The sequence below is a fragment of the Aythya marila genome (genome assembly GCF_965140915.1).
Source record: "Aythya marila genome assembly, chromosome: 14".
In the NCBI taxonomy this organism is placed as follows: domain Eukaryota; kingdom Metazoa; phylum Chordata; class Aves; order Anseriformes; family Anatidae; genus Aythya; species Aythya marila.
This window is the reverse complement of record NC_139055.1, coordinates 11,274,297-11,415,720: the sequence shown is the minus strand read 5'-3', so window position 1 is coordinate 11,415,720 and position 141,424 is coordinate 11,274,297. Positions and strand designations below refer to the sequence as shown.

At 46.0% G+C, this 141,424-nt stretch overlaps 8 protein-coding genes across 9 annotated transcripts in view; 2 read left to right on the top strand and 6 right to left on the bottom strand.

The window, feature by feature from the left end:
- UBLCP1 (ubiquitin like domain containing CTD phosphatase 1) overlaps positions 1 to 12,704 on the top strand; it is a 12,870-nt gene extending 166 nt beyond the window's left edge. The window contains exons 2-11 of one of the 2 annotated variants that reach the window (XM_082771439.1): positions 2,283 to 2,473; positions 2,880 to 2,971; positions 3,315 to 3,400; positions 3,492 to 3,607; positions 4,667 to 4,765; positions 5,741 to 5,778; positions 8,245 to 8,343; positions 8,747 to 8,863; positions 10,194 to 10,321; positions 11,657 to 12,704. In XM_082771439.1, the coding sequence (XP_082627565.1) occupies positions 2,320 to 2,473; positions 2,880 to 2,971; positions 3,315 to 3,400; positions 3,492 to 3,607; positions 4,667 to 4,765; positions 5,741 to 5,778; positions 8,245 to 8,343; positions 8,747 to 8,863; positions 10,194 to 10,321; positions 11,657 to 11,684 (957 nt within the window). In that variant the 5' untranslated portion in view covers positions 2,283 to 2,319 and the 3' untranslated portion in view covers positions 11,685 to 12,704. Of the gene's footprint in view, positions 1 to 2,279; positions 2,474 to 2,879; positions 2,972 to 3,314; positions 3,401 to 3,491; positions 3,608 to 4,666; positions 4,766 to 5,740; positions 5,779 to 8,244; positions 8,344 to 8,746; positions 8,864 to 10,193; positions 10,322 to 11,656 lie in introns of both variants that reach the window. The other variant, XM_082771440.1, reaches the window with a different exon arrangement.
- A 13,259-nt stretch (positions 12,705 to 25,963) lies between these two features.
- On the bottom strand, positions 25,964 to 29,866 carry LOC309883604 (serine protease inhibitor Kazal-type 6-like; the record flags this gene model as incomplete). Its single annotated transcript, XM_082771844.1, has 4 exons — positions 25,964 to 26,009; positions 26,794 to 26,906; positions 27,732 to 27,757; positions 29,809 to 29,866. 4 exons carry the CDS (start codon positions 29,864 to 29,866, stop codon positions 25,964 to 25,966), a joined length of 243 nt encoding a protein of 80 aa, XP_082627970.1.
- Positions 29,867 to 33,187: 3,321 nt separating this feature from the next.
- Positions 33,188 to 36,126, bottom strand: LOC309883711 (ovomucoid-like; the record flags this gene model as incomplete). Its single annotated transcript, XM_082772000.1, has 6 exons — positions 33,188 to 33,233; positions 33,699 to 33,814; positions 34,520 to 34,565; positions 34,667 to 34,794; positions 35,711 to 35,756; positions 36,023 to 36,126. The coding sequence occupies 6 exons, from the start codon at positions 36,124 to 36,126 to the stop codon at positions 33,188 to 33,190; spliced, it is 486 nt and encodes a 161-aa protein (XP_082628126.1).
- Positions 36,127 to 42,479: 6,353 nt separating this feature from the next.
- On the bottom strand, positions 42,480 to 44,751 carry LOC309883401 (ovomucoid-like). The gene is made up of 4 exons (XM_082771419.1): positions 44,543 to 44,751; positions 43,684 to 43,700; positions 43,100 to 43,215; positions 42,480 to 42,590 (listed from the first exon to the last, which is right to left on the bottom strand). The coding sequence occupies exons 1-4, from the start codon at positions 44,595 to 44,597 to the stop codon at positions 42,545 to 42,547; spliced, it is 234 nt and encodes a 77-aa protein (XP_082627545.1). The 5' UTR covers positions 44,598 to 44,751; the 3' UTR covers positions 42,480 to 42,544.
- A 1,495-nt stretch (positions 44,752 to 46,246) lies between these two features.
- LOC309883341 (ovomucoid-like) lies at positions 46,247 to 51,589 on the bottom strand. The gene is made up of 8 exons (XM_082771309.1): positions 51,400 to 51,589; positions 50,397 to 50,416; positions 49,538 to 49,674; positions 48,942 to 48,999; positions 48,514 to 48,650; positions 48,080 to 48,140; positions 46,932 to 47,041; positions 46,247 to 46,428 (listed from the first exon to the last, which is right to left on the bottom strand). The coding sequence occupies exons 1-8, from the start codon at positions 51,446 to 51,448 to the stop codon at positions 46,383 to 46,385; spliced, it is 618 nt and encodes a 205-aa protein (XP_082627435.1). The 5' UTR covers positions 51,449 to 51,589; the 3' UTR covers positions 46,247 to 46,382.
- An 11,183-nt stretch (positions 51,590 to 62,772) lies between these two features.
- On the bottom strand, positions 62,773 to 73,316 carry LOC309883701 (ovoinhibitor-like). The gene is made up of 16 exons (XM_082771988.1): positions 73,181 to 73,316; positions 72,381 to 72,400; positions 71,403 to 71,539; positions 71,158 to 71,218; positions 70,918 to 71,051; positions 70,390 to 70,450; positions 69,265 to 69,401; positions 68,738 to 68,798; positions 67,736 to 67,872; positions 67,241 to 67,301; positions 65,993 to 66,126; positions 65,838 to 65,898; positions 64,422 to 64,558; positions 63,962 to 64,022; positions 63,497 to 63,612; positions 62,773 to 62,964 (listed from the first exon to the last, which is right to left on the bottom strand). Exons 1-16 carry the CDS (start codon positions 73,233 to 73,235, stop codon positions 62,919 to 62,921), a joined length of 1,419 nt encoding a protein of 472 aa, XP_082628114.1. The 5' UTR covers positions 73,236 to 73,316; the 3' UTR covers positions 62,773 to 62,918.
- A 6,126-nt stretch (positions 73,317 to 79,442) lies between these two features.
- LOC309883710 (serine protease inhibitor Kazal-type 5-like) lies at positions 79,443 to 99,779 on the bottom strand (the record flags this gene model as incomplete). Its single annotated transcript, XM_082771999.1, has 9 exons — positions 79,443 to 79,496; positions 82,555 to 82,618; positions 87,008 to 87,089; positions 87,662 to 87,792; positions 89,828 to 89,879; positions 89,963 to 90,090; positions 91,547 to 91,610; positions 92,106 to 92,233; positions 99,726 to 99,779. The coding sequence occupies 8 exons, from the start codon at positions 99,777 to 99,779 to the stop codon at positions 82,580 to 82,582; spliced, it is 678 nt and encodes a 225-aa protein (XP_082628125.1). The 3' UTR covers positions 79,443 to 79,496; positions 82,555 to 82,579.
- Positions 99,780 to 131,185: 31,406 nt separating this feature from the next.
- On the top strand, positions 131,186 to 136,225 carry LOC309883348 (pancreatic secretory trypsin inhibitor-like). The gene is made up of 4 exons (XM_082771323.1): positions 131,186 to 131,302; positions 132,805 to 132,845; positions 133,449 to 133,561; positions 135,989 to 136,225. The coding sequence occupies exons 1-4, from the start codon at positions 131,248 to 131,250 to the stop codon at positions 136,068 to 136,070; spliced, it is 291 nt and encodes a 96-aa protein (XP_082627449.1). The 5' UTR covers positions 131,186 to 131,247; the 3' UTR covers positions 136,071 to 136,225.
- Positions 136,226 to 141,424: the final 5,199 nt, after the last annotated feature.

The following is a 141,424-nucleotide window of genomic DNA, read 5'->3' as shown; positions in this document are numbered from 1 at the left end:
GACCCGCGCCGGTCTTTGGGGGTCGCGGGCGGGCGCTGCGGGGGGGGGGCTCGGCTGGGCCCCGCGGGACGGGAGCGGGGCGGCAGCGGCGGCCCGGGCCGGGCAGCGCCCTGGGGGCGGCCCTGCCCCGCCGGCCCCGCTCCTCCTGCAGCCGCTGCGCCGCCCTGGGGGTGCCGCGGTCCCCTCTGTGCACGGGGGCGCTCCCCGCGGGTTTTGTTTTTATGTTCTCGCGGTCTCTGTTGCGTGGTGGAATAGTAGAAGCAGAAGATGGGGACGGCTCTGCTCCAAATCTGCCAAGAGTGGTGTCACGAGGCGCTGTCACTGCAGCAGCACAACGTTAAGGCGTCCTCGACCCGCTGCCTTGCCGGGCTGCAGGCGCTCGGTGGGCCGAGGGGCTTAGAAAGGCTCTGACAATGTCACACAACGGCAAAACCCGAGCAAACTTAACCCGAGGATGTTCCAGTTTCCTGTCCAGTCCTGATGGTGGAAACTTTGAGAATCCCTGTGACTCTCTCATTGCTCCTAATGTCATTTTTTTTTTATAACCCTTGATTCTGGGGTTCATAATCGGTCCCATCGGTGTTCAGACATTGAATAAAGGTGTTTCTGCGTGCTGTTTCTGACAGCGCCCATCTTGACAGGACTGCAATTCCGTGAGGACTGACAGCAGATCAAGTAGTCAGCCTCACAGGGTGAGCTGTTCAGTCCAGCACTGGACAGAGACTTGAGAAGTTTCCTCCCAGTTCTTGCCCTGTGCATTTTCTTGCAGAATCAGTTTAGGTGCGTGGTGCAGATGAGAAAGCAGACAATAAACTCTTCTTTCTAAGGCTAGAAAACTTAGCCTGAAATTTATGGACAGAGCTCATTTATGACAGTGAGCTTATGTATCAACATTGCTGCTATGCCGCCTTAACCTCAGTTGGCTCTCCTAGTGCTTCTAAAACCCACTTTTCACAGAATAATGCTGTTGCACTGGATAGTACTATCCCTTGTTTGATTTGGGAATATTTGAAAAAAAATAGATTTACATTGTCATATGATAGGAGTCTTCCTCTTCAATTTGTTTTCATGGATCTTAGAGGAAATAGTGAGGAGGTAGGGCTTTCAGTGTCCTCAGCAAACAGGTCGTGTCTACTCCTCTCTTACCTGCTGTAAGCTTGGTGCATATACCAAAGGATACAGCATAAATGGGAAGTATTTTGGCTGAGAGCAGGTAACTGCATAGAATATGATGTTTGAGGAGAAGAGGAGGCAGATTTTAGTTTGACATCTTTCAGAATTGCTAGACGTGTACTTCTTGAAGGTGGACAGGCTCCCTTTCTATTTCATAGATCTTTCTCTACTTTTCAGGCATCAATCTTTTAAGGACATTCTTGCTGTTACTGGTGCAGATGCCTTCTGTGCATCTCCTGACAATATGAAACAGCTTTCAAATACCTTTATCTCTCTTTGATTCTGTTTCCAAATTTTAACAGAAAAAAAACATGTTCTCTCTTCCACCTAAAGCTAAAAATCTTGTTTCTCTGCTGTGTTTAATCTAGGATTAAACTGTTGAATATAATTCACATAAATGATTGTGTAAATTAAAGATAGTGTAATTATGGTTACTTTTTCAGCACTGCAATGAAAGTGCCGTTCTTACAGCGTAATTGCGTTGTGTAGGTGTTGTGTTTTGGCTTTGTTTTCAAACTCCTGCTTTGATATTGCTACAGTGAGACGTGACCTGGGGTGTGTATTACTGCAGGTATTGCACAGGTCTCAGTGAAAGCGAGCAGAGAAAGCCAATGCTTAAAATAAGCTGCTGGTTCAGACCTATTTTTATGTATTTTAGGTCTTTCAGACTTGTGGTTTAGTAGCTACATATGTAAAGTTATCCATGACTGGCTTGATTGCATAATTATTGCAGAGGACATTTCTGAGATTTGAAATGACTTCTCTGATGCTGCAGTACTCTGCTCGGGTACCGGTTGTGCAGCGAACAAGCTGTACCTGTGCAGAACACGCAGCAAGCGAGCATATGCTGGATCAAACGGGGAATGTGACATTGCTAAGTACATTGAAGCAGAACTCGGAGCCCCAGTTTAAGGGATGTTCTTTCTGCCTTATCTCCAACATTTTATCAACATGTTTGTTATCTGTGCAAGCAAAACAAACAGCTCTTTGGTATACAGTATAATAAAAATGTAAAAATACTTATACTATATCGCTTGTCTTCTAAAAAAAAAAAAAAAGGCAATTCTATTTCTTCCTTACGTGATCATCGCATTTTCCTCATCCAGCAGATTTTTCAGGAGCTAATACTGAACATATGCTTCAAGGATGTCTCTCTCTCTTATAATAAAATGGGGTGGACAGGAGTATACGATAACCTCGTTATCAGAAGAGGACACAGTGTTGGATCTGAAGCAATCTCTTAAAGGCCTTACTGGAGTGTTACCAGAGCGGCAAAAACTTCTTGGACTTAAAATGAAGGGTAACTATTCTTATCTATTGTTTATTGTGGACGTGTGTGAGATGTTTAAGGAAGTACATCCTTTTAAGTTATTCAGGATGTGTATACAAAAAGAGCATCTACCTCCCAGATCTAGCTTTCAAAGGAGCACACACAATATCTAGTGATATATAAAATTTCAGTGTTTATTATTGATACATCTGTACAGTCATTTTTTAATGGCTGATGTGGAAGTGCAGCAAATGTACCTTAAAATTTAAATTGCTGTTCACCTGACAAGCAATGTGTTCTTGCATGGAGGATGATGATGCAGCTTGGAGAACTCTGGTGTTTTATGGGTAGCTTGTTTCAATTAAGCATGACATGTATTGACAGTTTGCTAAAATCTTTCTACCCAATTTAGAAATGAATTCTGTTTACATTATAGGGAAACCTGCAGATGATGATGTTAAGCTTGGAGCTCTCAAACTGAAACCAAATACTAAAATCATGATGATGGGCACTCGTGAAGAGAGTCTGGTAAATAATTTACTTATTAACTTAAAAAAATTGGAAAAATGTTCATCTCATTATGATTTTGAATTTTCTAGTAATCATTGGAAAAATAGTACAATAGATTTCAGCTGTTTTTCTGCAGAATGCGGATAACAGCATAGTCATGAAAATCTGTATTGTTGTGCACTTCAGATACAAAACTACTAACTACTATGGTATTCTCACTGACTTCTGAAATCTAAATCAGTGTATTTTAGTAACTTTTCCACTAGTAAAATGATTTTTTTTTGTCTGCAATGTGCAATAACAATCTTGATAACCCTTGGTTTTACAATGATCCTAGTTATCTTTGTTGTTATTCGTCTAGGAAGATGTTCTTGGGCCACCTCCTGATAATGACGATGTTGTCAATGACTTTGATATTGAAGAGGAAGTTGTGGAAGTAGAAAACAGGTTAGGAGTTTTAGCTATTAAAAAACACTCCTGTTACCAACTGAACAGTATGCATTTTAATTAACTGTAACTTTTTGCACTGTTGTATTAGGGAAGAAAATCTACTAAAAATTTCTCGCAGAGTTAAAGAATACAAAGTGGAAATTCTGAATCCTCCCAGGGAAGGAAAAAAGCTGCTGGTGCTAGATGTTGATTATACACTATTTGGTGAGATTTTATGCAACTTGTGGGTTTTAAGAGGGCTGTTCATTTGCCAGTTCACATTTCTTGATTTTTGCTTTACAAAGCCATTTCCGTAACTTTGGATTGCATTGTACTGTATAGCTTCAGCTTCATAATATTCTGGGGGTCCTCTGCTCATATTGTAAAAAGAATCAGGCTTTATAAATGTTGTATATTGTTGATTTTAGTGTAACAACTATTTACTTTCTCTAAGATGATGCAAAAATAGGTTATTTGGATAAAATTCTAAACTCTCTTGACCAGCTTGTGTGTTAGATATCATGGCATCAGGACAAGCTATTGCTGTATATTAATTGTCTTTCTGTACATGATTGATTCCTTTTTTGGGGTGGGAGAGTAGCTTCTAATTGTATTTCCAGGTTGTTAAACATGTACAAAACCACGTTTTACCTGAAAATTCTGTCTAACTGGTTTTCTTAGAAGCCAGAATTTCCCTTCTGACTTCATTTTCTGGGATATGGGTGTGTCATGGCAGTTTGACTATAACCAGTAAATAATAGCTTGCCTTTTTCCTTTCCTTACTTTTTTGTAAGTTTGATTTATGATCCAAAATGAGAATTCAACCTATTACTCAACATTTTTATTTACACATCTCCTGCTAGCAGAATTTGACAGCAGTTTTCTAGTTGGAACAGGCAATGTTTGCATGTTTGAAAAAGATTTGATACACATTCACAAGATTATCTGGATAGAGTTTTACAAAAATCTCTGTTCAGTATCTGGGCAGTTAGAAATTTGCTAAAGTACATAGATGAACTATTTGTCCAGACTCTTCAAAGATATTCAGACCCTCAGCTCTCATATATTAAGCAAGCTCTCAAATACCTAAAGATCAACAAATAAATATCCCTTCTACTTTTCTCACCTTTAATGTGGGAATAGTAGTTTGCTGTGAATTCATTCATGATTTCAAATCACCCCGGTGCTTCCCTTAAGAAATGTTTCAGGTCTCTGGGTAGGTAGGAAAGTCATAATTAACATCCTAAATTGAATAATGAATTGCTTCTCTCTCATTCTTTTTAGACCACAGGTCATGTGCTGAAACTGGAGTAGAACTTATGAGGCCATACCTTCATGAATTCCTGACATCTGCATATGAGGATTATGATATTGTAATTTGGTGTAAGTTTTTTTAAATCTCAGTACATAAGACTTCATCGTAAATTGTCATTTAGAGCAGAAACTCCAGTTGTGAGGTTATATTGAATTTTAGTGTGAATCAAGGTCTAAAACAATACATGAATATTAACCTGTAATATATTCACCGAGAATGTTCACACAGCTATTAGAGCTATTTTACAAAAACAGTAATTCTTAGGTGACGAAAACCACCACATAGCGTTCTTGTGAATGGTTCTAATCACAGTATAAAGCTCAACATTGCTTTACTGAATGTTACTTTGTATAAGGAAGAAAGTGCTTGAAAGAACACAATTGTAAAATAGACATTCAAATACTGCTTGGTAGCTATCTTTACAAATAACTTCAGCCCAGACAATAAGTAGTGAACTGCCATAGCAATAGAAAACTGGAAATAAACCAACCTCTCCCATGCACAGGGATGGTTGATCATTTGCTTTAGCACAGTTTCTTTTCCTTTCAACAGCTGGAGCCAATACAGGGTTTAAACCATATTCAAATTGTATTAAAATTTGATTTTCATAGTCTGAAACATTATTTACACATAATCTTAGATCAGTGGGCAGCATTGACACTTTGTCCTTTCCATGCCTTACACGTTACCATTACTTCCAGGAGCAAATCCTGTGAAGGCAACATAGTTCCTCAAACCAGACGCAGCCCATTTCTATGGCCCTGAAGACTACAGTTCAGTAACAGCTGATCTAGAAAATGGTTTTAAACAAATGGTTTTAAAGAAACTTAATCAAATTTTCATTTGAAAAGTAGTTTTTTTCCAAATAAAAATAATCTTTCATGACCTGTCCTTAAGACAGTGAACCCTAAAAACTGTAACAAGGGTGGATCTTTCCAAAATGAAAGTCCATATAAAAATTTGAGAAGTGAAGTTTGTCTTCTTTTTAAACCTGTCAACAATTAATTTTGATAAAGATTTTTTTCTCCCTTTTTGTTTTTCAGCTGCCACTAACATGAAGTGGATTGAAGCTAAAATGAAAGTAAGTTGTTCTGAAAATGCGTAATTTGTTTCTAGTCTGGCTAGCAGTTCACATAGACTTGTGCTCAGCAGTGGAGAGAGATGTAGCAACTAGGAGGGTTGTATGAATCAAAATCCAAGTTTTCTAAACTGTTGTAGTACTTTAAAATATCTTTGCCACAAAACTAGATTAAATCTAATTTTAGAATTCTACACAGACTATCAGAGCAGTAGGTACTAAATTTAGCAGAACTAAACACAAGTCAGTACTTGCCGACAGTTAGATTAGTCACACAGCCTTCACTGTTGCTTTCATCTTACCTCTAATTATAGAGTTCTAATCTTAAGTGTAAAACATTTTTTGAAGGGAGTGGACAGATGTGGCATGCTGGACTATTTGTCTTGCACCTCTTGCAGATGTGTGGCTTTGTTGCTTCCTCTGCCTTATTAAAACATCCGTAAAAGCTCTTCTTTCAGTCCTGCTTTCTTTCATACTTAAATTGGGCAACTAGCCAGATTTACACAGCTGACTTAGTTGTAAACATATTTACAGTCAGGCTTAGCTCAAAACCTAATAAGCTTAATAAGATGCACTGTATGTTTGGTTGGTGGGTTTTTTGTTTATAAATCAGAACTTGTTTCCTTTTTAGGGAAAACTGTTCCAAATTTAAGCTCATCTGCCCTCTTCTTTTTGTTTATACACTTTTTTTCAGGTTGTATCAGAGCAAAGAACACTTTACATATTCTCTACATCAAAAATAGTCTGCATCAATTTTTGTAAAGAAAAATCCTTCAGAATGATCTCAAAAATGAGAGCCTTTAATCAGAACAATGAAGTGTAATTAGCTCAAGTAGAACCAGTGTTGAAACTTGCGAACACTATTTCTGTGCCAGTATTCCATCTCTGTTTATGCTGTGTATGAATTCTTTGCTTTATCTAGAACAATACTATAGCTACAGTTTTGTAGTACAAGACTATGAGTTCAAGTTAGAATGGGTTTGTGACTCAAATATTAGAAGTGTTTGTGGCTGTTACCCATGTGGTTTATTTTCTGGCTATATCAAAACTGTTGTAGCAGATAGAGGTAAGTGCAAGCGTGGTGAAATACGCATACAAAGCTAATCATTAACCTTCTTTTGGCATTGCTTGAGTCCCTAATACATGCGCAAGCATCACATCTTGTATGTGAGATTTACCATTTAAAGTAACATCTTTGTTTTGCAGCAGAATCCTTTGTAGCACTAGGGTTCAATCTAGCAGAAAACCATTGTTCAAAACTGGGCTGTTTACCCTGCAGTCACCTTTCCACAATTCTGGGTCACCTTTCCAGCCCTTTCATATGTTACTGATTGGCAGCTTTCCCATGCCTATTCCTAACTCCTGATCAGTTGAGATTCCTAGTACTAGAATGACAACTGTTGCTTTTCCTTAAACTGATCACACCTCTGCAAGTTTCACTTTTTGTCTGGCAGCAACAATCCCAGCAATACTTGAAGTGTTTGTTTTAAACTACAAAGCAGAAATAGCATTAAAAGAAGGAAAATCAGATAACTAAGTTTAATTTCTTATTCTACATCTATTTATGCCCAGAATTCAGACAGTCTAGAAACAGCTACTTTTTTTCAGAATAACAGGACATTGACTCATACCTAGCACTTTTCATTTATGAGATTCACTTTTTTGTATAAAAGCAAATCAGTTAAGTGTGGCTGGATATTTGCAAGACATTACAGTGGATATTTTATCCTTGTTTTGTAGCTTTGCATATAATTTTTGGTGCATGCAACAGCAATAAAGTCAGCAATGTCTATGTCATGTAGATGTCAGTAGATTTTACTATTGCTTTTCAACTTTGGAAAGGATTGGAAATGGAAGTGATGCCCTCTTATCTAGTTAAAGTTTTACATAAAATTAGATCATTTTTCCTTTAAGACTTTATTTCAGGAGTGATCAAATTTTAAAAGTACAACTGAGAGATTTCTGACTATCACTGACTGTCTAGGACTCACACAGAGGAAAGGGTAACAATGAACTGCTGTTGTATATTTTGTCTTTGGCTGTGGTTGGTTGCAACTTACTGGAATAAACAAATAGCAGAACATACACAGCTGCTATTCCAGCTATAGATACTGAGTAAAGTTGAGGCATGTAGAACTTGCGAAAAATCATGCATGAAGGCAAAGCCATAAGTTCTATTTTGCCTCTTCTGCGTAGTTGCTTTAAATTTTATGCTGACATCAGATGCTGAATTTCTGACAGTAAGCACTACAAAAATAAATTCCTATCAGCTTTTTTTTTTTTTTTAGGATGGTGTACTTTTTTGATTCTCATTGAATAGGAAAAATAAAAAACAACAAACCCCTCTTTAATACATCTCTGCTCATCCTCATCAGCTTACCCTTCAACAATGTATTACATTCGTGTTTTCAGCTGTACAGAACTAAAACTTATAATCTGAAATTTTAATAATTAATCTTTGTGATGCAGGAGCTTGGAGTGAGTACTAACGCAAACTACAAAATAACCTTCATGTTGGACAGTGCTGCCATGATAACGGTGCACACTCCTAGAAGAGGACTGATAGATGTAAGTACCATTTTTTCCCCCCGATCCTTTTCTACATTTAGCTGACATGTTACCATACCCCTTTGAAATATTTAACAACAAAGTTGTGTTGGAGTTTTCATGCAAGAAAATTGGAAGAATATCTGAAGCATAGATTTTCTACAGAAATCCTCTATTAATGATTAGTATTTAAAGTAGCTCATATGGATGGCACTGATTTCAAAACAAGTAATAAATAATTTGTGAAAAAATTTAGTACAAAGGTTTTGTTTACCATTTCATATCCTTTCCCATACTAAAGCCTAACTAACTACCTGGTAACTTCAGTCCATTTGGGTTTGGATTTAAATTTGTATAGACTAGTACTTTCTCCTGCATGTGATCCGATTTACCTGAGGTAACCTTTCATGCATTATTCTTGCAGGTAAAGCCTCTTGGTGTTATCTGGGGAAAATTTTCAGAATATTACAGCAAAAAAAATACTATTATGTTTGATGATATTGGCCGAAACTTCCTAATGAATCCACAAAATGGACTCAAGGTAATTTTAACTGGAATTTTCATGTATTACTACTTTTACTTATACTTCAAGTAGTACTTTTTCATATTTTTTGTTTTATCTTAAAGAAAGACTATTCTTAACTAGCAAAGATGCATATTTTATTGTATTTTTTATTTGAATTGCCATTTGTCTGGACTAACATTTCCCCAACAGTAGTTTTAAATAAGCTTTAATTCACTATTGAGTTTTTAAGAGACTACCAAAATCACTGAAATTATTTCTGCTTAAATTGTACCTGCAAACTATAACCATGCTAGGCATTGCTGACAGGCACCATTAAAACAATCTCAGGAGTGATTCTATTCAGAAAGTCAAATAACAAGCTGCCATACTTCATGTTAGCATGCCAACGTATTAGCAAGCATTCTGTTCCTGGTTAATAATTAATACCTGGAGCCATTTTGACTGCAGAACAGCAAATATTTCATTTTATAAAATTGTTGACCAGTTCCTGTTCCAAAACTTCTAATCATCAGTGCTTGTTCTGAATAAGAATGGAACTTAAATTTCTACGATGCAACAGTATGGTACTAAAAGAACCCCCACAAATTTATTTAAAAAAATCAAATGCAGAAATCCAAGATGTTTCTTAGAAAATATCCATGATTTGAAGATAGCAATGGATGAGATATATCACCATGACATTAATTGGAACTGTACAAATATATGAAACACAGGAATATATTAAAGATATTGCTGGGAGAGGATTAGCCAGAGAGCTCCCTCTAGCTTAGATTTCAAAGATGTTTGTCAAAATGTTATTAAGAGAACTGCAGACAAGAATGTTGAATCACTAAAACAAGACACAGGTATAATGTATTCCAAGCTTAAAGCAGCTGTCAGATAAGCTTTATTTCTGACATCTCTTGTCACAGAAGCTATGATCGTAGTCAAATGCTTTTTGTTGAAAAAAAGCATCTGGTTCCAGTGATGCCACACAACTCAAAGCAGAGCTGAAAACCCCTCATTTCTCCTGCGAAAATATCTATGAAATCACTTTAGAAAATGTGACAGTCCATTGCAGATCAATCTATCGTCTCACTGGGAGGGAAAGGCCTGAAGAAACGCAAGACTGACAGAACAATTTGCTTCTGGGTGGGCATGCAAGACAAAAATCCAGATTGCATCAATAAAAAACAAATTGGAGGTGGCCAATAATGGAAAGTTTTTCTTGCTCTTACCTAAAAGAAGTCATAACGCAACACAGTATTGAAAATATGCTTTAATTAGGTGACAAGTGCTATAGAATTGGAAGTGTTTTTCCTCACTTGGAGCAAATGATTATACCCAATTTATTTATTTCATATAGATAAGGCCTTTCATGAAAGCACACTTAAATCGGGATAAAGACAAGGAGCTTCTAAAGCTCACTCAATACCTCAAAGAAATAGCAAAATTAGATGACTTTTTGGAGCTGAATCACAAACATTGGGAAAGGTAAGAACCAAGTCAAAATTTACTTCTTTCTCTCTCTTACACCACTGCGTTTTGATTAAGGTCAGATGTACAAAGACCAAGAAACAACTGAACTGATGAACTTTGACATCACTTACAATTATCTTTAGTTTGAGTGCGTTCTTAACAAGGCAGTAGTGTTTAAGCTGCCTCTTTAAGAAGTTAGGATTTTGATAGATTGTACCTTCTTTCTTACTTCTTCAGAGTTAAGGACCAGCAATTGTTTTCACTGAAGTAGTTATGCTTCCTAAAAGGAAAAGAATTTCTGAAGAAGCCAACTCACTGTAAATCTCTCTTTCCACTCCTACAAAGTTAGACTGGCAGTTCAGATCTTAGGTCCTTTGCAGCCAAGCAGCTTTTCTAGTGGTTACTTCTGAGATTTGGGGTATTACCGTGAGGTGTACAGGCACTATCCAAGTTGTGGGGTATTTCAGTATTTGTCAACACTGAAACAGTTTACTGCATTACTGAGGTCTCCAAATGCTTAAGGCACCAGTTACTATCCTAATTCTTGCTGTAGAACAGCTAGTTGGAATTGTTTGGGCAAAGTTTTTTGATTTTATGCATCAACCTGAAATTTCAATACATGTAAAAAAGAAGCGTGCATAATATGTTATTGGAAAACACTCATACAGTGCTTAAAAGAAAATTATATTCACAAGGCTGTTCTCTTTTGTTTCTGATTAAAAAAGAACGTCAATGCTAGATTTTAAAAGCACTGCAATTTATTGGATGTTTCACAGTTAGTGCCAGTTAAATTAATTGGATTTTTTTTAGGGTGTTTGCAAAGTCTTCAGTGTCACCACATAGCCAGATTGTTCCAGCTGCGGCAGTAAGAGAACTATGAGATTAGACAACAAACATTTTTTCAAGTAACTTGGTTTTTCTAAAGAAGAGAGTGGAAGACTGTTCTTTTCAGGTTTTACTGGATGACTTTAAAGTCTTAAATTTATTTGAAGGAGTCTGGTATCTAACATGCCTTTCTATCTTAAAGGTTATACAGCCACTTTTAATTGGTATTTTTAACCTCTTAGAATTAAACAATTTGAATTTTATTTCCCCCTTTTGTTTAAAATCTTATACAGTTTAACTAAAAACGTTCTTTGAGTTACTGCAAGATGACCAATCATGGAATTAGGAGAAAGTGAACTCAGATAACAAAGCCATTAATTTGATCACATTCTAATTTTTTTTTTGGGGTGATTAATAACCAGATTTTTAGTGAGAAAAAGTAGATTCACAGTTTGTGCTTATAAAAGGTAAGATATATTTGGGCCTGCCTCTTTCTTTCTGTGAAACTATTTTTGTTTCTTTCAGGTATCTTTCAAAGAAGCAAGGACAATAACACTAACAAAATTGCGTAGCACTGAATTGAAGGGAACGTAACTAAGATCATTGGACTTTTCCTTGCTTTTACGCTAGAGTATAATAGTGCTGGACACTGGATCCGATGCCAGAATGACTGCTATACTTGGTCTTCCAGTTGGTTGGTTATGGGGTTTTGGGTTTTTGTTTATTTTGTTGTTGTTTTGTGTTTGTTTGTTTTTTGTTCCCCCCCCCCCAAAAAAAAAAAGATCACAGCAATAAGCTCAAAGTGGGAGAAAGATGTCGGTTACTTTTTCTTGCTTTCAGTTCTGGTGTTACTATTTAAAATATTTTCCTCTCCTTCTCTGCTGAAGTACAACCATAACCATTAAAGACCAAAACCATTCTGAAACTAGAAAAAAATTTAGACCAAAAATGTTGAGTAAGGAGCCAACTTTGGCAGTGTATGAATTGTATAAGCCCTCTATTCCCTCTATCTTTAGAAACAGTCTCCCTCTCCCATTCCAGTATTTAAATCTATAAATTACAAGTTGTCTAAGTTTGGTATGTATTAGTATATCAGTGTTTCTCTGTGCAAGACATTAAGAGGGGAAGGCACCACCTCTGTGGCCAATTTACCCCAATGCGTGAACTTGTACTATAAAGCAGTGTTTACTGGAAAATAGAAGACTGAAGTTTGAGGGAGAGAAACCCACTCTTTTTGGTAACTGAAAAGCAGTCTGCCTGAAAAACTCTCATGTCAGATAAAGGGTTTAAACCTCAGATAGGAAAGTCACATTCCTAACAAAGCATGAACAAAACCCTTGTTCTCTTCTAGCTAAATCTTGTCAAAGTGCAAACACTGTGTTTAAATACAATATTCAGCCATACTGTTCTTAAAATATCATTTACTTGCGCTGCTTATGCCTGCACTATAGAAGTGTGATGTGACTGCTATTTGGCATTACCAACACTTGTGCATTATGCAGTTCATGTATTTGAAAGAAGACTGACCCTTTCAAATAAAAATGGTATATATTGTTCTTAAGGAACTATAGCAGTTGTGTAAATAATAAATACCTTTTTTCATAACTTGTGTCCTGTGCTGTTTTAAATATTTGTTTTCTATAATAGAGAATCCATCGATAATTTTCATCTTGGGTGAAGTTGTTTTTTGTTTTTTTTTAAAGGGGTGGGGGGGTTCTTCAGACTCCAGAGACACTGATTTTGCATTAGTTGGTAAGAGAGCAGTATATGCCACTGCAGATTAGAGCAGTGGTATTTAATAGTGAAGCATGTAGCTGCACAAGAAAGGAAGCTTGACAGCAAATGTCAGAATGTCAGGACAGCAGACACAAATGAGCTGTTAAGATGAGCATGTTAGGCTCCAGCTCAGTGACCTGTCAGAAAATATACAGTTTCTTATCTGCTGCTCTTTGTGGTTTAGTGCCAACTCAAGCTGTGTTTTAAACTGGTAAACCTGAACTCTGATGCATAAAAATCTTTGTTTTAGGTAAGTACAGAGGATGAATTTCTCAAGTTTTGTCTCCCAGAGCCAATTTCTGAACTAGAAGGCTGACTTACCCATGTACTTCCAGGGTAGATACACTCCATGGGATTTGAACAGGGAACTTTTACATGGATTTTACATAGAAAGGCTGCAGTAGTATCAATTTTGAGATATAGGATTGATATACATAGTACTAGAATATCTTTCTAGTTAAAGAATGTCAAGGCATTGTGTCCGAATTACCTCTAGAACACTCTGAGTCAGCCAGATGGAGAAAACAGAACCAAAGGAATGTATTTAAACATGTGCCCATATCTTTTTGCTCAAAGGTGGTCTACAAACAGAAGTTTTATAGTGAATAAGTTGTGCGCCTTTCTTTCGCTTTATACAAGTAACTTTAAAAAAAGAATCTCAGTTTCTGATTTCAGTAACACCAGGATTTCATCCCAGAATTTCAAAGTACTTGCTAATCTGAAACAGATGTGCAATCCCCTTTCAAATATCTTATAAACTGAACTGGAATATATGAGAATGGTCTGGATGTAGTGGTAACTCATAACGGTTGCTGACAAGTCATTTTGTCTTTTATGACTGATATTGTTTTCCTTATCATATTTTATGTTTGAAAACTGGTCTTGCAATTTGAATAGCTTTGCAAAAGAAGCCTGTGTATTTCACTGGCTGTCTTTGGAAAATGCTGCAGCAATTTACTTGGCTTGATGGAGGTATATAAAACTACAAAGCCGTAAATAAGGAGAGCACAAAACTAACATTCACCAAGTCTCACAGTACTAGAGCAAGGGCTTACCCAAATGAATAGGAGAGTGGCTTAAAACTGCTAAGAGTGACAGGTAATGATCTGGAATTTGTTGCCAACATTCCCAGTTGAGGCAGGTGGTATCAGCAGGTTTAGAAAGGAAATGGACAACTTGTTGAACAAAAAGTCCATAGTTAGGTGCTAAAGGATATAGGCTAGGAAGCCGTAATATGCCTTAACACAAATTACATGCCTATGAAATCGGGTAGCACACATGCAGCAGCCAGGCCTACAGAACTCCTTTAGCCACTGCTGGGGACCAGGTGGGACTTCAGCCGAAGCAGCACAGCTCTTGTGTCTGTACTACGGGACTTCTCTAGGTTGTGCCTAGACTATAGAACATCATCTGTGGTGCCAAACAACCAAAATTTAACATAGCTGTTAAGATACTTTTCTCATTAGCAACAAAAATGTTTTATGCTCATAGGTTCAGAGGAAAACACCTCTGCTGACATTCTGTCTCTCCATTTCAATAGGGCATATTTCCAAAGCCTTGGCAATAACCATCAACACCAAAAGTTTAAAGCCCTGTTCTCCCTTAATTTTAGTTTCCATTTAGCCTATATTAAGCTCCCTGAGATGTATTTGATCAATGTTTTTCACAATCTGTTAAACAAAAGAGCATTAAAATGATCAAAGAGAAGAAGAGTGTAACTTAATTACAGAGCTCTTCTTACTGTTATGTGAAACTTTGTAGAAGCAATAAATGGACTAGTCTGAGGTATTCCAAATATTTTCATGTGTCAGACTGTACTGGACTCCCAGTACATGTCAAGTATTTTGCATGGTGTTCTGTTTGATTATTCATACCAAAAGAGACAGTCCATTTAAAAATGAAGTTATTTCTGTAAGCTCTGGATATCTGACAAGTCTAATATCTCACTGTGGCATGAATGCTCATCACTGGAGGTACACAGTGACAGCTGAAGCCAAGAACTGAACTGCAAATTCAACTCCACAAATCCTGCTGCATGACTGTGAAATTTACAGCTAGTTGCCAATTTTTATTCCTGACTTGACATGCAACTGACAGCAAGTGGATGCCAAAGGGTTTAAGACAATTTTCCACTCTGTCTCTTCAGGATGTATTTAAGACTGATGTGAGAAGTGCTGAATACTTCCTTTCTTCCAATAAAATGAAGCCTAGGTAAAAACTGTTTCAGAGAGCAAGAAGTGCACAGTTCCCTGATTCATTAAGGTTGTTTAAAAAAACAGAAGTGCTGGATGAAGAGGTGTCAGAGGGCAGAAACCTTTGACATTCCTCTATCATCACTGCAGCAGTCATTATAGACGCTACCCAAAATTAGTGGGCCACCACTGCACCCGGATTAAGGTGGCTGAGAGACTGATGGAGAAAGATTGGAGTGAAAAAGGTGATGTGAGGGAGAAAGTGTGGGACTAGAAGAGAAAAATATTGATCTCTCCCACAGAAGACAATGAGTTTCTTGTATAGGTAATATTAGTGACATTTTGTGACAGACACAAGTAGCCAAAGTACTGACACCCACACTCTAAAAGGGCTATGTACTTAGGACATGTTTTACATATAAGCTACTCAAAGGTCTGAAAGAACTGCCTTATAGCTAGAAATGAGTAATTTCAGTTAGGTTTTTGGAGAGAAGGGTGAAAAGTGACTGTCATGGCTTACAGCACCGTTTGAGTCCCAGACTACACTGCCTACTGCCTACCTTGGACCTTTATTGCCCAGACACATTATCCACTCAAGATCTCCTCTACTAAAATCCTAAATTATCTTTTGGATTCCTGATGAACACAAGAGGCCTCAACCGCACCGCTCAGACATCAGCCCTTTTCTGATGGTGTTGTATAACAGGACTTCAAAATGAACTATTTATACACTGATGAGCTTTCTCAAACATCCCAAACTTCTTTATTTATGCATATTTATGAAATGCGTACAGCTCAGGAGATTCTTTGATACTGCTCATTTTATTCTCAGGAGTCTGTGAAGAGCTTGGCACTTTTCCTTACCACACACAGACACATACAATGCCATGTCATTAATTTCCATGTCTCTCCTAGCAAACAGTTTTCCCACCAATTCATCTTCTGTTAAGAAATAATGGGTACAAGTCAAAGGGAGCTTGTTCTCAAATTGCATAATGCTTTTAGCACTATGGGTGGGGTGGTGGGCACAGCAAAGGAAAGTGCATCATTAACACTTGATTTAAAGTTTTTTTTTCCCCCCTTTCAACTGTCTAATTGGAATTGCACATCCATTCTGCTCACACACTTTTTTCAAGGTGTTTGTATATAAAAAAAAAAAAAAGAGCAGCCATTTCACTTTCAGGGCCCAGTGTCAGCTGTGGCTGCTGCATGCAAGGGAGCTGGGTGACCTGGAGCAGAGCCTGCACCAGTCACCGCAGCTGGGTGACATCTCCTCCTCCCCTCCATTTCAGCTTCCCTGGAAGATTTTGGCTTCTGTGTTATGAAACACCAAGGTTACTACATCAGATTTTAGTGACTACATATCTTCACCTGTGGTGCATTTGACATTTAACAGTCAAAACTTTGTTCTCCACTACTGTCCTCTCAAAAAGGAGATAAGTCAAACCCTGGATCAGAGCACCAGGGAAGTCATGGTTCAGTATAAACACTTGAGCCAAACACCTCAACCTTCAGATTTAACTGGGATTTTCAAGTCAGAGCTAGAACTTTGTTCTATTCATTGAAAAAAAAGAATCCTTGGATTTTGAGTTGGATCCATCATGCTTCCTCTAAACAGAGACTAAAGTCTGACAGTCTGGCAGAAGTGACTGATATGTAGGCAAGTGGCTGTTCAGAAAATCTGTCTAGTATTGGGGGAATGTCCACAGATGAATAAAAATCAAACAAGCCCAGTTTTGACTGACACCCAGAGTTATGTTTCTGAGCATGTTCTCAGTAACACTTACAAAACCTCCAACTTTTTTCTTTTTTTGTGCTCTAGGATTTCTCCCTCATTTCTTAAAAGCTTATGGATGTCTTAATCTGTGTATTACTGACACGGTGGACTCTAAGTGCTCCACAGGAGGCAGTGTGTTGTGGTATTGTCATGACAGAGTGCATTGATTTTCTTTGTACATTATTCATGTTACAAGCTAGTAGCTCCTTTGGGTAAACACCAGACCATTCCTCAGGTGTTTTCCTCAGGTTTGAGACATGTTGGAAGAACAAGCAGTAGTACAGAAAGAATAAATTTAGCAAGTTTTTAACAAAATCACAAGATAAAATGCTTCCTAGGAAAAACTGAGAGGGCTCTAGAATTTTTTATTTTTTTTTCTCAATGTTTACCAGCTCTTTACCTTCCTTTCTATATTCAGTCTGCATTTGTGAGTAGTGAGAACTGCAAGCACAAGGAGAATTTCAAGCACTTGCCAAAAGCACAGCTGATGCCAGTGTGACTTTTGGGTCTCTCTGCTGTCCTAATGATGGATATTGCTTGAAGCAGGACCAAACTGAACACATTTTTTGAAAGTGTATTAAAATTGCCTTGGAGATGAAAATGATAAAGCAATAGCTGTTTTAAAATCTGGTTAGTCCCTTGCAGATGTGTCTAGACATAACAGCTGTGTAGTAAAGCCTTTTTCTATATCAAATAGCAACATATTAAGAAATAAAGGATTTGCGTCTAGCACTTGAAAAGGAAAATTCTGAGCTTCAGATAAAGGTGGGTTTGTAGGTTTGTAACTAGATCTGAGCAGTACGCCCACTCCCTAGTGAACAATAAATGAGTTAGGACAAACATTTAGAAGCTACTACACTGCTTCATTTTGAATTGAAGCTGGAAGAAAACAGGCAAATAATTAGAAAGTATTGCCTTGTACAAAATAAAGTATCTTGATTTTATCTGAAGGTGCATTTCTGCTTTAAAGTAATCCTAAAATTTAAGAAGTTTGAGTCAACTCAAGTTTTTTTCCCCCTTAGCCTGATACAACTGGTCTGGTTGGTTCACTAAGAAGTATTAGACACCTCCCTGAAAAAAATGCTTGCTTTAGATATATGATATGCAGACATATGAAAACTGAGCAAGTTCAGGTACGTTCTGCCACCAATAAACTATACAGCGCATGGCTTTATGGAACTGAATTTATGCACCATCCACATGGTACTGTTGCAGCTGATAAAACTGAACTCACGGTTTATTACTCACACCACAGTAATCCCTGACAACATTAACACATTTGTCTGTTTTAAACCTTTGATATGCTCTAAAATACCCTCCCAGTTAAACTTACTTTGCTAATGCAGAACCACTCAATACTCTCAGAGGTGCAGGATGCGGAGCCAAAGTGCCAATGCTGAGAGCCCCAGGGCTCAGTGCCGATCTGGAAGCATCTTCCTGGTGCCAGGAACTGCTCTGGGGTCAGAGAAGAGCGGAGGCAGTGAGTCAGGGGCAGTGCCCGTCCTCACCTCTGCTTGCCCTGCAGCTAGCCCAGCACGCTGCTGGCAGAGCTCACAGATGAAAGCACCAAAATGAGCAATACATCTTGTGAGATTAACATATAAAATCCCTTAATGGATATGTAGGCAACACAGATAATTACAAATCCACAGAGCATGACTCAGAGTCAAGCAGAGGGCATGCTTCCAGAAACCGTGGAAAGAGAAGTCACTCAAAGAAACCTGAATCAAGCCGAAGACCAACAACAGCACCATTATCAGACTATTTAGGCAGCAAGCAGGGCAAATGGAGACTTAAGGGCAGAGCTTCCAGCACTAGCTGATCTTTCACCAGAATCACTTGAGCTTTTTACAGCTCCTCCTGCCTTGCTGCTGTTGCAGAGGGTTGAGCAGAGGCCTTGGGCCAGGCACAGAACAAACACTGAAGTAAAGCAGGTCTGTGAAGGAAAACAGACAAGAGCTTTTGAGATAAAGCTCCTGCCAGAGCCAATTAGCACACAGAGGCAGGATCACACCAGCTTTGCAGGGGTGGGAGGCAGCGCAGTGACCTTATCTTTCCTTGCAGTGACAACACCAGGCAGGCTGGTCATGCAGCCAGTGTCACAGCCTTCCACACCCTACAGCAAGGGCCTTGCAGCAGCAGGTGTAGTTACCCAAACTGTCCCTTCACCCACAGATCAGTGCTGTTTCCCCTGCTCCCAAGTGGGAATGAAACATGTGCACAACAGGACTTTCTCAAGACAGCACAGAAGGACCCTGAAAGCAACAGGGCAAGGTTGGAAATGTATCCCCCCCCCAATCCACACTGTCACTAGTCTGCTCGTCTGCCCCAGACACTCTTCCCATTGACCCCATACATGTCTTAAACTCCCCTTTTTTGAGCAGGAAGACCCCACTATGCTTTTCAGTTCTCATATTTCCACCACCAACACAGCAGTGACAGAGCCATGTGAAGGCAGGGAAGCTGAGGTGCCTTTCACTTCATTCTCATTAACACAGTACCAGCACCAAGGACTATCCATCTGCTAAGAGCTGAGGGTTTAAGGCTCATCTCTAGTTGCACCTTGTCATGCCTTCTGTCCCAACAGCATCGATCTGCTCTCAAGCAGAGGCAAGGTTTGACTGGTGAAAGCTGAACGAGCTACCTACAAGCACACAGGTTGGCTCAGCTAGCCTTCACCACCCCACAGGAGACAGCTTCCTGAATTTAGCTTTATGCAAGAAGAATCAAGGTTCCCCTATCTGGTAAACAGAAACATGTCAGCAGCATGAAGGTATGTGCAGCTATGCCAGTTCTTTCTCCCACCAGGTTTAGAGGTTTAGCCAATTTATAGCTTTTCCACCCCAAGGGAGGTCCTTTACACCCACATCAGCAGGTCTCCCCACCATGGGGTGTCTTTATCAGCTCCTTGCATTCTCCTTTATTCCTGCCCTATGCTGAACTCCACTTTCCAGAAAGGAAATTCATTATTTTTTCCTCCATAATATATTTTCCTACTAAATCACTGTAAAGATCAAACTCCAAAGCAGAACATGGACTGCACATTGCAGGACACTCACCACTACTCTTTGCTGTGGAGGGTCCCTGCTACTTGCCAGGGGTGCCAGTGGGGAAACAAGCACATGCACTTGCTAAAGACTGTTTTCATTTGTTTTTCACCCAGAAAAAAAAGCCCTAGAAGGGGGGTACAGCACCCCTTATGCCAAAGACACAAAGCCCACACAAACAAAGGCCAGCAGGAGGACTGAAAACAGAGCGTCGGTTTTAATCCATTGCAAAACAACGCTGTGAGCTCTCACACAACTTTAGGAAACCTTTGGGTTTCCTCAACCTTTAGCCTCACCTGTCCAATGCCCCTGCCCGAGCCCGCAGCAGCCCGGTGCCGCAGTCTGCGGCAGCACCCGGTGCCCATTGCTGGTACTGCAGCCTCCTCCTGCTGACACCAGGAGCAGCAGCAGCATCTCTCCAGGCCTTGGAGAGATGCCACCAAGCCCTGGGTGATGCTACAGGGCTGGCAGGACCCTGTAGCACCAGCAAAGAGCTGGGCACCATCAGCAGCAGGGTGCTGGGATCCTGCCGGTGCAGCGAACACTAGCACTGCACGATGCCAGGGCTGCTCCCATACAAAGGTATGAAGTGATGGTCTCATTTGTCACAGAGAGAAAGAGCTTCAGAGCCCAAGCCTCAGATGGATTTAGTGAAAAGTGGAGCAGGTGTCACACCTGGGGTCCCACTGCTTATGGCAAATCTCATCACCTGCAACCAGCAACAGCAGAACCGATATATATTCCCCACACCAAAGCTTCAAACTCCTGCTAATTTCAGCTGCATCTGACTTTTTTTTTTCTCCAATGCCTGCAGTAGAGGTGAGCGATGCCCTGGGGGAGCAGGCTGAAGACAGCAGGCTGAACCATCTCAGGCCAAGCAAGTCATTGATTATCGCCATATTATTTTAACATCAAGGAGATCTTCTGAGACCACATTTTGTCCCTCAGCTCTTTGACAAGAGGCAACAAACTCTGCAGGGGCCCAGGAAACCCAGTCAGAGCACTCTATTCCAACAGCAGCCTCCAAAGAGGGGCCAAAGGACCGCCAGGAGGGAGAGCCAAGGCAGGCAGCAGTCTGCCAGGACAGCTCAGTGCCATGCCTCCCTGCACCAAGCTGCATAATTCACCAAGAGCAACTGTTGTGCTCAGCAAAATAGGAACCCATCCTGAAAAGAGCAGCTGCCTGGTGCAGTAAAACAAAGTTCTGAGTCTCTGCGGCTGAATAAATCTGCTGCAGTTCTCGCACAGCTCGGCTGTCGGCCCCTCCCGTTTTAAGCAAGCTCCCACCTGGGGTCCGGCCACCCCTCTGCCCAGCATGAGGACCCCAGGAAGGTGCAGGGGGGACACTGGTGCGCCCAGCAGCCACGAGAGGGAGCCCGGCAGCCGGGAACGAGCCGGGCTCCACTGGCTGCAGCCTCTTAGTGGGGATGCCCTGGGCAGAGCAGTCCCCGCGTGGGGCTGGGAAGCGGCTCCGGAAGCTTTTTGAAGTCTCTTTCAGCTCTTTCTTAATAGGACAGCATCATTTCGAGCGCCTGCTTGCTGGATGTGGCTGTGGATAAGAATTCCGGTATGGCTAGATGACAAAAATCCCCGTGTTTGCAGGGCAGGGCCTGGGCAGCAGAGCAGCCGATGCTTTTATCACAGGTGACTCCACAGAAGCCACCCTCCCAGAGAAAGGCACAAAGGGATTTTTTTATTTTTTTATTTTTTTTGGTGAAGAAAGCCAGAGCCGCTTCAGTCAGCCCTTGCCACAATACCAGCATCTCTGTTCACTCCCAATTAATTGAGCAATTTCAGCTCAGAAGGGGAAGCACCCCATGACGCAGCACCACCACGTTTCTCACCTCCGTGGGAAAGCCTCGCCACCCGAGCTGGGAACAAAGCCCTGCCACTAGCACTGCTCCTCGGCTCTGGCCTTAGGTCAGTCAGGGCAACACCAGCAGAAGCTCAGCTTTGAACTTATCTTTCAGGTCTGGGCTGGGGCTCTGCCAGAGCCCTGCTCCATCCAGTAACCCCCAGAGATGATCCTGTTGAAGGTTTGGCCCCTTGTTGCCCCATGGACACTGACCCCTTCATGCTGCTCCTTGCAGTTGTCACCACCTACGTGTTTTCAGTCCCCTACAGTACAGTTCTCCCCCCATCTCCTGAGCAATTATTTCTCCTGGCCCCATAACTCAGCCTTCCCTCCAGTTTTGCCCTCACTTGACACAAGACAGATGATGAAAAATGGGAGTAAGCTCAGTGGAGAGCCACTGTTACTACTGGTGGCTTGGAGCCCCTGTGAGAAGAGGCTGAAGGTGGTGGGCTGGGTGGTGAGAAGAACATTTTGGGGGTGGTATGGCCCATACCCATCCCTGTGAGGCGTTTACCAAGCACACGGAGCCAGGCTCCACAGTGGTGCAGGGCTGGGGGACAAGAGGCAGTTGAAAGGAAAGAGGCTCAGAATGGAGACATGACAAGGAAAAATTTCCTCACCGTGATGACAACCAAACCCTGGGACCAAGCCCAGGGAGATCTTGTGTTCTCCACCCTTGGAGGGTTTCAAGGTTAGACAGGATAAAGCCCTGAACAACCTGCTCTAACCTCAGAACTGACCCTGCCATAACAGGAGGTTGGATTAGAGACTTCCCAAAGTCCCTTCCAACCTATCTTGATCCGGATTGCCTCCTCATGGGGAGAAGAGGGTGAACTGGAAGGACGACTAAGTCCAGAGCTCCCTCCCCAACCCAGCTCTGGGAACCCTGCAGCCAGCACCGTCATCCTCAAATTGACCGTGGCAGCTCAAAAAGCCTCATCAAACGCTGTGAATGTCAAAGAAAGAAGTAGGACAAAGGATTTGACTGAGTTGTGACGGGGCCACGTGCCCGTGCTTGGGAGGAGGAGGGAGCGGTGGAGCACACCAGTTAAATGGGCCAAGAGCCCGGGCACACCAAATATCAGCCGCACCACTAGCAGAGCGGAGCTGCGAGATGGAAATGCATCCTTCCCCTCTATCGGGGGCAGCCCAATCACAGCAGGGTGCTCAGCTGCCAGCAGCATCTCTCGTTCAGCTAGAGCAACCATGCAAGGATGTAATTCTTCCTTATTTTAACTGCAGAGGGGGCTGGGGCTGGTGCAGGGAGCACGGGGCTCCCCTGTGAGCAGCAGGGCTTGGCAGCCACCGAGGTGCTGGGGCAGTTCCCACCCCAGCCTCGGCCCCGTGCCCGAGGACCTCCCTCCCCAGGGAGAGGAAAAGCTGCAGAGATGCAGAGATGCTCGTGTTATCTAATAGGGGAGAGATCTCAAGTGTTTCATGACTCACTCATCTTTCAAAGCTGTCAAATAAAACCAAGAAAAAAAAAATACACAAAACAAACAAAAAATAATAATCTCACATCTTAAAATGTGGAGGAAGGAAATCAAAGGAAAAATACTGGCTGAACATTTGGTTTCTGGTTGGGTATGTGTCTGGGACCGGGGCCGGACACAGCAGTGAGCTCTGCCCGAACAGCTGCGGCCACAGCTGCAGCCCTGCTCTGTCCCCAGCACCCATCATCCTGCGGAGAAAGCAAGTGCCATGCTCCAAAACAGAGAGCAAACAGTGCAGGGACCCTTTGCTCGATGTAGTGCTGCCTCTCCTGGCCTCTCCCTGGGGAGAACACCTCCATCAGCCTGGTGTGGAGGCTGGGGCTGTGTCCCCAGGGGGCCCGTGGCACCTGCCTGCCCACCCCACTGCTGCCGGCTCCCTCTGCTCCCTCTGGCAGCTGCTGAACCCATCACACCCTGAGCAGCATGGTGTTTTCCTGCAGGAGCAGGAGCACAGTGCCTGCTCACCGCATTGTCCTGAAAGGGACAGGCCTTGGGAAAGTCCTAAAGGCAGGACAAGCTCCCAAGGAATATTTAAAGACCTCCAGGATGGAGGGTTAAATGCAGCCCCCAGGAAATCTCCTCTAGACAGGTCAGTGGGGTGTCTCACAGCCCCTCTGTTTAGCAAATTACAGCAAAGCAACCTTTGGCACCCTGGGACTGAGGGCTGGGAACAGCTGTCAGGGCTCTCACGTCGCACACCCCTTGACAAAGGCACACACGCTGTGAGCGCCCTCCCCTCCCTTGGCAAGTCGTGCCAAAACCGCACGGCCGGGGCCGTCAGGAGGAACTTCCCGGTATCGCTTTGCCTTTATGCTTCCAGGTGCAATTGTGTTCTGTGATTACAGTTATGAGTAGCTGGGTGATTACCAAGATCTGTTCTGTACGGACGTAATGTCACCTGGGTTTGCACAACGCTGTGAATCCCCAAGAACTGAGTCTTTACCCCGAGCTTGTCCTCTGCAGCCAGCAGGTGCCTTTGTGATGGACCAAAGGACAGCAAGCTGTGCCTGCTCCTGCCCCAGGCACTTGTAGACCCATATCAGCATGGGGAAATAGTTTCATCACTTCTTGGACCCCTTTTCCACCCTGCCAGCAGAGGTGGTGCAGATGGTGGTTCATTCTGTAGGGGTGCAGAGGTGTTTCTATTCACTATTTGCACTGACAGCAAAATACAGAATGATTATCGAACAGAGAAGTCTCACAGCTTCTGTTCTCTTGTGATCTGTCCTTGTTGTTCCAGCCTGCAGATTAAAAAGGATTAGGTATGGGGAGATGTTGTGAAGGTTTTGGAGTCACTGAGAGCCACCTCAGGCATAGAGATGTCCCATATCCTCTCATTAAAACATCATTTTTTTATCTTAAAAAAAGTATTTTTGCTCCTGTGACCTGACTATGGTGCTGCTCCAGAGCCCCAGTATAGACCACAGGATAGCTCAGGCAGGATAGGACATGGTCATCCAGCTCCAGGCAGGGAGAAGGATGAGGAAGGTCCTTCCACTCCTCCAGCCGTGTCCTTGGTGACCACCCATCCTTGTGCAGGAGGCGCTTCTCCCTCCCCTCAGCCCTTCCCATGCTCTGGATGTCTTGCTGTTGAGTTACTAAAGCAACACTTTGGAGCCAAACAAGGGCTTTCTCCCCAGCTATAGAGCGCTATGCCCCAGCTCAGTTCAAAGCCTGCGCTGTAGCACAAGAGGCAAACACTCCAGCTCTGCCCAAACACCATCCAGAGGCTGAGATGCTCAGCGCCCAGGTGCTTGCAAAATATGTTGACCCCTGAGGCTCATGATAAAATCTAAAGCTCCCTTTGAAGGGTAAGTGTTTAACATTAAGAAAGTAGTGTCTGATTGATCTGCTGCCAACATTTTAACAAGAGGATGCCACAGGTATTTCCCTGTGTGGATTTTACACGGTGAATGGGAAGAGACTATAGAATTTATTTTCTCACGTTTGCACAAAGAAGGGTTTTCCAACTAGCATCAAGAAGAGAGAGTGCAGCAGTGTGAAAAGTAAAGAAAGGAGTAAAGTTTGTGTGCATTCCCCTCCATAAATAAGTACAAATTCTTGTCCCTGAAAAATCAAGGGGTATGTGTGATTCAGGGGGAGTTTATCCTGGAGGTGGTGAGAGAAAACCTACAGCTTTTCTCCTCCAGGGAACTTTCTTTTTAATTATTGACACTTACACAATCCGTGCTCTTCTAAATACAATTTTATTACCATGAGAAGCTACTTGGAACAGGAAGCTAATGCTGGTGGGTTCACAGTTTTCAACTCAAAGTCCCCTCTCAGGACAAAGAAGAAGGAGAAGAAGGACACCCATGGATGCTGACAAAGAGCAAAGGTTCATGATGCCACCCCCAGTGCCCAGCAGGCACGTGTCTGTGAGTCAGGGGGACAGAACCGAGGAGCTACAGCAGCGCGGGGAGGAGGGCACGGCCGTGGGAATCGCTGCTCCCACCTGTGTGATGCAACAGCTCAGGGCGGCAAAGCCGCACGTTAAGTGCTGGCACGGCTGCATGGAAGCACTTTCCTGGGTGCTATGGAAAAAAAGATCCAGCCAAATAATTCTGCTGAGTTTTGTTTTATTGAGCAGAGACGGAGGAGACAAGGACAAGCTGCTGCCATGCCCAGGCACCGGCGCCTGCGACCGCCGCTGAAGGGGGATCAATGTTCGGTGCTCAGAGATGGTGAGGACTCAGCATTTCCCCATGTGCTTCAACCTTATTTTCCCTCCACTCCTCCTGTAAAAGGAGCAAGACAGACTCAGAGAAAGCAGCATATGACAGACAGCACGAGCACAGCAGCATGGGACAGGGAGCTCATCCACCCGAACAGGACCATTTGCCTGGTTCATGCTAGAGTACCCCAGGGCCTCACAGGGAGCATCAAGCCATCTTTTCCTCTCCCTGCTCCTCTCTAATTTCCCCTAGGATAAGGCAGCCTTCAGAGTGCACCAAATGTTAAGGACTGATAAGGAGAAACTGATGTTTTGCAAGTCCATTCAGTCCAGAGGTGCTGACTCCTATTACATCTCCTTTAAAAGGAGACAGAGCACAGGAAACAGAGGCTCTCCAGTTCTTCCTCTGAGATTTTGTGCCTTGTTCCACAAAGTCCATTCAAACTTTCAACTCATAATGTGGCACAGCTCGCCCCCTGTGTTCCTCCAGACTCTTTTCTGCATCCAGAGGTGTGGACAGGGAGTTTCAGCCTCTGGTACACAGAGGAAGATGTGCACCGATTTAGTCCATGCGGGAGGTATAGGCAGGTGCAATTACCTCCCAGACCCTGTGCTGTTTCTCTGCATTGTAATTAACATCATACAAAGCCTAGAAATGATCTAAAATTAACCTGCATTCATGCAGCTCTGTTCCAAGGAGGAAATATTCCTCCTGGTGAGGACCAGGGGCTGGTCTGTACAAGAGGAGCAGCCTGGATGCAGGGCCACCCTCCATGGAGACCAGCATTACAGACATGGAAATCAAGACAGCTCTATCTCTCATTTTGACTCTCTCTGCTTTCACTTACAGAACTGCTTTGCAGAAGGCACACTTGTTCCCGTACGTTACGCCATCCGTGCCACAGTGAGGGTTGGACTCCCTCGTGCAGTACACGCTCCTGTTTACAAACTCTTTACAGATCTGCAAAAGGAATAATAACAATAACCAAAAAAGTCTTTTCAGGTCTCCCATACTTTCTCTTTTGCTTTCCAAATAGGAAACAAGATCACTAATGTAATTCTCTTCCCGCCCAGAGGACTAACACAGCAGTGATGACAAGGCCCAATTACATGGAAGAAAAAGGCCTGCCAGAACTAGCAGCAGCACTCTTTCAGGGGAATTTTTTGCCCTGTCGTTGAGGAGGGAAACTGTAGCCAGGTGGGAGAAACCCTAACGTCCCGAAGACACAAGTGGATTAGCCTAGGCATGCCGGAGAAGAGTCAGCATTGATGCTCTTTCAGGCAGTTGGCCCCAAGTCAGCTCACAACAAAGTGGCATCACGCGCCTTGTGCAACCACACGCGGCTTTGTGCTCGCGGAGCTCCCTGCCTCCCCGGCGGAGAGAGAGGAAAACCATAAGCTGTAGGTCTCCTTTAGATGGGCCTAGTTTGTGGGAATAACCAGCTCTGAATATCCCATTTGTTACACGAGGGGATTGGACAGGGGAGCAAAGTGGACAGAAGCAGTGCTGCAGACAAACCCAGCCCCACGCATGCACTCTGGACTGAATCACGGGAAGCATTTGCTGAACCAGCTGTCCATTTCCCTGGGCTATTTGCTAGTGTGGCCACACATAACACCCCCTGTACCATGGGGAATTTCCCGAGGCATTGGAGCATCTTGGAAGGACCAACCTACTCCCAGCTAACAGCAAAACCAGTTTACCACGCACCAAGATCTGTTACAAAACCATTCTTCTATAATCAGGAAAAAAATGCAGATTCAACAAGCAAAGAGCTGCACTAACCTCTTCAATGTCTTGAGCTGCTACATCTGGAATTTAAACAAAAATAAATAAATAAACAATCAGCGATGTTATACATATCAGCATTATTTTCTGAGAGAAGCTGAACCAAAGTCAGAAATCCTTTTGCAAAGCTCAGTGCAACGTACACCAGGTTTTCCCTGCTCTGCCATCCTGTGCGGTGGAGGAGGGGGTAGGAAATACATTATCTGAATTGCTTTTCGGTATTTTGCTTTTTGAAAAAATGTTACTAAAATACCATGTAATCAGTCATTCAGCTGCTAACTGCACCGCAGACACATAAACCCATCTCCCTGGCAGGCAGCCACTGCCGGGGAAGCAGGCTGCCGTATCGGATTTGAACCACTCTCGGCAGAGATTTTCAAGCTGTATTGACTTGTAAGGCTTTTAGGCTCCTGCACCTCTGAATAACAAAACTGGCTGGTACTGTTAATAAAACCCCACTGTGGAGGTGGCAAAGGAGACCCTGCGGTCAGTTTTACAGCCATCCGCAGTATGGCACAGCCCCGAGACGTTCCCAGAACAACTTCATCCCGAGTGAGACACAGAGATGTCACGGCGTGATCCAGAGCAGAACAGGCAGTGCCAGGCAGTGAGAGAGAAGAAACACCCGCTGCAAGCGCAGGCTCTGGTCTTGAGGCTCATCAGCCCATCCTCTTTGCACTTCTTCGCTGCAGAGACCGCAGCCAGGCGCGGAGCTCGAGTCACAGCCACGAGGCGGGCGAGCCTGTGGTGTCTGTGCCAGGGAGCCTGGGGAAGGTCGCATGCAGATGTGCAGGAGCTGGGGCATGACACTGAGGGACGAACAGCCAGCACCAAGCTGGGCAGCTGGGGTTTTGGCCTGGGGGCACTGCAGCAGTTTGCTCAGCACCAGGAGAGAGGGCGGGAGGCCCCTGTGCTATGCCACGCAGGCTGCAAATCCCACCCACAGCCAAACCAGTACCCGTCAGCCCACCTGAATTCCTCTGCTAACTGTCATGCCTCTCGGTGTTTTATCCCTGCCACCGGTGCATCTGTCACATTTGGGTTAGGCTAGGCTGCTTTGGGAAGCCACCGTTATGGCTATCTGCATATTATTTACAAAATAGCTCATTAGATAGTTTTTATAAATATTACATGCAGCTACACAAGACTTTGTGAGGATGTCTCTTGACATCTGCTTATTTCATATGAGATCACAGAGTTTGCTGCTATTCTGCCTGGCCTTGGAAGGAAGCTTCAGCACTCTGACGGAACCCAGACCCAATTAAGACTCAATTAGAGACAGATGAATATTTCATTATGAATAATGCGTACAAAGTAATTCACCTCTTTTCTCCATGCACAGCCCACAATTTTCTCCAGTGAATTCTTTATTCAAATTATTCACAGAAAAACAAGTATAAATAATTCTTGGTCTGCACAGTCTTCCATAACTGCCACCACAAGCCTTCCAGATCTGGGTCAGCTGGACACAAGCAATTGATGGCACTGGTGTGCCCTATACATTCAAAAACCATCAGTCATTTTCCCCAGATCATCAGAGAGACGTGTAAATCTCAAGATAAATAAATGCTGGATCGTTTTAATTTGCCCTCTTTGTTCTGGCTCCTCGAGGACATTTGAATTTAATTTTCAAGCTTTTCTCTGCAATGTATTTGGAAGCTGAAACTTTCATCTAATTACGTTTCCACATCTCTAAGGAAAACACCAAATACCAAGATGCTTAGGATCAAAACAGGAGCTGATGACCCTGAGGTGTGAGTTTATTCTCTAACTGGTTCAGCAAAACTCTCCAGCGAACATTTGTACCAAAACTCGTAATTACACTCTGCTTTGGTACATTTGCTGAAAGAGCCGCTTACAATTTGCTCATTCTGTCTCCTGGTGACACCTCCACTGTGTTATTCACTGCGGAGGCACACAGGGAGTGGAAATATGTGACACGAGTGAGCAAGTCCCGCAGATATTTTCTACTTGCTCAGCTTTATCTTCAAGCCCGTCATCTGGTGATCAAGGTTCTCTGAAGTTTGCTCTTGTCAGGAAAGTTTCTTTCTAGGCTACAGGAAGGATAACTTACCCGAGAAGAAAGACAGAAGCAGCAGGCTGAGAAGCACTAAGGTGCCTGTTGCCTTCATGCTGCAGGCAGCTAGCTCTTTAGTCCACGGCAAGCAACCTGTTCGGGATGTGTTGTCTCAGCCCCAGAGCCCACAGTGTGCTCACGGACCTGCCTTTCTGTGTATTTATGCACCCATCCATAGCTGTCCTCATTCCTCACCTTAATTGTGAGAACTTCTCCACTTCGTTTCTAAAGCCATTATTGGTCCTGTCCGTGTTTATGGTGCTTTAAGAATGCTGCCCTGTCCACATCAAACCTAGAAAGGGCTAATTATATGAGTGATAGACTCGGGCCTGTAATATCTGTTGTGATTTTTTTTTTTCCTTCTAAATAGTCACAGGATTCTCACAAGGGTGAATTTTCAAAGCAGTGATTCATCGGGGAAGCTGGTAATTTTCATTCTCTGGGTCCTCACTGAATGCCAGCTCCAAGGCTTAGAGCGCGGCGTGATGACACTCACCAGACATTACGAAATAAATCACAGCATGAGAATGTGTTGTCTGCGAAACCAATTATACGTTGTTCCCTGGCTATTTTTGAGGATGGTTCTAAATTTGTTGGGTTGGGGTGGAGAAGGACACTGACATAGCTCTGTGGAGAGCCCCACATAGGACTGCTGCCTCTCCTCCCTGAACTATTTAAACTATAGCTGTCAATGTTTGCCGGCTTTTCACATTCGCAAACATATGCTAGGGCTCTGCTCCCACGGCAAGTGGCAACTAAGGGAATTTGATGGAGAACTGGGAGACCTGAGCTCCATTTCCAGCTGATTCTGTGCAAAGATTTGTGTTCATCTGCACCGTCTGCAAAATTTCTGTTCAGATAGGAATAATCTTTTAAAATTTCAGTATGCATTCCTAAGGAGACAAGGGTTATCAGTGTACCATGTATGGAGAAATCTGCTTATTTGTTTTCCTAGCAAATTTTAAATTCTAATTTTAACTAATTCTAACTAATTCTAACCAAGTTTGGCATAGGAGTGAAAAAAAATAAAAAAGAAAGCATTTTATACATTTTTCTAGCAACCAAGAATTCCACTAACATCTTCATCTGGCAAGGGAGCGTTTCTGCAAGAGAGCAATGTCATGACTGCCCTGCATCTGGAAAAGCATTAGTTTGCCGCTCGCTAGACATCATAAAACCCACACAGGAGAGGAACCGTGACTGACAGGTGAGTTCTCAGATGTCTATTAAGGGTGAGCTCACAACGCAGCCTCTCGTATAATTTAGTTATCAAGCCCGCCAGCCGCAGCACCGTTCAAAATCACGCTTAGTTCTGCCACTCGCAGAATCACTTGTTTGCCTTTTCTAGCTTCAAACGCCACTGCTCACCACCCCAGCACTAATACCTCAGCTCTTTATCTACCCAAACGTTTTATTTGCTGCAGCATAACTGATTGGGTTAGTTAGAAAACATACTACAGGGACCAATCCCTAGCGGGCCGAAGAAGGGAAGAGACTAAATTAGCAAACAGGTGATTATCCTGATTACCCCTCTTTCCACTTCTTTATAACGTGCGAAAGAGGCCACTTGCTGCTGGAGGTGGGGAATTCTGCTGTCCATCTGACTTCTCTCTTTTTTTTTTTTTTTTTTTTTTTTTTTGTCTGGAGGCTCACAAGCCACCTGGGATATGGCCACATACCCTGTACTTGCTCTTTGCCCTCCATTTCCCTTTAGAAGAGCAGCTTCTCTTTGAGCTTCTCCAAAATCTTTTGAGCTCCTACACAAGTGTCCAGCTTCCTCCAACACAAACAAGTATTATCGAGGACGCTCACCATAGGATCTTGTTGTTGGAAATACTGTCCTGCCAAGGCTATAACCCTTGGCCAACAAGACATTACAGCCAAGCGGTGTCCTTTGCTGAAGGTCCCTGCTCACATCCACCAGCTACTTAGAACATTTCTTCATACGTGTATTTTTCCCATAGGCAGGTTAGCAGTGAGCTTATGGCTCTCCAGTTTGTATTTCCTTACCAGCAGGCACACAGGCATGCTTTGGTTTATAGTGCCCATACTAATAGAAAAAAAAAATCATGTAAAAGTTCCTTCCCTCTCCCTAGGATGGGGCACTGCTCTGGCCTGTTATTAAGGGAAAGACAGCTTCTTGTCTTCTGGTGGGAAGCGCCTACAACCTTTCTAGGTCAAGAAATGGCCTACTTCAGTAAAAAGAGGCCTAGAGAAGAAGCTTGGAATTCACAGATTTTGTCCTCAATATCAGCCTTAACAGGCGACTGCCTTTGTATATATCAAGAGAATTGGAAGTGAAGAAAGGAAGGGGAAGGGGGTGTGAGTGGGGCACTTGGGACTTTTTGCCTGTGCTGTTTGCATACTCACTCCTTGACTCACCCAGAAAGATGGCACATCGTCATGAACATTCATATACATCACTGCTCTTCCAGCGCACTCTTCAGCCTCCCACAAAGATACCATCTCCATATACCACCTTTTTTTTTTTTTTTTCCAGACAGAAACCACCTCGGAGCTACCAGCACTTCTTCTGGCTCTTCCTTCCTATGGCTACAGAATCCAAAACCTTTTTCCTTAAGGGCCCCTTATCCTTCCTCTGCCTCAAGCACCCCAATTGCAACTTTTCAGATCTCTTCTCCAAGAAGCCAAAAACCTGAGACCAGTCTAGTTTCTCCTCTGCTCCTCATTAGGCTCATTAAAGCCTTGCCCAGCTTGCTGCAATTTTCTGCTGATCACCACAGTCTCGAGGCACACACCCTTCAAGGAAGCAGCAGTTCCTAATTTTCTTCCCCATGAGATAGTCTCCTCCCTTTGCCATAAGCCTCCTCCTTTTAATGCACTGCCAGACCTGCCCCATGCCCAGGTAGGGCTGGCCCATTGTTTCCCATTCACACTACCCCAGGGCCATTTCCCTCACACCAAGGCTTCTAAAAGGACCAGTTCCTCCAAGGCTCAGTGCTGTTACAAAGCCAGGCTCTGTCCGTCCAACACAAATCCATTTATATGCTGTAAAACACAGAACCTGGGAAAGCAGTAGTATTTTACAGCAGCTTGTTTTCTCCTCTGATGGTTTGGTATGGAGTGACGTACTCTCGTGAGGGCTTGGGCTGTTCTGTGATGGGTGTTACACTTCAGTCTTTATTGTGGTTTATTTCGAAACTTCTCCTGCCTGACAGATAAGTACCTAAAAGCCTGAAGACCATTACTCCTATCCTGAAGAAGAAAACAAATAGTCCATGGCAAAGAGGGTGGCAGGTTTTAATTTATTGATGGATCAAAGCAGAAACCAACGTACAACAGGGAGCAGGGAAGAGCACATTGGAGCTGTGGGCTTTGTAAGAGAAAGGCAAGGGTGAAGGTTATGTGCCAACACTCAGCATTTACCGTGGTGCTTGAGGGTCAGGGAACCCCGGCTCTTCCTGAGGAGAAAGAGAGAATCCAGAATTACAGATGTGGAAGGTAGTTTTATAGTCCCGCCACTGCTGTTGCTAACTTTACCCATGTAAGCCAACCCTCCATGCTATCCATGTGAGTCCCTCACTTACAGTTTCACCCGATTCCCCAGGTTACATGTTTTGTCACAGGAAAGAGATTTGGGACAAACCCTGTAATTCTGGATACTCATCCTACAGTTAGGGTTTAAATTACTCTCGCAGGGAGCAAGTCAGGAATGCTACAAGCCTGCGAATGGGAATTTGGCTTTAATTGTGAGGGGAGGAGAAGACTCACTTGTGTTTAAGATCTGCATTGCCTGCAGGGGCACAGGCAAGGGAGCGTCAGGAGAGGGACAGGGAGCGGAGATGGATTTACTGAGGGGCTAACGGGAGCGCTGGGGCTTGGGCACAGCAGTGTTTTCCTGGTTGTGTGCTGAGCGCCGTACTTACAGAACTGCAATGCAGAAGTGGCATTTGTTTCCATATGTTCTGCCGTCAGAGCCACAGAGGGGCATATACTCAGCGGTGCAGTAGACATCGGTGCTCTTGAATCCACTGCAGTCGATCCGTGTGTTACGGAACTGCAACACATTGTGAAGCTTTTGTTCCCCATATTTTCCTATGTCTGCTTTATGTCTATTTAATGTTTACAATATGGCAAAGCATAAAAACATTTTTCAGGTGCAGGGCGCTGTTGTTCTAACAACTCTGAAAAACCTAACCTGCTCACCTGACAGGGTACAAAGTGGGAAATTGGGAAAGAAATCTAATAAATACCCTCAGAGCAGTGAAATGGCCACACCAATACTTCCAGGCTGGCCCTCCTGCTGGTTGCTCTGCTCTGGTTCAGCAGCCCAACATGAGGCTGCTAAAAAGTGGGGTGTCACAAAGCATATGGTACAAAGTTCTCCCACATGAGGAATGCCATCTGCTGCTGGTGTTGGCACTGGCTGAGCCCCTGCCCTCCCCTGGGAGGGTTAAGTCTGCTCCCCTTCCTCAGGCACTTCTCTTCTCCCAGTGAATCAAGGTTTCAGCATCATCTGGCTGCTCTGTTCCCAGGTCAGAAGCTGTGCAGGTGGAGACTGCACCTTGGAGATGTGGGTTTTGTTCCTTTGACCCTGGCATACTTCAGCTGTTTTCCTCAAATCCTATTTCCAGGCCAAATACTCCAGCAGAGTGCAGGCATTTCTCTTACGTTGTTATGACTCACTGAATTTTCATCGTGTAGCACATTACAACAAGAGTTCACAGTGCAAACTTCTCAGCTTTACCTTGGGGCATTTTCCAGGCATGAGCAGGTCGATGTCCTCTCCATTCCTTCGGGAAGAAAACATATTGAGCATGAACAAGCACATCACAGCCACTTCAGGAGCAGATACCCTACAGATACTGACACCAGCACCCAGCCCAGCACTCACGCCACTGCCGTGCAGAAGCTGCACTTGTTGCTGTAGGTAACCCCGTTGGTGGCACACAGTGGGTTGTATTGCTGGGTGCAGAACGACTCCCTACCACCTGTCGTTCTCATGTAGCCGGTGCAATCAACCTGAAACAGGCATAGATCAGCATTTTAATCACTCCTGTGTAACGGTGCATGGTGCAAGAGATATTTCCCCTTCTTCCCATGCTCATGGGGAACAGAGATTTATGGGAACTGAGCTTCCAGCCCGACAGCATGAGGTTGAGGGAGCACAAGCAGGTGAAGTTCTGCCTCTGAGGACATGGCTGTGGCAGATCCTGCAGTATCTATTTTGTTGTTGTTGTTGTTTGTTTGTTTTTTGTTTGTTTGTTTTTTTCTCCTGTCCTCAAATGGGCTTCATCAGTATCATCTTGGGGATTTCCACCCTGAACACAGTCACACAGGATCTGTGCCTAATGTGCCTTAGGTGGCAGCAACTTCTGCTGTGAAACGTCTGCCCCAGTTGAAAATGGAGTTTAGGCTCACCTCAGTGTTCCTGTAATTACTCTGAGTGTACTGAAATGAAAATTGTAGCATTATGGTAAATTGCTCAGCCGGAGTGTTTCTTTACATTATCTCACTAATCTAAAAATAGAGCCAGTTCTCCACTTTATGGTAGCTCTATATATTGATAAACAAATCTTATGATAGATGTTTTGATAGAATCTTTTTTTTTTTTTCCTGTTACAAATTATCATTTAGTCAAAATCCCGACTTCCTCTGGGAATTTGAGTTTCAACAAACTTTTTTCTAGATCTAAATGGAAATGTTTTGACAATGCTGAAGTGTTATTGAAATCAAAAGCTTCTGTTTTTCCGTCAGGTGTTAGGCATAAGATTACATTTCAAAATTCACAGTTGAAGCAGATTTGCATTTTTCAAAATGGAAATAAAAAAAAAAAAGTGAAGATCTGAAATTCTTCATTTTCATAAAAATTTTAGCAGTTTTGAAGTTTTATTTTAGAGTATCTTAGGATATCTTAAGAGTCAATCTTAGCCCTTACCTTTATACATCTTCCGTCATGCTTTTTGTCAATCACTCTGTTACGACTAGGAGAGAGAAGGAAAGGAAAGATTAACCTGTTGATGCCACGTAGTCATCTCACTCATTAAGTCTCTCCACTCGTAAAGCCCCAGTAATTAATCAAACTTAGGAGTTTTGACACGGAAGAGACACAGCCTGACGAGATCCTGCGCACTAGGGAAGACTGAAACTTATGAAAAATCCCGTCCACCCCACGATTAGTCACAATTCAAAAGGCTTTCATCTGCTACCTGAACCATCATTAGGGGAAATCAGGTGATCTTGTACTCACAAGATTTCTCTGCAGAGCGAGCACTCATTGGGGTACGTCACATTATCGGTGCCACAGACAGGCTGGAAGTCCCTGGGACAGGCGAGATTGCTCCTATCCGCCATCCGGTACACGCTGCAGGAGGCCTGTTAAAAAGGACAGATGTGCAGTTTCTCCAAGGGGAGGGAAGGATCTGCTCATGTTCATCATGTTTTCTAAGCACAGGGATGCTACAGGTGGTCATTTTAATTTTTTTTTTCCCCTTTGTCATTCCTCCATGGTGAAGGGAAAGAAGAAAATATATCGTTTCCTACAGTATGCGTAAACACATTTTCACCATTAAGACATTCAGCACTGTAGATGTGCATGACTGACAAAAATGATCACTCCTCAGGGAATCAGGACAGGGAAGATATTTAGGCAGTTATTCAAAAGTTGTATAGATTTCCTGCTGGCCCTCTGTGCCATGCTGGCTCTCACTCTGCATTATTAATTACCATCTTTTATCACCAGTCTGATAAGGTGTCTTTCTCTGACAAAGATATTTTCTTATTTTGGGGGAAAAGAAGTGGTATAATTCTTGGGAGAACTTTTTCTTCTTCCTTCCTGACTCTCTCCATTTTCTTTTATTCTTCCTCAAGACTCCCCTGGGATACAGCGTGAGTATGAATTATTCATCTACACTTAGAAATCAAGACTAAATGACAGAGAAGATCTACTACTCACCCATCGTTGACCAGAAACAATATCTACAAAAAAAAGGAGATTATAAAATGTAAAAGTGTTACAGTGTCCTTGATTAAAATTTCTCTGCATTATTAATTTCCCAACAGAGTAACTAAATACACTTTCTTACTACTGAGAATTACTTGTTTTGTAAATGTTTTATCCAGTCCAAGTAAACAAGAAGTTATATCCTATGATTAAAAATAATAATAGTAATAATAATCAATTACTGGTGAAAGTACAAGCTTTGACTTGCTAAAGAAGGAATAGGATATAAACTTTTCTCCTTTTGCAGCACTATTATCCCGGCTAAGTCTAATAAGTTTAAATCAGACAGAGGCATCCTACTAGACCTGTAGTAATGTTTGCACATGGATAAAGTTCATTAAAAGAGAGTTTACTAAAGAGAGCATTACTAAATCATCACTTCTTCAGTAAGCTAAGCTCTCTTTTGGATACATATATACATGTATTAAGGCATCCTGAACTATATAGAGTTCAGGATGACTAGAGATATAAGGAGAGACTATAATAAAAACAACTTACCAGAAAAGCAGACAAGAAACAGTAGCCCAAGAAGGGAAGCAGCTCTTGTCATCTTCATGGTGGGAAAGGTTGTGTAGTCTGTTACTTGCAAATCTGTTGCTGTTGAGTTCTATAGAGATGTTTCTCTGCCTTCATGCTCCAGACTATATAAGTACATCTCCCTGACCTTGTAAAGTCATCCCATAAAGTAATTATCTGCTCTGTAAACTAACAAAACTGTATTGATTATTAAGTTGAGCCCTAAAGAATACTTGTTTGTTAGAGAAATGCCCAGAAGAATTAAACAAAAATGTGAGCTACACCCAGCTTGTTAACAAAGGCGCCCTGCTGTACAATGAGTGATTTGTACTGTCCAAACAAGAGCACTGTCTCAACACTAGATGTTGTGAAATTACATATGGAAGTTGGCAAAGCAAAAAAGCTAATTTGTTGGAAGTGTTTGAACTAGTGCACACCATGTTACATACACTACGCAGTATTTGGGCTCTGGGAGACTTGCGCAGTACAGCAGAGTGATGAGACGGCAGCGTGGGACACCCTCAGCTTTTACAGAAATAAAATCCGGGGTTTGGCAGGCATCAGTGTCTTTTGAAGATGCTGCACAGTGAACGTCTCCATAGTCTCTTCTGTATTTTCCTGGTACACTGGATCTCTCACTAATGGGATAGAAAGAATCAACACAACAGGAAAACATGACCTAAAACTCCAGAAGTTTGAGACATGTCTATGTACAAGGAAGAATTATTCATCTGTTGACAATCAGCATGAACCTGATTAAGAAACAATGAGCCTTAAACCTGGACATTGTTTCTTCTTAATGACAAGCAAGTGGCATTCTGTGCAGGTGAAATGGTCTCATTACCACAGTCATTCATAAAAAATTGCAGCAACCGAAAACAGAAGGTGAGTCCATACATTCCCCCCCTTCTCTTCTCTTTACATGGCATTAAATAGAGAGTGTCATCTTCCCTAAAACATGACATTCAGCTAAGTGAAGAATAAAGGTTCTATTGAAGGTTTTTTTCAACTCTGTCATAGATTTATGACAAAACAAATATTGCATAAAATACTTCATGAGTTGAATATAGTCAGTCACGAAAGGAAGTGAGGGACAGAACACATTTATGTTTTAGAAGCCTGATACATGCACGTGGCTTAAAAGCAGCCTCGGTTTTAAATAGAAAATCAGAATTGTTTTTCTTATTATCCTGGGAGATGTTCAAGTCTTGGCATGGGCACATAAAATCATAAAAATGTAGCTGAAAGTGCAAGGGAACCGCAATCACAAAATAGAGCTTGCAGGCTTTGGCCTGTTCGTGTCAATGAAATCATTTTCCTGAAAAATAAATGAGTAATGTTCTTTGGATCTCATTCACAAATATCAAGAGTTGAAGGGTTCATTTAAAAGCTGTTTCTGTTGTATTCTTAGCATCCTGAGTGACGTGACTGTCAAATTTCTTGAACTGATCATAAGCATATTTGGAAGGCAAGCAGTAATCACAGAAGCATTAATATTGATTTTTCTCCAGGGAAAAGAATGCCTAAGCTGAAAATGTTTCCTCAGAATCCGTACCAGCCATCATAGGAGATAGCACCTGCTGGCTCTGCAGTGCTTGGTGAGGCTGCAGGAACACAGTCCATCAGCTCTTCAGCCCTACAACCCCAGACCCTGCACCACGTCTAGGTCTGAAAGCCCAAATTACCAAAAACCATGCTGCTCCTCTGGTTTCCTCTTCCTTCAGCCTGAAGCAAGAAACCCTGCTGACCTCTCAGGGCTTTTTTATATGGCGGGGAATGGTGTCATTCTCTTGTGTGCCAGCACCTGCCCTTTGACTAACAAGCTCCACCTGGGAGACCCCCTTGCTGCTTCTGAGCGTCTGGGTAGGCAGATAGGACAGTGCTGGAACTGCTCCTGTCCCCTCTTCCTCCAGTGATCTGTGCGAGGACAGAGTCTTGCTACAGGGTCGATGAGAAAGGATGGGAGCTAATTGGCAGCAGCCAGGGCAGGGCAGCAGGAGCTGCGAGGCGAGGTGTGACATGGGATTGCACAAGGAGCTCGATTAATAAGAAACAGAAGGGAATGGGACAGAAGTAATTGCCGAGCAGCAGATGGGGTGACACAGGCATTAGGAACAGTGAAAAACAACTGTCTCAATACATTTGGAGGAGGGAGCTTCGGGAAATGTCATACACATGTTGCAAATGGGAAGAGGAGAGTGAAGTCACCTGTCAAAATCCCTGTGGGATATGCAAGTTCCGTGATGGTGGGTTCAATAAAGTGAGTTTGAGTATAGGATTATTTTTAGGCTCTTTTTTTTTCCTATATATGAGATATGAGACCCACAGAAAAGGTTAAATAAAACACTTCCTGCTATTTCAAGTTCTTAGATGGTAAAGGTTATTAAAGAAGGTTGTGGCCACATGAATGGGTTAAACACTGGTAGTTATGTGATGCATCCCCTTGTGTTACGGTAAATTTCCAACAATTCTGTAAATTCTACCCAACTTCTAGTACAAAATGATGTCATCCCATGACAGTGATATTTCCCAGGAATCTTTTCCTCTGGTCTTGAGATTCCCTACTGCAAACAAGTCCATAATCTACCATGACCTGAAAAAAAAGCTTCATTAAATTTCCCCACTTCAATTTAAAACTTGTCACAGGCTTCACTTGTCTACAAAAAGAAATAATATTTTTCAATTTGGGGAAAAAAAAAAAAAAAAGAAAAAGAGAGAGAAAAAAAAAAAAAAAGCTGGATGTGTGGAGGCGAGCGCTCTGCAGTCCCAAATGCAGAACTGCTGCAGGCCGAATGTAAAGCGCAGTGATCGCACCCACTGCTACTGTGCCCCACGCAGGATGTACCAAAACAGAGTGCTATTACCGGAGCTGTGCACACGGGGGCAGGACTACATCTCCTATGAGGACGGGAATTCAATTTTGGAGCAAGCAAAGCCCCTGCTCTCAGCCGTACTCTTGTAATATTTCTCCTCTCAGCTCAGCTATCTGATTGCTGCCTGCATATCTCCTGCCGTTTAAGCACAGATGATATCACAGGCAGGAAGGGTGTCTGGAATAATTTGTCTGTCTGGGAGCCGCACACTTACAGCAGGGTGCTGAGGATCCAGCCCCTCGCATCCAAATCCCTCAGTGCGTCCCAGCTCGGTCTCGCTGCAGCAGCTCTGACACAGCCAACCCCCAGACAGCATCACCAAGCAATTTTCTTTCAAAACATTTTATTTTTCCCCACACTGAGGAATAACATAGTAAGAAACCGTTTATGCTGATGAAGCCTTGCAGAAAAACTGCGTTATGAGCGAGGTCTAGACTGGCCTGAGGTGTGTTTTGGTCAGTAACAAGTAGGATAATACACTAAAAGAGAAGTGTTGATATAAAATAGAGCAGAACCAAATAACTAAATGCAATGTGTTAATCAGTTTCTAGGGTAATTGAATGGCATTTCCTAAATTCACAAACATCAAATAATGGCACAGAGGGCTGAGGTACCACTCAAAGAATTGTACCATAAAACACCTCTGCAGGCAGACAATGTTTCCTGCCTTGAATTTCCTGGAGGGAGAGTTAGATTAGTAATGGTGAGAGGATATTGTGTTGTTGTGGCAGGATTTTATTGAGCAGCAACAAAAAAATCATTTTCAACAGTGCTCATGGAAGAGTCTCATCTTGCTTGCCGTCCTGCAGAGCTGCCCGTGGTGCGGAAGGACAGGGGTGATGCTGGGGTCCTGCTCTGCCCCCTGCCAACTCCTCAGAAGTGCTGCATGCTGGAGCTCCATGTCAGGGTGGAGGATTTGTCCCCGTTAATTTCTGCTCACAGTTTCCCCTCAATTGCCTAGGTTTTCCTTCTTAGTGGGCATGGCCCCTGGAAGATGCTCTCTGAAGACCACTGGGATCCAGAGAGCAGCTGGGAGCTCCACTTGGCACTGAGGAAGCATAGCTTCTCGGGGGCCCTCTTCATCTTCATCTTCATCTTCCTCCTCCTCCTCTCTGCTGCTCCCTGGGAAGGACGACAAGCAATGAGGCTGATGATCTCTTACCTGACTGCCTTGCACAGCAGAGGGGACAAACAGGAGCACAGTGCCTGCCACACACACCCCCAGCACTGCCACCACACTTTGTCACGGTCCTCAGCATTGCCCTTGATCCCGAAATGCCTCCCCACACCCAGACATCCTGCCCCCAGGAGGGACATCCCAGCCCCAGGAAGGGGCTTGGTGCTGAGTGGTTGCACACACTCACATCTTCTGGAAATAAATAGTCTCCCTCCAGAGAGCCGCTCTCTCTGGTCTCTGGAAAGTGGCACGTTGTCACTTAAGATCATTAACTATTTGGCTGTGAGACGGCTGCCTGTACAGCCCGCTGCACTGCCGGCACTTCGCTGGTAATGAATAATAAATTAACGCTATGACTCTGAGCCCTTCCTTTCATCAGCCAAGATTTCCAGAGGCCCAAGAATCTCAAAGGATCCTCTACAAGTGGCAGCTGATGCAATTACCTACAGGCAGCAGCTAAGTGGTGGGTGAGGTGCCGAAACGGGCTGCGGAAGCTCCTGCTCGCAGTCCTCTGAACATCACCCGCACCCTGATGAGTGTCACGAGCACAAATGCAGGCAGGCAGGTGCCCCCTGCCTGGGGAAACATCCTGTCCTGCTGCTCGGGGAGGCACAGAAAGTGACTGCTAAAAGACTTCACCCACCTGCAGGTGTGTTTGCTGCCCCATTTCCTCCAGGGGAGATGCAGCAGGGAAGTGCCCTTCTTTGCCACCTCTCTCCTCACCTGCTAGGGAGGCAGCGAGTGTCTGTTTGGGATGCCCTTAGCAGGATAAATCCACTGGAGCATTGCACCAGGTTGCATCCCCAGCTCTGGTTCTCTTTAGGAAATCTGGGTGAAGGCCCTCAGAGAAACTCATTGCCTTCGGAGATGGAGCTGATTTCTTTGTAGATCAGACAATGCATTCTCTCTCCCTGTAATTTACCCATTAATACCCACACCCCAGGACTGTTGCAGTGAAATAATCACAAAACATCTTAAGATAAAAAAAAACAAAAAAAAAAAAAAAAAAAAACATCATGAGACATATTATTAAAACAAGACGTAAATGCTGAACGGTTGTTGTTTGTTTATTTGTTTTATTGGGTTGAGTTTCATTTTAGGCTTTATCAGGAGCTCTCAAAGTTCAGAATGAGGTTTTAGCCTCTGCCATAGGGAATATTGCCAGGGAGGAGTCTCCTGTCTGAGCTGGAGCCTGTTGAGGTGTTAGCACTCTCGAAGGTACAGCAACCTGAGAGTCCGACGGCTTCTCCTGCAGAGAAAGGAATCAGTACCCTAGAGACAGAACATCTGCACTTCTGCTGTTCATCCCCCCCACTGGTAAAGGATACATCACAGAGGAACTTAACCAAATCTGAACATTCTCAAAGCTATTCCAGCTCTTTCCTCTTATTGCTAACATTCAAAGACAAGATAAAGACTTAATTTAAAAGAAGAACAAATAGTCTGTAGGAAATAGATTTTATTTGCTGCAAGAGAGCTCTTCGGCAAATTACTTAACAGGGAAATGAAGATCTGTGCTAAATGTTACTTATGTTACTTCTATATACCTGAAAGAAGGAAATTCTTGGTAAAATCTCCCACCAATAAATAAATAAATAAATAAATAAATAAAAAGAATAATACTCTTGTTAGTAGGAGAACAGGAAAACACAAAATAAAACAACTTTACTTCTCCAACCAGTCCCCAAGACTGATTAGTTAGGTTAAGCTCAGTTGGTTCACCATTTAGTTAGTGAAGAGATTTATTTTCATACATACAGAAATGCATTGCAGAATAAACATTTGTTGGCATATGTTACACCATCAGACCCGCAGTGTGGGATGTACTCCATCGTGCAGAAATTGCGGGGTACGACGTAGTTACTGCAGTAGCCCTGTAGATAGATGCAGTGTTGTGTTCACAAAAATGCCCTCAACAGCAGATACGTAGGAAGGGTGATGTTATGAGACACCCCCACCGCCCCTGGGCTTCCCCCAGTACTGTCCATCAGCAGATGTCAAAAAAAAAAAAGCCTAGGGACAGGGCAGGAACAGGGTGGTTTGTTCCTGCTGTGCCCTTTCAGTCTCTACCGATGTAAAGCCTGTGTAAATATCATAAATGCTGCTGCAGTAACCGTGACAATAACTTGGATGCCAACAGAATACTGCACTATTTTTTTTTTTGAAACTATCAGATGAAAATGGCAATTTCACCCAGTAATATCTGTGGCAAATATTGTTCAGACAGCTGGATGACTCAGGATTTTCAAATGCTCGATCACAATGCGATTAGTAATGATTTATATGGAAACTGCTTTCAGGAAAGAAATGATGGAAGAAAAGTAGACAGCTCTGCCCCTTACCTTCAGTGCAACAGTATCTGGAAAAGAGAAAAAAAAAAGTTGAAGTATGACACGAATGCAATTCATCTCTTCTGTTAGTGTTGAAAGCTTTGACTACATGTCCTGAATAAACAACTTTCAATTCAGTGGTTATTAGCAAGTGACTCTTAGACAAAAGGAATTTCAGGCAAAATTTTGTGCCATATTGGATGTTTACAACATTGGTGCTGTACTGCAATTTTTTTCAGGAGGGTTACAGCCCAGATGGAAAAGGGTATACGAAATGAAAGAAAAGAGAAAGTCATTTTCCATGATTCACAGGATGAACAAGGATATGTACTCAAAGACAAGCACATTATTGAGGAAAACAGGGCCATAAAGCTGGCAGGTACATGGAGGCAGCTTCTTATATGTATTTCCATAATACTGCTTAAATAACAGGAGTATTTAGTGAGGTGTAACTCCTCTAAAGCTTCTACAACTGCTCAGGCTCTCAAACTGTGCCTCAGTTCAGGATGACTGCAAGAAACATTCACTGCCATTCAGGAAAATAATTTGTGATTCGGCAATGTTTCAGAGGTTAAACACTGGATGTCTGAGTCGCCGGGTGGTACCACGTACATGTCACCTCCTTCATTATGCATAAACTAGCACCGAGCGCGGAGCTGTTCCCACAGTTGTTCTTACCCACTCAGTTCTGTTGCTAAAATATTACCCCCTAAGTGATAGTCTTTGATGTCAAGTCTTTTCAACACCATCTCTCTAGGAGTAAATAAGTCCTTGTAGAATGAAGCTCCTTCCAGTCTGAGGATGTTTTTGTGTTTTTAAAGGCAGCCAGCACTTAGTGAAGCACAGAGCAGGAGGCAGCAAAGCCACTCACCTGGGCAGCAGCAAAGGGCGAGAGCCAGCAGCACCACCACGCCTGCCGTCCTCATGGTGGCTGGGGTGTCTGTCCACCTTTTCCTCAGTGAATGCAGCCCTAATGCTGCCCTCAGATCGTAATCATGCACATACGTGTGTGTGTGCGTGCGTTCGCATCTCTCTTATCCACCCTTATTCTGAAATAACATTCCTGGTCTGTTGTCAGAGTGGTAAATCTTGATGATGCTTAGCAGAGGTAAGCCATGCTGTAAGCCATAAAGAATGCTTCTTTATCAACAGGAATCACAAGAAGTTTAAATATGTTAGATACGCCCTCTGTGTCATTATTTGAAGTGAAATATATGACAGGTGCTTTCTGAAGGACCATGGAAAATTCCTGTGGGCAGAAGAACAACTGTACAAACCTAAAGAGAGAATGCTGACAGATTTCCTCTATGTGCACGTTATCAGTGCTACACGCAGGGCTTTCTCACGAGCAAAATTTTGTTGATCTGAAATGAATGGCTTCCAGAAAGAAAGGTCTTTTATTTTCATGCCTCATCCCATAAAGCATCATTAAACTGCAGTAAATCCAGGAAAACTGTGAACTGGGAGGTCAAGCAAGAGAGTGTCCCAGACACTGAAGGGAGTCCTTGGACTATAGAAGCACATGAGAAACTTTTACAGGCATCTGCAAAGAAGTAACGATTGCTATTTTCCCTAAAAACCATTAGCATCGTTTAGATTTGCAGCAGCAGACTGATAGCCTGATGATGACAGAACAAAGCCTGTAGCCTGGATCCCAGAAAATCCAGACTGGAAATCTCTGCTTCATCCATCTGCCCATCTCAACATAAATCCTTTGTTTTACCACCAAAGCATCCTTTTTTTTAAATGACTTCATTCCGCCAAGGAAAAAGAACACTTAAGGGAGACATTATTCTTTAGAAGGGATATGCCCAATTTATTTATGTTTCTCTTGTGTGGATCAAAAACCCACCAATTCAATACACAAACAAAGGACAAAAGCAAAATAATTTTCACAGACAATGCACCAATGACAGAGGTCACACTCTTAAAACCAGAAGTGTACTTTGTCCTTGGACTGCAAAAACTTCTTGGACTCACAAGGAGCACGATGCTATTAAGAACTAAGAGAGAAGACAAGCAGACAGGAGTAGAAACAAGCTTTAAAAAGATATTTATTTTAAAATATGTGGAATAAAATTCCAAGATGAGGGGAAAATCTAGAAACATGTCATTTGGAGGTCCCAGAAAAACAGGCATGGCCCACTCACATGACTGAAAAATACGGGCTTTGCTATGCCTTTAGGTAAGGGCTGTGCTCAGGAGGCCAGGCAGCAGCTCTGGGCTTGCTCATCACCAGGCTGAACTGCTTTGCTGCAGGTGCCTGCATGGGGAAAGTGCACTAGAAATACCTTAGTAGAGATCTGCTAGCCTCACCAGTTCAGAGCACTATTTCAACTGTCTAAAAGGGTCTGAACACTAATGTAGTCTGAGTATCATTTATGTGCAAAGTCACACAGCTGAGGTTTATGCATCTGTATTTAATTTTCTGCCTTTTATGACAGTGAGGGGAGCAAGATGTTGTTCTTGTTATATCCCAGAGCTATGAGCATGGAACATATTCAGCCTGGCATCATCATTCAACAAATCAGAAGAAAACGTTGCATGAGGCAGAGCATTAAACAAGACAAAGAAATGTTGCTGATTTAGTTTATTGAGAAAGAAAATCAGGAGTGAGCTGAGTTCCCCAGAGAGCGAGATGAACTGAGGTGAGATCTCTAGCTGGGATTTGCCAGTGGGGATCCAGTGGTGAATTCTCTCAGCACTGATATTCAGCATTCTCCAAAATGGCTTAAAGTGAGAGTCCCATTGCTGTCCCTGAAAGTGAGGAGAGAGAAAAATGGATTAGACACGGAGCCCTGTGTGCTGTAATCTGTTCTTTCACTTGGTTTCTAGAGAAGACATTAGGATCCTGCCCCGAGCCAAAAACTGGGGGACTCAGAGTCTCATTAGCTATTTGATTATGAAGAAATGAGTGAAATCATTTAACCCATTCAGAAAAATATTTGGGGGAACTGTAACGAAACTCCAAATTTAATTTTCTTTGCAATAAGCAAGAAAAACACCATTCAGGTTAATTGTCTTCAAACCCTCCATACTAATAAACCAGACATAGCTCTTTGGACGCTCTGACGAAAAAAAAAACAAAACAAAACAAACAAACAAAAAAAAAACACACACACAAACGAGCGGTTGGTACAATGCCTGCTATTCTTTTCTACCCCGAATGCCTGGTCAGCAAAGAAAGCAGAAACCGTGCAAATTTGTGCCTGTAGGAGGCAGCCGACAACGCGAACGCGCCCCGCGGTTGTTGCACTTACACGACTGCATTGCAGAAGTTGCACTTGTTGCCGTACGTTTTGTTGTCGGAGCCACAGAGAGGCATGTATTCCATCGTGCAGGCAGGTTTAGGGTAGCCGCTGCAGTTAACCTGCAGAACAAGAAGCCTTAATGCAAAGGGTGGGAAGTAGTCGATAGCAGAAGGGCTTGAACCCCTAACTGCGGCTGCAGTGCTAACGATAGTGATCTAACTAAAAATAATTAACTTCCTTGCACGATCTGATATCAACTGAGGTGTGATTCTCCTATGCCAGAATTTAATAATATAAAAATAGAGCATAATTTCCTGTTTAAGAGATGTATATCACAGCCTGGCTGCTGCATTTCCAAGCTGCAGCAGCAGCTCACTCACTGAACGTGCTGTGCTTACAGTCACATTGCACCATGTTCCCAACCTGGCCAGGAAATTAAATGGAAAAACGCTGGTGTCTGGAGAAGAGACAGCACTGATACCTGTATAATGGTCCCATATCTCTCCCATAGGCTTAAAATATCAGCACTTAGCTAGATGCCATGGGAGTGGGATTTTGTTTCTTTGTGAAATGGGTACTGCACTCGCTGAGGGGCATTGTAGTACAGGGAAAAAAAAAAAAAAAGAAAAAGAAAAAGAAAAAAAAAAGTATATGGTTACAGGAAGAGGCTGGAGAATTTCATGGGAGAGAAATACATTGAGGCTCACTGACTGCACAGAGATCACACCTAGCTGAGTTCCATCACCTGAAAATAGCTGGAGGTTGGAATAGTGTTCAGGAAGACCTGTATTTACTCACCCTACTTTTACTCTCTCCCGACACAGTCCTTATGGCCCCTAAGAGTGAGCTCTACATCAAGCCACCATGGGCTTGATGGCCCACTGGTCTGACCCCAGTGATGGCCCTCTGTTCTTACTCTCAGTTCTGCCTTGATGGATTATTTCTGCTGATGATCTTGTACCAGTCCTTTCCTGTGCATTCACCCTCTTCTTTTTCTGACATTATCCACATTAATGTGTATTACATGTGCAGAAGGCAAAATCTTCCCTGTGCTGAAGCCCAAGTGATGCTCCTGATGCTGTTACAAACACTGGCTGTGTTTCCATTGAAATCAGTAGGACCAGAAGCTAACCCTTCATTAGGCAGCTCACACTTACTGTAGCAACTTCCTTCTTACATTTGCCATCATACTTCTTGCCGATGCTGGTCCCTTGCTCTCTAGGAAGAAAAAGATTGATGTTAGGGGACTCTGCCTGCATCCTGCTGTGCTACACTCCATGTCCCAGCAATGCTGATCAGCCACAGGTACAGGAGATGTCCAGCTTCAGCTGCTCACACTGCCTGAGACACCAGCCCTGGAAGCACCCCTGCCTCCGAGCACACTCAGGGCTGGCCTCCAGGGGAGGCTGCCTTCAGCCACCCCCCAGGGGGCTTGGCCTGGGTCCCCCCCCCAGACACAGGATGGTACCCAATGGTCTCAAAGACAGAAATGCTATTGCTCTGTGGCACTGGGCACAGAAGAGGCCTCAGTAGAAATCCCATGCCAGCCTCATGGTTGCCTCCCCAGGCAGCTCTCACCCGCAGTACTCACACATTGTGGGCACACAGCATGCACTCGTTGTCGTAGGTGACCCCATCAGTGCCACAGACAGGGCTGAACATCTTGTTGCAGAGTAACGTCATTTTGCCTTCCTCATTTGTCATGTTGGGATATGTGCTGCAGTCAGCCTGTTGAGGGAACATGCAACAAAGCACTGGTGAGGGCTTGCTTGCAGGAAGCAAGTAGACCTGGAGAGTACATGCATTATTTGGCCTTCTGGGATGTCACCACAGCAGGAAAAAAACCTTTTTTGGGGGGTGTCATTATGATGAAAGTTCACCTGAGGATGACCAATACAAAATTCTGACATGTCTTATGCTCTTATCTGGTGTTTGAATTATTTATTAGGCAAATCAATATGCAGCTTTGGCTGCACAGAAGATAAGCCTGCCCCTTGCTTTGCCATTGGTTTTACTTACAGGGACAGCTTCCTTGCATTCTCCATCATGGTCTTTGCTGATATTGGTTCCATATTCTCTGCAGAGGGGAAAAAAACAAATATTAGGAAGTTCAGGAAAGACTTCTTGGTGCACCCTAGGTGCTGGGAATAAGTACCTAAGACAAGGGAGGGAGTGGAGGACTGACTCTTTGCAATTTATCTGTGTATATACATATTTGAGAAGGTAGTGCCATCCTCCCTGACCAGCTGGCACTGAGTGGCTGGCAGGAACGTAAAGACCCTGAGACCTTTAGAATCATTTTGGATGGTTCAGAGTCGATCATCTCTCCATCTTTTTGCTCCTTCTTGCTGGGATGAGATGTGCCCTAGGGGCTGTCATCTGGCTCATCCTCGAGATGGAGAAGAAAAGCCTGAATAAATTACACCAGCAGAAGAGACACAGTAACTAAAGTGATGTCTAGGCAACGGAGTGTCACGCAGTGCTACCCAAGCTCATTCCGAAGGAATTGACATAAGTGACACATGACAGATCACTGTTTGTTGGGAGGGGTTGCTGCCAGGAGCCCCAAGCACCGCTGTCTGCTTGCAGGATGATCTCCCCTACGCAGTACGCACATGTTGTAGGCACATAGCAGGCACTCGTTGCTGTACGTGACTCCATCGGTGCCACAAATGGGGCTGAGTTCCTTGGTGCAGAGCAACACCTCTTTGCCTTCCTCATTCGTAGTGTTGGGAAACCTACTGCAGTCCACCTGCCAAAGGAATGCACAGCAAGAGGATGGAGAAGGCATTTTATGATTATCTCTCATTTTGCATGTGGCAGTGACCGGACCCAACGTCCCCACAGTGGGTTTTTCACTGCCACAGCACAAACGTGCGTTGGTGTCTTTCTAGGAACAGACAAATCCTTCCTGACAAGACCTCTCCATGCAGAGAGGGAGGAGGAGGAGGAGCAGGAAGGGAGGGTTACAGCAACACAGCCCCCCACAGGGATAAACCAGCAGGGATCTCTTATGCTTTCTAGGCATCATTTTGCACAGGCTGAGCATGGGTCCCTCACTCTCACGTTCTCATGGCCCCTCCAGTGCATTTCCATTAATACTCTTTCTTTCTCAACACACACGGACAGTTTTAATCAAAGGAACAAGTCTAAAGACCTGGCGTTTGGAAGCTGGAAAGTCTCACAGTATTTTGTTCTTTCAGTAAGTTGTTTTGGGGTTGTTTCTGGTACCATAGTCTATTGCCATCAGTTTAGAACCAGTCACATATGACCAGCTTTAAGCTTAGACTAGTTTAGAGTTTGTCAGAAATGAATTAATCCAACAATTTTATATTACTACTGCATTATTAACATACAGCATAGATGTAGAGCGCAGAACAGCATAATTTAACATTTTACACTGAAGGATCTGATTATAGCAACACTAATTAAGTAAGAAAGGAAGGGGAAAAAAAGAAAAAATCTCCTACTCACCTCAACCCCAAAGGCAGCATCTAGGAAAAAAAGAACAGAGGAAAAAAAGTGAAACAAAGCCAATGTGATCAATAATATCTCAGTTAATTGGAAACCTAGATGTAAAATTCCAACACAGAGGACCAAACTGAATGATTTCCACTGACTGGTTTCCTGAAGTAAGTAAACCATGTATGACTTTTTTTTAAAATGGTGATAAGTATAATTGTTTCTTATTGCTGGCTGATTAAATGTGTTTTTGAATGGCTTTGTTCTTTTTTTTTTTTTTCTTTTAAAGAGATTGGTAGACTTATTAATTGAAAAAAGAATAGCTTTTCCTTCCTTATCTTTTTACATATCCGTTCTGACCCTAGAAAACAGTTATTGCATATCTGAAAAGAAACCTGAATCAATACAGATAAATGCAAATGCAAATAGTCACATACAGGATAAGCAAACATATACAGCATCTGTTGTCAGGGATATACAATCTAAAGAAGCTGAGTGTTAAAAAAAATAACACTTGTCTTTGATTTTGTAATTTCATGAGATGTAAATACATAAGGAGAACATCAGACTCGGGCTTGTTTGCATCTCTTGTTTCTCCATTAGCAGCAAAAGCATTGCAGGAAAGCTGCCAGGTTTCTATACAGAACTTGCCTGTACCATTACAATATTTTTGTGACTAGTCGCTGGAGGTCTGACCACCTCATTGCGGCCGTGTTCCAAGCATTTACCCACTCTCTGTAATTGTACAACAAGCAGAAGCACTGTAACAGTGCCAAGAGTGCAAAAACGTGTAACAACACCTGTTAGGAGCACAGAACTCCAGACACCCAGCTACAACAGTGATGCATTTAACACCATCACAAAATCTACTCCTGCATCCTGTGAGATGCCAGAGCAGGGAGGCAGCCTGGCTCTTTGTGGGAGAACCTCTATTAGATGGCTACTACCTTATTCTCTTTGGGATAGCCAGGACACTCAGGTACAAAGCCTCTGTAACACCCTGAGGGTTACTCACCGGGGAAGCAGCAAAGAACTAAAGACAACAGCACAAAGACGCCTGCCATGGTCGTGGTGGAAGTACTGCCTGAGTCCACAGGCTGCCCGCTGGTGCTCTGCTCCTGAGATGGTCTCTCCAAGGCGGGCAGCAAATATATACAAACGCAGTGTCTCAACTGTTCAGCTGTAACACGAAGCAACCAGCTGAATCTGTCACTGGTACAATGAGGCCAGTAATATTTATTGAGGTCTTGACCTCCAGGTAATGGTCTGCATCTCCTAGGCAATTGATTTTGGCTGGACATTCGGTTAATAGCTTGAGACAAGTGTCACATGCTCTCATTGGTCAAAACCAAACAAACAGCCTTTTAGATCAAAAAAAAAAAAAAAAAAGTTCTTTAAGACTGCAGTAGAAACCTAAGCAGCACAAAATATTGAGGAGAGCAAGCTGCAGTTCTTCCATTCACTTCTGCAGTGACATCTCCCAGCAGGGAGCAACAGAGGCTCAGGACCACCCTGTCTGCAGCTCAGGCTACGAAGCTCTGCTTCCCACTCCGTATCAGAGGGGACAGCATGAATTTCTGCATTCCTCGATATTCACCACTAGGTATGAACACAGGTCAGCAAGGCTTTGCCATCAACAGAACTGATTAAGTATTGCCAGGTGAGGCTGGCAGGACCACATCTATCCTGCGAAGTTAATGGTATTTAACATTGATTTGATAATGGAAAGAGCTTGGCAGTTTCACCACCTAGGAACAGAAGAGCTCAGTAGAAGACTTGAAAGCGGGTTAAATTCTGTGAAACACCACTAAAAATGTCACTTGAACCTTATCAGCAGGGAGCACTTATTTACAGACCTAGTCACAGTTAAATGAATTGATTCAAAGTGTTCTGCCAAGCCATCTTAAGAACAAACGACTCTGAAGTTTGGGGAACTTATTTACATTAGGGCACCAGCTATGCCTGAAAGTACAGTAGATCCTTTCCCTCTACAGACATTTCAGAAAGTAATACTAAAAACATAGAGCCTGTCCCAGTTTTTCTGTCTGTCTCGCATGTCCAGCCTTCACACCACCTTTTTTCAAGTGGCTCCTTCCTGGGAGGAGCTCTGGACCCCTGCTGATTTAGCAGGCTTAGTTTTGCAGCCCTCAACCTCAAGTTTCTCACCATGCTTCCTTTGACAGGTCCAAAACGGCAAGGACACCTGTAGTATTTTGCCACGGGGACTTCAGCATCATGGGAGATGCAGAGCAAGAGATGCTTTATGGGTGCTCCCTTGAATAAAAAAGGCAGCACCCATTAATCAGCCAAAATTCAGCTGAAATCACTGAAAGCAAGCCCAAGGAACCGTGTTGGTGTCTGATGCATTGCAGTAGTCTAAAAGGTATGATTTGATGTTTAAATGTACAAATCACAGTATTGTGCATGCAATCATGTATACTGGGCACTGGCACATTAAGGATGCCGCAGCACGGATGTGTGAATATATAGATTACATTTCGACATGAAAAGATGGGTTTCCTTAGAGGGAGAAGCATTACTTTTTTTTTTCCTGCTGGGCTTGCTTCTATAAATTACAGGAAGCATGCATGAATATTTCAGAGAGATTTGGCACATCTTCAAGATATATTGTCCTTATGTGTCTTGTGGAATATGTCTCTGGAAACCAGAGACTTCTCTCCTTAGCACCTAGAGGAGCATGCCAGGGCTCCTGTTGCTCATTGCCTGCATAAGCTGATGGTTGCACAGCTGAGGGTCCACCTTTCTGTGCCAAATACGAGTTTTGGCACTGCCTTCTTGAGCAATGCAGTGAGACCACTGTGAGCTGTCCTCACCATCCTTCCTAGCCAGACCTGGCAGCTTCCAGCAGGTTGCTTCATGCCCATGCAGTGCTGTGCTGTGCTCCATCCTGCTCCCTGCCCCAGACAGGCTGCTCCCCAAGGCAGGACCGACCTCTCTCCCAATGGGTGGAGAGCACCTTCTTGCCAAAGGCTGCCGTGCATTGCCTGCACACACCACAGAAAAATTTTCCACTGCAAGTGCCCCGGGCTCAGGGCTGGATCTGGCTCTTCCTGGCTCTGAGCCACCAGCAGGTTTCTTCAGCCCACAGCAATGCCCGTCTGTTACTCAGCAGATCAATTCCCTCCCTGGCTCACCACGCAGCCCACAGATGCACCAGGGAGACTGAAATCTATTGAATTAAGGCTGATTGGGGAGCACTGCTCTCCCTTGAGCCGCTCAGGTACAAGGCACAAAAACACCACCCAGAAACCACCCGCTATCAGCACGTGGAGCAGACTCACAGCCAACATCCGCAGCCTCCCCATCCAGGGCTGCAGCTCCAGCTTGTCCTGCCTTTGGTAAGAGCATGGAAAAAAACCACATTGGTTAAGCTCATTCTGTAGCATGTGTTGTTCATAGCTACCCCCAGAAATACAGATAGAAAGGATTTCATCTGCAATCCTGCCACTAATCTTGTGCTGCAGTCCACTGAATTATGGTCTTTTAGTCCTCAAAGTCAGGTACAGCATATGGCTAATGGCTGTTTGGCTAAAGTGAAATTCTTAGGCGTGCAGAAGCCATCACAAGGGCAGAGAACTGTAAGTAAGTAAAGACAGGGTCACATCTTAAGGCCATGAGCTCCAGAGGGTCAGCAGATGGCAGGATCTGGCCATTATGCAACATCCTCTCCCTTCTACGCAAGGAATTCCTTGTTTTACATTTCCCATTATAATTTTTTATTAACATTGATGTCATATTCTCTGGAAGGCTCTAACTGAAGCTAGGGCATTTTCTCAGCAGTTATGAGACCCCTCAGTGCAAGTAATATACTAATAGATGAATGATAAATGATTTAACTACGCTTTTCCAAACATTCATGGGTTCTGCCACATTATTTTCATCAACGATCCATTGTAAAAAGTAGAAATAACAATGATTAGTTGTAGCCGTTTCGTGAACTTGTCTCTAACTACTCCAAAATGTCCACTAAATACAACTCAAACTGCAGTTTCCATCTTTGTCTTTCTTTTGGCCACAGAGTGGCAAATAACTGTTTGAACTGAGCCACACGTCTGGAGAAATCAATACAGAACAAATGGAAGATCTGTCACCTAGAGCCTGAAAGCGCTGTTTGAGCAAACCAGTAAAGCAAATAAAATCACTGATATGATTAAAACATATCACTATGAAAACATATTCATGTATTTAAGAACTTACTAAACAGAGTTTGATTCAGGTAACACCACTGAATGTTCTCCTGAACTAAGAGGACCCTGGGCAGAACTTTGTACCCTGCAGATGAAGGCTAACATGGTTTCACATTACTTATGTGATGAATTAAGTGTACCGGGCCCCACTGCGAGGACAGCTGTTGACAGGTGGGAACACAGCCAGCAGAGGCCACCAGGCTGGTCAGGGGCTGGAGCACACGGGACATACAGGGGAGGCTAGAGGAGCCGGCTTTCTTCAGCCCAGAGAAGAGGAGGCTGTGGGGATCTCATTGCTATCTGCAGCTCCCTAACAGGGTTACAGAGAAGATGGAGCCAGTCTCCTCAAAGCTGTCCAGAAGAAAGCATTCTAACTGAATACAAGGAAACATCCTTCACCACGAGGGTGGTCAAGCAGTGGTGTAGGAACCAGACAGGAGTCTCCTTCTTCGGTGATATTCAAGCCACGACTGATCAAGGAAGGTCTCGAGCATCCTGAGCTGACTTTGACCCTGCTTTGAGCAGGGGTCAGGCTAGAGAACTCCAGAGAACCTTTTCAACCTGAATTATTTTATGTGTACAATACTTAAACAAGTGTTCTCTCCTGTGGGTGACTGTTGTTAATGAAGGAACATAAAATTTCTCCCTGGCCCAGGAGAGCAGCCTCAGAACTTTCCTACAATTTTTGCTAAAGGTCATGGGTAAGAGATACAAAGAGCTCCCAATGTATTTTTATGGGGAATGACCAGAAATAGTGTGCATATCAAAAAGAGTAGGTTACAATATTTGTTAAAAAGCAAACAAACAAACCCCACAAAATTATTCAAATTCAAGAATGTTATTAGTTCCCAATGATTCCAAAGCCTCTCTGCTGCTGCTATAGCCCAGACCCCCTGCCATCACATTTCTGCAGCGGAGCATCAGCCTTCAAACCTACAGAAAAATTATCTGCACCAAAAAAAAAAAAAAAAAAAAAAAAAATCATTTGCCAAAATAGCAACTCCTTTGCTGCAGTGCTGCAGCCTGGTGCAGACACAGATCTCAGCACCACCAGCTCTGAGGACGTACCTTTATTCTCCACCAGCTCGTGCTATGCTCCAGCTCTGGGCAGGTTTCTGGATGGCGAGGACAGGTCAGGGCTCCATGCCCCTGGGCAAGTGTTACTTGTGTGAATGGAGGCAAAACGCTAGAACAAGCAGCAGAAAAGGAAGGCAATAAGCAGCAGGACATTTGGCTAGACAATGGCTCAGGCTGTTACTCTTTGGAGCAAATATACTACAGGGAAGGTAGCTTGGAGGTAATGCAGGAGATGTTATCCTGCAGCTGGCCAGAGGAAGTGGAAATCATCGGTTTAATCAGTTTTCGTGACACTTCAGTGATCTCAGCTGTGCACTGCTGAGTGCTTCGTTTCGCCACAGCCCAAGCAGTAATGCAGAGGAGGCAGCTGGGGGGAGCAGCAGCCAGCCTGGGAGTGGTGCTGCCCACCAGGAGACAGCCAGCGTGGCAGCTTCACTGCTCGGGCTGTAAAAGTCTCTTTCAGGAGCTGGGGTTTAGGAAAATTTTTTCCAACGATTATAAAAAAATAATAAAATTGATTCTTATCTGCATGGAGATGTTATTTATAGCTCAATGCGTAGTTAAAGTAGAGTGAATAAGTGTGTTCTGCCATGAAAGTAAATTGCTCCGAGGTTATGTAAACCAGGGGAATAGTTGAACACGTCTCTAAAGGGCAGCAGATGAGGCATTTTTGTGCTACCAGTCATCTAGCAGCATGTGTCCCCGGAATAGCATGCAGCAGGGGGATCGTGGCTGTGTCCCTTGGATTTGAAACAGCTACATAAGTCACCAAAGAGTGGTGTTGCGAAGACAGACTTATAGGCAAAAATAAGATATATTTATTGACTAGCTAGCAGGGCTGGAAGAAGCAATTCAGTATGGTTGGGATGAGTAATTGCTACGTGTTACTGAGCAGCAAAGAGGAATACTAAAGGCCTCAGGGAAGATCTCTTGATCCCTGGACAGCTGCATCCCACAGCTTGCTTGCAGAGGGCTAGGTGTCCTGGGTAGGACTACGACATGAAAGCTGGCTGGGGAGGCAGGTTACAGCCTCCCATGAAGCACAGGGATCATCTCTTCACAGCAATCTGCCAAGTCTCATTAATTTATCATAGGAACATGCCTTCAGTGCTTCCTGCCCTCGGTTCTGTTTCATAAGATTGACAGCAATGTCTATGGACCACAAAGCGTTTCTGACAGGAGGGCAATTAATCTTTGGTGTTTACATCTCCCTCTGCTAGATAAGTTACACACCAAGTCTGTACATTTTGGGAAGGACCGGCTGCAAACAAGCGATGTTCTTGAGCAGAGGAACAGGAATGCTAGAATAACTTTTTCTGAGTCCTACCTGGGCTTGTAGGTGACTGAGGAACTTTACTCATCGAGGAAATGGCCAAAGCCTTAGACTCAAGGCTCTAGGATCAGCCCAGTTCTGCTAGCAAGACCCTCCCACCACCTGTGGCCCCTTGGGCCAGGACCCAGGTCTTGCTTCAGGCAGGCTCAGCACAGGTGAGCTGAGGCTCTGCCCTCCTTTGGGGAGCTAGAGAGGCCAAAGTTTATACACAGAATAGGCAAAGTTTTCTTTCCAATGGAAACCACAGGCAGATGCAATGCAGAGCAGGAGTAAGGAGAGCATCAAACAGAAACATGATGCTGGATCTCAGCCAACAAAATAGCAAAAATTCAGTGAGTAACAACATCTGAAAAAGACAAATGAAGGTGGTTGCTTTCGTTTGTGGAAAGAAAACCAGGAACCTCTGGATTTGGGATGAATGATGGTTTGCTTTTTAAGAAAGCTCCTGTAAATAAAGAAGCAACAAGGGATTTTCTTTCTGAGAGACAGGGTGCAATATCAATTTCATATCCTCCAGAGTGGCTAAGAATGAAAATACACAGCTCTCCCTGGTGGGTAAGAAAAGGAGACGAGAATGAGGGAGAACATGCACCATGGTGCTGTAAGCAGGACACTTGTCTGGAACAGGAGGAGCTGGATGGAGAGAGTTTCTATGGCTGGCAGACTATTAGGACCATAACTTAAGACACTTCTTCCTTCATTGTTAACATCAAAAGAAAGAAGAACAATTTAATTTATTCTACAGAGCTGGGCCTTAGTGAGACCACTGGCTGAGTCTTTGCAGCTGGACATGGCTGAAGTGCCATAGGTGCTGGCAGAAAGGAGCATGTTGCTGAATTAGAGGCTTTTACTACTGCACGGTTATGAGCAAGAAATACATAGCAGGTCTTTTACCACCTCTGAATGATTGCATTAGCAAAGTAATGCAGTTACTGACTTAATAGGTGTGCGATGACTGCTGTGCTGTGTGTGATCCTATGGCCCTTGCACCCGCTGGCTTGGCACTGTGCCCCGTTTGCAACCTGACAAAAATTCTGGTATCAGGCCTTGAAAAAGGTACGCTGTGCTCTCCTGATGCTGTCAGAGGAGGCTGTTTGTGCATGCTTCCATAGCAAAGAAACAGATCTGTGACTTGTCTCATATTTTGCATCTTTTTGCCATCCTTCTCTTCATGTATTTGAACGCAGCCTGTGGAGAATAGCAGTGTTAGGAAGCTAGCATTAAATCACTGCCAAACAAAATGTCAACAGAAGGTATACGCATCGCTTCTGTCCATTCGTACGCTGCCTGCTCAGCATCCGGCTGACATCATTTGGGATGCTGCCACGGACGGCAACGGGAGTTCGGGCCGCCTTGTGCTTTGCGTCCGTTCTTATTCACTGGGATTACTGCTGTGCCTGAGCCCCCTGATGCTTCTTGTCACTGCACGTCCCGCATTCTCTGAAGGAGGGAAAGTCTGCCGTTAGAGACCCAGTGTGCCCATTTACCCAAAGGGAGATGGATGCTGGGAATGTAAATAAACCCCCAAAAGATGCAAGTGGAGGAGAGTTCATTTGAGTTAACCACTGACAATGAAGTCGTTTGAGCATTTCTGCTATAATCCTATCAGTCAACAAAACTATGACAGCTGAATAAGCTGCATCACTTGGATTTCCACTCCGGCTATTTTGTTTTCTCTTCTAAATCTTCATGATATCCCCCTGAGCACAAACAGCAAGTGGAGATGAAGGAGAATGAATCGGAAAAGCACAGGGAGAAGCCAGGGGCTAGGGGACTGTCACTCGGAAGGCATGCTCTTTCTGTCAGGCTGACACATTATAGGCACGGATCCCACATTCATTGATGTAAGTGAAACCATCTGTGCCACAGATCTGGTCCTGGTCTGGCGCTTGGCCAGGGGGCCCTGACTGCCGTCCTCAGCAGTGCCCTTGTGGCTAAGCCTTAAAGGAAACAGACAAAACAAGTTTCAAGCAATACGTTTCCAAATACTCCTCATCCTTCAGAGGAGTTGAAGGGAATTAAAGTTTTGCTTCTATGAATGAAAAATAGGCAGAAAAGAATATGCTATGCAAACTCTCTTTGTTTGCAAATTCACAGTATGTTTAAACTTATGGGGCTGCACCTCAGCTGGTGGAAATCTGGAAAGCCCTCCCAGGCTGGGTGGCTGTGTGCCAGCTGGAGATCAGCTCCCTCCCTGTGCTGCTTTTTTCTTATCTACATCTTGATCGGTGGAGAGCACGCAACCAGAGTCCAGAGCATGGCAAGGAATCAAATACAGTTGTATCAAATGATAACAGTAAGAGAATGGATGGTTCTGAGTATCAACATGCTGATGGACAAAATAAATGGGTACCAGAACTATGTACTCTTAAGTATAAAGGGCTGAGGAAATATTTTTTTAGTCCCCCAAATTATTTCCTTTACTAGCAGACAGTTAAATAGACCTTTGCAACTGATGCACTGAGTTTGTATAATTATTTCTGTATTTCCTTTACCTGAGCAACATCTAGTTATAAAAGTGGTAAAAACAATATCATTGAAATATTTTTGTGCCAGGAGAACAGTTTAAAAAATCAGTGGGATGAGCTGCGTCATTCTCAAGCACCCCTCAAGATCAGCAACAGAGAATTTAGGCCCATCCACACGCCTCTAGCAAATGCAACATATGGAAGAAAAGCTAAAACAAGGCAGATTATCAGCAAACAGTTTTGAAACCTATAGCTTTTTTTGGTAAAGAGTTTGAATGATGTTTAGGTACAGAGGCTGTCAGTGAAAAGGGTTTTTTTCAAGTCAGATGGGTGAGTGCTGATATACACCATGCTGATAAATGATCAAAAAAATCTTACAGCTCAATATAAAAAGACTATGTTAAGTACTGTTTTCTAAATCCCACTTATCAATCAAGAAATTAAATGATTCCCCTCATTCTTCCTCCTCGTTTTTTGTTGTAAGAAAAATGACTACAGTCTCTGAAAACATTGATAAGGCTGTAAAGACAACTTTGACAAATAAGGAAGGGGAGAAAACATTTATAATTTTACAATATCTCTGCAATATGCATTTACAAGTCACGATTCCTGAAGCTGGACCATTCTCAGTGTGAAACACATGGGAGTTCATCAGCTCCAGTGCTGCTCAGGAGCTTGGTCCCCAGAGCCAGAGCAGCTGCCAGGCGCTGTGCAGAGCCAGACCTGCTGTGTTTTAGCAGCAAATTTTAGGTGCCTGATATTGCACTTGCAAAAGGCACTGGGAAGTCAGTATTGTTTTTTTTTCCTTCACTGTATTCTTGCCTGAGCACATGAGGCTACACCTGCAACTACTGCTGTCCATGGAAAGAGTGCAAAAATAATAGTCCACTAAACCCTGCCCTTGCATCCGATCCTTTAGCACCTCTTTCCAAGTTTAATAAATACATAAATAAATAAAAGCTTAGCTTGACAATTGAAAGGTCTTTGAGAGTAACCTGACTGCTCTGAAACTGCCCAGGTTTTTGCCCCAGGTGAGTAAGAAAGTCAGCCTTTCAGACCTGAAGGTCTGCAGCATCGTGCATCTGAGAAGCAAGGGGCAGGAGGCTGAGCAGCTCAGCACCCTCATTGCTCCTTCCTATCTCACAGGCTGCCAAGCACTGAACTCAGGAGATGATCTCTTGGTGCTCCCCAGCACAGGAACCTCTGGCTATCTATGGCCGAGCAGGCATCCAGCCAAGTCAACTGTACCTTAAAACCATCTTTCAGGTCTCTTCGTGACTCTGTTGACCTGGTATTGTTCTACCTCTCTCCTGTGCCAACAGAATTCAATCCTTCCTCTTGAATGTGCTCATCTCTGCCTGGCCATTGCTTCTGTATCACCATGAAACAAAAAGAAATCATTTAACTAACAGACCCTCAGTAAGTGACCCTGGAACAGCTGAAAAACAGCAGTGCAGCACAGAAAACATCTCTGTCCATGAGACGGCAGCTGCCCTACTTTTATAGAGTGATATTGCTTCATAAAACACCCCCTGAGCCTGGGTGAATATTTAAACTCCAATATCAGGCTTTTGCCATTTTTTTGTGGTTTATTCCATTTTGTACTTTTACACGAAACCTACTGGCAAATACTGCATGGCAACTGCGTCTAATGACCACTTTGGCTTCTGCCTTGGATTGCCCTGACTTCTCCCCGACTTTGTGCCTGTCTATGTTTGCCTTTGGTGTCATCAAACAATGAGTTCCACAGAGAAGGATTTGGCACGTCTGTGCCTGACTAATGTCATTCAGTTGGATCCTGACAGCTTTACTGAAAAGGCCTGCAAAAGCCAGTATCGGAGCTAAGTCCAAGTGAAAGCCTGCCAAATCCACAAAAACTTTGTTCAGGTCTTATCCCTCAGGATAACCATGTAACAGTTAAACTAGATTAAAGCAACATATGTTCTGCAAAAACACCTTAACAGCAAATGGCAAGAAGGTTATATAAACCAAAGGAACGTTTACATTAGGACGCAGACTCAAGAAAAGCACAATAAGCCATTGTTAGTTACAAATCATCTTGAAAAGTACATGCCAGCCATGGAATCTAATAGCATGGAGGTACTATGGCCTCGTTCCCTGATACAATACCCACAGTAACTCCAAGTCAGGAACATTTGCCTTCAGCCTATTAATCTAGCCTGACAATTCAAAGAGCGACTTTCCAAACTGGTCCAAATAATTGTGTTCCTCTGGTAAACTACAATGGGACATTGAAGGAGGGAGGCTTTAGCTATAGCCCAAAATAAATCCTTTAACCCCAAAACATTGGAATTTCAATAGCCCTAGGCTGGGGGAACCAGAGCAGAGCTGGTTGGGGGTGGCCCCCAGGTCTTCCTACCCCCCTGACATCCACACAGACACAAGTGACAGCAATTGTATCACTGCATACCAAGCTCCTTGGGCTGAAAAAAAGTAGGTGAAAAAATTGTCATGCAGAAATGCTTTCCTGTGACTTGCTACATATTCAGTTAAATCTGGTCACAGGCAATCCCCTGCATCCTTTTCCTTCCCAAATGGCTTTAGAAGGCAGGCGGCTGCAGTGATTTACTGTGACCTGTCCCCCACTGCATGGGAGATTCCTGCCCATCAGGGACCAGGACTGAAGCTGTCCTGTAGCATTAATAAATCAAGGTATTTACTTCATGCATGGACACTCCTGCTCTGCGACCCTGGCAGAAGCTTGATATTCCCCTCCTGGAGCTTATATCTTACACAGCACATGGCACTAAGGTCAGTTCAGTGGAGACAGGCTGGGATCACCTCCTGTGACAGCAGTTGCTGCCTCTTCCACAGGACAGGCTGCACAGGCAGTGGAGGCAGCGGGAGCCAGGTCAGGGGCACCTGTCAGCTACTCCGTGAGTTTCCCTTTCTAGCCAACAGCAAGAGAATACTCTTTGTGAGAGCAAACCATCCACCCCACCTTAGACATTGCCCTGTGGAGGAGAAGGACCACGCCACCCTCGAGGTGAATGTCTCCCTCCAACGACTACAGAGAGGGAGACCATGATCAGGTCACACCAGGATGTTAAAACTTGGGTGAAAGGAGACTGTGAGGCATAAGGAAATGCCAGAGAGCTCCAAAGGGAGCCCAGGCCCCTCTTTGGAGGGAGGAATGGCATGGACGCCTGGCAGGAAAGTCTTTACCCACATTGTTTGGTAGAGCAGAACATCAATAGGTGAATCAATGAGCACCAGTACAAGTACCATGCTGGGGAGGAGAAGGGTGAAAAGGTATGAAACGTGGCACGGAGACACATAAATGTTGCCAAGTGAGTTTATTGACCAAAACGTGTTTCAGGAGCTTAAGGAGACAAAACAAGCTGAAGGAAAGCTGTTGGGGAATATCAGCCCACGAAAAGTCACATACAAGGCAGTTTGTCTTCCTGTGCTGGACTCCACTGCAGAGTTAGCATGAGGACCTGCTCATGAGGTTGAGAGTCCTGTTGCTCTTCCTGGTGAAAAGAGGAGAGAAGGATTAGACAAAGACTATATTTGGTGCTGAAGCCGTATTTCTCTTGTCACTAGCCCAAATGTTGGTTTAATGTTGACAGAAGGTAAAGAACAGTCTCAAAAGCCCAAATATTTACTTTCATTATTATCATTAAAGAAACGATGACAGGTTCTAAACATTTGATATAATCCAGCTAGTTTGGTGAAGTACTTCTCTCATGCTCTGATGAGCTTGCAGGACAAACTGCACGCTGGTGAAACTAAGCAAACTGTCTTTGAAGTTAAAAAAAAAAAAAAAAAAGACACCACACCACCACACAACAGGAAGCCACACACAGATTGCCAGAAGTGAGCGCTTTGCATTTTCCATTAAAAAGCAAACACCCCACCTCCCTGCAGAAGTCATAGTGCACCAGAAATGTCCTCCACACACCCAGAAGCACTTAGTCAAAAATGCCTTACAAAAATAGCCCTACATTTGTAGCAGGTACAGGAATTAAATGCGGAGAGGAAGGGTTTTACTTCTGTACGTACAGGTATGCATTGCAGAAAGTGCATTTGTTGCTGTATGTTATGCCATCAGAGCCGCAGTGGGGCATGTATTCCATGGTGCAGATGGGAGAGATTTCTGTGAAGCCACGGCAAAAATCCTGCACACACAAAGAGGACATGAGGCTCTGCCTGAGAGCAAACCATGTCCCCCCACCACGAGCAAGGACACCCCACTGAGAAATGAAACTGCCTGGAAAATTATGACAATAACCAACTCAGCTCCCTCCTGGTGGCAGATGTGACCTCATACTATTCCTACCCACGGCCACATCCTTTTCCCACACTGTTACAGAGCGATGGGATGGAGAGCAGCTGTTCTATGACCAATGTGAAATTCCCAAAGGCTGCATGCTGCTTCTCCGGTTTGTGACCCAGAGCAGGGCACAGCTCCCCATAGCTATAACAGATACTGGACCTTGCTCTTTGTCCCCATCTTTTCCCACTCACTCTTGTAACATCCTCTTCACAGCGTCCATTCTTTCTTTTGCCAAGATTGGTCCGATGCTCCCTGGAAGAATGAAGGAAAACATTAGAGGCAACCTTTACTGTTAGAACCATGGTGTAAGAGCACAGCCTCATTTCTGCATAGCACACAGATTTTCAGAAATATTAGTTTAGCATTGGCTGCATAGCATTAGCAAGAGTGTGCCTTTACAGAGTGGGGATGTATCTTTTGGAATAATGGTCTCCCAGTCAATGAACACTCTTTGTGGAGTTCTGGGGGCAATTGGCCTTGCTAAATGCCCATCTCAAATGCCAACCATGGCAAACAGGACAACAGGGTTGAAAGAGGGGACCCATTCAGCACAGTGTTTCAGATAGAGTCCGTGTGCGTTATTCAGCCCTCAAGGACATGGTCCAACCACAGCCACTGTGGGTTCCCCAAAGGAGAAGGGCAAGTACTTACAGGTTGTGGGAACACAGTGTGCACTCGCTGGCATAAGTGACACCGTTGGTAGCACAGACAGGATCGTAGATCATGGTGCAGGCCATCAGCTGTCTGCCATCCTTCAGCGTGGAAGTTGGGTACTTGCTGCAGTCAAGCTGTGAAACAAAGACAGCAAATGCTCTGTGCCATGGTGCCCAGACACAAACCCCTGTTTATGCCTCTGCCTTTTAGGATCTGCCACAGGACAGATTATGGTTATTTATTAACTCATTCTTCATTGAAAGCTAGCAATTTCATTTCATAGCCTTATGCTGGAGAAGACTGAATCAAGGCTTGAAGGTGCACATCACTCATTCAGCTCTGTATTTATCATGATGCCCTTATGCCTTGCTGAACCTACTGGGATATTGCAAAATGAAGCTCATAAATAATCAACAAATCAAAATGGCATGATTTATGCACTTCCTGCAAGAGAAGCTGAATGTGACCAAGGAGTGTTTCACGGCCCACAAGAATTGAGGGGAGATGTGCTGACAGGCCTTTTGTTGCAAGGGGCTGGCTCCGAGCGTTGAAATCTGCCAGAAGGACTGACAGCAGTTGAAAATGATTTACACCGGTTGAAGAACTGGCCTTGTGTTTCAGCAGTCCCAGTTTATCCAGTGTGAGCTCTTCCTCGCTGATTTATGTATCTCACCCGGCCTGAGCACAGAGCGTACCCAGGAAACAAAGGAATGACATTTCATAGTCTGTTTGTATAGAAATGAAATATCTGACTCAGGATGTTGACTCTTTCAAACACATGATAATGAGATGGCTTTGTTTTTCTATTCCCCAGTGACTGTAAATAGTTTATAGCTGGCCAAATATATTTAATCCAGCATTTTTACAAAATTCATTGTTGGTATACACTGGATTATATTGTTTTTACAAACGCACAAAAAAAAAAAAGGAAAGAAGAGAAAAAAAAAAAAAACAACAGAGGAGTTTGAATCCTCTGGTACATTAGGTATGGGAATTCAAAAAGTAGGTAATTTTCTAATTTTTGCAGCAAATCCTTTTGCAAAGCACAAGTATCTAGAAGGCACCAGGTAGCTGGGGTCACCTGCGTCCCCTTCCCATACAGCCAAAACAGGCTGCTAAGTTCCTGCGGCGGCTATGATAGACTGCTGTGGTAAAGCAAATTTTTCCTTGTAATGCTTTAAATCATTTATGCTACCTGTTTCATAAATCATTCCTCACCTGCTCTCTTCTCTTTCATTCCATGACCGACTGCAGGAAGTTCCTGCTGCCAGAGGGTGATGTTCACCCGCAGGAAAAAGGGCAGCAAGAGCTGCATGACCCAGTGGAGGCTACACCATGAAAACCAACCAGCACTTCTACAATTAGGCAACAAGCACCACCTCAAGCTCTTATTTTTCTTTGGGTCTCACTTACCTGAGGAACTTCCTCTACACACCTTCCATCGTGCTTCTTGGCAACACTGGTTCCAAATTCACTGAAAAAAAAAAAAAAAAGAGAGAGAGAAAGTAGTTTTAAAAGCTCAGCAAGCAACTTTGGTGATCTCTGAGTGGGTGACCTGCAGGGCTTACATGTTGTGGGCACACAGTGCGCAGTCGTTGCTGTAGGTGACACCGTCAGAACCACAGACCTCCTGCAGGATGAAGGGGCAGGCTGCGATGGCTTCACCGCTTGGGGTCTCTCTCAGGTATGTGGAGCAATCAAGCTGGGGAGAAAAAGTAACAATGCTGGGCCAGCTGCTGGGAGCTGGGAACGTGCCTCAGCTACAGTCTGCCTGCTCTTGTCCTCCAGATTTTGAAAGCTTCTGCCAGAGGAAAATCAGGGTCTGTTTTAAGTTTGGTCTTCCATTAGAAATGAATTATGTAATTGTAGTTGGGTTTGGTATTGCCTGCTAACAGAGGGAAGAAAGGAATAGTGGACCAAAAAGATCGTTTTCCTGGATTAGGAAGTGTATAAGATTCAAAACAAGCATTTGACCATAGGAACCTGATTTAAGGAGTTTGACATTAGGTCCAGCCTGACTTAACTAAACCTGAGGTTTTGTTTCAGAATTTTCAAAACAGCAACAATAAACTGTTCACCAGCTCCTGTTGCAAAAATCTTTACAACTGGTTCAAGTATTTGAGGATAAATAGGCAAATATCTATTGATGGCTGTGGAAGTCAGTCTACACTAGCTAAACATCTGACACATCACAGTCATTTTGCATATTTTCCCCAGTGTAGTCTCTCTTATTACCCATATTTCCTACACAGTCCAAGAGCAAATTATAGCAAAGACAGCACTGTAACATCATGTCTTTACTATAGAAAATATATCTCATTCCCTGGGGATGCATGAAGTTATTTTCAGTGTTTTAGAGCTGCTCTGCATAAGCAGAATAAATGTGCTGAGATGTTATCAGCACATATTGTTACTGTGCATGTTTATACAGCTATTTCTGTATGCATACCTGGAAGCAGATTTTTCTTGGCTGACCACAGCATGAGGATTTTTTAGCCTGTCTACTGCAATGGAAATCCTAGCACTGAATGAAAACACAGACATCTAGCACAGCTTTCTGTCCTCTCCTACTGTGCTAAAATGGGCTGCATGGTTCTTGGGCTGCCTTTGGTAGTTTCTGTTCAGAGAAATTTTGTTTCCCAAGCCCTAGCCTACTTCCCTCCTGTGCTGCCCAAACATACAGCCTCTTGGCTGCAGCTGCTGCAAGTGGATAGGGAGCACTGCAGCACCAGCACAAGGCACAAGCACCCCCCGGCTCCTCCTGGAGACTGGGGAGCGCAGGAGAAAGCACTCGTTTTACATCTATTTACACTTACTGCAACGCTCTTCTCCTTGCATCTTCCATCGTGGCTCTTCCTAACTTCAGTCCCGTATTGTCTGAAAGGAAGAGGCCAGCGTTAGCTTGCGCACCAGCTGAACCCTGTAACATCCAGCAGTCACAGAGCAGATCAAAATCTTAACCAGCGCATGTTAGAGGAGGCATCTGACAGCTTAATTAACCAGCTTCTACCTGTCATTACCAAACCTAATCCTAAGCAGTAACAGACCATTAAGGTCTACTCATAGCAGTCCCATCCACTTTTTCCTCTGCCCAAATCCCACAGCCCTCACAGGGTGCTCAGGCTGGTGGCTGGCTCCCCCACAGCTCCCTGAGGAGCACATCAGGAAAGGAAATGGAGGTGACAGAGCTTCAGGAGTTTGAAAAAGGAACAGAAAGAGACACACAGACTTGCCAGTATCAAAAGGGAAGCCACCTGGAGTACTAACCATGGCTAGTCACTCCAAAAGTAAGTCCTATCTGCAGTACTTACACGTTATGGGCACAGATGCCACACTCGTTGTCATAAGTAAATCCGTCTGTGCCGCAGACTGGGAGCAGGATCCGTGGGCAGCGCACCATACGTTTACCACCATTAAATGTTCTTGCTGGGTATTGACTGCAGTCGATCTGCAAAAAGCAGAAGTGTTGGCCCTGGGGAAACCTTTGTTCTCCAAGACAAACCCTAGCATCATCTCATGCTTGTCTCCATATCTTTTATACTGGGATGCTGGAACAACACTTCTGCTGTACTTCAGTTCTCTCAGAACCAGCATGAGTCAGTTCTGCATGAATCCTCTCATTCCCAGAAGGAACTACACAGCACTGTATAGTCTGCAAGATGCCAAATCACTAGGGCAAGTAGCTCAGTCAGTCCCAAATGCCATCCAACTCCACTTCTGACCCAAGGAGTTTACATTTTGACTGAAAATGTTTGCAAGATATGCCAGAAAAGAAAAGGAAAAAAAAAAAGTATCTTTTTCATTCCGCACTATCGAAACAAACAAACAAAGGCAAACAAAATAGTAAAGCAAGTTGGACTTTGCTGGTGATGAATCTGGAGGTCATCTTCAAAGGAAGCTCTAAACCCCCCACTGACCACGTTTCATTTTGTTTGCATATTGTACATATGTTGGCATGTCCTAGATGCCAGGTCTGGGACCCATTGTCTCAGTCCAGAATTTCAGGTGAGTTCCATAGTCTAGAATACATCCTCAGCCCAAAGGTTGGTGTAGGTACAAATTTACGTAATGTAAACTCTGTGTCTAGCTCTCATATGCCAGGGTTGTGCAAGCAAGGAGGACCCAAAGGACACATGCACCAGGATGGATTGGAATATGTAGGCATCCTTACACAGGGGGGACTGACAAGACTTAAAGGACGTGTAAAGAGAACCAGGCTTCAAGTATGCTCACTTTCAGAGTAGATGTAGCCTCAGGAAATATTTCAGTAGGTAGAGACAAGGGGAGAAATATGCCTTGTATTGTATACTCACCTCAGGAGCCTCCTGCTTGCATTTTCCATTGTGCTTCTTGCTGACATGGGTCCTCTGCTCTCTGGAACAGGGAGACAATCGAGTTGAGTAAGTGAATGCTTAAACTTTTAGTCCCACTCACATGCAAAATGAACCAGACATAGCTTAAAGCAGGTACCTAAAAAAACAGGGCTTCAGCCTCTCTACAAGGTTGTATCAAGATAGCTGCATTACTCTGCACATTAACAAGCTCCTCACGTCTTCTCATAACATCTAATTTAAAGCAATATTCTGAACTATTCCTTCCTCTGCTCAGTCACTGCCCAGCCTACAGACTAATCCAAGGAGCCATGTTCTGACTCTTGCAGGTTTCCTCTCATGAGCACGAAGAGGGGGTCACAGAAGGAAACTCACTATGAACCCCCAAATAATCCGTTTTTTAAACACACTTTAAGACATAGGCATAAGCAGCAACGTAGAAGGGAGGTTCCCAGGACTGTGAAGCACTGCTGGCTACTTTGAAAGAGTGGGGTACGTATGGCACTTACACGTTGTGGGCGCAGATCCCGCACTCGTTATCATAGGTGAAGCCATCTGTGCCACAAACTGGATTCAGGATCCTGGGACAGGCTATTAATTTTCTGCCATCTTCAGCGACTGTTGATGGGTATTTACTGCAGTCAATCTGCCAAAATAAGGAGAGTTAGCCCCGGTGGAGCCCTAGGAATGTGAGAAAAGTCAATGCAAAACCTTTTCATTTGGTATCCCACCTGAATGGGAAAAAAAAACAAAAAAAAAAAAACAAAAAAAAAAAACAACCAAACAAACAAAAAAACCACACAGCCATTGTAGTTTCTGTGACAGAACAAAGCCACCAAAATACTTAAATTAAACTGTATCAGAAATAGGCTGAATATTATCCTAATTCTTTAGGAGCTGGGAAAAAGGACCTATCTTGGAGAATGAATTCTTCAGGCAGAGGAACATATATAAAATTGTAGGATCCCTTCTCATCAACAAAATGGTTGTGAAAACATTTTTCACTCGCAAGAAATCCAACTAATTTTGTTTTGGTTTGTGTTAGTTTTCTCTCCAGTTCTCCAGCACCATGATTACTTATTAATTCTAATTCCCTGTAGTTAAGCATGGGATTTGAAGGGCTAAAGAATGGCTATCTGTCAGTTGGAGAATGAACTTTCTGCATCTCCAGATTTTTGTGCTGAAATATATAAGCTTTTCTTCCTGAGGCACTGGGCTCTTGGCCCTGTATAAATACAAAATGAGCTATACCCTATAAATATGTACGCTCATTGCTCTTATGAATCTCACTATGTCTGTGAAAGCAACCAGGATGGGAATTTGAATGCTTGTTGCAAAGGGTGGAAATGCAAAGGGAGGAATCTTCAGAGAGAAAGCTGCCAACCTGTACAGCACAATGCCAGGAAAATCTTGGACCTCCTTTTTTGTCCCTTTGGTGTGGAATGTATGGAATGACCCTCTCTTTGGGACAGGGAAGATGCAAAAAATACCCTCACTGGACAGAAAGCCAGAGGATGGACCATGACCCTTGCAAGTCCTGTCATATCATCCTCTTGCAGTTTCCTAGAAAAATCACTGCGATTTTCTCTGTTAAACAGCCCTAAGAGAGAGATTTTGATTTCTATTGCACTTACTGAGACAACATCCAGCTTGCATTCTCCATCATGCATTTTGGTAATGTTGGTGTGATGTTCTCTGGAAGAAAGAGGTTCTTTGGTTAGGGAGCCTTGAGAATAACTTTTCCTATCTCCCTCTAGCCACTGGGACAAGAAAGGCCCCACCCACCATGTAGGGCACAGCACCTGGCTGAGTTGTCTGGATGCACCCTACAGATAGTAGCAACCACTTACTGAGCAGAAAATGCACGGTATTTCCATATTACATGGTATTAGGAGCAACAGTTTGATCCGTTCATGGTTCTGCTCTGGCTCTTTTGTGATCCCCCTCACGAGCGCAGAGAGAGAATGGAGAAGAAAACTGAAGTTGGCTGGAGAATTACAAGTAGCCGAAAACTGAAGTTGGCTGGAGAATTACAAGTAGCCAGCTTCAAAGAGACCCACCGAGACACCTGCCTTAAGAAATCCTGGTGTTTTACAGAAGTGTTTCCAAGAGCCTTAGCTACTACTAACTATCCAAAAGGATGTTCTGCAGAAAAGACTTACGCGTTATAGGCACAAATCCCACATTCGTTGTCATAAGTGAAGCTATCTGAGCCACAGACTGGTTTCAGAATCCTTGGGCAGGCTACCAGAACACTACCACCTCTTACAGTTCGCTGGAATTTGCTGCAATCAATCTGTAAAAATAGTAGGAATAGAGAAAAAAAATAAAAAAAGAATTAAATAAAATTAAGTCTTCATGGACAACAGCAGAGCAAGACATTGTCTTACTGTTATGCCTACCGTAACGTGCTCTGGCCTGCACTCTCCATCATAGTCCTTCTCTACATTTGTCCTGTGCTCCCTAGAAGAAAGTAGACCTGTGTCAGGAATCGTGCAGAGCAGTCATCACCTCCCTGCTGGCAGTGTCAACACCTTGGTGCTAACTCACATGTTCCTCTGCACAGCCCACCTTTGGGGGATGGAGCTGCCACCCTTACCCCAATTCCATACCTTGCTGCTTCTATGGGGTTTCCAGAAAATCTCACCTGTTGTGGAGGCAGATCCCACACTCGTTGCTGTACGTGGAGCCATCGGTGCCGCAGACTGGCTGCAGGTTCCTTGGGCAGGCCACCCAGAGGGTCCCATCCTTGCCAATGCCGCTGGAATACTGGCTGCAATCAACCTGGGAAAGCAGCACAACATCGGCCCCAAGGTCAGCTCCTGCCCAGAAAGGACAAGCCACACAGCCTCCCACCTCCCGCAGCAGTGCCCGCAGCTCCAGCCGGGAGGAAACCCAGAGGTATCATTTTGAACCTGCTCAGGCTGTCAGGAGCAGGGAAACTTCTCTACAGAAGTTTTTGATTACGCCTTCCTGCTGGGGGCCGGGGGAGGCACGACATAGAGGAAGGATAGCTGTGGGAGAGACAGTGCCTAATGAAGGCATCTGATAATTGGGAGCCTGGCCGTACTCCAGAGTCCCTCAGCTCAAATCTGATCGTTTCCAATCATGCTACAGTCTCTGGTGAGTTACAGGAGTCTCATAACTGTGTGGGAAGAACCTGCAGACAAATCCATCACACAGACCCCGCTGTTTTCCTCAACCCAATATAGGGATAGAAAAGAACACAATACTATGGGTCTTAATGTATAGAAAAAATATCAGAATCATGGTCTTTGATGTGTTCAAGCATATCATCTTAAGACAGCTTTCCTCTTGAGGAGGTAATATACTGCCCTTTGACTCGGAGTAACTCAATTATATTTAAGAGTTATTATAATAGGATTGTATAATTACTTCTTGCTTTCTTCATTTTACTTAATGAACTGAAAATAGTATAAATGGGGGGGGTGTTTTACTTTCTCATGATTTGGCAATATCATTCAATCATGCACTGGCAAATGTTATTTGAACAGCCAGGATTTCATTAGATTTAATCCACTTGCTCATCAGGTAATTATATACTGTTTCTATTTTACCAGAAGCTCAGAATAGAACAGAATAAATGGAAAAATCTGTAACTCACCTCAATTCCAAAGGTAGTATCTAAAAGAAAAGTAGAGAGAGAAAACAAATATATATATATATATTGATGTGCAGAGATGACATGCAAATCTTCCTACAAAACAATTAAATTCAGTGACTTGTTGATTGGTTTATTGGGTTTAAGAAAATGCAGTCTTACATTATGTTAGTAAGTGCTCATAAGATGAATTAAAAGTTACTAAATAAAGTTTCATTCCACTTTTGATGGCAGATAGAATGGGGGAGACCATATGTATTAATCAGTTCCTAAGACATTACAGGGAAGCGATATAGGCATTTTCAATTCTGCACTCTGAGTTTAACCTCTTCTAAAAGACTTTGTGTTTGATTTCGAGAAGCTCAGACGTGCATTTAAGATGGCTGTTGAGCACTATCCATCCCAAGACACAAACTTCTCAGTTACCAGGAACAGCACAGAAAAGTTTACAGAGCGATTCTAGCCATTAAAGTTAGCACTTATGTTGCTCACATGGACATGGATGCCATTGCAAACAGACTGGCTTTGCCCTTATACCCAGCAGTTCCACATGCAAGCTCCTGCCCTGCACTAAGACTGCTGCCTCAGCAATTTCCTCCTATAAACCAAGATGAAAGCAGTTATCTGCATGAGGTTTGTTGAAACCTGGTTCTTTCAGTTTAATTCTTTGCTACACTCTCAGGAAGAATATTCCTTCATGGAATAAGGCTCTCCTGCACATTACAAGACCCCAATACTTTTGCTGATCACCCGGCCGCTGGTTCAGCTAAAGCAACCTATGCAATTGGATGGGAAACACTCACCTAAGAAGCAGCAGAGGGCTAGAGCCACTCTCACAAAGAGCCCGGTGGTCTTCATGGCAGACAGCAGCCGTGCCACTACAGCCCGCTCGCTCTCAGTGTGGGAGAGGAAGGGCACAGCTAGGAGTGGGAATATATAGCGAACTGTCATGTCAAATGGTCCCACCTTATGATGTAACACCCAATCTGTCATCAACACGGGAAACCAAAATGTATTTACCCAGCTCTGGATTTCTAGCTAATGATTGACGCAGGCACGTATGCCAGGAAGGGGCCTTTTGTGTGGCTTGAGGGGAGCCAGCAAGTGGAGAGCGTACCAGGGCCCCTCCGCTCCCGGATCTGCCCCAGCACGTTGCAGGCTCTCATTTGCCCTACAATGGAATAAATGCAATTAGATTTTTCTCCTCCGCTGTAGTTTTCAACCAAGCTCCTAGCTGGTAGACAAAACCCTCGTTATTTCACCTTGGGGCATGATTTTGCACCTTCACCACTACATTTCACATCAGTTTGAGCCTGGGCACTTGCAGCCCAGAAGGTTACCCCATTCCCTCTGGAAGAAATACTGTTCTTCTGCCTTTAAAAAAAACAAACTCAGAAGAGATCTGCTCCATGTACCAGCTTTCTCTGTATTAAGGCAAGGAACAAAACCATGACGTTTGGTCCCCAAATCCATCTTTTTGGCTGTTCACTGATAACTCCTGTCGTACCCTCTGTTCACACACTACCACCTCCCCTGTTGCCCGTTCCTGACCCACCTCGCCAAGCCTAAATGACACCATCCCACAGGGCAACAGGTCAAACACTTTGCTGTCTGGATAGACTAGATCTACTGTACTTCCTTTATCTAGGAAGTCAGCTAACTTTGTAAAGATTGATATTAGCTCATACACGATTACCTTCCGGCACATTCATAGTGTACATTAATCATTCCTTTACACTTCATGTCTTTAGTTTTCTTCAAGCTTCAGCTGAAGGTTTGCCCAGCATTAAAGTAACGCAGCTTAGATCAGTCCTGAACATGTTTTTCTCCTTTCTTTAAGCAGATTTTTGTCAATTCTATACATTAGTCTCAAAACAAGTCTCCTCAGTTGGGCTCCTAGATTCTCCAAGTTTCTAAGTTTTAATCTTTCATATTCTGTACTCAGTAGTAAAAATCCTTATTTGCAAATATATTTTTGGCATGATTTAAACAGAGTGAGTTCAGGTTGAATCATCCGAGTATTGTTTTTCTAAGAGGAGGACATCAACACCCTTCTCACATGAAAAGCAAATCCACAATGACATGATTTGGGGGATTACTTAATCAAAAATTCTGTTTGCTCCTCATATCCAGAAGCTCTGCTAACATTAGTAGTTTGCAGTGTGCATCTACAAAGTTAAAGTCTCCCCAGATACCAACATTTCCAGCTATGTCGATGCCTAGTGATATTACAGAGGTCTCTATTCACATATCTTGCTTTCGTTACTTCCCCGAAATTCAGCCTAGATATCTCTTGCCCTGTCCCTTATCTCAACAACACCAAGTGTCAAGGACTCCAGAGCTTTGGACCAACACAGCTCTCAAGTATAAGGACCTCTATTCACCCTGATCACAATATCTATCTTTCTCAGTGCTTATTGAAGCCAAGTCTATCATCAATTAATGCTGCCTGTCAGAGGAAAATGCAGCTTGACAACTTAATTGCCAGACTCCGTAAAAGCTGTCACGGTCAAGCAAATCCCTGCCAATGTCCACAAAGATGACACCTGAACCTTATTGGCGAGGAGACATTATTTGCAAACCAAATCTGCAGTTAAAATAGATTGACTCAGCATGTTCTGTCAAGATCACAGAAATTGTCTTCTAGCTAAGTTATTAAATTCAGGGAATGTTTGCAATAGGAGATGGATTAAAGGGGCAAATAAAAAACACCTGTCAGTGATCTAGAGGAGGAACTGGGATCTAGAAAACAACACCACAGCCATAGCCCATGTCTGCCACCCCCCACCTCAGCTGCAACACAGTGCTTGTTCACCCACATGGGCCAAGAAAGAATGTGACCCCTTTGAGGCTAGAAGACAATGAAGCCAACCCACCTGTTTTTCAGAAATATATGCAGATTTTTTTTCTGTTTCCTATCTACAAACCAAGAGTGCAGATATCAATACACCTGTGCTAACACTGAAGTATTTCTTTTAGGACCTTCAGCATCAAGGGAAAGTCTGAATTTTCATGCGTTTGCTGTTGTGTTTTTTGTTTTTTTTTTAACTTGCAACAAGTTGCATCTACATCTTACTATTTTGAGTGACACACTCAAGTGGAGTTGCTCATACCTTCATTTTGAGGAAAGTTTTGGAGAGCTCTTCCAGCTCCCTGTCTTGTTCTGCAGTCCTGGCTGGATGGCTGGCCAGCAGGAGAACCCCTGCAGCAGACTGGAGCAGGGCAGCTCCCAGGGCCTGGACAAGAGCTCCATGTACCAGGGAGACTTTTGCACGACAGGAGGCGTATGCCAATGGGTGCTAAATAGGAACCTTAAAGAGAGGAGAGGCCCATTCACCAGTCCTTGAGACAAAGCAGGTGGACCATGGAGCACAGCCTGTGATAATCAAGGGAGATAAGGCTGAAACCCATACACAGCAGTTGCTTGGAGGGTACAGCATCAGGGGGACACCCAGGCAGTCAGAAGAGATGGCTCTGCAACAGAGGGCCCTCCTGCAGACTGGCATGAGGCTCATGCAGAGGCCCTGCCACTGTGCACAGGCCCTGCTGCTGTGGTGGCCATGAGAGGTGGCGGGCAGCACTGCCAGGCTCCAAAAGGACAGGCCACAGGGGATTGGTAAACAGCACAGGAGTACAAGGTCTGCGAAGGATTCTGCCAGAGTCAACAGTCCTCAGTATAAAGCCTGAGCAGCATTTGCATATCCCTGCAGGTTATGTAAGTACCTGACACCTTCCATGCAAAAAAAAGCAAGTGGCTCAAGGCCCCTGCAGGGAGCAATTGAGCTCAAAACCCCAGCAACGTTTGGGAGAACTTGAGGAAACGCTGTGTGAGAAGGCAGGAGACTCGTGAACAGCCTAGAGCTGCCAATTTGTAGTGCCAGTCCTGCCAAGCTTCAGGAAATGCTGTGAACCACATGGGGGCCATGCCCATTGGCAGTAAGACACCCTCAATAACGTGCAATTTACAGCAAAATGAAGATGTCCCAGAGTATTAGTACCTTTCCAGGTTCATCGAGAGCTCTTTTGGTCTCATTACAGCATTAGAGGGCAACACCAAGGGTAACCAAGAGCAAAATAAAAGGAGAGAGTAATATATTCATAACACCTCTTGAGGTTTTTGCCTCCTCCCCAGGACCCCCATGGAAATAACACCTGGCATCACTCATGTGGAGTCCCACCTGGAGCTCTGCTGCATATGGTGCTACTGGGGTGCGTAAGTCCTTGGACTGATCTGCAAAGGGAGGCTGAATGACAAGAAGGAGGGCTGCTGAAAGCAAGAAAGAGTTGCCATTGCTACCTCTGGTAGGCTCACTAACAACAGCAAAGGCAGAATTAGCAAGTCACTGCTGTGGGCCTTCTTAGCAGTTTTGTAATCTGATTAATAAACCCTTATTGCCAGCTATGATTCCTGTGAATGATCATTTCTGCTGGTAGCAGGAGAAATTCAGAAGGTGCTCAAGCCCTGGCAGAAGAGGCTAGTAGGGCACCCTCCTCATCAGTTCATTGGTTTTGGAACACAGTTAATGCAGGTTTTATGGGTGATTATTTCAAAATCTGAATGCTTGAAATCACTACAAGTTATAATAGCGCTTTCAAGTGCACTGATTTTCATCTGCAAGAATTTATTTTAAACCTCAAACTGTGTACTGCTTTTAAAAAAATATCACACAGAAGTTCCTGCACATGATTTTAGCTGGAATCAGTGAGCAGACATCATCAGCGAACATTTTTACTGCCTCATATTCAACCTTCTCAAGCTGCATAAATAACATTCAAGGGTTCACCTGTTTCATCAGCTCAAAGACAGACAAATTTTGGACCTCCAGAAACAGCTAAATAGGATGAAACCAGTGACTTTTCCCTGCATAACTATACGTGGTGGGATTTTCCATGTAGAAATAATCAGTGATAATTTATTTCTAAACAATAGTGTTTGCACATGTTAAAAATCAGCATACAAAATATTAACCATTGTTTGTGTCAGAATCTGCTGATAATAAAGTCATAGACTGATAAATGCAATACATGCGGAAGTACTTTATGAGAGTAAAAATCAATTTTCATTAGCTGCATTAAGGAAAAAAAAAAAGAATTGTGATAACTTAATTGAAAAAAAAATCAATATCTGTGAGGAGAGCCAAATTAATTGGCACTGAGTGAAATCTTGCCAAAATCTGAAAGAAAGTTACTCCAGCCTTATCTGCAACAGAGCGTATTTACAGATCAGGTCACAGCTAAAGTGGACTCAAACACTGCGTGTTCACTCAAGGTCTTCTGGAAACGTCCTGCAATAAAGTTTATACAAATAAGAACATATTTGCTTTAAGTAACAGCTATAAAAGTACAGGAAAGGCATGCAAACCACCAATAGGTTTCTGTTAATCCACTATCACATTTTCCTCCTTTGCAAATCCCACCCAATTTTCAGGTGCATGGCGCTAATAGACCCCTAGCTAGCCCCGGGAGCATTTAGCTCAAAGACCCAACTTCATCTCAAAATAGTTTCAGAATATAGATGAACTAGATCTAACTGCAAAACAGCTAAATCTCCAAGTGACATTTTTCTTTCCTTAAATAATTTAAACCGTTCAACAGTCATGGAGCTTCTCTCCCCTCTTCCCCCTCCTGCACTGGCTGAGCCCACGTGCCCTCCGGGACATCAGACAGCGGCACAGGACCTGCTTTGCACAAACAAGCCAAGGCAGAAAGGTGACCCAGAAGCACGTGGTGGCGGTCCACAGGCCACCACGGTGGGCTGCTGAGCTCTCTGCTTGGCCAGCACAGCCTCAGATGTGCCACAGGCCAGATGGACACTGTGGATCCCAGAGACCTTCCCAGCCATGCCCATGATCCAGAAGCCTCATGTCCATCTGACATGACCCATCAGGTGCATCTGCTCCCCAGCGCTTCTCAAAGCCGAAAGGGCTGGAAGAAGGCACTTACTGCAGCAGTTAAACTGCCTGCACACCAGGTTTAGTGTTTTAAAACAGATTTCCCTCTGCAGGCTTCCACATGTAAACCAATTAAAATCTCAAAACAACCCTCTGAGGTAGGTAAGCATCTTTTAATGTCCATTTTACAGGCAAGAGAAAAGGGCCGGGGGGGGGGGGGTGAAGGAATTTATCAAAGGCCTCACATCTCAGAGAACCCAACCCCTGGCCCCTCCTCATGAAACCCAGACCACACTCTTCCTTTCTGGGTCTGACATCTTCGCTTGGCATTTACGGCAGCAGATGCAGCCCTGGGGCCTCCGTGCATGCTTACTGCCCAAGGGACGCCTGGTGACAAGCCGGAGCAGGGACTTGCACATCCCTCCCACGAGGCTCAGTGAAGAAAAGTGACAGGACGCTGTGGAGTTATCTTTATTGTAGAAGCACGCTAAGACACAGCGAGGTGGCAGAGCCCGAGCCGAGCAGCAACCGCAACAGCACGCGTGGGGCCAACTTGGGAAGCCACCGCTGGGTCCCCACAACTCTTCGCCCTCCACCTGAGCAAGGACAGGCCCATTTGCTGCAGAAGGGGACAAAGGTGACTCCAACAGCGCTGGGAACTCCGCAGCTCCCCTGATGCTTGACGTCAACTCTTCCTTTACTTGCCCTAGGGAGACAGGGAGAGGCAGTTTATTACTGCAGCCCCAGAAGGCAAAGGACCTGTAAGGACCACCAGGAAAGCTCCAAGCTGGGATACTCTCAAGGACCCCGTGCCATCCCTGCCTCCTTGTGATGGGGGGACAACAGCAATAAGTTCTGCCAGCATCCTCTCGCCCCTGCAGGGACAGCTAGGGAATGGGCAGAGCCCACCACTGCAGGCACTGGGAAGTCCTCATGAAGTCTGCACACTCCCATGGGCTCAGCCCCCTTGGCAGGGGCTTCCCTTCACCCCTCTGATTCTGCAAAGGACCCACACCTTGCTCCCAGGCTGTGGTGAGGGGGAAAGAGCACATTGCAGAGCCCTTTGCCCCAGCCCTGCCACCTGCCCAGGCAAGGTTTGACACCCAAACCCTTGTGACATGCCACCCCCAGAGGACAGGCTGGCCAAAAGGGAGTAAATTACTGTTTCTCTGTACCTTTGGTCACAGCTGATCCCTGGTATTTGCTGGCAGTCTGAACTCCATTACTTCTGGAAAAAAAAGAGCAAGCAATAAGCTCATCCCCAAGCACAACACCGTTGTTACACTGGCAGAGCATTAGGATCTGCATGACAGCCCCTCCGGCCTGCTCAGAGGCTGCACAATTCAGCTGGGGCAGAGTGTGGCACTGTGGTAGGCAAGTTGGGTCACTGCCAGACTAGAAAACACGACAAATTTCAGCCTGAAGCTAGGTGCTTTCCATACCCACTATCTAGCAGAGAAAGGTCCTGCTTGTTGTTTTTTTTTTCCTCCTTCTTCTGCCTTCTTAAAGAGAGGCATGACAAAAAGAGCACTGTAAATAAATGGAGTAGCCTGTTGAAAACCTGGAATTTGTCTGTTTGTTCTTTAGGAAACAAATTAAAAATGGACATCCCCTTTTTGCCTGGCCTGCTAACTAATATGGGCAGGCTGGTGTCTAGTGCATGGGAGATTTAGGAGAAAGAGGAGAAAGCCTTTGAACAAGAAATTGAATTGCAAGAGAGCATTAAAAGCGAAACATTCTGGAAAGATCTACAATTAATAAACCCACATGACACAGCATAGCAGGACATAGTGGCCAGCTGGTCTGCTAAAAAAATATCTAAGCCCTGGGCTCAGCTACTCTGCACTAAAGCAGAACCAGATCAAAGGAATTTGGTTATGGCACAGACCTTGCATGGAAGGCAGGAGCCCTGATGCCAGACAGCCCCAGGGCTCTCTCTGCAGGAAGGTTTTCCACCACATCAGTGCACACTGTCCAGATGTACCCTTTAATGTTGGATCTCTCTCAAACCACACTGCTCCCATCCCTTCCTACAGCCACCCCTCCCTGATGGCAATCTAGCCAACATCAAGGGAGCGTTGCCAGCAACTCCTGGAAATTCAGCAGGAGCTCTGCTGGCAGGAGTGGCTGCAGGCACTGAGCTGGGAAGAGATCAGGCAGCTTGGACACACATTTTGTCAGGCAACACAGCACCTCCACAGCTAATTTCAAAATAAAACGCAAGGAAAATTGCTACTAAAAATGTAATATTATCTTTTCTGAAGTTTAAAGACAACTTTGGTCCTTTGCATTTTCATTCTGCATATTGCAGCTGTCTAAAACCATTTCTTATGAAGGCACGGCTGGAGCTGGTCTCCAGGTTTTTGTAGCAAGTAGCAAGTACCTGGGTCTTCACGCATTAAAACACATATTACCATGAATTTCAGTGGTGAAGAATAACATTGATCAGGGTATTTTTCATAAGCTTCCAACTGAAAAATAAGGGAAGTCTTTGATGGACACAAGAGGTTTCCTAAGGAAATGAGCTTCCATCAATTTCCAATCTGATTCTTCAAGTGACACAATATACATAAGGAAAGAATAACTCATTGTTCAGAGGGGTGTTTTGGCCTTTTTCAGTGGAAAATCTTATCATTTTCCTTTTAATTGCTTCCAACCCTCCTTGGAATAATTTTAACATAGCTAAAATTGTCTGACTTTCAGTATATGGCGTATTCCTCTAATTGCAAAGACTTGAAAGCTTAGCACAGCTTGGTAAAGCACAAAATGGTAAGGAATCCCAATCCAGACACAGCTCAGAGGGGATCCTCTGTGTTTTTCAGTTGCCATGGTACACCCAGTCCTGGCCATCCCCAGCAATGTGAGCAAAGCCCCTGGCAGGTTTGCGTAGTGCCTCCACTCCCAGTGTACAGGAGCCAACACTGACTTCATCACAATGACGGGCGAGACCCAGAGACCTCCACTACAATCACAGGCAAAATTTTTCTCTGCACTATAGTTTCTTCAGATTTAAATGGTGTTGAGAGCATTATGCTGTTTCACAGAAGAATACAAGCTGGGATGCTTCACTTTTAACATGTTGGGGATCTACAGGCATCCTGGCTCTGAGCAAAGGAGGGTAAAACCCCTGTGATGGCTGTTTTGCATTATAAAGCCCTTTATTCCAAGGGTGATACTGTTTTGCCTACAGAAACATCAATAGCAAATTCATATTAAGAAGCCAAAGTTCACATCCAAAAATTTATACAACTTGTCAGTGTGTCTTGATATTTTGATTCGCTCCAGGTTTAGAGTGGGAACAAATATCAACATTTCCCTAGGGATGAATATTCATTTTCTCAAGAATTCATGCCAACACTAAGATCAGTCCTGCACACCCAGGACACGCAAATCAAGAGACCTTGGCTGTAGAACAAAGCTCTGAGGGCTGTTGAGCTGCTACTGAGAAGTCTTTGAGTCATCTGCTAGGGGGAAAATCACACAAGGTTCAAGACCTTTCCCAAAAGTACGTCACCTCATGAACAATTTTCACTTCCCAACCGTCTTCATGGATTTTATTTGGGAAATGAGGCTTCTATGGTTTATGCAATTCTGGACTTTTTGGTATCACCAAAGTCTCAGGAAAAAAGCCAGATGGTTTCCCAGATGTTGTGTCACTGTCCTACCATATGGTCTAGATAAAAATACGGGGATCATGCCTCAGTTAAATCCAAGTCTGAACCTATCTGAATGCATCTTGAACATGAGCACCCCACTCCCAAGGCTCTGGTGCTTTCACCACAGACACAGTGTGCAGGCTGGGACCCCAGCACACAACCTGGAATGAGGGTGCCACAGCAGGGAGGCATTTTGGGTGGCCATTTTCTCCAGCTCCCAACCACCCACTCCAGCAAGGACAGAAAGAAAGGAAAAAAAAGGAGGAGATAGGGGGCTCTGTTGCCCCTCTGAGCCTAACTCCCTAGCTTGTTGTGCCACATGGCAGAAGTGCATCCCCAGAGCATGGTTTTAATTAAGCCGTTAGTTCAGCTAACCTGTTAGTTCAGTTAACCTGTTAATTAACCTGCCTAGAAGGTCAACATGTGGACTCCTGGCTCTTGCTAGGTGAGCACAGCAGGCCAGGTCGTCACCAATGGCCACAGCTTCTTATTTTTCACTCTGTCTCGACAACCTCTCCACCACAAACATGGATCAGGGCCCCAAAAGCTCACACAGTGCCAGCAGAGGACTTTCACAAGGGAAAATAAAAGACTGATGCTCTCCCAGCCTGACAGTGACACGCTGCTTACCATTTCAGGGACAGGGTTTCGGCATTCACCTCGATAGTTTACTGTGATGTAGACTGACGCTCTCCTGCAATGGGAGGACAAGACACTGCTTATTATTCACTTGCAATGCCACAGCTCTCTGCCATCGGCATGATGGTCCTCTGTGGACTCCTTAATACTTTGATGCTACTTCCAATTTGATGGCATTTATTACTCCCCAAGCAATCTTATGATCGGGTAGAAGGGGAACAGGGGACTCTGGAAAGTTGTGTATCTTAATTAGCTGTCATCAGATTAATCTCAAGCATTTTGATCTATGTTTGCTTAACAGCAAGGCACCAAGGACACACTTGATAGTGAGTCATGATGTATCAAAACAAACACTGTGCTGCAAAAGACACTCGGGAATGGTGGATGGCCCTGTATTACTGAAATCTCTCCGCCTACTCACATGGCAGCTGAACACAAGTCACATTCATTTTTGTATGTTTTCCCATCAGTGCCACAGACGGGTTGTGAGGATTTGTTGCAGAAAATCCTTCCACCCTTTACCCCGTGCAGAATTCGATCACAGTCCAGCTGAAGAGAGAAAGAAATCACATTTGGTGCTGGTTCTCTTGCAAGACCCTCCTTTATGCTACTTAACAGTGCTCACAAGCCAGGCATTGCCCTGAGGCCCCTCTGCCCTGCGGCATATCCATCACACCTTTGGCAAAGCCAGGTTTGCAAAGAGGTAACACCTCCTGTTGGACCAAGCAGCCAAAATCTGGGGGCCAGAGCACCCCTGCCAGGCACAGACCTAGAGCTGCTCGTCTGATCTGCCCTGACACTTTGGTCCAGGGCACATTTACTTCTCTGAGGAACCATGAGAATACAAAAAAATTCTGCTACCTGTCCCTAATCCTTCTTTATTAGGGCTTTCATGCCTGTTTCTTCTGCAAGACAGCAGACACTCATTGCCAAAAATGAAGGAAAATCCTTGATGAAGGAGTCCAGCCGCCTGAGGGTGGTGCAACACTGTGCGACTTGACACCCATGGAATGAGGAGACGCAAGCACGTATGAACAGCTATGACTAAGTGTGCCCTCCTGTTTCTTCTTAAGCATGACAGCAGAAGCATCTAAACACAGTTTTTCCTACAAAGCACACGTGGCACAGCCAGGAAAAACTCAGAGCAGAAAGAACAAGACCTCTCATGCTTAGGTCATTATCCTACAAGCACACCAGCACAGACGTTTGCAGAGTCATGGCAAGTTTCATCAGAGATCCTGCAGCCTGCTCCCTCACACATAGACCCTTTCCCAGCCTTACTGTCCACCTCTGCACCAGGAGCTGAAAAAAAGTCCAAGACAAAGGAGTGACTAACGTGTTCCCATCCCCTTTCTTTCTCCAGGTCCTATACACATGTGTCGCAATGACTGCAAATGGCGCAATCGGAGGAGATCTGCAGCCAGGACAGGGAGGGCATCTCACCTCCTGTCCCTGTGCCATTTGGCACAAAGAGATCATTTATTGCCTCTCTGGAGTCAACAGCACTACAGAGGGGGAAGCACCGTGCAGAAGGAAGGCTTCTTGCTGGGCGGCACAGTGGGTTCGGTGATATCGGGGTGCTGCAGCAACACCCTCTGGTTAAACGTCACTTGCTAATTTCATTAATGTGCTGCTTCCTCCCTCATCTGGGTAATCAACGATGACGTGAAGACAGACAGCGCTGACCTTTGCAATTCCCTGCCAGATGCCTTCCTACGCATCAGACACGGCTGCCTGTGGTGCGACCCACGCGTGTGCCACCACCACCTCGCCGGCAGCCCCACATCACACAGGGACCAGCATCGAGTGCTGCCCCTTCTTCAGCTCTGGGAACTGGAGCTCCCTGTGACAAACCCCACAGATGGCCCTGGAGAGAGGAGAGGGGCAGGTTTGCTCTCTGAATCACCTCTCGTCAGTCAGGCTGATCAGCATCTGCTCCTCCTCTGGAGCTACCAGGAAATACCACTAAGCCCTGAAGCAGACTGGTGTTATTATGCCTGATGCTTCCTCTGGAATGCATTAAAACTGCCATACCAGAATAGAAAAAAAAAAACAGGAGCTGGTTCAGGTGTCTTTTTTCTAATAGCAGTCAGTGACAGAGGGTTCAGAGAGTTAGGGGAGTCCATAATCAGGTCCTTCCAGCCCCACAGAAAAGCATTTCCTATCCTTTCCAAAATGTTATTTAAATTGCTGCATTGACTATAAGTGGCAGGTCATTTTTTTTTAATCACCCTAGCTCTTGGCAACACCCTGTGACAGCAAGATCCACAGGTTAGTCATCCTTTTTATAGTAACTTATTTTCTCTTATTAGTTTCATAATTTCCACTTTAGCTTCATTGAAACTAATGCATTTTCTTTTTGCGGAGACAGGGAGAGCACACACCCCCTTCTTCCTCCCACGTTACTCCATGCAGTCATTACCTATGGCTCTGTGTGCCCTCCTCCAGCGCTCCCTCCCTGTGTCAGCCTTGTCCTTGTCCCCTGGTCAGCCCCAACCCTGCTCAGGGTCTTTGACTCGATATCTTCTCAGCACTCAGGGGGGACACCACCATCACTTCCCTGAGCTCCAGGCCACCACCACCACCCCCATACCTGACATACGCCTATAACAAACCAATTCCAGCAGCAGAACTGGCCTTAGAGGCTCCCAAATGGCCACATCCAGCCTCACACCCCTCCTGTGCCAAGGGACAGCAGCAGGGTACAGACTTTGCCACCCAACTCAAGCCCTTTCGAGCACACAGGTCCCAGCGTGAGGTTTCGGGGTGATGTTGAGAACAGGAGGAGCTGCTGAGAAAGGGAGCTGGGCGTACCGGCTGGTAGGTGTCGGGGCCTCCACGCTGTCCTGTGCGGCCAGGCGCCGGGCTGCAGTCCCTACCGCTCTGGGCTGAGTTTCCTTGCGGGCTGGCAGGGAGAAAGAGCACAGAAGCTGCTCATGGCACAGCCCCTGCAGTGCATTGGGAGCCCAGTGCAGACCCACCCTCCCCACCAGTCCCCACAGAGCTGCTTGTGCCAAGGCAGAGGAGGTCAAGCAGCCCCTGGCCATGTACCAAAACCGTGCCCTGCACTCAGCCCAGCCACATTACCACCCTGGGGGCTTAACTAGATCAATTTAATGTCCATTGCCATTATTCGTCACTTTTTTAACAGGGAGCTTGGCTTGCCATACAGCACAGGCAGTCCCTGCAACAGGACTCCCCCCCCCACCTGTCTGCGTGGAAGTCAGCAGCAGGTCCCCATTACAGAGATTATCCCAGGAGAGCCAGGGAACCAGCTTTCTACAGCAATTGCTGCTACAGAGAGGGCTCTACACCCTGTCTGCCCGCTGACACTGCTGCGCTGGGGGAAACGAAGGGACTGCAGCAGCCAAAACCAAGAAATCTCAGAGCTCCTCAGCAAAAGCATTGAAAAAGCAGCAACTGATCCCTGCTCAAGCCTGGCAGCCCTAAAATCCAGGGGGACTGACCAGTGCCCAGAGAGCATGTGGGGCATCAGGCACTGCCTCCCAGCCAGCAGTTGAGGATGTGCTGGGGCCAAGCAGCAGGGCTGGCTGCCAGGAGGCAGGCTTTGCTGGGCAAGCTGTCTTGAGAGATTTTGAGCACAGCAATCACTGCTTTGTGTACAGGAGCAGCAAGAATGCCTTTAAAAAGGAGCAAGGGTTGCACAAGAAACGTGCCCTGCTCTATGTCTAGCTTCCCCATCACTGATGAGTGCTGTGCTGAGAACCTCAGCTCTCACTTCTCCATCCCAGGTGGTGCTCTTGGGTGCAGCTGAACCGCTCCCACCCTGATTAACCTCCAAACCACCCCTAGGAGAAAGCACACCACACGTGTGGAAGGGGGCAGAAACTGGTGCCAGGATTTGTGGGGCCAGGCTGCCATGCTCACCCTCTGTTCGTGGAGAAGGGCCGTCTGTTGTTCACGCCCTGAGACCCTGAGCCACTGCAGCTCTTCTGCAAAAGGGGCAGGAGCACATTTGTCAACCAGAAACAGAAAAGTCTTTCATATGAGCAGGGATGCAGGAAGTTAAATCAGCTCCTGTCCTGCCCCATCCTCCTCCCAGACCCAGGGAACTGTGGGGCTCTTCCTGAAGAAGCAGCTCTGAAGCTTGCTCCATACAGGGTTTCATTCCCACCAAATGATCTGGCAGAACCATGGAGATCCCAAACCTTCCCTTTATCTCCCATGTAGCATCACGCCACCAGGACAGCAAAAGGGCCTGTTCTGCCAGGTCCAAACCTGGCCACTTTTTGTATGTTCACACACATCCATCCCACTGCAGGGCTTGCAATAGAACCTGCTTCTCCCCCACCATCAGCTGGGTCCAGCATCCTGAGCCCTAGGGTCACCACAGGCTGTCCCTGGCGGTCCCTGGCCACAAGGATCCCTCAGAACCCCCCAGCCCCTTCCCTGAGCTCAGGGGAGGCTTTGAGCTCGGTCTCACCTGGTTTGCACACTCTGCAGTGAGCGGTTTGTTGCGCTGGGCAGTTCCACCAGACTGGCCTCCTCTTTGGGCTTCTTTTTTGCTGAAGAAGAAGATACAAGAAAAGAGGGAGCGCTATGGCAGTGCAAGTGCCACCAGGACCTGGGGCTGCCCCACAAACCCATGTCATGCCATCAGGCACCAGCTCCCCATCCACAGACCCTGTTCCTGGTGGCCCTGCTCCTAATTCCCTCCCCTAAACCTTCTCCCTTCTCCTCACCATTCCCACTGTACGCTACATCCTGGGTCCAGGTGGCTGCTTTCATATCAGGGCTGCTTCTGCATATGCTCTATGGGAGTAGAGAGAGAGCATCTGGAAGGCAAAGTACACGCATGGGAAACTCCTCGGGAGCTACCCGCGGCCGACAGCCCCTGGGGAAGGGGTTGCCCTCTATCAACCCTGCTTCTCTTCTACTCCCCGCTGCTTCTCACCTGCCCTTGGGCCCTTCTCACCAAAAGGGAGGTAGAAAGAGGGGCAATAGCCAAAGCCCTACGGCAAGAGCATCTCTCGGAGGGCAACTGGGATTCAGGACTCCCCCAGGCGTCACCCAGGTGCAGAAGCTGCAGTTTCACAGCACGAGGTTTTCCTCTGCCGTTGCTGGAAGCTATACTCACAACTTCTCTGCACACATGAGACACTTGTTGGTATGCTGCTTGCCAGAGGAATCCCGAACAGGGTCGTTCTCCCGCGTGCAGGACAGCCGTCCTCCAGCCTCGAACTGGGAGCGATACTCACTGCAGTCATCCTGTGGAAGGAGGGCAGCGGTTAGGGCAACCCGTCCTCCCTGCCTTGTTGACCTGATTCTTAGAAACCTGGGGTTTCCTGCCAGGAAAGCACTGAACCATCACAAATGCATCACAGGGAAGGCTGGGTGCGAACGAGAGAAGAGGGTGTGCAGTATCAGCCACTTAGTATATAAACAGAGTGAGTCAGAAAAATGATGGGTGCTTCTGCCTGCACAGCACGTGTCAGGAGTTTTCTACTACAGCCTGACTAATTATTGTGCTCCGTGTTGGGCTATCCAAAGCACGCCAGTGATGTGGCCGATAGGTAACAAAGCCATCCCACTTCTCCCACCATCCTTAGCACACAGCTACAGCTTTTATCCCAGATCTTAGCTTAGATAATTCCATGTACAAAGCAGTACTACCCTCCACCACCAACCACACTCTGGGACAAAAGCACAATGCAAACATCCTTAAAAGTCCCTGAGCTGTGGAAGGCTGTTTGGAGAGAAGATGATTAATTTGTTCCCTGCTGAACGTCACTGCACAGAAACCATGCTAATTTGCCCCCATTATGTAACTTGGAGGGAAGCATTTGGTCCCTCCAATTTCAGCTACTGGAGATCCTGCAACAGCTGATGCCAAATAACAGATATTGAAGATGCATACCTAGATCCCACTTACATCTTACAAATAGTTTTTAACATTTGCTATTTTCTGCTCACTTAGTACACAAGAGGTTTTGGCCAGCTTGCATTAAGGTCCTTAGCAGGTCAGTGCCTCCTCCTTTGCCTAGAAGTCACCAGTTGTCTGTGCCCAGGGAGGATTTCCCCAGCAGCACACCCCAGATCCCTCAGCCTCCCACTCCTCAGCTTTGCTACTGGACTGCCACTGGCAGCCACCAAGCAAAACACTCAGAGCACACAAACCCACACCTTCCTAGTGCCAAACCAGCTGTGGGGAGCAGAGGCCCAACCTGACACCAGGTGAACCAAGCTCCAGGTGACCCCTGGGCCTGCTGTTGCCTCAGAGACTGATCTGCTTTTCCCCTAGCAGCCTCTCTCAAACTCTCTCCCTTTGAGCCAGTATTTCTGGAGCTTTGTTCACAGCCTGACCTCTGCTGCAAAAGCCTTGCTGAGACATAAATTTGCCTTTTTCATGGGTCTGTCGCATCCTTGACCCACTAATAAATGCAGGGCTTTCTTATCCTTTGTCATTTCTAATTGATGAGCAGGAATTCTCGTTAATCACTGCCTGTGTGATCTTGCACTCTGTTATTACATTTTATCTTGTTTCTATTGCTCCAGGCCTCAGCACTATCCAATTAGTCCTGAGTGATCTGCTGATCCTTCTCTGCTGATGCTGCCTCCCAGCTTTGCCATCAGCAAGTTTCACTCACACTTCCATTTTTTTGTGCCAATGTCATTAGGAAAAGCACTAAAACAGGATTATCCCCAAGACTGAGGCTTAAGGGGACCGCACTAGTCCCCAGTATGGCAGAAATCAAAAGGTAAGCATCGATAAGTACCTCTTTTTTTCGTTACTGAATTGCTTTCACCAGGAAAGCATCAGTGCACAACACCACAGTGGCTGCATTATGAGAGCAAAGTTTCCAATGGGGAAAGCTAAAAACTGAGCTACCCTAGAGACTGCACAGGGCTGAGCTCTCCTCCCACAACATAATGATCTTTGGAGCATCTCAGAGCACAGATTTAAAGCTTTTCACCCAGCTTTTCTTTTTAACCTAATTAACACCTTCAGTAGCACTGGCTTCCCCATCCTTTGCCAGATGTCAGGACAGTACAGCACACTTTTTATTCTCATGGGATTTGTCTGTGTCATTAGATCTGTGGGTCAGTGAGATAGACCATAACATTCGAACAGAAACTATTTACTCAGAGGATTAAGAGCATCAACAAGAAACAAGCAGGGAAAGCAAAGTGGATCTCCAAGTGAAATCAGTAGAGACAGAGCAACTGAGTACAGTAATGCTGCCTCTTTATCTTGAATGAAAATCCAAAAGAGTTGTCTATTGACCTAATACTTAAATCTCACCTTATCATTTCTTCCTCTGGTTGTAGTTGCTTTATGCTCATTCTCCCTTTTGCTGAAAGAGAAACAGGATGAGAAAGTGAAGAAATATTGCTCCAGGGAGCCCCAGTAACAGAAACAGTGGTTTTCTCTACTCACAACTTCTCTGCACACATGATGCACTTATTGCTGTGCTGCTTCCCTGAGGAATCCCGGACAGGGTCATTCTCTCTTGTACAAGAAAGTTTCCCTTTCTTGAACAGATCCCGAAACTCCCGGCACTCATCCTGTAGAAGTGCCAGAAACGTGGTTTCACATAGACATGCTAACCGCAATGCATCTCCCACAAATCCACAAAGCATCACGCATCCAATCAATTACATTTCAAACACAACTTGTTTCCTTGAAGCATAAAACTCACTGGCAAACCATAAATTGTTTGCCTGATGCACCATTTCTTAAACTGTAGCATGCAGCATAAAAATCTGTATTCTTAGATGAGCACATTTATCATCTCCATCCAGGGTAGTCTTATTTCTACTTCTAATAGAGAAGACATGCAAGAGCTTGCCTGAAGAACCTAAGTTCTGCTCTATGTATAAAAGCAACAATTTTGTTAGTTTTCCTATTGCTAGCGAGTAAACACGCTACCGAGAATTTTAAAAAGCAGTGGACAGTAGACGGATGAAGCTGCAGGCATTAAAAAAAAAATCCTTGTAGAGCTCACACTTCCAGGCACAAAGGAAAAATAGGGGGACATTTTTACCCTCTACATAGAATGACACTGTATTAATTTAAGCAAAGCACTCTTCCACAACAATATTTTTGTAGCAAAACCTGCTTAAGCATTTCAGCCTGGCCTTTACTTTCTTCTGAGCAGCTTTCCTATGGCTTTTGGGACACACGAATAGGCCTGCAGCACCAGCAGCACACGCTATGTGCAAGTCTTTAGGATCCTTTATGCAGCACTTTTAAGGTTATCTGCCATGTGGTCTGTAACAGTTTTTTCCCCTCACAGTGCATTTGGAGGAGACGGTATTGCAGCTTATCCCAGATCTGCCGATAGGAAAGCCCAGAAAATTACTTGCCAAAAGCCACACTGAATCTGTGGCTGAAAAACGAAATTCAGGGTAGGTCTCTGCCTGACACCCTGGAGCAGTCCTTTTGCCACACACTAGCAAGCCTGATGTTTAAAAAAGATTTCCCTTCAATCAGCTATGTTTTACAAATCATTTCAATTACCTGGACAGACCAGAGCAAGAAAGCTATCCTACTTAACCAGGAGGTATAAAAAATTAAATCCCTGTAACCAACGCTATCTGATGAACACCAACTCTCTCCTACACAGAATGAAAACCCAAGGCTGGAAAAAACAAGTCCCTCTATGTAAAGACATGCTGTCTAGAAAAACAGCTGTGGGTAAAAAAGAAACCATCCAGGTGCATCAACAAGATAAACAAGGCACAATTAGAGCCAGCCTGTCCCACACCCTGCCCTAGTCAGAGCTCACATGCACCACCACTGCTATTAATTATTTGCCAAATGCCAGCAGTGTGCTTTATAAGCAGGAGACATCTTCCTTAGCCTACACTCTACACAGAACATATGCACTGTGTTGGTAACTGCCTGATAGGGACTGCAGGCAAGGAAGCACACAATGAGTGGGTTGGAGACTGACAAGGCCATGCCACGGCATTGCCCCGCTGCTGGTGTCCCACCAGAAGTAGCGATGCTTCACCTCACCTCTCCGGAGCTCACGTCTCTGTTCACTTCTCCACCACTCCCTTTGTTTTTTGAGTCTCTTTCCCTGCAAGAAAGGGAGGTGTGAGCGACAGAGCAGCATGCAGCCCTCAGACGTAAAACCAAAATAAGGGGTGATTAAAGGCCAGCCCTGCCAACCCCACCTCTCCGTTGTGCAACGCAGCGGGATGGCCCAGGACTCGGGGCTCCAGCCCCATGAGACATGCTCAGGGTATTTAGCATCTCCTCATCAGTGGCATTTTGCCATCCTTTCTCTCTGCCTAACACCCAAGTGTTCCATCCCATTCAACATCATCTACAGGAACAAGAAATGAAATCCACGTGTTTTTTTCTCGCCCGTGGGCTTGTTCCTCACAGCCTGTCCCCCCTGCCCTCTGTGCTATCAGCTCCAGAGCACTAACAGGCACACAGGTTTGCTGAAAATCTATGGACAGATCTGCCTGGCCCAGGGCTGCAGCACTCAGATGGAGCCTCCCAGGAGCAGGCACTTCGCTATGGGATGAGAGAAGGCACCCAAAGGGGCCGAGCGGCCGATACTCACAGCAGCCTCTGGCACATCAGGCACTTGTTGAGGTCCCTCTTGCCATCCGGGCCGTTGATGGGCTGCTTGTTGGTGGGGCAGGAAAACTTGCCGCTGCGAAGGAGGGACCAAATTTTCATGCACTCATTCTGAAACGTGCGGAAGAGGGTAGTCAGCGGAGGGTTCCCTCGGAGGCCATCGAGATCCTGAGGACAGTTCATTCACATTTCATTTTTGGGGTGGTCCGTGTTCTCTGGACAACAATGAGCTTTCCACACCAGGGTGGCTACCACACTCCTTGCCCCCATCCCTCACCACAGGCTGTGCCAGGAGCCCCTCTTGTGGCTCCCGAGGCAGAAGAGACAAGAAGAAAGTTCAAAGCCCGCTGCAAGGGCCATTATTCATGAGAAAAGGAATACACATTTAATTTGCATACAGCTGCAAATTGCTACCCACCGCAGGGGAGGACTGTATATTATAAAGTAATTCAAGAGCAGCAAATAAAGCCCTAGAAGTGCCAGCAGGATGTGAAAGCAATGAATTGGCCAGAGCAGAGTGAGGAGAGATTCGGGTGCAAGGGATGAGCCACAGAGAAGTACAATCTTCTCAGGGAGCGGAGCACCAACATTGTCTCATGTGGCATCAGCCAGTTGCCTCTTCTGCTGGGGAACTGGAGATGCAGGTTAGGGAGAATGAACGAAGCATTTAGTTTTGTTTTTTGTCTACTATATTTTCTAAATGGGTCTTTGCTAGGGAGAGACAAGCTTGTTTGATTAAAACATGAATAGAGCTGACTTCTCGGTCATTGAATCAGATCATTTTCTGAATCTCAAAGGACTTTGCTTAATTCTTTTAATTATCAGACTCAGAAAAGGGGGGTTTCTGCTGAATCAGAAGCAAATATCATTAGAAATATAGCTCATGCCATTTCTAACTTCATCCCATAAGACTTCCAGCTCTGAGCAGTTTGGTGCACTATGCTGAACACATATCTGAACACACACTGTCAGCTAGAGCCATTGCTGATTATAAGCATGTTGTCTCTAAACATGGTGAAATTCAATCCCTGTTTTCAGCCCTAGAACAACAGAGTGATCTCTCAGTACAGTTTGTCTGAATGACTTTGCTTAAAGCGTGCATTAAGCAGCGTAGTTGTCAAAACAAAAGAAGAACCAAAATAGAAAAGGTTGGACTCGCCTTAATCGAAGCTTGGCTGGCAACATCTGTGGAGAAAAAAAAAAAAAAACAAACAATGAAACCATACAAAGTCTTTGAAAGGAAATTTTTAAAATCAAAAGCCTTTAATTAAAATACTTGATGCAGTTTCATAATCCACTCAAATACCTCTAAATAAAAACTAATCCAATACATTATTGTACATTGATAGAAAGGACTGGGCATTAGAGACTTTCTGGAAGATTGCTTTTTTTTGCGATTCAAATGCAAAAACAAATCCTTTTTTGTGCCCCCCTTCACTGTGTTACTTTTCAGAGTATTAAAATCCCAATTTCAAGGATTGTTTGATAAGAGTTTCTCTATTATTCTACTCCACTGCCTTGGTAGTGGCATCAACCTTACACAAATACTTTTAGCTTTCTTCATCTTCACATAAAACTGGGACACTAGAGCCAGCCCATAATATCATTGTTTATCCAAACCTTCAAATTCCTTTTCAAGGCCCATTCCATTCGCAGTATTTCTTATAAATTACCAAATTAATGAGTCAGTAGATGAGTCGCTGATATGTTTCTTTCTACTAAGCCATTTAGAGCAAGTATAATATATATTTCATCCTTTTCTCTTGCATCATCTGTGGCATCACAGGGAACCATCAAAAAAATCCTCCATCAGCTCTTTTTCAGTATAAATGGGCAGCAAAGTGAAAGACCATTACATCAAGTCTGAACTCCTGCTGAAGTTTCTCTACTGCAGCCCTATGAAAATGCATTCACTAGCAAGAACTTTGACAAAAAATTCCTATTTTTCTGAATTCACCAAAATATACTTTTGTTCAAAATTAAACATTTTACGTGAAAGTCCAGCCAGGTTGGAAATTTGTATTCTTCCACATAAACAACTGGGGTGATTGGTTTTAGGGTTTGTTTTATTATTTTTAAACTGTTAACCCTACTAAATATATTTCCGTCTATTGGTGGAACTTTACCATTCTCAAGTGCAAAAGAAAAAGCAATTATCAAGAATGTGTTAAATAAAAATCAATCCCATAAGTGGTACAGAAAAAAAGGTCTTCTGTTGCTCCTTTTAAAGAGCAAGGGCTCTCTAATCCTCTATTTCGCTGTCTTTAAGTGCTGTACCAGGCCCAGATTTCAGCACAAAGAACAGAGTTTACTAACCTGAGAAGAAGCAGAAAAATGCCAGAGCAAGGACCACCGAGGCACCTTCTGTTTTCATGGTGAGGGTGGCGACTGTTTGCCTGTGTTGACTCTATTAGTGCATTGCTCAATGAGACCCAAAGAAAGGGCTCAGGTCAGATCACGTATATATAGATGAGCAGATTCTCCGCCTTCGTTATGACATAATCTTCCCAAGAACCATCATTAGCCGCAAAAACCAGTTTGATGACAGTAGCTTTAAATTCTAATCATCCCATTAACACAATTAATTTCCATAAGGATGGGACATATTTGAGTCACTCCCTGCATTTTGTCAAAGTAAGAAAATTATAAATGGATCATTTCATTTTACCCACATGGCCGGGGGAATTCTTACCACCTTCAGGGTGGTTTATAAGACAGAGGTATTTCAGAGCATACCACTAATTGCTTTTCATATCTCAACAAAATAGCTGAAAGGGGTTTATTTTAATTATTTTTTTCAGCAGACAACAGGAAGACAGGGTCACTCAAGACCTCTGCAAGTCCGTTGGCTTTCATTAAAGCACCTAAGTTTGAAGCCAAATAGTAAGCATCCAGGCAAGTTTGAAAAACACCAGGCTTGAAGCAGTGTTGAAAGACTTTGAATTTGTTCCTACAATTCACATAGTGCTGCGTTAACGAGAAAACCTTATAGCAAGATCCTCATTCATCCCTTCCCTGTTTTTCTCCATTATCTTTGGAAGAAAGGGCAGTGTTATTAGTGAAAAACCTTTCCTCAGCCCACCTGGGACCTGGCAGACCATATAGATACTGCTCCTCAAGCAGATCAGTGCTCACAGAGGTGTGACGTTATTGATGCTAAAGGGTTCAGCAAAGTGGCCTCGCTTAAGTCTCTCCCAAAGAAAAGGTGAAATAATGAAGGTGGTTGTTCCAGGGGACAGAGTTTATCAGAAGATGCAAGAAAATAAAATAAGGTTAACGTCAAAGTTTTGGAATATGATTTACACAGGAAGAAGCTGTGCAGCTTGTTCACTGGGAAGAATAGGAGAATTTGGAGAGAAAAGTCATTTGTAAGGTTTGAAGGTTGATAAATGGCAATCCAGCAGACCAGAGCTGCAAGATACTTGAACACAGGCAAGCAGGCAGAGGCCACACCAGAGAGGCAAGTCAGCTCCATCTGAAGAAGGAAGAAAACATTTTCGCATGACGTATGCACTTGGCCAGAGAGGCCAACGCAGCTCAGCTCAAGTATAAACTCTCATAATAAATTGCTGCCACATGTTTCCCAAATCAGAATAGTTGCTACTGTTTACAACTGGAGCCAAAGCCAAACGAGTAGAAAGTCCTAATTTGGTATGTGGTCATCCCTAATGTTGCTTTTCCAGTCAAAAAATTAAGTCATATGCAGGTTCACAGTGGTGAATTTGGAAAATGAAACTGCCCGAGGTCACACAGATGCTTAGTGGTAGATTGGAAGAGCTGTGTGTTGCCCTGAACCATGACATCATTTCTGTACACGTATTTGGGCATGGAATTAGAGGGGAGACCAACAGGAAAAGAAAATAACTAACCTGATATAGCATGTCTCAGTAAATTCTTGGGAGAAACTGGAAAAGAACTATGATGGAAAAAGCCAAAATGTACAGTAATTTAGAACTACATAGAGCTGGAAGCCTTTCTGGAGCACAAAAACAAAAGACATTCTTGGCTACTGAGGTGTCTTCCCATGAGTCAGTCACAGGGTAGTAAGGGAGATGCATTTTTAGATGGGTTTTATTTTAAAGATCGTTTTTTCCACTAAAAGTTCCATTCCCATAAAGTGAAAGAACGCCCTGATTTCAGACAGCTGGCTGACCACCTCATTCCTGAAGGAGGTACTGTGGGTCCTGCACCCGGTCAGACTGGCCAAGTGAGAACAAATTGCAGCCCTGACAACACACCTCAGGTCAAGGAAGAGGGAAGAGACTCAGACCCCAACTCCAGACCAACCCTGTGACTGCTGCATCTCACTCCCATCCTCGCACCCTTGCACCCCATCCACCAGCCAAACCCACACCAATGTGTGGGAGAAGGCCAGAATACCCCAAAAGTCCATCGAGACCAAAGCCAGAGCCACTTTCAGTACTAAATCTCTCCAAAAAAGAGAAAGATTTACTTCTAATTACTACCACATAATTACAATCTCCTGAAAAAAAAAAATAATAAAAACAATCAATGGTATGAAAAGTGACGTGAGGGGATGGGGAGAATCCTACAAAGCCATAGGATTTGAAGGATTTGGTCCTGTGTACTTGACTTACAAGAGGAAACCCAGTCACAATAACGAAGGATGACAGCAAGAGTATTAAACAAACCTTGCCTGACTCACTTGATTGCCTTTATTGATGGATTTACACAATAAAGTCTCCATCCTGCACTGGAATCCAGTCAACCCACTAATTTCTGTGGGATTTTGTATTGCAGGATCTAATCTGCTGTAGAAGAGATGTTCCTGATCTTTTAGCAATGAATTTGGTACAGCACCTTGCTAATCTTGATTTAAAGATAATGCCAAACATCTGAAGAGCGATGTGCCATTGAGGAAAGCAGCTGGAAGCAAGAGATGCTGCAAAGACCCTTTTGTTCTTTTCTCCATTTCAAATTTAGAAGAGAAGTAAAGAGCGTATAAAACGGTGCTAGGTAGGACAGCTCTCACAGAGTCCAATTTCCTACGCACTCTGCTAGAAAAATTGGAGAATGGGATAAAAATAATCATGGAGGAGCAACTGGGAAAATGCAGGGGATGGGGATGGAGAATAATGTGAAATTTAGGCAAACTTGTGAGGCAGAAATCCAACAGGCTGTAAGGAATCCTAGGGACAAAACAGAACAGCAATCAAACTGGGACAGCCCCAGCGTGGGCAGGACACAGGCAGAGACATTTACCTCTTCCTCATTCAGAGCCCATAAAAAGTTCAGGAAAGAGTCCAATAAACAGCCAAATAGTTCACAAACAAATAATTTAAATGCCTTATCCTTTCATCATTTTCCTTCCTTTCATGACATGGCACTATCCCATTTTGTATATGGAATCACCTCCTTTCTGATGAGTTCAGCATCACCTGGGGATGTTTCAGTCCCTGACAGTATAACTGTTCAACTTCTCTGCCTTGGTAGTTCCTCACTGGTCAGATGCCAGCCTCCACCCCAAGCAGCTCCAAGGGCATGCTCCATGTTTGAGAGCATGGAGCAGGAGCAGTGCCCCATTCTCACCCCAGAGCAATGCAGTGTTTTGGCTCAGATCTCTAAAGGCACCACATAAGAACAAAGTGACCCCAACAAGAACAAGCCCACATTTCATCTACTTTGGTATTCTGCCGGGGACTGTCCCCTTTGCAGCGCTAAGTTTGCCTCTTGTTTTCCACAGGAAGCCCCACATCCCTGCGATCAGTTCTGTGACTCCAGCACCGTAACTGTGACTCCCAGTGACAAAAGGGGACTTTGCCCAGTGCCGCTGCTGGGTCCTCAGATCAAACTGAAAAACTAACACACGATTCCATGAGCTGCTAGCCCTGCTCACCTGCAGAGCCTAGGGCTCCTTGCTTTTCCTGCTGAGCACCAGCCGAGCTCACCTTAGCACAGCCTCACTGGTCTCAGGGTGCTCCCTTGGGCAGCTCGTGCTCTGTCACCTCTCCAGGCACCCCCTTCTCACTAGGGCATGCAACCTGTGACACCTGCCCTCTGCTGCTCTCACGTTCCAGGGAAATAAACTCCTTCATGCCCAGCAAGAAATAACATGAGGAGTGAAATAATCCAATGTTTAATAGAGCTACCCATTATTCCCACCAGAGATATTCTTTTCTGTCCTGATTGGCATGCTTTTTACCTCCCTCCCTTCTTCCATTCTCAGAGCAACTCTGTCCACAGCAACACCTGATGCTTGTTTCTCTAAAACTTCTTTTCCAGCCCACCACTACATCTCTCTCAAACCAGCAACCCTCAGGGCTAAACGAGAAGGGACATGGTTGTTTGGCATATTTAGCAAAGGAAATGTAGAGTAGATGGTATTTTGCTTCCCAGAGAAGCAGAGTCCAGAGCTCTCAACGTCAGTAGTGCTATATGAGTTGCACCTCCAGAGTGAGATATTTCAAAACCGAAGGACTTCAAAGGCACTTTCCTATTTTTAATCAGCCTCTCAGCACAAGAGGCCCCTTGCAGCTCCTTTGGGCTCATCTGCAGCTCTCAAATAGAAAATAAAGGGTAGAGCACCATGCTGCCACACTAACATTGCAAGCTAACAGTCTTTTGGGCTGCAGCTATGTGGGTGTTGCGCACAGAGAGAGTCCCCATTCTTTGCATCCTGTTGCCTTGCTTAGTGCCTTGGAAAAGGACTCATCTTTTCTGTCAACAACATCAGTACCATTTCCTCCCCTCCAGGGATACCCGGTTATTCACCCACCCCGTGCTGCAAGAGCCACGAGTCTTACCCATCTCCTCAGCACAATTTGGGAGGCACCTCACCTGCACACATCCCATGCAAGACAAGGTTTATGACAGCAGACAAACCTCTTTAGCTTGCACCCACTTCTATGGCTGAAATCCAGTAGCTGATCAGCCAACAAGCCAGTCAGCCCCAAACTAACGGAGTCTGAGTTTCCAGACTGCAATAGCTATGTGCCTCAGCGCTCCCTTGTTCATACCTGCTGCTGCCACAGCTCTCAGGCAAGCTCTGCCCAGACCTCCAGGGAAGCAAGTCTCAGTCATTCTGAAATCCAAATTACAGCACAGTCACCCAAGATCTATACCACAGTCCTCTTCCTTTGAGTAGGATGAACCTTATGAGTCCAAAATTGAGACCCACCAGCCCGACCCAGTGAAACTTCCTTCAAGTAGCTTCTCATTTCCAACCCTGTTGTTGTGTATGCAATTCAGCCCAGCAGCACACCACCTGGCTGCATTGCTGCAATGGCTGGTTGTGTTAACTCTCAGCATCCTGGAGCACTATTCCCTCTGGAGCGGATCACAAAGGAGAGTGAATTGCTAGAGGCCAGGAGGAGAATGACAGGAATTTCCTGACTCCATCCACCTCTGAGAATTTCGGTTGCAGAGCAAGTCTTGCACATCCTAGAGTGCGCAGAGCTTCAGCAAAATGTTTCAGAAGCACGTCTGGAGCACGGCAGTAAGCTTCACCAACAAAAAACTGTGTGTCAAGTGGACTCACTGCTTCAAAGGGAAAGAATAAGGATGAGCTTAATTTGGACCTGCAGTTGTATAAACCTCTTTGCACAGAGAGCCTCTAACAGCTTTGTCTAAACCCAGCACCTACTGCATCCTCCTCCAGACCCAGGATCTCATCAGTCATGCCCTTCCTTGTCACCATGTCCTTTCCTGCCCAAATCTACCTTTTAGCTCCGATCAACACTAAAATTGCAAAAAGCATCTTTGGTTATGGACTCTTACATGTCATTTGCACAAACTCCAGCGCGGAAAGGTCGTGACACACACCAGGTCCCCGCGTCACGTCTGCAGTACAATCACAGCAACTTCCAGCATTCTGTGCTCGAGCCAGCCTTGCCTTTGCAATCCTTCTTAGGCCATGAGCCACCATGACATGTGGCTGACTCTTCTGGACAGGCCTCTGCCACTGCTGACTTGGCTTGACGATGCTGGGGAGGAGGGGGAAATGAATCAGGAAGTGAGCAACCGTGAGAGGTGTATGTCTGAAAGGCAGGGATGAGGCTAACTTTGGAAGATCACAATAACAGCGTGTAACACATGCCATCTTCAAAGCACTAATGAATCCCTACAAGGTTCCCCTGTTATTATTTGCATTTCACAGATGGGTATATTAAGATGCAGAAGGCCACATTATCCTCTGGGTCACACCTATTTCAGACTATTCATCTCTGGTCTTATACTGGTATTCATCCCTGTGGTGTGAGAGATCCTCCCACCAGTCAAAACAACAATGCTATCTCTCAGACAGGCTTGGTGTGGGAATCACTAGTATGATCTATGGTCTGATTTGCACAGCACGCTGGGCTGACTGGTCCTATTGATCTCTCCTGGCCTTGAAAACCTACCAGTTAATCAATTCTCCCCTCCTACCAGGCTGAAGGTACAAAGGAGTTCTGCCTCATTGCTGGCTTGGATGCTTTTAATATTTGTCTTTCTTGATGCGAAATATGACAGAAAACCAAGGGAGAGATGCATCTGGGAGCATCTAACATACCACCCAGCCTCGACTGAGGCAGCAGTCTCAGCCTGGCCCACAGAAAGGTCCCACCTTCCAGCCAAGGGCCTCCCCACAGCTCAACAGCTTTTGTTCGCAGAAGAATGAAGCTGCCCTGGGAAGTGGGCTCCTTGAGAGAGCAAAACTGCTCCCCGAGCTATAAGCAATACCATGTGGGGCTGGGGCGACAGGATGCTGGAACCAGCCTCTGCATTCAGGAGAGATCCAGCATGGAAGCAACAAGCTCTCCCTGCCAGCTCGGGGGAAGCAGCCTGCCGATCCTGATGTCAACGCTTTCCAGGGCAGTATTCGCTCATTAAAAGTGGCTGTGCTGGAAGTGGCGGGAGCTGGGTTTTGATCTACAAGGCCTCAGCAAATAACAGCTGCACAGTGAAAGGACTTCCCACCCTGACATCCCATGGAGCTGCAAAGGACTTGCAGGCTCGGAAGGCCACCAAGATCTGCACTTTGATGGGCCCTACCAGAGCTAGCTGATTTCGTGGCCGTTAACAGTATTTGTAGCTTAGATAAGGGTAATCAAAATCTCATCATTCAGGGCGTAAACTGATCGCCTGCAGGGGTTAGAAAGGAATTTTACTTCATGTGCAGCATTGCATAACTGCCTGGATTCATTGTGGGTATTTTCCAGCTTCTGCTGAGCACCAGCCATGGGCCACAGCTAGAAGCGAGGCACAGCACACCGGCTGAAAAGCCGAAGTCATCATGCAAAAAAAATCCCAACCCCATTGTTTGGAGACAAAGTAGGATGTTTCTGATTCTGGCTTCAGCTCACATATGGAAATAAAAGACAATGACTGTCAGTGGGCTGCTGAAACAGCAGAATTTCAACAGAGGAAGAAAAATCCATCCTGAGATTAGTTTCCTGTGGACAGTAAGAACAGCAGCAGCAAGCCCACAAGCGCAGCTCACAAAGGATTATGCAACATGAAATAACCCATTTGAGTAACATTGCCCCCTCCCTTGTTACCAGCTGGACCCTATAAGCACTGCTCCACTGAGGGGTATCAATAAGCTGCCCTCCAGAGCAGACCAGGCTCTTCCATGTCCTCCAGCAACCCTCATCACCAGCCATCCCCACCTGAACAAGGAGGGACAAGAACATGGTGTTTTTCTCTCTACAAAATTATTATTTATGTTTTATTAGTGGCAAAGGCTCTATAATGTTGGAATTGGCCACAGGGCGTGGTGGCCTAAGTGCCAGTACCCATCAGCACAGCAACAGCAGGAGGCCAAAACATGCCCTGTGTGGGTGTTGGTTGCTCTCAGATTATAGTATCACCACACCCCACTCTGCTAATTGCAGCATGAAACTCAGATCTCCACCATATGCCAGTGCCACTACTTTTAGCCATGCACGTGATCCATCACAACACTGGTCGTTCCTCTGGGGGAACCTGCAGGAAGGCTCCCCCTTTCTTTCCCTTGTAGGAGGTAATTGAGAATACGGCATTTCCATACACACAAAAGACTAAGGATGGGGAAGACAATAGTGACACTACTAGAAGTACCTGATGCCATGGTTTGTGACTAGAACTGCTTGAAAGTTCTCCAAAGAAAACTATCGATTTTACTCTGAAAAATAGTCACATCTGAAGAAGTGAAGTGTGTGCATGAGACCTATGGATTTTTCATAATTTTCTGTCTTTCTGTATTCTTCCAACTTAGGTGAAAGCACACAAATTACACAGATTTGCATGTTGTGGAAAACCCTGTTTTGAAATTAAGAGGTACAAGACATCTTCAAGGCACCCATAGCTTGCATTTCAGACACTGTGCCACATTTCCCCGATCTGATGATGGTGTGGCAATACCTGGGTAAGACAAAACTTGTTCCTTTGTGAGGTGCATAAAGGTTTAAACAGCTGAAAAGGGAGGCATGTTGTCAAATAGCATCATTACTTTCAATCACATCTGGTTCATCCTTGCCAAAGCTGATGGCACAGTCCTTGATACTTTAGGAGAGAGGCAAAGCACCAGAAATGCACCAGGATTTTCAGGAATCACATCAGGTCTAACACAAAGAAATTTTCATTCCATCCTCATTACTCAGCTGTGTATCCATGTGCCAAAACCTGGGTTTCATGTTGGTATTTAAAGTTGCAAGTTTGTACCTGGTTCCCAGCTAATATGCTTGCTACTGAAAGAATAATCCCTGTTTTCTGTTGGGAGTGTTCACCAGGCCCTTTCTAGCAACTGTACTAGGACACTGAGCATTTCCAGCTAGCATACATGCAGATGTGAGACTTCTGGCATTAGCATCCCACAGTAAAGCTCTCCTTTGTGTTGGAGAGCCAGAACTTTTCCACACAATACCTTCTGGCCAGACAGTTCTGTTTGTGCTGAGTACAGAGCTTGATCTGAGCCACATAAATGTTGTGGAGACATCCCAACAAGCTGTCCATGTGGCCAGTGAGCTGGGGCACACCATATACAGGACACTTCAGGCCCTGCCCATCCTGCAGGTAGGATGAAGGTTGCCTCTGGGCTCCCCCAGGCATAGGCATGGATCAGACCACCCAGCAGGAGTGCTAAATGCTCACCAACTGGTCATCTGCTGTGCTACGGGTACCTTCCAACATCTCCAGAACATCTCCAGCAGACACAGCTGATTGCCATGGCAGTGTTTTTTTATTATTATTTTTTCCATCCATCTCCTCTTCTGGAAGACAGAGAAGGGAATAAGCCATCTTCCTTCTCAACAGCACAAGAGACCGTACCTGTGCTGTTGGCTCTTTTTTGTTCCATGTCTCTGACCTCCCACTTACACCATCAAAGATAGGGAAAGAACTTTTCCTAAAGAATTCCTGGACCTTTCAGGCTTTTTCATCTTATTTGGTGGTCCAAAGCACTCTCCTAACCACTAGAAAATCAGAGCGCTTTTGTCAACTTGTCAAGCATATGCACTCCATGGCAGCTCAGCACACATTTAACCCAACCACTTTCCCCAAGGGACTGTTATAAACCACACTTTTCCATGGGCACTCATCCACACACAGTTCTGTTATACCCGCAGCAGGAATGTCCTCACCACAGAGCCCTGAGGTTTACCTGATTACCTTTAACTACCTGTGGCTTTTCCCTTGCGTTTAATAACACCATTCCACACAACACACTAGCCTGTGTACCCATGTCCAACTTAATAAGCATCCCATTGCAACCAGGTCACCAGTCTGGTGGAGAAGCAGAGAGGTTAACAAATGCCTAATGACAGCAGTGGCAGGAGCACGTTCACCAGTGGGGATCAATTAGAAAACTCGCTACTGGGATCAGCACCTGGCGAACACCAACAGCACCCCAGAGCTGAAACAAGGCCAGGGAAATACCCAAGTCAAAGCTATTTCAAAGTTTTTCTAGGAACATTTAGAACATGACCTGGCCTTGTTCTTCACCAGTCAGTGCCTGGCAGAAGGACTACACCCATAAAACATCATATGGGTGCTATCCAACCATGGAGCCAAGCTCCTGTGGGCACTCACCTTTGTATTAAAACATCCAGTGTCTTGGCTGAGTGTGCTCTATGTGTTTGTCTGTGTTGGTGAGGGACCAATAGCAATATTGTCTTTGCTGGCAGACTTCTGGAATCTGAGCCTGTGATCCCTTCCAGTACTGGGCTTCCATTTGCCATTTGTTTCCCAGCTGAAAATAAGGCCATGATCCAACATTTAGGCTGCAGAAACAGAGTCTTCCAAATAGGATTTAGTAAGTTTCTGTAATTCTTGCATTTGCACCGTTTGTAGGAACAAGGCATGGGACAAAGAATGCCACAGATGAGCTATTGCACTTGAGTACACCTGTACACACAGCTACAAGCCAAAAAGGAGACATTGCCACTGCCAGACAGAAACAGGGAGCAGCAACTGAGCTGCTACCTCAGGAATCCCCCCTTCATTTTTAGAAATTTCTGCTTGTAGCAAGGTAAGTCTCCTGCATTTGAAGAGCCCTTTTCATTTCTCTCCCTTCTGCATCATTTTTTTTTTTCCCACATGTTTACATGGCTTCTGCTGCTGCTTGTCCTTCTGCAGCACAATCACACCACCCAACTGCTGGTGGTGCAGAGGTCCATCCCTGAGCAAGTCCTTATCTCTCCAGAAGCTGTCCACCCATCACTTGCTGCAGACTGACTCAGTACCAGATGCTGCATCCAAAAAGCTATTTTCTTGTATTCATTGCCCTACACGTTTGGCTGTTTTACCTGGTGTATTGGCTTTAGGGAACACGTTTTGCCTTGTTAATCACTGTTGTCGGCAATGCCATGGAGCCTGCTTCCAAAGATGTAGGACAGATACACCTGTGATTCACCCTGGCATCAAACACTGCACTACCTCCATGGAGCGCAGAAGTGGAAAGAACCTCCTGGGTCATCAAGTTCATCTGCCTGTCGTCACTAGTAACCACATCACTAGATCAATTAGGAAAAGGTTGATTGGCCTGTCACAGCTAATGGGCTCCTTGGTCTGGCAGAGGAATAAAGGATGCAAAGTCTGGAAGCTGCACCTAGGTGAAGTCAGGCTGGCAACAAGGGGTTACTCCATTTAATGGTGTCAGGTTTGTGCAGAAGAGCAGCGGTCCGGGACATCCTGCATCACCTGCAAATTTTCAGTCTAGTCTGAATGTTTTACCAATACAGTATTATCCAGTGGCTTTCTGCCTCAACTTTACATGTCTTTGGACTACTGATACAAGGTTTGCAAAAGGCAAAGTAAAGCCTTTCCCACCAGCTCCATAATAGTACACTCAGTGGGAATTTCACCTTCCTGGAGAGAACCATAGGAATCCACAAGCTGAAAAAGGTTTTAAAAAATCACTGCTCCCATTGAAACAAGAATTAACTCAAAGCAATTCTCTTGCTACAGTTAACTGGTTTAAATCCCACCCTAAGAGCTGCACCCATCACCAGGCTTCCAAAAGAAAGCAGTTAGCTGGAATTTGTTTGTTTTCAAGGTAAGAAAATAAAATTGAAAAGTACTGCATCCATATGCCCTGGGCTTTTTTCCACATGCTTTTGAAGATGCTCTCCTAGAGATTAGGCTGACATCTAAGATAATTAGCATATCTTCAGGCTAGAGATTTAATTAATAAACAAATAAGTCTCATTTACTAAGAGACCTGGGGAATTTTTTGTTGTAATATTTTCTCCTAACTGAACAGGTATACATTTCATCATGGTTATAACGGTGTTAGTACACACACTGTTCACTGTCAATTCTGGGGAAAAATAAACTTAAACGGATAAAATAATGTTAGGTCAAATAGTGTTTTCTACATTCTTAATCTTTCTGTGCTTCATATTTCACAAAATCATAATATGCCAGATCAATGTGTAGTTTAGATAGCAAATCACTAACATTCAAAACACATTCAGAATTAATGCTTCCATTGCATTTGGGGTACTTTTCAGCCAGGTGTAAGGTTATGAATAATGGAATTGCCCAAAACGCACAGCAAATTCTGCTTAAGGAATCCTGCATATGCAGTGGGAATGGAGGGAGGTGCGTGTTTGAATCACTAAGTGACAGAACACGAATTCACCTTGCCTCTGAGCAACAGGACAAACAACCACGTTTTGCCCAGCATGGAAGACATCTCTGTAGTTTTGTGCTGGATGTTTGTAGGAGCTCTCAAAAAGCAACAGCCTCAACAGCCTTGAGACAAGTGCCAAAACCTTATCAAAATAAAAACGTCCAAGTGTTTACATCTGATCATGATATTATTCATGTGAATAATTTATCCAGTCTGTTTAGTGGGCATCTGAAGACCCTTTTCAGATCATTCCATTCAGTCCCTCCTAATGGTATCACAAGGGTTGAGCTGAGGATGAATGCTGAGGATTTGAGCTGTTAGACTTGCACAGCTGAACAGCAAGGTGCACGAGTTATGGCTGGCCATGGGCAGGTCACCCAGGTCTGTACATGGTGAAGAAAGCCCACAGACCTCAAAGATAAAGTGCCATGCCTCGTAGCAAGAACGATCAGGCTAGAGGCTTGCTGGGACTAAGACACAACAGTGACACCTTTAAGGATGCTGGGGAAAACTTATTTAGACCAGCAGTTCCAAAATTGCCTGAGGAAGGAGATCCATTCTGTTGACATCCCTCTGAAGATGAGGAATTCAGTGAAAAGGATGAGAAAGGCTATTGCAATAGAAACAGCTGAGGAGTAGAACATCACTTGCCTGCTAAATGCTAAGAGGGTGGTCTCACATCTGGACTGCCCCCTACTCAGTGAGCTGGGGAAGAACTTGTGGTGTGGTCCACATGGTCTCCACCAACACAGGATGGAGGAGGAGAACAATCTTGAAGGCAAGATTTAGCTGGTAGCTAGCAGGCTAAAGGCCAGGACCAACTCAGTTACATGCTCAGAAAAGCTCCTTCCAGTGCCCTGTGGAAAAATCCAGAGACATCGCAAGGTTCAGGAAATAGTACCTTGAGGACAGGCTTGAATAGGCACAGATCATGCGGCAAGGATCTAAATATTAAATCCAAATGAAAATAGATCAAGGCTGCTGGCACATAAAGAAGGTCTTTTAAACTAAATATTGTAGGAGAGCCAAGAGTTTGACAAGACATGTGGTTTGGGAAAACGCAGTCTCCAGTGGAGAAGTCATGAAAATTTTGCATCCTTGAATAAAAGGATAGGAGAGTTGCCAAAAACAGTCAGGGAGGAAACAGCAGACTGCAGCCCCAGCAGACAACAGCCCTCTCAGGCATGCAGAGCCAGAGAACAGAGTAAGACAACACCATGTACGCATTTCTATCCCAGTGCCAATGGTCTAAAAGCAGGATGAGTGAACAGCAGTGCCCTGATTTCAGATGGGACTATTAACATAACCAGCACCTTAGAAATCTGGTGGAAGGAAGATAAGCAGCGGGACATGGTAATGAGTGGCAACAAATTATACAGGAATGGGAGTAGGCTGGGCAGGTGGAGGAGCTGAGCTGTACATTAAAGGAGAGCTGATCAAAGAGCACAACCAAGTTAACTGTATCAACAAGTGCCAGAGTCCCTAGGATTGCAGTCCCATGCCCAGACATTATAATATTAAGGTTACTCCATCACCCGTCAAGAACAGGGCAATGACCACGAAACTTAAGATGAGGCTGTGATGAAAATATCAGGAAGCAAGCACAAGCAATGGAAGATATCCATCTTCGCATACAGATGGTGTAAGTAACAGGACAGAAAGATGTCCAAGTTTAAGATCGGAAGCTATTGCTTCTCCAGCAGCAATTAGTGACCTCTGAAGCATTAAGTCACTTCTTCAGCATGTTCTGAGCAGCACCCAGGAGCACCACTTCTTTGGATTTCAAGAAGCAAGGAGCCACTAGTGACATGCTTAAAACCAACAGTCCTGAAGAAGCCTTACAACCCTGCTACTGTAAGCTTCACTTAAAAACAGGAAGCTGACTAAAAATACAGACACTTGTTTAAAGTTAGTTAGAAAGGAAGAGTCAATAGGGAAAAAACATGCCCCAGAGGCAAGAAGACCATTTGAAGAAACGATTAGTGTAAGTACATATCTCCTAAGGGATTTATTTTCTAAAAAAAGTTAGTGTGCTTAGCAGAAAATGGTACAAACAGCACTAAGACAAGGCTAAGAAGTACTGTCCAAATAATGAAATTAAAAACAATCTAAAATATAAAGCCTTCTGCTGTGCCAAAATATACTACAAATATTCTGAGCAAAACTTTTCAAGTCACAGGCACTAATAACAAATTTGAGTGTCCATGATCAGAGGGCTAAGGGAGCCTCCAAGGAAGATAACACCATAGCAGAAAAGCTAAATTAACTTATTTATTCACAATAAATGGATAAATCCCATTAACACAGGGTCACATACAGGGACTAAGTCCTTCAGCAGCACTGAAGGAACTCAAAAAATGATCATCCAGCCCAAGCTCTGCACTGCACTTCTGCAGTAAAGGGAGAAAAGCTCATACAAACAGAATAATGCAGTAAGGACAGAGAAAGGACAGACCAGGGAAGACTCATGACAGGTTTTGGGGAGGAAAGTCCTGTCTTGTCATACATGAGAGTTCCACCAAGCATAGACAATGGCATTGTTTGACACAACTGACTTTTACTTCTAATCCAATCTTGAGATCCCTCCTCTAAAGGCTTCTTAGGAAACTAAGGTACCATAGAGTAAAGGAGAAGCTTCTGTGAGTTAAGAAGTGGTTAAAAAAGAAAGCAGTAATGACAGGACAGCTGTCCCAGTGGAGGTGGGACCCAACAGGAATCTCCGCAGCTCAAGTTATTATAAATGACTCGGAAAAGGGGATTAGCAAGGGGACTATTGGAATGATTCAGAAAAGTTCAAAGCTCCAAATCACCCAAGAGAAAAGCATAAGTCACTCATGACACAGTGGCTGGACAAGAAAATGGCAGACGAATTTCAGTATTGAAAGATGTAGAAGGGGAAATTAGCTAGCTACACTCTAGTTGCCTATTAGAGCTCCCTCAGGGGTTTATCATGGAGATATTGTAGGTAAGGCCACAAGTAGACATCAGGCCGGAGTTCAGCAGCCAGAAAGATCTAGCACCTGATTGGAACCATTAAGAGGGAGAAAAGAAAAATTATTACTATGATAATTCTGCAGCTTCCTACAGCAGGGCTGTAGGAAGCCACAGAAAGCCCCTGCCCTGGCCACCTAGAGGAACACAGGTAGGAAGGGCTTTTGTCCAGAGAAGGATTAAACTTACCAGAACACCTATAGTGGAAGGCAGGCTACAAAGAGAATAGGAGTATGACAGTCTAAAATAAGGAATGCCCAGAGAAAATGAACAGGAGATGTCTAAGATTACTCACAGCACTCAAAACAAATGATAGCAAATGAAATTATCGTATAGTAGGTTTAAACAAACAAAAGGAAGTTTTTTCCCCCTTCCCATACAATCTAATTGCGTTGTGGAACTCATTGCCTCAGGATGTTGTGGATGCCAAACACATCAAGGGAGTCAAAAGTCAATTAAACTCATGGACTGGTCCATCAGTGGCTATTAAACATGATGATGATGGAGATGCAGCCTCTGGCTGGTGAGTCCCCAAGCCACAGGAAGCTTTATCACAGGAAGAATTGCTTTGTGCTCGCCCTGTTTATTCCCCTCAATATCCACAACCAGCCATAGTCAGACCAGCACTCAGGTTTGGGGTTTGCTCCCCCCAGCTGCTGAAGCGTCGGAGTTGATGTGGACATTCCCAGGTTTCAGCACATGCCAACTGCAGCCTGGAGGTTGGGATGCCTCCTTAGTCCCCGTCCTGAAGTGACACTGAACCTTCTGAAAACAGAATGGACTGCCAACATCTTGGGCTAAAATTTTGGGCTTAAACCTCAGGAGATCCCGCACACATGAAGTCCAAAATCACACCCAGATGTCAGCCCTTTGTTTGAATGTCACGATTTATATTCTGAGTGACACTTCCTCTTCTGTCTCCCCAACAATGACAAAACAAAGAGGTATAAACAAATCCTGGCTCCAGATGTTCTGCCCTCATTAGCGACCAGCTTGGCTAATGCTATTTCATCAGCCCTTTGTTTCAGGGTGGCAAGCCAACATCAGCAAGTTGAGGACACTTTGATGGGGCTCCCCCCCCTTCCTCCTTGGGATGTGACAAATTCCCAGGACACTCCTGCCCAACACTCAGTGCAATAACAAGCACAGGGCTGAATGACTGCCCTCGACAATGTTTGGTACGTGGAAAAACTTGTGCTCGCTAATTACCATGATTGCTCCATAAAAATCCCCCTCGGGCGGCCGCGTGTGATGCAGGTGAGTGCAGCACCACAGCCCTGCCCCTTGGCAGCCCGCAGCCCAGGAGGAGACAGACATCCCCGCTCTTTGAAGAGCCTCCCCCAGCCAGCACTGGAGGTGTCCCACCCACTGGATCTATTCCTAGACATATCAGTTTCTATTTCTTTTCCCCACTGTTACACCAGTGCAAAGAGACAAGGTTGAGGATCAGCGAGACCAAACACGTACACAGGCTACAAAGCAAAGGTTTTCCTCCTCCTTTGAAGCCTGCTCTCCATTATGTGAGGAGAGATGCAGCAGATTTACTTCCCTGGGTTGAGCAGTCCTAAGCCTCTTTACTAAGCCTGCCAGCAAAAGCCTCAAAGCAGATGCCAAACCCTGCAATCTTTTTATGCATGGTAGAAATAATCTCTTCGCCTGGTGTCTGGGAGAACTGAACCCAGCACCCAAGCAAAATACTGCTGGACTGGGAGCCAGAGCAGAGCCTACAGCTGGGGCCCAGCACCTTCTCTCTGCCACCTGCCAACGTCATACACTCTGCTTTTACCTGAGCTCCAACCACCAAGGTTGGAAAGAGATATGAGGATCCAACCCTAAAGCCCATCAGATCTGCCCTAGATGGTCTCTGTTGGCAAACTTGTGCCTTGTCCTCCACCCAAGGGAGCTCTCAATATCCCCTCCTGCTGCAATTCCACTTGCACCTGTTTTACAGGTTGAAGGGGGGAGCCCAAAGACACCCTTCAAGAGTACAACAGCTCCTGAAGCAACCCCTGCTTCCTGACTCCGAGCTACCGAGGGCCTTCTTGCTGGCTGGCTGCCCTGAGCTGACAAGGTTGAACCTCATGAGTCACCATCATTGCCAAATCCCCAGAACTATGGCAACTGCAGACATTTTCAACCAGAACAAGCCGCAAGGGCAGAAGGAAGCTAGTTGTAAAAGGAATAAATCAAAGGGAAATATTTGGCACTTCACTTTCGACAGGGAAGGACTCATCAACTTTTACTGTGGAGGAATAAAGACCGAGACGAAAGATCCACTTTCACTTCACTCCCAGGATGCCCAAGGACTTTCGCATCCCTGTACTGAGAACAGCTGCTCTAAGTCTCTGCATCTCATAATGATAGATTCCTTGCTTAAAAATAAATCAGTGCAGCCTGGGATGCATGCCAACACTTTCCCCCCAGTTTTCCCACGTCCTACATTTTAAAAGCAGCTGATGAGATCCATCCTTGCTTATTCCTCATCCTTCCTTTAATAACTCCCTGTGTTCTCATTAAAACCAGTGTGCTGCCCTCCTCACCTTTAAAGTTTCCCAGAGCTGCAGCCTCTTGCCTTGGCTACTCTTGCTTTATTCTGCAAGATACTACTCAACTTCAGCTATACTGGTGGCCTTGGAAGCTCCTTTTGGTAATTTCTCCCATAAGCACCACTCTTAAACTCTTCGTGCCCTAGATCTAAAAACACTTCTGCTGCACTTCTCTATCTCCAAAAATACAGGCAAATTAATAGTTCAGGGCCAGTTGAAACCAAAACACGGTTACTCTTTTCGTATTGCTCTTGACCTTCAGGTTGATATTATTCCCTAAAATTTAGAAAAGACACCCAAAGTTTGCAAACAAGGCGCTCAAACACACCATGTTGTGCAACACACAGGCTATCAAACCTGGGATCTCATTACACCCTCTGCCTCCCACTCTGGGTTGTGTTCCCTTGTTACATCTTGTTTCAAATTAGACTGAAAGCTCTTCATGCCAGCGGCGGTGGCTCCCTGTGGCATCACTGCAGCAAACAGGATTAATAAGCAAGACTAAACACAGCTCTCAAAAGCATCAAAAAACAAAGAGGAAACTGAAGAGATGTGGGAAAGTGAGTGCCCCTGATCTGAATAAAGAACAGCTCTCCAGATGCTAGAATAACTCCAGGACATCTGTGAACTTGACTTCTCTGTGAGTTTCATTTTTCACTTCTAGCCTCAGCATTTACCAGATTAAGTGAACCTAAGTGAAAAGATGCTTTGCATGGTCATATTCTTGTGCTGTCTTTCATCAGCACAGCTCCAAGATTTAACTAGACCATTCAAATCAGGTCATTTGCATTGTAAATGACAGGGCATACTTAGCAAGCAGAGGATATAAGCAATGGAGTGACAAGAAAATAAGTAACCTGTCCCTTTTCAGCAGACAACTGTCCTAGCTTAAGAGCTATGGTTTTGCAGTGCCTTACTGTACTGAATTCTGCTTTAGGACCTAACTGGAATTAAGCTATCCCTCCCGCAATAATGGCTGTCTGGGCAGGTGCTCTCTCATCAGCTTTCCACCTCTGACTTAAATCTCACCCAGAGCCCCAGGTGCTGCCCTTCCATTAGGGCACACCTGCCATTTAGGGAACAGTTTGGCCAACACCTCCTAGGGGCTTTACACCAACGGAGTAGTTTTTCCTATAGCCTGGAGAGGCTGTCACAAGTAGCGTCCTCTATCAGAGGAACTATGAAGAAAGGCAAGATTTGCCATCAGCCACAGAATGAGTCAATGGTTAGGGTAAGACACAATCTTCCCTGGAGCTGAGCCTGGGGTTCATTCTACTCTCCCTCATCAGTTCCCCAGCCCCACACACTTCTGCTGCTGAGGTCTATGACACCAGCACTGAGGTCTGGGAGAGTTTGCTTTGCACAGCTATTTCACCCTGATGCAGTAGAGATGGGTTTGTCCCTTTTCACTAGACATGATTTCTGTAACAATGAGCTTTCAGTGATGGGAATTACCAGCCCAGAAATTATAATGCTAATATTTCAGGTGCATAACAGCAGATCAGCCATCACTGCTTCCCAGGAGCAGATCTACCTCTCCCAGGCCTAGCATCACTGCTGGATTTTGCTTCTGCAGAACTTACTGGCACCAGAAATCAAGTCCCAGAAGCAATTCTGGCGACTTTCTTTAAGTAGGCATAGAGGAATTGCCCAACAGCACTGTTAGTTTCAGAGCAGCACTGACAGCATTGCTCTTGCTGGCACCACTGACCTCCAGCAAAAATGGGTCTCTGGGTGGCAGGAGCGTAACATGCCCACACAGGTGAGTGCACATCCACAGAAGACAACAGCATTAAAACAGAGTTGTCATTCCATAGGCAATTTCAAACAAGATGAGCTTTACTCTTTTAATCACCCTCCATCCAACTGGTGCTCAGGTCAACACTTGCAGGCAAAACTGCCGTTCCCTGCTGTTACCTCTGCTTGCAGCAGTAGCTACAGAGACCCACAAATGAGAGCACCGTATCTGTGAGCCATTTAGCTTGGTACTACAGCTTTGCTGCTGGGCAGAAGGTTTACACTGGCTGTGTGGAATAGATTTGTCCAGGAACAAAACCATTTTCTGTAGAAAGGAAGAAAGAAGTTAGTTATCTCCTGCCTCCAAGAGCTTTAGAGTAAAGGCACTCATGGCAACTGCAAACAAGTGCTTAGCAGCACTGCAGTGATGTGGTTTAAGCAAAAAAAAAAAAAAAAAGTTTTTGAGCATGGAGCTAAGCAGGCCCCAGGCAGTAATGGGTACATGATGAATAACAAATCCATCCAAAGCATCAAGCATGAGTCAACCCAGATGAAGAGTTCCTCTGTTCCCCTCCCTCCCAACCCCACCCCCCTCAGCACTTTGGCTGTTCCTTGGGAAACCCATATGCATTATGAGGGTGTCCATAAAACAAACAACATTTGGCTGGTTTTTTGAAGAAACCTTGGAGAGCCCAAAACTGGCTGTGTGGGCTGAGTCCTCAACAGGGTACAGTAACCGAAGCAAAAAAGAAGCCTCCTCCGGGGCTGCTACAGCCTTTGGGATGAGGGAAGCGGAGCAGAAATCTTTGTAGAAAAGCTATTTACATCTGTTTGACCCTTGTAAAACAGGTCTCCAGGCTCTCCCCCATTTAGAGGCATTTGGATGACGGTCTGCAACAGCAGCTGGATGCTGCAAGGGGAAGGAGCAGTGCAGAGCTGGCACAGGAGCCACGGAGCAGCGGGTGCAGTCGGAGGAGCAGTCCCACCTGCTCTGCGAGGCTGAGGCCAGAGGGGCTGGCAGCAGGCTCCCTGCGAGGCCCATGGCACCAGCTGCAGTGCCACCTCTTGGCTCGGGTTTGCAGGAGAGGCCAATGAAAGTGAAAGACACCGGCACCCTCCTCCTGGCTCCACCTGGCCACCCCCTTCCCGGACTGGCTGCTTATCTTCTCCCACGCATGGCCCTTTGATCTGTGTGCCAAGCCCCGGCCTGCTCCAGGAAGGCTGGGCAGCCCACGGACTGATGGTGACTGCAGGGCAGCCGCTCAGCTCCACGCTGCCACACGGACAGGTGGCTCCGTGGTTGTTCTCCCCCTTGGTTTGTCCCAAACATCCATCAGAGGCCCACAGTTTCACCCGTCCCAGCACTCGCCCTGTCCCACATGCCAGCTGCAGACCCAGGAAAGGAAGTCCCATGAGGTGCAGAGAACAAGCATCCCATGTGCTAAGCTCAAGAGAGACCAGGAGAAACCCCTCAGCCCTTGCTGAACCCACAGAGACACATACAAGGGCACAACCCACCCAGCAGCCAGGCACAGCTCTGAGCAGCTCCTGCTGCTGCCTTGAAGCCAGGCGCAGGCAGCCCCCTGCTCCATTGCTACCCAAATCCTCCCCCAGAGACTAGCACCATCCCTGATTCTCTCTACATCACAAGAGGGACAAAAGCACAAGGATCAGGCACCACAAACCATGGAGAAATGAGGTGATGGAGACCAGACTTGCCCTGTCCTACATTCAGCAATCTCCCAGCAGCTTTGTGCCATGGAAGCTAGTCAGCAGGGCCCACAAGCAGTAGCAGATAAATGCTGGCCCACCCCCACATTCTCCATCCTTCCAGAAGGAAAACCCTGAGTCTTTGGCCTCATTCAACACAGGTGCCAACAGCCAGCTCTGCTGCTGGCTTCTGTCACTGCTCCCCATCCTGCGGGATGGAGTCTCCCCCTGTTCTCCCCAGTCCACTACAAAAGAAAAAAAAATGCAGTTTGACCTCCTTCTTCCAGTGTGGATGCCCTGTTTGCATGATGATGCCACACCACATATAGAGGGCTCATGCCAAGGGCTGGCATGCAGCCCCCCGGAGCACGCTGCCCCCATCCCAGATCCCCAGATCCCCCTTGCTGGGAACAGGACATCCCACCGTGGCTGGGGCTCCTGGCTAGGCTCAGCCCCAGCAAGCACCAGGCAAACATCGCCACCGCCTCCTTCAGCCTGTTGAGCAACCAGCAGTGGGTGGACACACACCCAGGCTAAGCACAGCTCCAGCACCGCCGCCCCCACCCGACAGGGCTTACCCAGGTCTCCAAACACATTCTTGCTTCAGGTACACCAGTTCTCACGCTCCTCCCCGGGAGGGAGCCCACATTGCTCAACCCCTGCCCCACTCCAGTTCCAGTTTCCCCTGCCTTGAACCCGGAACTCAATTTCACTCGTCACAAAACGTGCTGGCCCTTCCTGCCCACAGGACTGGGGGGGACAGAGCAGTGTCAGCCCTGCAGCCGCCCCTCACTACAGGGCTGCAGCACCACAGCCCATCCCTGTGAGCCAGGGACAGGTTAACCTGGGACTTAATGAGAAGGGAAAGGTCTTGGTGTTGCAATTGCCATTCAGATCCCTCTAATCCTTGTGTTTGACTGCTTCTGAACACGGGAAGCACCTGACATCTGAACAACAGAAGTTTTAAGGCTCACAATGCCTTCTCAGCACAGCCTTTACCTCCACATGACACATTCAGCTGTTGCAATCTTGGTTAGCACTCACCTAACCTATTTCAGCTTCAAAGCACTTCGCAAACATTAACCAATTAATCCTCTCACCACCCTCAGAGGGAGGTGAGCATCTTTATTTTTATCCATTTCCCCATCAGTGAGAAGGAGAGAGTTCAGAGCCTCTCCCAAGGCCATCCCAGCTAACTCCCAGTGACTGCGGCTGGGCTCTCAGCCCCAGGCTCTGGCCCTCAGATGAACGCGTGCACCTGGCCTGGTGGAAACGCTACAGCAACAGTCATAAGTGGCTAAGCAGGGCTGTCACCGAGTGCCTTTGTTTTTCTCCATGCCCCATATGAGTTGGCTTCTTGAGCACCTTCTGTTCATCAACAACCTGGAAGGAAAATGATCCAAGACAAGTGGCACAGAGCCGGCCACCACTTCAGAGCACCTGAGACCAGCTGGCAAGCCAGGGGCACCCAGGCAATGAGCGTTTGTAACAGGCTGGTGAAAAGTTCTGCATTTTGCAATAAAAAGCATAGGCCAGTGGGGATGAATCCAGAGCGTGGGGACAAATTTTGCCATGACTGAAGCTGGGCAGATGGACAAGGCATGACATGAGCTGCTGGCAGTGCTCAGCATTTGCTAAGTATTGGGGCAGAACATCCCAGCTCTTTCTACGCTCAAAAACCACATTTATTCCCTCCCAAATGATTTTCTCCAGCTCAGACAGTTTGGTTTAGGGAACCATACAAATCCTTGCAGTTATTGGTGAGGGCAGAGCGATGGAAGGGCAGCCAGCCTCCAACTGGAAGACTGCAGGAAATCAGGACATGTCACACCAGTGCGGTGTCAGCTCTCTTGGGGTAGGACACGTGTCACCAGGAGTGATGCTCCCCTTCAGAGCCATCCTCTGCATCAGTCAGGATGCAATCAAACACTGCCAGCAAGCAGCACCCACATCCGCCAGGTTCATCACACACTTCCAAAGTGTTAACAGCCAAAAAAAACATTGTCACCTGAAGTATTTCAGTGTTGAAGCCTACATGAAAGCCCTGACATAGGCAGCATTCCCCCCTCCCCCTGAAGGTGGTGGGCAGAGATCCCATACAGGTGGATGCTCAGGAAGGGAGGAAACATCTAGGTCCCTAATGGCTGTGTGACAAGGGCTTGGGAGAGGGAAATCAGGGTGCATGCCTGCACAAGGAGGGGATGCCCACCAGAGCTCACTGTCAGAGAACACATTTATTTCAGGGGTGCGACACCCCTCTCCAAAGGACCTGCCTGAGCCGCAGCAGTGCTCCCACTCACCCATGTCAGAACTGGCAGGGCTGGGAGGTTGCTTTTCCCAGCTCCCTTTCACTTGAGCAGCAATCTCCATCCTCAGGGCTCCCCGCAGCACGCAGTGAAAGTCGCTCTGCTTTTGCAACACCACTGACCCGGAGCAGGACTCCGGCTCCTCCGCCACTCTGCCAGCGGTGAGAGCCCACAATTGCAGGGCTTACAAGGAAGCGTCAGTCTGTTTTTCTCATCGTTTCCAATGGCTGTGGCCTAGCGCTGACTGCTGGCAATTACCATTCATCCTAAGGTCCCAAATTACTCGCTAAACACTGAAGATGTAGGAATCCCAAAGCCTTTAGGATGGAAAGGGGGCAGCCTTTAAACAATGCACAGCAACACCAGATCAATATCTGAAATTACTTCAGCATCTCAGTGAAGCAGCAGGAGAATTTCAGGCAGAAGAAACAATTCTCTAACTGCAGTTCTTAGAGGCAGTGGGGGTAGAAACCTTCCTTGTATCACAGATACAATACCATCCCAAGGGAATGCTTTACTTAGTGTCAAGAATCACTCTGAATGCCTGTTAAAACCAGCATACATAATGTGCTTTAAAGGCATTGCTAAGCACAGATCTACAGTCACAGCAACAGCTTTGCAGCCAGATTCACCCACCTCCATGGGGTGTCACTTCTGCACCAGCCAGAGCTGTGGCTGCCCCCAGTCCTGCAGGAGCACCCCAGGGTGCAGACACAGCCCGGGGCTGGCTCGCAGCAGACACTGCCACCTGCTGACACCCTGGCCCAGCCCAGCCCTCCCAGCAGGATGGGTGCAGTGTTTGCTGCCAGGCAGCCCGGGATTTGGAGTCACTGCCATGCCCCTGCACTGCATGCACCATCCAGGCCACTGCTGTCACGCACGTCTTGCGAACCCTGTTGCAACAGGCCCTAGGTAGCAACATCATCCAACCCACATCCCTCATTTCCTAGGAATCCTCTGTAGCTGACATCAGTGACAGAGACACAGCCCAAATTCAGCTGTTCCCACAAGGTGGGTAACCCACACACTTCCCCAGCCTCACCTTGGGCCAATATAATGATGCACAATGATACACAACTCCTGATCCCCTTTTCATACAGCAATAAAAGCCAGATCCCTGCACCTAACTGCTGCTTGGCAGGCTGACCTAGACTAGATAATCCCAACCTAGACACAGCCACAGGCCATTCTGTGTGCATCAAGCCTCTGTCCTCACTCAGATCTCAACAGTCCTCCTCTGATCTCCTTGGCACATGTTAGTCCATATAACAAGTTCATCCAACAGTCAAAGCATCTGCATGGCCTCCACTTGCCAACACACCAGCAAAACTTTTTGCTGGAAGCTTTCCCATCCACACAAACCTCATGTGCTATTCAAACCCCCGAAGCAGCAGTACCTCTGCATAATATTCTTGGCAGCTTCTTGGGCCATTACCTCTTTCCATGTGAGTGTACAGGACAGACACTGAGCTGTGGACCACGTGCCATCTGGCAAGGCCATCAGTGTAGCATAGGATTTGATGCCATATCCCAAGACAATTCTTCAGGGAGGGAAGAAGACAGGTACCTGCACTGGGAAGCAGCAAGCAACAAATTGAGCAACAACATCTTTCTCCCTGGATGTTTCCCAGCTGTTAACCTTTGTTGCTTATCTTTCTTGAAGATTTCCACCATCTATTCCCCCTTTTGAACCTCTCCCAATGTTCTGGGTGCATGGAGAGGACCCCAAGCTGCTTAAGAACACCAGGCAACAAGATAACCCCACTCTGTTCATGCACCATGATTAGATTGTACATTTGACATTTCAAATGCATAGCGTGCAAGAACCCAAGATGCCCTAGGTAACAGCTGCAGTACTTAGCTTAACCCTGTAGTGATGCAACACCCCCTCAAAGTCCCTACAAACTCCTCCAGGCAGCAGGACAGCATGGCCCAGACAAGAATCAAATCCCCAGACAAAGCCACCAGCAGGAGCCCAGGGCCCTCAGGGACCAGGAAGGCTTCTGACATTCACCACAAGAAGTTTCTTAATGTGGGTGGATTCTTAATCATGTTCCCAAACTTATTAACCTTCAACCTGCTCTTTCTCAGTTAAGTATGATCCTCCCAAAAAATACATTTCCTAAGCTCTTTTCAAGCCCAAGCTTGCTTTTTCACTAACTGGCCAACAAGATCCTTAGGTCACATCCTACCAACATTCTTGACCAACATCCATTAACATTTGCTTTAAGAAGTGAAAGAGGCCAAATGATTCATGAGGACAGATATTTAAGCTGGTTTACAGAAAAGTTAAAAAGGGAAAATCTTCAGAAATAATAGTGTTGGCACATTCTTTGTGTATGAACTACCATTATTACTGATTATTTACACTGCAGCAGTCACTACAAGCCCTAGTGCCATTGTGCCAGGTACTGGATAATATGCACATGTTGAAAGGCAATATTCTTTTCCACAGAAACTATAAAGAGAGGAAAGACAAAAGACAAGAGAGCATCGTTCACATGTGGAAGCAAAACTAGAAATTAATTGACTAGCCAGAGTTATACAGCAAATGGCAGTACTCAGCTGTGCACACTAATTTGTGCTCAAAACGTGCTTATTAAATATATTAAAGCCCACGGGACACTGCCATCAGTCTGTATAAACAGCACAAGCCTATACTCCCCAATCCTCACTTAAAAGCATACCCCAAATCTTACTTCCTCCGCCCTGCCTCCCCCTTACAGAGGCTCTGCTCTAATTTTAGACCTAATTAAATTAAACCTCTGACTCACCTCAGATCTCTGATTTTAGGCTTACATGATCTTTACCACAAGGCCTCGCCGTGCTGTTATTTGGCAGCACTCCCCTAAACACTCCTGGCTGCTGCTTCTGCAGCCTGGGAACGATCACAGCAGCACCAGGGAGCATGCAGAGGGCCGGAACTAACAGGCAGGGAGCTCAGCAGAAGCAGCACCTCATGATGCACCCATGGTCTGCCTGCATGCGGCACAGCAGCACGGCGCTGCCCTGGCTGCGTGGGAGGGATGCCCACGGATTTCGTTAACATGCAGATCTCGCTCCAGAAATCAAGACAACAGCAGCCAGACCTCACCACTGTTACCCAACTGCCTCATAGACAGAGGCTGCAGCCACTCTCTGCACTTCTCTGAGGGGGACCAGAAGCCCAAACACCACGGAGATTTCACACAGCCCCTTTGTGAAAAGGGAACAGAGCGCACAGCCAAGGAAGCTCCCTCTCAAATTCTTATTCTCACAGCAAATGCTGCCCGCACAACCAGGAATAGCCAGCTGACTTCTAGAGAGGTCACTCTCCTCTCGTGCTGCAGGAGACATGAGTAAGCACAGATGCCAGTGCAGGTGTTAGCGCAGCAGGGCTCCTCCAAAACCTGGCACACACCAGAAACCTGCCTGTCCATGAGCAAGGCAGATGCAGACACACTGCTGGTGGAGTAGCTTTTTCCTCCAAGCCATCTGCAAGAGGTCCACCCAGAGAGAGCCACCTCTTCCAAAGTTACCTTACCTGCTCCCCAAAATGCTGGGGTTTGAAACAGGTCACAGCCATACACAAGCAGGGCCACCCCAAGAGCACAGGCAGTCCCCTACAACCCCAAATCTCATTATTACCTAGAATTTACCTTAATTTCAAACCTAGTATTTAGCCCACAGACTTCTCAAAGGCCAGCAGTCACTGAAGGAGCCACTTCTTCCTAATACAGCCTCCAAAACACTTCCCAACACGACCCCATCACTGCCTACCCCATTCAGAGAGCCCCCTGCTTAGGGGCACATGCATTTATAATGTCTGCAGGAGTCATGTCCCTTGGGCCAGCTGAGCTTGTTTCCCAAATTTCTTTTCTTTTTTTTTCTCTTTTTCCTGTTTCCCTCCTTCAGTCAGTGCTAAGTGGCACAGGAGAGCCAAATTCAATTAACAGGATTGAAAGCAATTAAGCCCCTATTGGAGTCAGGGTTGTGCTCTTTAGGCTTGGAAAGAAACTACATGTCACTGCAGCAAGATAAGCAGCAGGTGATGTCAGAGGCTTTTTATTTCCAATGAGAAAAATTGGTTGTCTTTATGCATTTAAAAAAAAAAAAAAAAAAAAAAAAAAAAAAGCTACCTAACGTCTATGGGAAAAAGCAGAGCATTTGGATGCGAAGCTAAATTCCCGATAGTTTGCCATGCCCGCAGGACCCACTGATGACAGCCTGGCCGGGTGTGTGGGGCTGTTTTGCAAGGAGGGAGCAGAACAAATCCTTCCTGCACCTTGGGGTGCAGGCAGGAAGGGGTCTCACCCCTCATGGCAGTGCCTCACAGTAGTTATTTTAGTTATATCTGGCTTCCTGTGCTGTCCCTCAGCGGTTCTCCTAATTGAGGGCTTTTAACATTAACAGCGCTTAGCAGCTGTTGTCCTTCTGGCCTGGGGGAAGGCACCACATCTTTTATTTAAACTTCCTCCCTACGGAGGGGAATTGTGACCTGCACCCTGATGAAGACACCCCTCTGGTGACAAGCCCTCCCTGCTCTGCCAGGGCTCCTGTTAGGCTCCCATCCCACCACCTGCCGAGCTGAGGGGTCCCTGTATCGCACCCAAGCAGGAGCCAGGGACCCCCGCCTGGATTTGTCCTCCCAGACCAGGCTCCACATGGCTTGGGAGGAGCTGGAGGTCCCCAGAACCAGTGCAGGACAGCAGGGAGAAGGCACTGATGCCCCAGGGGATGATGTGACACCACTTCCAGAGGGATGCTTGCATCAATGCAAGAAGAAACCCATGTGTGGGAATGAAGGGGATATCATGCCAGCCTGGGGACAAGGACAAGTCCTGGGCAGGAGCTCTGCTTCGGGTTATTTTGTGTTCACCACAAACTCTGCTTTGCTGTTATTGTGGGACTGGAGGTGGTGGGAGAGAAACCACAGATATCTGTGTATCTCCCAGAGGCTCCAGAGAGCAGGGCAGCGTGTCCCCCATGTGATGGCTTGTAGAGCATCTGCCCATGTCCATCTGGAGCTGCTGCAAGCCGAAGCTGCTTCTCCTCACATCTCTTGCAAACAATACATCTTCCATGTCTCGTCTTGATCTTTCCTGTGACTCTGCAGTGACACAGGCCAGCTCTTGCCTGCTGACACAGAGGGAAGGGACACAGCTGTGACATGGGGTGACACCGCCCCGTGGCGGTGGCTCACCACAGCTGACCTCGAGGTGCACACACTGCATTGCATGCGCCGAGGTGCCTCTGCAAGCCTGGGGCAGCAGGACACACGTGCTGCCTTACAGCCCATCCAACACTGTTCGTCGGGGCCAGGTTGGGAGCAATCCTGTGTGTAGGCTGGAAAAAGAGAGAGGGGTCGGATGCGGCAGCTCAGGCAGGCGGTGCACACACCAAGCAAACTGAGAAATAGGGTGGGAGGAAGGCCAGTGGACAACACTGAGCTTGGTGCCTGCACTTCCCAGACAGGGAGGGATCTGCACAGCAGAAAGCTGCCTGTGTCCTCACAAGAGGGCTAGGATTTAATTTTTGTCAAGGACTTTAATGTTTTGAAGTCCAGAGAGAGGCAAGAAGCAGCATGCTCCAACAGCGCCCCAGGAAAATTTCAACAGTCACCAGCCAAAAGCATTCAGAGATCACAAACCAGGCCCAGATGATCATGAATCACAGCTTAGAAGCCACAAATGATTCTTAAGCCCCTTCAGAATAATGGCATTTACCAACAGGCTCCTTTGAGGTGGTTCACATTTTCCAGCCTTCTTCTGAAGCTGAGAGGCACTGGGCTGAAGCAGGAGCAGAGCTGCTCTGCAGTGCTGGGCCTGGGCACTGGGCACTAAAGGGGCCATATGGCACGCTGTCTTCTGAAGGACCCAGAGGCCTCCTCCTGGATTTTACCTCTCCAGTCCAATTCTGACTTTCTAAGTCTCATAACATTGCTTTTAATTTATAACAATATGGCATTGTAAATGCAAAGCCGGGCATCATGATAATTACTTGTGACTTACACTCCTGGCCAGCGCTGAGCATTTGTGTAGAGGCTTCAATTATCATTTGTGCATCTTTGTTCTGCGTCCATAAACGTCCCAGGGCTCTGTAAGGCTGGAAGCTGAAGTTACAGGATCAAAGAAACTGCAGAGCCTGGGTCTGCTGAGAAAGGCTGCCCCTGCCCAACAAAGCGCCCACTCCAGTGAAAGGACACAAATGTCAGGCAGGCACAGAATGAAGGAATGGCACCAGCATCACCGGCTGCTCCTGGCGAGTAGATCTGTGCTGGAGGAGAGCTGCCCCAAGCAGCTGCGGGGCTGCCTTCAGCTTGGGTTTCTTCTTCTGTAGCATCTCTGAGCACTTCCTATCGAAAGCATGGCATAGCATGGGAACCTCAGCTGGCTTTACACAGGAAAGCCAAATTTCTTGCTAAGGGAGGTGTGAAGTTATGAGCCAGGGGCCTCCAGAAGCTCAGAAAAGAGGAAGAAATGAAGAAAAGAGGATCCTGGCAGGGATGAATGAGAATAAGAAGGAAAAGCGTACTGCAGGCAGCAGCCATGGGCTTTGGCAGCCACTTCCTCATATAGAGGGGAAAAAAAAGAAGAAAGAAAAAAAAAAGAAAGAAAGAAAAAAAAAAAGTTAAAAGCTGCTTGGGAAAGAAGGTTCAGCAGTGGCTTATTTAATCTCCATTACCAGAGCAAAAGGACCGCTCCTCACATCCCTGATGGGCTGAAGACGGTGCTTTCACTGCAACGCGCCGTGCTCTCCCAACCAGGCTAACAACGTACCAGGCATCAAAAATAATGTCACATTTATTAGGGAAGCGATTCAAGTGCAAAGCTCACCGAGGGACATGGGGAGCTGACTACATGCAGAAATCAAAGGGAAACCCTTGATTGAAAGGAAATGTTTAGCCACTATGTTCAAAGGCTGCCTAAATCAAAGACAAAATCCTTCTTTAATCAAGGCCATTGACCAAAGCTGAAAGCACACCAAGCCACAGCACTCTCTTCGTGGCAGGGCTGCCAGCACTGATGCTCTCAGACCCCAGTGTCTTTTCCCCAAAACCTCATAGCCATATCCTCCTGCTGCTGGCCAGGACAGCAGCTCGTGGTGTTCAAACCAAAACACACTTTTGGAGGGACAATAAGCAGAAGCCATCAGCTAAGGCCCAGAGCACCTTAATTCAGCTGCCTTCAACTTTCAGTTTCTGTCTTTGAGCTTAAGTGGTCATTAAGAAGCGGAGCAAGTGTTAATCAGGCCTTGTCTAGCCTCAGCCCAACCCAAGGGTCAACAGCAGGTAGCTGAATTTTGTCAGTGGTATTCAACCAACATTTATTAGCTCTGGGGAGCTTTCACTCGGGAGGTGTGTGGCATGCTGACACACAGGAGGGTGCAGGAACATTGCTTACCCACACCAAAGAGCAGATACGAACAGTCAGCAGGACGATAAACGCAACTTTATTGCAGCTACAGCAACCAGAGTTAACATTAGATGCTGGCAGGCGAAGAGCTCGTCATGAATGCAATCCAAATTTATAAATGAACTTTTGAAAGAACTTGCCATGAGCCTCACAGTGCTTCATGGCAGCTAGGTTTCGAGGAAAAGCCATCTCTGGAAACAGAAGCAGCGTTTCTAACCTCTACCAAGATTTTCTCTCTCTTTTTTGACATGTTCAGGATCAGAGTCCAGCAATAGAAACACTGTCACCAGCTCTAACCCACATCCGCTACTTTTTCTTTTTCCTTCCAAAATCTCATTTCTATCAGCCTGTGGAAAAAAAACACCCTTCTCATTTTAAATTTTCTCCGTGGCTAATGGGAAGAAGAAATGTTGTCAGAAATGAAAGCCTCATTTCATAGCTTTCATTACTTTTCCCTTCCTTTCTGCATCTTTCTATTTTTTATATATTTTTTTTCATAGCCAGATTTTCCCACATTGCTAAGAGGCGGAGAGGTTTCTGGCAGAAAAGCCTCGTCTCTTCTAATTGTCTGAAATGGTGCAGTGAGATAGACCTAAGAGCTTCGGCCACTTCTAGCCACATATTTCACTGAAATCAGAAACATAGCAGTGTTTTCCGGGGCCCTGGGCTGGGGAGCAAGCCACATATCAATAGTGGTTAGCTCTGCCAGTGGCACCCATGGGATTAGCTACAAATTCCAAATGTTCCTGGGGTTGCAATGGAAGTCTTTCACAATTTTCGTTTGATTGTTTATTTACTGCATTCCAAAGCAATGGAAAGTAGTACAAAAACCTGACAAAATTTGACATATGTTTTCAAGAAATTAAGAAGGAATATAAGAAATGTGAAAATATCCATGGAGAGCAGCCTAAAAAAAGCTCCTGGTCTTGGGTACATTGGGTTAGTTAAGGACCACAGAGGGAACAAGCTGTTGCTTCTCTGCTGGCTTTTGAGAGCTTTCGTGGAAGGCACTGGCTTGCTCATCCAGGTCAGGAACCTCTCCAAGGCTGGGGACTGCAGTGCTTGACTGCAGTGCTGGCCCCCCAGCAGTGCTTGGCCACCCTCAGGGTGGATTTTTTTCATTGCATACAGCTGGGATGAGCCTTCCTGCAACTTGTCTCCATCAACTCCCATCCTTTTTCTGTGCAGCTCCGTCTTCTCCCAGTGCCCTGATCAATTATTCACTCACTTATAAGCAAGGTCCAGCCCTGGGTGAGGCACACATGGACCATGGGAGCAGGGGCAGAGCTGGGCTGTGCTATGAAGGTCAGATTAGACCAGATCATCCTCCAGGAGTCTGTGACCCTGAGAAAAAGGGGTATGCCAAATCCTTGCATGTCCTTCAGCTGCGAGGAAGAAGGAGTGGGCGGGGGGGGGGGGGCTGCTTTAGTTTGGAGAAAAGTAGAGTCCCTTGCTGGAGGAGATTGAAAACCGTGTTCATCCAATTATTGACCGCAGCACTTAATCGCTTTGCCCTGGATCGCCCTGGCAGCCACAAGGGCACTGGAGGTGGGAGGCAGAAAGAGTTTAATAAAGAAGCAATTTTATAAAGGAATTATTTGCTTTAGGCATTTGCTGTAGGAGTGGGAAAATGATGCTTTTTTCTCCAATAATGCCAGTGAAAGCAAGAAGAGCAGAGCTCTGCGTTGTATGTAGCTTCTGGGCAACTGACCCCATGTGCTCCCACGGCCCGTGGAGACCCCACAGAGGAGCTGAGGAGAGGGGCAGAAAAAAGGGGGAGAGAAAGCCCTGCTGGGAGCACCCTGCATTGCCCCTCACCCGGGATTGCTGCAGGGTGAACAGTCCCTGCAGGGACAAGCTCTGCAAGGACCAGTGCCCTGAAACCACTGCCATGACCATTGCTGGTCCCACCAGCCACATGCCCTCACCCTGAAAGCCACAGCAGATTTCTTGGCTTGGTGTCCCTGCAGTGGTGAGACAGGACGGGCAAACAGGCCAGGAGCTGGGCTGGGAGCTTGCCCCCACGCCAGAGAGTCGTGCAGCTGCAGCCCAGCCAATTTCAGCCAGCAATCTGCAAACACGTCGCCTGTCCCCAGCACATTCATCCTCCTCAGGAAGCATTTGATTGGCATTCAGGCACAGCCTCTTCTGAACAACCCAAGCTATGATTTATGCGACGCTTTTGTTTTCAGACACTGTTGTCAGCAATACCCATCCTCAGGCAAAGCCGCCGATGCCTGCAGATTTCCAAAGGTTGTTATCGTGGCCACGCTGCCCTTGTTGAAGGGTAACAAACAGAAGCTTTGGTAAAAGTAGGAATGATCATTTGCTAATTCTCGCCCGTGGCTATGCTCAGCCTCCTCCCCTGAAACCAGAGGCCCCAGGGACAGCATTTCATCCCAGGAAAGAGGAGAAAACAAATTGATATACTGTCCTGGGCTCCAAAGAGTCTCCTACAGCTGGAGAAAATAAGTGGTATTTTCACACCAGTTAGTCAGAGGTTTCCTCTTCCTAAACTGTCTGAGTGCTCAATATCTTCCATACACACTGAGCAACAAAATAGTTTTTCCAGCATTAACGACAAAGAATGCAAGACAGAATCACTATGGATTAACAAGTGGCCAAATTATGTGTTTGTTTGTGTTTATTTCTGTAGGAAATCTGTGTTTCAGCTGCAGCCCCTGGATACAAGAACAGCTGATCACTGCACAGTGGCCAGCCCTCACCTTCCTGATGCAAAACGATTTGCTTTGCCCCCAGGGCCCAAGTGGATCCAGCTGCACCATTCCCCTTCCTCCAGGTGACCTGCAGATCTCTCTGCAGGCACCAAGGAGGGTGCACACCCAGATCTCCTCCTCCCCTATGTGGGCTCACCCTGCACAAGGCCCATTCATCTGCCCTGTCTGCACAGACTGCTTTCAAAGCCATCTCAGATACCACAGGCAACGTCACAGATATGGCTACAAGCTCTGGGCCTGGCAAAGTGAGCAGAGAGCAGAGCTTTAGGGATTTGGACCCAAGAGAGCTTTGGCCTTATTGGGAAATGTCTCTTGTGTCTCCTGGGCTTCCTATTTGCCTTTCTCCAGCCCCCACTCCTTCCACCCCAAGTGCTGCCACTGCAGGGCAGCAACCAGCCTCCTGCCTGCCTTGTTAACACAGTGAGGACTGAGGACCCTTCTGCAGGTCCCCAAAGGATGTTTTGCCTCCATGCCTCTGAAGGAAGGCCACCACCACCTCCCCCGAGCAACCAAAGCCCTGGGATGGCACCAGCACAGGGCCACAGTGCGGGGTCTGGGCTGCACAACCACTGCTTGGTGGCAGGGGTTGGGATGGGACTGCAGGGCCATCCCTTGGCCACCATCCCCAGCAGATGAGCCCCCAGGCAGCCCCAGCACCACCAGTACAAGCGTGCCGTATTGCCCATTTAACGCCCAGGCCTGGCACTGCAGAGCTGCTCTGCTCCTGCTTCAGCCCAGTGCCTCTCGGCTTCAGAAGAAGGCTGGAAAATGTGAACCACCTCAAAGGAGCCTGTTGGCAAATGCCATTATTCTGAAGGGACTTAAGAACAATTTGTGGCTTCTAAGCTGTGATTCATGATCATCTGGGCCTGGGTTGTGATCTCTGAATGCTTTTGACTGGTGACTCTGTTGCAACTCTTCCCCAGGGCACTGCTGCTGGTTTTTCTCAGTATATCAAACATTAAAAAAAATAAAAATAAAAAAAATCCAGCCCCGGTGCAACAAGTGCTTCTCCAGCCTGTCACGGCCAGGCATCTCACTCTGCACAGTGAATGGGGCTTTGCATTAGCTTCGGAGCCTGCGGGTCCTCGCCATCTCCCCGCGACGGGTGCTGAGCTCGGCGAGTCGCACAGCAGGCGGGGGGAGCCGCCTGACTCATGGTTCTCTGCTCCTCCGGCTGCTGTGTTGGAAGGAACAGGCTGCTCTGACAAGGTGGCACATCACGAGAAAGCCCACACTGCTGAAGACATCTCCCTGCTCCCTCTCCCAGGAGCACCCAGCGCAGTAGCGGTTCACAGCTCTTTTTCATTCCTCCCCACTCAAAGAAAAAAAAAAAAAAAAAAGAAAAAAAAAAAAAAAAGCCCCGAGCATTTCTGTTTCCTGAGGGATGTAGAATATGTCAATCAGGAGAGAGGTGAAATCCCACAGAATGTGAAATCCCACATTTTGAAGGCATCTCACTAGCACACAGGTGCCAGGAGAGGCGTCTGGGGAGGGAGGGCAACTGCTAACAGAGAACCCGCATTAAAGCCCTCATGTGCTGCTGTTTGGCTGCAGCAGTACTAGCAACCCGTGTTGTTCTTTTGGCAGAGGCAACTGCCCTTAAATCGTTTGGTTTGGCTCAATTTGTTAGGCAATAATAAAATTCAGTTGGTTGTGTTGCATAATGTGGAGTTCCTTCAACCTGTTTCGGTATTAAAGTGCTTGATCTCGTACAGCTCTTGGAGGGGGCACAGACGTGAAATTAAGTCACTACAAACCCAACAGGATCCTAAAAACGGAAGATGAGGAGAGAAGTGTCCAGGAGGCAGGGAGAGGTCAGCAGATGGTCCCTGCTTCAGTGCCCCTGACTTGCAGAGGAAGGAAAGATGAAAACCACAGTATTATACACACTTGAAAAGTCCCAGGAGCCAACAGCTCCCATCTGCGGAGCAGCTTTCGTAAACACTGAGGATTTACCCACCAAACTCAACTTTGGAGATGTGCCTGGATGTTTCCAAGGAATCTGAGGAAAGACGTTTCTGTTTCTGGACAACCAAAACTATCACATTTCCTGGCTAGAGTGAGGCTCTCTAAACTAGAAAATGTGCAAATATGTTTTACCATGAGTGGGCACATCCTAAACAAGGGTAATCAGAGAAACTCTTTTCAGCACTGCTCTATTTACATGTGTTACAGATTGAAAAGAAAAATCTTATCCCCAGTTGGCCTGGCGTATAACCATAAACGCCTTGGCTAAGTCCTCTTCCAGCTTTGGGAAGCGAGACCAAAGCACCTCTTGGCATCATCTGCTTTATTCACCTGCCAGGTGTGTTGGAGGAGCGATGGGGGCAGTGCTGGATCAAGATGAACCTCCTTCTGTTGTTAAAAATGACCGTCCCTCCCTCCCTTGCTCCTCAGAGGGTGATGCTGCCATGGGGATCTTTGTTCTGGGCTCACTAAAGGGCTCCTGCTTGCTCACAGAGACCACGGAGCACCCAGCCCAGCTGCTCACAGCTGGCTCAGGAGGTCGTACCTACAGCCAGCTTTCTGCTCTGAGTTAATGAAATGAGAGATGCTGTTAAGAGCCTCGTGCTGCTGCTCGCCCCAGGGAGAGCAGAGGAAAGCCCAGGTGAAAGCAGGGAAAGTCTCCAACCCCACATAAACAGCCTCCCAAGGGACATTTCTGGCAGGGGAAAGCATCCTCCAGAGCCACGTTTGGACGGGGTCTCCCCTGGACAGTGGAGCAGCTGCCGACGTGAGCTGAGATTTCTGTCTCACAAACAGCTCCTTGAATTGCTCTTGGCATTGACTTTTTCTGTTCAGCTAATTAAAAATCTGTCTTTGAGTCATAAGCCCCCATTAGTAATAATTTGCTTTGCACTTCTCCAGTGATTTATGGCTGAGATATCAAAGTGCTTTAGAAACATTAATTAATCCTTCTAATACCCAGGGGACTGATCCGCTCTCCACAGTGCACTATTGGCGGAGTAAATGTAGGAGATCCCTGGGGCTTACTCCAACATGCAGGCAGGGAGATGGGCAGCATCTGACCCAGCGAGCTCATTTCAGCTGCCTGCCTGCCATCGGGGAGATGTGCAGGCAAAATAACAGCACTCAGCGTGCAGCCACAGCGAGCCCAAGGCACCTCCGGGCTCTCTGCCCTCCAGCATCATCTCCTGCTGCTGCCTCCATCTGTCCGGGTGGGAAGGGGAGCTGTGGCACCCTAGAGCCCCGCGAGTGGCTGTGGCAGGGTCATTAATCAAAGCTGCTCTACTCCTACTAATGGGATCGAGCTCACTGATGCATTCCCCTTGCTGCCCTGCCCATTTCCCCATCCTCCCTCTTGTCCAAAATCACTTTTTTTCCTGTTTTGCAGTGCAGACCCAAGCTGTCTGCCACCAGCCCCACCAGCGATAAGGATGGTGACCTCCATGGCGAGTGCTGAGGCTTTCAGCCCTGTGAGCACTGGTGTGACATTTGCCACCTGGCCTTGTCCCTGTGTGTCAAATGTCATCGCCTCAAGACTCCAGGGTGGAGCTGGCCATGGAGGGTGGTGCCAGAGGTAGGGAAAGGTATAAAGGTCCAGGCATGCGCTGCTGGAGGTGGGATCTCAGGGAGCCAGAGCTGTCCTGTTTCCCCTGTACCGTCTCCAGTCAAGTATCACCTTGACCATGAAGGCAGTTGGTATTTTCCTGCTCCTCTTCCTGGCAATCTGCTTCTACCAAGGTGAGTGCAACATTTTGCTTCGGAGCTGGTTTCTCTCCTCGCTAAAGCCCCCGCGTCTGCCACGTGGGGAGGCAGGGCTGGGAAGAGGCCAGCTGCTGCTGGGACTTTGCTCCAGCCCTGGGCAGGGAACGAGAGCACTCCCAGGGCATGCTGCAAAGGCCAACGGGCACCAAACTGGTGGTCTGCAAGCAGGCCTGATGGAAAGGCTCTAAAAGGGTGCCTGGCTCCCAAAACGAACAGACCTGCTGGGCTGACACTTTTCCTTCAGGGCCGGAATGTGTCTGGGAGCTGGTGGTTTCTAGGAAAGTGCCGTTCTTTTAGAGGGAATAGGTGCTGTTCTTGTTTTAAAAAAAGCAAAGCCAAGACGACAGGAAACAGATCTATAGAAGGGAAAATGCAGATCTCGTTCCCAAAGTCAACATTTAAGCCAACTGTGTTTTCAAAATCCCATATGGTGCAGAGGGATGAGAACACGAGCTGTTGCTGCTCTTCGGGTCCCGCTCACCAGGGATTTCTGCATTAGGGGGGCTCATTCCCAATGCTTCTGAAGCAAGTCCTCCGTCATCCTATTTACCGTGCTGCAGTTGCCGTTGCAGAGCAGTCTGAGCATAGAACATGGCTGCCTTTTAGAGGAGCTAAGCACATAGCGAGACTCAGCTCCTGGGACTGGACAGGTGCTCGTCCAAAGTAAAGTCCCTGAAACACCAAACGGTGCAGCTGCCAGGTCCTCAGCACCAAACGGTCCCACTGCAGCCCCAAAGCTATTGAGCCACACTGGCTGGTAATGTAGATGTTGCCTAAATCCTCTAAGTAAATGACTTCTGGATCTACAGGCAACGCAAGGTCTTTTAAGTACTGTTTTTTCACAGAAAAATTCAGGCTGTTTTTGAAAACACCCCCACCACATGTTCCAACCATGCCATCCTAGCCATCAGTTCAGGGCCAGCATCTCCACGGAGAAGCCCACAGTCACAGCTTACTCCCACCAGCTTTGGTGTAAGACCTCGGGGTTCACTCATTTCTCCTTCTAGTAGAAACCCTTCAGGAGATCTTCCCTTTCAACAACTTGTCTTTTGTTCTGCTGCCTTGTGGTACAAAACCACTGACACCAGAAAAATCCCCCTGGATTCACTCCAGGAGCAGGCCAGCACCGGCAGGAGTTTCTCAGCTACCCACAAACAAGTTATAGGAGATAACAGCAGCCACCTTTGCTCCTTGGCAGCTGAAACAAACATCATGGAAAGTTGTTAGACTTTAAGTTTAGTTGTTAGGCCTTGGCAGGGAGTTGCACCCTTGAGGTCTTTCTGCCAGGGGAAAGAGGCAGACGCAGCAGGGACCCAGCAGCAAAACGGGAGATGACGGGAGGTATTTATTTGGTGGGCTTTTCAAAGCACAACATAAAGATGTATGGTCCTCAGGCTGAAACACCTTTTGTGAAAGACGCCAGCCTGAGTGAAGAAGGGTGCTGAGGTGTCTTCTCTCTCTCTCCACATTTTCTCTAGGAGATGCTGAGCCAGACGGCGCTGCTGACCAAGGAACAGAGGTGAAGGCTCCCATTTCTGTGTAGCATGAGAGCATGCCCAGCTGAGGGGAGAGAGCACTGCCCCATGCACCTGGGAGCCACTCTTGCTAAATACAATGAATTAATGTGAGCTGCTGGGTTGGCAGCACATCCTGGTGCCTAGGAAACTCCTTCCACCTGCTATGCCACAGCAAAATCCCAGTGATGGTGTTGTTTTCCCACTGCACTTCCCCCAAACTCAGTTGAGGAAAACTTAATACAGAGCTGAACGTTGCTGTTACCTGCCAAGAAGACCAGAGCTCCCATTCCTCTACAGTTTGTAATGTGATGGCAGGCATCCCTGTGGCCAAAGGCAATAAAAACTGGGGGGAACCTGGTCAAAGACTGCCCGTGGAGCATTACTTGCTCAGTATTGTCACTCCCATGGGAGTGCCAGGTGAAGTTCAGCTGGCCAAGGGATGGTGACGTGGTCCCAGTGTTTCTGAGAGTTCACAGCAGAGTGCTGAGCAAGCTGGAATGGGTTACCAAGATACACAAGACATGCACAACCCTGTGAATGCAAAGCTCTTTCGGTAAGCTGAAAGCATGTTTAATAATTTCAGCATTATCCCTTCCCATCTCCAGGCAAACTGTGGCAACTACGACCTAAGGAAAGGCTGTACAAAGATCTTCGACCCCATCTGTGGCACGGATGATGTCCTATACAGCAACGAGTGCTTGCTGTGCAGCCAGAACCTGTGAGTATCGGGACGGACCTCCTGCAAAGTCCAAGCACCCCACAGATGATGGTACCACATGTGCCTGGGATTTCCTAGAAAGCAAGCTGCTAGCACGCAGCTGGCTGGGGTGTGGGCAGCCAGCCCAGCACATCTGGCACTCATCTGGCCTCCTGCGGAGATGCTGCTCCTGCTGCTCCGAGCACGTGGGCTCCGGCTGCGTTATAGGGCCATGGGGTGATCCTCACAGCACACACGCTGCAGCCCCATCTGCCCACACACGGGGACCACCCGGCCAAAATCTCCCCACACCTGCAGCAGCGATGGCTTCGGCTGCACTGGCAGGTGTCCAGGAGCTCAGACGAATGGCAGAACCCCCAAAGTGTGTCCAGATCTAGCGCACAGGCAGGAAAATATAGTTTTTTTCAGCTGAGCTCAGACATGCAGTGGCTGAGGAAAAAACATGGCTTTTCACACCAGCAGTTTACAGCTGAGCTCTGCTTTCTGTCTTCTCCGCATATGAAAGGTTACAATTTGCTCTGGTTATTTTTAAGAAGCCTTTATTTAATCTGTGCTGGTGCCAGATTGCGCTGACAGCAGAAGGCCAGGTCCGATAGCTAGCAAAGTGTCTGGCAGGACTTACTTTATTTCATCTGGCTTGGGTCCTGGGTAATTCGGAGTGTATTTATACATTGTAAGTGCTCCATGTCAGACGAGTGAAGGAATTACCTCCAACTCGATGCTATTAGGTGTTGGAAAATCCCTGTTGGGAAGACTGAGGCTTGTCTGTGGCCCAGTGCCCCAGTCTGTGGGGCTAAGGGAGCTTCACCCTTGACTTTCCCTGGTTGGAGGCTGGGTTTTGGGGCCATCATCACACACTCATTTGCCACCCGCAGACATGCCTTTAACAGGAGCTCAAATTCCACCTTTTCTGTCCCTGGATGAGTGGAGCTGTGGAGCCAAATTCTACTTTTAGGAGCATTTCCTCCCAGCTAACCCTGCAGTAACAAGGAACAGAGTCCAGACCACCAAAGAAAAGAGCCTGGATGAGAACTGCTGCTCTGACTAGCCCCTCTTTCCTTCACTGACCGGAGCTCTAGCCCCATACCCTGCTCCTGCCCTGCTCTTTTGCACTGAAGGGCCGAAGAAGCAGCAGTCGGGCAGAGAGGTGCTGAGCAGGATCCCCTGACCGAAGGCGCCACAGTTAATGACCTGGCGCGGCGGTAATGACCGTGCTGGAAGCCAGCAGCCCAGCACCAGCTGCCGGCTGCGCTGTGCAGCAGATGGGGGTGGGAGGTTCGTCAGACACAACATCGTTAGGGCTTTGGCCAGGAACCAGCAGCAGGGGAACGAGAGCGAGGAAGGCTTCGAAGCCCGGCACGCAGGGAGCAAAGCAGCGTTGAGGACACTGCATGCATCCTCCTGGTACTGAGCCTGGTTTCAAAGGGGATGGAGACCTCGGGAGTCAAGGGAGGAAAAGCATGAGGTGTGAAAAAGAGAGCTGGTGGTGGATCCACAGAGGGAAGGGAGCAGTTGGTGCTGGTGCTCACCCTGCTTTAACAATTAACAGTCCCCTCTCCTCCAAACTCCTGTTTGTGCAAGCTCCTGGCTCCTGGAAATGCGCTGCCCCTCTGGCTCTAAGCACCAGGCTCTGCAGCACCCCAGTAAAGATCCCAAGCAAAGAAGTTGTGGGGTTAGGAACAGCCGTTCATGGCATGCAATTGGCCTGATGGCAGCTGGAGGGCTGCAAGGAGCCCGGGGATATCTACAGCGAGAGCAGCTGCCGGGCCTCTGTGCACCACTAAATCACCCATTGCCTGTGGTCATCCCACTGGCAGCAGCGTGCAAAATGCTTCTTTCGAAATTGCAAAATAGCTTGAAAATCACTTCACCAGCATTTCACTATGCACCTGAGAATCAGGTGGATCTTTCCAAAGAGGACAACATCACGATTCCATGTGTAAACAGAGCAATTCAGAGTACTTAGGTCCGCTACTGGGCAAAAATAACAGCAGCAATTTTTTGCAGGTTCCTTTTTAATATTTTCCTCACTTTTGATGCTGAAGCAGTCAGCAAGGGAAGTTGGGAGCAGACCCAAGCAAGACACAATGACAGGCATTTGTCTGCAAAAACCCACACACAAAGTCGTAACCTTTATCATTCACAGCCAGGCAGGCATCAAAGGTGCCTAACATGTGTCCTTACAGCAAAAAGGTGAATTATTCTGCCAGGAGGTGGTAGGAAGTGCCAGCTCTTGAGCTTATTGGAATTAATTAACCTATGTCCATGGTAACCCTGAACTCCCTGTCAAAAATATGTGAGCTTACTTACAACAGTGTATAACGCTTAAATGATGACTTAAGCAGTATTTTCCTTTCTTTCTTCATCCTCTGAACCAGACTCTACTGTGTATCAGGCACCTGAAGGCATTTTTAACCTCTCTTCCAGGCAAAGACACACTAATGTGCGGATAAAGTACCGGGGAAAGTGCCAAAACCCGTCCCCACGCTCCAACCCCGCTCAAAACTAAAAGGTGCGACCATGCTGGAGAAGATGGCACAAAGCTGTCCCTCACCTCTACAGACTCCTAATAAACTGGAAGAACTGCAGTGGCTTACCCTGGGATTTCTCTCACATACACAGCACAGCCCTTCCCCTGACATTCAAAAAAACCTTCCTGTAAAATATGGCTTTGTTATTGTTGTTTGGGGTTTTGGTGGTTTTTTTTTTTTTGTTTGTTTGTTTGGTTGGTTGGTTTTGTTTTTATTTTTTCCTTTTTTTTTTTCTTTTTTTTTTTTTTTCTGTAACATCCACAAAAGCAAAAATTACTGCTGGAGCCCCAGGGAAAAGGCCAGGACATTCCCAAGGAGGGTCAGGCCATGGCATAACAAGTCTCCCTATTGCACCCAGACTTCTGTTTTCCCTTCCTAAACTTCCAGCAGAGGAGATTTTAGCATTCTCATGAATCTCATTGATGGTCGCTAAGAACAAAGCACTAAATCCTGTGCTCCAAGACCTTTGCCAGGAGCAAGGGTCCCAGAGGTCACCTCCACGCCGACCTCCCCCCTGCCTCCTCCGCACAGCACAGGGACCACTGGCTTGAGCCCTGCCCTGCAGGTCACATCCACCCAACGCTCCGGAAAACCCAGAAAAGCTGCATTTTTTCTATCAAACCAAAAAAAAAAAAAAGAGGGGGTGGGAGGGGGTGGACTTTTTTTCCTCCGGCCTCGCTGAGCCTCGCACCCGCGGGAGGAGCTTTGGGCACTGGAGGCCGCTGTTGCTCCGCCGAGGAGCCGGGACCGGGGCAGCCCCGGGGGCGAGCGGCGAGACCCCGGTGCCTGGAGGGAAGAAGGCTGTGGGGCGGAGGCCCGGCCTCGCTGCCTCCCCCCCAAAAAAAAAATAAAAATCAACCGCAGCCCGACGAGGTGCCAGAAGCGAGGCGTGGGCCGGGGGTTGAAGCATCTCGGTGGCGGTCCCTCAAACAGCACGGTTTTGGGGAAATGGGACCGCTTGGTCATAGCGGATCCTCAAGTTCGCTTAGGTTAGAAATAGCTGCTGGAGCTCTCTTTGTGGTCCTTGGAGAAGCGGCTGATGCACAAAAAAGTGTGTGATCGAGCCGAGGGGAAGCTCCGGTGCTCACTCGAAATAAGCGGGGGAGAGGCAGGAGGGGGGCAATGCGGGCTCCTCTTCCCAGAGCTGCTGCGGTCAAGGGAGAGATGAAAAATGACTCCCTGCGTAAAACTAATGCACTGAAGCCCCAAATGGGTTTAGGAGTGCAAACTGCCTCGACGTCTTGGCACAAAGGGCAGCGTGGAAATGTGCCTCCTGCAGCTGGGGTATTTCTAATTCTGCTGCATTGTGAGGAACAGAGCAGGGTTTTTACCTGGAGGGGTCCCTGCAGCTGGGGCTGGCCGGAGGGGGGCCGAGCCTCCCTCTGCTCACTCACCGTGCTTGGACTTTGTGGTGCAGCTAAATCCAACCTAGCTCCAGTCGTGTCCAAGCTGGTTCCTTCCACCCAGACTCTGCTGGAGAGGTTACAAAAAGGCCAGCACACACCAAGCAAAATATATTTCCTGCCCGTGGCTTTTCTTGGAAACATCACCCGGCATTAGCCAAGAGCAGCTCTTGATAAAGTGAGGTGCCTCCTGAGCTTGCAAACCAAGGGTCATGGTGGTGAGATGGCTGAGCAGGGCTGCATCTCCCCAGGCACTGTTCTGTTGGGAAATAGGATTTCTGTTAAATGCCAGCCACTTCTGGACAGCAAAATCCACGTCAGGCTTGAGATAACGGGAAGCAACAGTGGGTCAAGGGCCACCCAGCAGCTACCACACAGCAGAGCACATCAGAAGGGTCTGGTTCCTGCCCGCTTTCCAGTTTTGGTCAAAACAAACCTTTGCCAGGGTTTGCTGTTGAGGCAGGAACTCTTCAAAGTGGGGCGGCATTCTGCTTAGTGTCTTCAAAGCAATCCTGGGAGCTGTCAAGCCTTAGGGAGGTGTCACAGAGTGACAAAAACCAGACAGCCAGGGACAGATGGCCCAAGGCAGCATGTGCGGACCAAAAAAAAAAAAAAAAAAAAAAAAAAAAAGTCTCTTTAAAACTGAGGCTTTTCTGCCAGCAAAAATTATGGTGAAATTCAGCTGATGGAAGCCCACCCCACGTCACTTTCAATGATACCCATGTCCAAGTGGGAGTATTTATTCCCACTGCTGATGGCATTTGACTTTATAACATCATCATAAACTTTGAGGTCAGGATTAGAAATGGACCAAGGAATTTTAATGATGTGCAAGGCTTCAGCTGAGAAGAAACTCTGGTATTTTGGTAGTTTCAAAATATTCCTGTTGCAAAGAGGCAACTAGCACCGCCTTTGCCTGCTGCAGCCTTCCCAGCCTTTCTCCAGTACGAAGGCTTCTATATTAACCAGCTTTTCATCATCAGGTTTGTTTTTCTAGGCTGAAAATAAGCAGAGCCTTCCTTGGCCCTGCTGCAGCTGCCAGGACCACTTTCTACAGGGCATGTTCAGCTCCAGGTGACTTTTCCTTCTGGAGAGCCAAACTGAACCCAGTTTGGAGAGCTGGCGAGAGGAGCCTCCTCTTTGTTGAGACCCTTTGGGACCCACCTGCTGCAGGTGAAGGGCTCGGCGTGTGCTGGCAGTGCTGCGAGCCACCTCCAGGATCTGGCCTTTTGCAGAGGGTGGTGTCCTCAGCACCCACTGTGGAGCAGAGGTTCAGAGTCTGTTCTGCTGTATGGGCTAGGTCTCACTACAGACCTACATGACTGCTTCAGCTGCTGCTCTTGTGACCACCTCAAGGAGAGATCTGGCAAGTACCAGCAGTTTTATGGCACGGGGAAAGAGTTCCCAGCACTGCTGCTGGAGGTTGTACTGCCAAGCCTAAGGCTTGAGAAAGAAAAAACAAATCGGTCTCACCCCCACAGGAAACACTCATCTTAACTCTGCAAGGCAAAAGTCTCGCTGGAAGATGACGGAATGGATGGAAGGATGCTTTTAAACTGCAAATTTCCTCTCATCTAAACCACAGCTCAGGCTACCTAGTGGAAAAGCTGTTCCTTAGCGACTGTCTGGGAATGAGCTGGATGTGGTCCTGCGCAGCTACAGACAGGCTGTCCGTGGGGCTTTGGGGGTTGTGGCAGGACCATCACCGAGCAGAGTGGGCACTTCTCACCTGCAGGCCGAGAGCATGGTAATAGTCACAGGCACAGAGCAAGGAGCAACAACGAGAGCTGCAGATTTGGAGCAGCAGCTTGGCTCCAGCTTTCCAGTGTCTGTGAGCTGTTAGAGACAAGTCTAATGACAGTGATGGTTTGTAATAAGGCAGCAAGCTTCCAGGAATCTGGAGTATCCCAAATGCTCAGCAGCTGGGTAGACAGCAAGACAGCTCAGCCAAGGCTTCTACACTTGTTTTCTGGCCTTCATCCCGCATCAGGCACGCTCTGCTTATAGCAAAGGGCAGGAGGGGCTGGAAGCACCAGCTCTGCGTGAGTCCTGGGCACAAAGCTGGATGCCTCGCACCATGCAGGCTGTCAGGGACTTCCCACCAGGAGCTCTGCTTCCTCCCAGCTGAGAAGCACAACCCTTGGGAAGCTCCCAGATCCCATCCTTCACCTGCACCAGAACAAGAACCCATCATTGTAGCAGGGCTGGACTGCATGCTTTTTCCAAAAAACTTAAGTGCATTATTCGATACGAGCAAATACCACAAACAGAAAATCACACGTGGTTTCTGGGGAAAGTCAGGTCCTTCCCGGCACACCCTGGCATGAAATCCTGCAATGATCCACCCTCATACCTGCTTGGCGGGGGGAGCTGGAAAGTTCTCCCTTGCTGGCAGATGGTGCTAATGCAGCCCAAAGCCACAAAGACATTAGGTCAGTGCAAGTGTCCAGCTTGAGAGTTGTAAACATCACTCTCAGGGACCAAGATCTGATGCATTAATCAGAGATCCCATACCAGCCCTATTTCCTGAACTTAGCATCCGTACTGGGGAAGGGAAACAACAGCTTTTGCTGGGGATGGGAGATGCTCCCAGTGGAGCACCATTCCCCACCGATGTCCTCCCAGGTGGTATTGAAGCCCAGGAGTATGATGCCAAGGGCAAGGTACTGGCTGAAAAACAGGGGACAAGCAAGTGCACGAAGCAGTGAGATAGTACAAATGCCTGATGCGAAGCATGCTAGAACCAGCGGATCCAACCCCGACAAGGCACCAGGCATAGCTTCAGCTCCATCACTGCGGTCACTGTTGAGCTGAAAGCATTTCTGGCTGCCCCAGAGCTCAGGCAGGCTGGGGATGCTGCAGTCATGATGCAGAGCATCTGCACCAGGGCTCAGCAGCTCTCCCCTGGCTGCAGATCTGAGCAGAAGGGTGGGACAGGGTGGGTCTGTCCCTGGCACACCGAGCAGGATGCCCTGGGGGACAGAGCCTGGATCCCTGCCTGGGAATGTGCAGACCAGACTGTGCTGACTTAAAGCAAGCCAAGCAAAAAGGGGCTGGGACACAGCCCCAAATTTCTGCCCTCTAACCCTTTCTTGGCCACTGTGGCCTGAGCTCCACAACCCAATTCAACAGCTGCTGCTAATTTTGGTGCTCAGAAGCAGACCCCAATGTTCCCAAGCTGGCTGGCTCAGAGCTGCTCACGCAGCCACAGGGGTACTCCCTGACAGCAGAGGGAAGATGAAGGTAGCAAGTAAACTGCAACAGAGTTCAAGGCCAGTCTTTCTCTGGAAAATCTGTTTGAAAGATTAAGGATCAAATGGCTCGGTCACATGGAGCATCCCATTGTTTCTGCTCCTTCTTAACGCAGAGCCACAAATAGCCCCAAATCTTGGCAAAGTCCATTAGCTGTCTAGTTACAACTTAACTTCCCCGAAAGCTATTAGGAAAAATTATTCACCTCTGTATACGCAGGAGCAGACAAGCATCTTCCGGCTCCAGTTCTGGTAAATATCCACTCCAACTCCTTTTAAAGATAATTCCTGCCCCAGAGGCAGCTACTTCACTGCTACGGCAAGCCCGTGCCTTCTTAGAGGCAAAGTGCAGGCTTTGGCCTAAACAGGGCATCGAGCCCAGGAAACGTATATTTAGAGCTGCACAGCTGAACTGCCACTCTCAGAAATAAAGCTAGGAGAGCGAGGCCTCCTGCAGTAACCAGTCCTGACAGCAGAAGTTTCCCATGCAAACAGCTCCTGTCAATGGGGCTGCAAGATGGTACGCGCAGCGTCTTCCAGGAGCAGCCCAGTTCACAGCTTTCAAGATCCTGAGGTTAATCTCAGTCCTCAGCTCTTACTTGCTCACGGAAAACACTATCCAGATGGCCCTCGGAAAAGCAAACAGAGGAAACGAGCTCCAGAACCGGGTCTTTGAGG

Bases quoted from the DNA above. Each gene is read 5' to 3' on its own strand.
- LOC309883401 (XM_082771419.1), bottom strand. From the start codon at position 44,597: ATGAGGACGGCAGGCGTGGTGGTGCTGCTGGCTCTCGCCCTTTGCTGC. The intron at 42,591-43,099 runs GTATGTATGAAA...CTTTCTCTGCAG, and splicing joins TTATTCTGCAATGCATTTCT to GAGAAGCCGTCGGACTCTCA.
- LOC309883341 (XM_082771309.1), bottom strand. From the start codon at position 51,448: ATGGCAGGCGTCTTTGTGCTGTTGTCTTTAGTTCTTTGCTGCTTCCCC. The intron at 50,417-51,399 runs GTGAGTAACCCT...TTTTTTTCCTAG, and splicing joins AGTTCTTTGCTGCTTCCCCG to ATGCTGCCTTTGGGGTTGAG. The intron at 47,042-48,079 runs GTAAGTGTGAGC...CTTGTTCTGCAG, and splicing joins GTAAGAAGGAAGTTGCTACA to GTTAACTGCAGCGGCTACCC.
- LOC309883701 (XM_082771988.1), bottom strand. From the start codon at position 73,235: ATGAAGACCACCGGGCTCTTTGTGAGAGTGGCTCTAGCCCTCTGCTGC. The intron at 70,451-70,917 runs GTAAGTCTTTTC...TCTTTCTTCCAG, and splicing joins GGGATTTGTGCCTATAACGC to AGAACATCACACCAACATTA. The intron at 62,965-63,496 runs GTACGTACAGAA...TCTTTTCACCAG, and splicing joins ACTTTCTGCAATGCATACCT to GAAGAGCAACAGGACTCTCA.
- LOC309883348 (XM_082771323.1), top strand. From the start codon at position 131,248: ATGAAGGCAGTTGGTATTTTCCTGCTCCTCTTCCTGGCAATCTGCTTC. The intron at 131,303-132,804 runs GTGAGTGCAACA...CATTTTCTCTAG, and splicing joins GGCAATCTGCTTCTACCAAG to GAGATGCTGAGCCAGACGGC. The intron at 133,562-135,988 runs GTGAGTATCGGG...CCTCTCTTCCAG, and splicing joins TTGCTGTGCAGCCAGAACCT to GCAAAGACACACTAATGTGC.